This window comes from Cololabis saira, chromosome 5 (assembly GCF_033807715.1).
Source record: "Cololabis saira isolate AMF1-May2022 chromosome 5, fColSai1.1, whole genome shotgun sequence".
NCBI classification, from domain to species: Eukaryota; Metazoa; Chordata; class Actinopteri; order Beloniformes; family Belonidae; genus Cololabis; species Cololabis saira.
In genome coordinates this window covers 27,528,617-27,646,958 of record NC_084591.1, presented here as the reverse complement: position 1 = coordinate 27,646,958, position 118,342 = coordinate 27,528,617, and the positions used below count along the sequence as shown (strand labels likewise).

Below are 118,342 nucleotides of genomic sequence, written 5' to 3'. Positions count from 1 at the left end.
TGTTTTGTTTCAATTCAAAAGACCGGGGAGACCTGGGATTAGTTGACGTTGGGAATCTTGAAGGTAGGATTAAACAATGCATTCTCAACTTTGTTTTAGGTATTTTTTTCTGTTTATTTGATTATTTATTAAGATTTTTTGGCTGTATTGGCCTTTATGTGAAGGTAGCTGGACAGGAAACTTGGGGTAGAGGTAGAAAGGAGAGTTATTCGGCGGCCTTTTTTGTATTTGTGAATCTTTGCGTTATTCATTACATCCCTCTTGTAATACTATATTTTTCGTGCCCCTCGTTAACTTGTTAGCTTTCTAATGCTTCAGTGTGTCAATGAATGCCTCTTTACATCCATCCTTTATAAAATCCCTGCTGCAGAGCATTCTGAATGTCAAACAAACGTGAATTTGTTTACATTCAGAGAAAATTCAAGAACATAGATGAGAAAAACACATCTCAGGACTTTGTGCAATGTCCATGCCCTTTTTTGTAGAAAACAACCCACCGAATCTGACTGGCGGTCAGTACACTTTTTTAAAAGTGTTTGTTAATATAAAAGTATTGAATTAGACTACATTATGTAAGGGATAATGGCCGACGAGGTGTCCATTAACATAAATATATGGACGTCGCGGGGGCATGAACCGTCCGACGCGGACTTTATCCCGCTTAAACCGAGGTAACTTACCAAAAAACATAAATAATGAATCAGTTATTCAACAAAGTTGAAGTTACAAAGTTTTTTAACAAGCCATAACTCAGTTCCCATGGTAACACCTGAGGGTTTGACTAATACCTGGAACAATCACTACCGTCCCATAAGGTCCTCATGCAATGGACACAGTGTTGACTTCTCCAGTAACAGGACGGACCTTAGATACGATTTAGCAACCGTTGCTAAGCAACAGGAGATATTCTAGTCCGCTCAGCTCTGCTATGGTACAGTAATAAACAGTAAATACATTTTTTTCAAGGAATCAAAGTCCACAGATAGTTTCCTAAATCGTTTTATTAAGCTACAAATATGATCAACCATTCAAAAAAATAAACGTTTCATTAAGCTACAAATATTATCAATCATTCAAATAAATAAACAAACGTTTCATTAAGCTACAAATATTTGCAACCATTCAAATAAATAAACTTTTCATTAAGCTACATTCATTCAATTCAATTCATTCATTCAATCATTCAGATTGGGTACCAGAGATGACTTCCTCCTGCAAAGCTTCTCCAGCTGACAATCAACTGCAAACTAGAGCTGAGCCCTCCTCCGTGGTTAAACCAGGTAAGCATCATTTGGGTTTTTGATGTAGCTTTTATATGTGCACATGCCCTCTCAAAATGCTGTTTCTGTTTCCTTCTCAGGTTTTCTTGAGCCGTTTGATAAACATGAACAAGAGGTGAGACGTTTTGACCAAATTCTCCTGCCCAGTTCCAACTTTGGTTACCTCAACTCCAGTTTGAATACGTTCCCAAACAAGACAAAACAGTAAAGATACTTGTCAAATAGCTCTGTCTGTTTCAAACAAAAGAAAATGTCTGATTGAGGGAGGTTATAAACATTTTAGGGTGGAACTGATGACATTTAACTACAGAGGGTTGCAAAGACTTGACCAAAGTGTGTGACAAGATCAAGGACTGCTGTCACGTTGCAAGTCGCTGGCACGGCTCAATGTTCACTGCATAGACAAAATCACATGGATTCTTGTATGACAGATGTAATTCATGTCAGATAGTCATATATCCGCCATGATTTAAAGGGACACAATCTGAACGAAAACTAAAATTTATGATTGGATTTCTGTGTCCGGCTGTCCTTGAAAAATAATCAGATATGAGTCACAGCTGCTGAAAATATTCAATATACACTGTAAACACAAGCCCTCTAGAAATGTGTTGAATATTCCATAAATGTAGTCAAAATTGTCTTATTTTAATTCAAATATGCCTGCCAATGGGGAAAGAAAAATTGTCTTAACTAGAATTCTTAACATAATCAAAGCAGTCTAAAATAGTCCTCTAATTTTCTTGAAACAAGGTTGTTTTACTTTCTTAGAAATGAGTTTAATCAGTGTAGGTCACTTCAGCCAGCAGAGTCGAAGTGGACTGATGGTTAATGGGACTGTGGCCACAACGTTTGGACAGAATTAATCTCTATGAAGTTAAAAGAAGTAATTTACTTTTACATTATTAAAAAACCCCTCCTTGAACCGCCACCTTACCGTGGTGGAGGGGTTTGAGCACCCGAATGATCCTAGGAGCTATGTTGTCCAGGGCTTAATGCCCCTGGTAGGGTCTCCCAAGGCAAACAGGTCCTAGGTGACGGGTCAGACAAAGAGCGGTTCAAAGCCCCTTATGACCGGCCGGGTCTTGGCCCACGGGACCCGGCCGGGCGCAGCCCGAACGAGCGACGTGGGCCCGCCCTCCCGTAGGCCCACCACCCGCGGGAGGGTTCATAAGGGGAAGGTGCCGTGTGATTTGGGTGGCAGCCGTGGGCGAGGGCCCCGGCGACCCAATCCCCGGACGACGACTCTGGCTTTAGGGACATGGAATGTCACCTCGCTGGGGGGGAAGGAGCCTGAGCTTGTGCGGGAGGCTGAGAGGTATCGACTAGAGATAGTCGGGCTCACCTCCACGCACAGCCTGGGCTCTGGAACCCAACTCCTTGAGAGAGGTTGGACTCTCTACCACTCTGGAGTTGCCCATGGTGAGAGGCGGCGAGCTGGTGTGGGCTTGCTCATAGCTCCCCAGCTCAGCCGCCATGTGTTGGAGTTCTCCCCACTTAACGAGAGGGTCGCTTCCCTGCGCCTTCGGGTCGGGGATAGGTCTCTCACTGTCGTTTCGGCCTACGGGCCAAACGGCAGTGCAGAGTACCCGGCCTTCCTGGAGGCCCTGGGAGGGGTGCTGGAAAGTGCCCCAACTGGGGACTCCATCGTTCTGTTGGGGGACTTCAACGCTCACGTGGGCAGCAACAGTGTTACCTGGAGAGGTGTGATTGGGAGGAACGGCCTCCCCGATCTGAACCCGAGCGGTGTTCTGTTATTGGACTTCTGTGCTAGCCACAGTCTGTCCATAACGAACACCATGTTCGAGCATAAGGGTGTCCATCAGTGCACGTGGCACCAGGACACCCTAGGCCGGAGGTCAATGATCGACTTTGTAGTCGTGTCATCTGACCTCCGGCTGTATGTCTTGGACACTCGGGTGAAGAGAGCCGGGGTGGTGGCCCCTCTCTTCAAAAAGGGGGACCGGAGGGTGTGTTCCAACTACCGGGGAATCACACTCCTCAGCCTCCCGGTGAAAGTCTATTCCAGGGTGCTGGAGAGGAGAATTCGGCCGATAGTCGAACCTCGGATTCAAGAGGAACAATGCGGTTTTCGCCCTGGCCGTGGAACGCTGGACCAGCTCTACACCCTCCGCAGGGTGCTCGAGGGCGCATGGGAGTTTGCCCAACCAGTCCACATGTGTTTTGTGGACTTGGAGAAGGCTTTTGACCGTGTCCCACGTGGCATCCTGTGGGGGGTGCTCCGAGAGTATGGGGTCAGAGGCCCTCTGCTGAGGGCTGTACGGTCCCTGTATGACCGGAGCAGGAGCTTGGTTCGCATTGCCGGCAGTAAGTCAGACCTGTTCCCGGTGCATGTTGGACTCCGGCAGGGCTGCCCTTTGTCACCGGTTCTGTTCATTATTTTTATGGACAGAATTTCTAGGCGCAGCCAAGTGCCGGAGGGGGTACGGTTCGGGAGCCACTTGATTTCATCTCTGCTTTTTGCAGATGATGTGGTCTTGTTGGCTCCCTCGAGCCAGGACCTTCAGCATGCACTGGGGCGGTTTGCAGCCGAGTGTGAAGCAGCTGGGATGAGAATCAGCACCTCTAAGTCTGAGGCCATGGTTCTCGACCGGAAAAAGGTGGCTTGCACCCTCCAGGTCGGGGGAGAGTTCCTGCCTCAGGTGGAGGAGTTTAAGTATCTTGGGGTCTTGTTCACGAGTGAGGGGAGAACGGAGCGCGAGATCGACAGGCGGATCGGTACGGCGGCCGCAGTAATGCGGTCATTGTATCGGTCCGTCGTGGTGAAGAAGGAGCTGAGCCGAAAGGCAAAGCTCTCGGTTTACCGGTCGATCTACGTTCCCACCCTCACCTATGGTCATGAACTCTGGGTCATGACCGAAAGAACGGGATCCCGGATACAAGCGGCCGAAATGAGTTTCCTCCGCAGGGTGGCGGGGCGCTCCCTTAGAGATAGGGTGAGGAGCTCTGTCACCCGGGAGGAGCTCGGAGTAGAGCCGCTGCTCCTCCACATCGAGAGGAGCCAGCTGAGGTGGCTCGGGCACCTGTATAGGATGCCCCCTGGACGCCTCCCTCGTGAGGTGTTCCGGGCATGTCCCACCGGGAGGAGGCCCCGAGGAAGACCCAGGACACGCTGGAGTGACTACGTCACTCGGCTGGCCTGGGAACGCCTTGGAGTCCCCCCGGAAGAGCTGGAGGAAGTGTCCGGGGAGAGGGAAGTCTGGGGATCCCTGCTCCGACTGCTGCCCCCGCGACCCGGACTCGGATAATGCGGTGGACAATGGATGGATGGATGGATTATTAAAAAACATAATTTTCCAGTTTCAGAGGAAGTTTGAGAATGTTTAGTATGAATGCCTCCATATAAGTGAGTATTATATAAAAACTTGGTTTTGGACTCTTGTCTTTGTGTATTCTTTGTTTACATCGTTTGCTATTGTCATAAAAAGGACAAAGATGATACCGTAGATAAATCTGAGCTAGATGTGAGCAGCTCTGACCGTGCACATGGTGACTTTATGGTGTCTTGTCGCTTTTAATGTTGATGTAAAGCACTTTGAATTACCTTGTGTTGAATTGTGCTATACAAATAAACTTGCCTTGCCTTGCCTTGCCTTTATGAATGATGAGGTCCCATGGCAGAAGCGTTATGAGAACTAATCAAACTAATAATAGAACTAGAAATTAGTACTCACCTATTTGATTGTCTTCACGAACTTGTTCTGGTTGGTATCCTGTCATCTGCTGCTCTGAGGAGCATTTAATAGCAATTTAGCAGACAAGATGATCTAAACATAATGGTGTACATTTTTACTTCAGTTGCATGTAAAGTTTAGAAATTTTAAAGAACTGCAAGAAGTTTCATGTTAAGATGGGACTGATCTCTGTTAACCTTAACTTGTAGGCTTTGTCTCAACTCACTGAGGCCAGTGATAGAGAGAGGGAGCTGCTCCAGCAGTCGGCTGCGTTACAGGAGCACCTGTTCATGGCCATGAAGGACCTCGAACGATTGCGAGCAAACAGCAGTCTGAAAGAGAACCATCTTCTGGAGGAGAACGAGACGCTTAAGGAACACATTGAAGGCGTCCGACGGGATCTCAAACTAAGCAACGAAGATGTCACCCAAACTGTTTTCAACTGCAATAACCAGCTGACCAATTTAAAGGCTGAATTGACCCTAACAACAACCCGGCTGGAAAGTGAGCGTCACACACGCAAATCGCTGGAGACGGAGGTCAAGTTGACTCGCAGACTACTTGCTGGAGCTCTCAAAGAAGCTGAACTTTCCCAGACAGCACATGCAGATGTGGAGAAGGCTCTGCTGCGGGAGAAGGAAGAGCAACAGTGCCTCAAAGACAGGCTAACTGGTTAGTACTGGTTTAAGAGTCTGCTCTGTCTGTGGTGTAGACTGGCTACAGTTTTCCAACCAGCATTTTTGAAGTATTTGTCTGTTTTTACCTTTTACTGGGAGCTTGTTTGTAATTATTAGGGCCCGAGCACTGACAGTGCGAAGGCCCTATTGTATCTGTAGGACTTATTATTTTTCTCCTCCTTCTTCTGACGAAATGAGGGCCTTTTTGCACGAAAATTGGTACACACCTGTATCATGTCGCAACTTAAAGAAAAGTCTCTTGGCGCCATGGCCATTGGCATTTTTAATTAATCGTGTAATTTTCTGCCATTTCTTCAGCCGCTTCTTCGCCCGAACCATAACGTGCACCCAGGTGTGTTATACATCAAAATGTGCGTCTCCATCCTGCGACGTGGACAAGGGTGCGAGGGCCCGTTCATCGCTGCTTGCAGCTTTAATTTTTACTTTTATCTCTAAAGGTGAAACAGCTACATCACGTGAAGCGGTCAGCAGCCTTTCCCAGAAGCTGGCCAAAGCAGAGTCCGATGCAAACAAGGTTGAAAATGAGCTCCATCATAATAATAATCAAACTAATAATAGAACTAGAAATTAGTACTCACCTATTTGATTGTCTTCACGAACTTGTTCTGGTTGGTATCCTGTTATCTGCTGCTCTGAGGAGCATTTAATAGCAATTTAGCAGACAAGATGATCTAAACATAATGGTGTAAATTTTTACTTCAGTTGCATGTAAAGTTTAGAAATTTTAAAGAACTGCAAGAAGTTTCATGTTAAGATGGGACTGATCTCTGTTAACCTTAACTTGTAGGCTTTGTCTCAACTCACTGAGGCCAGTGATAGAGAGAGGGAGCTGCTCCAGCAGTCGGCTGCGTTACAGGAGCAGCTGTTCATGGCCATGAAGGACCTCGAACGATTGCGAGCAAACAGCAGTCTGAAAGAGAACCATCTTCTGGAGGAGAACGAGACGCTTAAAGAACACATTGAAGATGTCCGACGGGATCTCAAACTAAGCAACGAAGCTGTCACCCAAACTGTTTTCAACTGCAATAACCAGCTGACCAATTTAAAGGCTGAATTGACCCTAACAGCAACCCAGCTGGAAAGTGAGTGTCACACACGCGAATCGCTGGAGACGGAGGTCGAGTTGACTCGCAGACTACTTGCTGGAGCTCTCAAAGAAGCTGAACTTTCCCAGACAGCACATGGAGATGTGGAGAAGGCTCTGCTGCAGGAGAAGGAAGAGCAACAGCGCCTCAAAGACAGACTAACTGGTTAGTACTGGTTCTGACACTGAACTTCTCCAAGAGTCTGCTCTGTTTGTGGTGTAGACTGGCTACAGTTTTCCAACCAGTATTTTTGAAGTATTTGTCTGTTTTTACCTTTTACTGGGAGCTTGTTTGAAATTATTAGGGCCCGAGCACTGACAGTGCGAAGGCCCTATTGGATCTGTAGGAATTTTTTTTTTTTCCTCCTTCTTCTGACGAAATGAGGGCCTTTTTGGCCCCTAAACGTGCCCCAAAAGCCACCAAATTTTGCACGCAAGCCAGGCCTGGCGAAAAATATGATATTTAATGGTTTACATTAATGCGCGTGGCCTAATGGCTCAACAGCGCCCCCTAGAAAACTTTGTGCCTCAAGCCCCACAATACGGTTTGACGTACATGCACGAAAATTGGTACACACCTGTATCATGTCGCAACTTAAAGAAAAGTCTCTTGGCGCCATGGCTGAAACCGAACAGGAACTCGGCCATTTTTAATTAATCGTGTAATTTTCTGCCATTTCTTCAGCCGCTTCTTCGCCCGAACCGTAACGTGCACCCAGGTGTGTTATACATCAAAATGTGCGTCTCGATCCTGCGACGATGAGCATTACTTTTCTCAGTCAAAAGCATTACCGTGGCGACGAGAAAGGCCAAAAAGCGCGCCCCCCCTTCATCTGATTGGTCCATATTTGATAGTTCCTACTTTCTGCCATAACTTTTGAATGGTTTGAAATACAGACTCGTGTTGGTGTTATCGGACTCGGTTTTGAGTCCTTGACCATAATTGGTGCAAATTAGTCCTGCCCCTTCATCTGATTGGTCGATATCTGATAGTTCCTACTTTCTGCCATAACTTTTGAATGGTTTGATATACAGCAGGGGTCACCAATCCTGGTCCTCAAGGGCCGGTGTCCCTGCAGGTTTTAGATGTTTCCCTGCTTCATTGCACCATGATACAAGTGACTGTTTCATTAACAGAACTGTGCAGCCCTGGATGACAAGCTGATGACGATGATTAATTAGAATCAGGTGTGTTAAAGCAGGGAAACATCTAAAACATGCAGGACACCGGCCCTCGAGGACCAGGATTGGTGACCCCTGATATAGAGAGTCGTGGCTGGTGTCATCCGCTAAATGTCCAGGCCTGAAGAATCTACATGCAAGTCATACAAGCGCTTCCACTGCAGCACGCCTGAACGTGCACAAGGGTGCGAGGGCCCGTTCATCGCTGCTTGCAGCTTTAATTTTTACTTTTATCTCTAAAGGTGAAACAGCTACATCACGTGAAGCGGTCAGCAGCCTTTCCCAGAAGCTGGCCAAAGCAGAGTCCGATGCAAACAAGGTTGAAAATGAGCTCCATCATAATAATAATCAAACTAATAATAGAACTAGAAATTAGTACTCACCTATTTGATTGTCTTCACAAACTTGTTCTGGTTGGTATCCTGTTATCTGCTGCTCTGAGGAGCATTTAATAGCATTTTAGCAGACAAGATGATCTAAACATAATGGTGTACATTTTTACTTCAGTTGCATGTAAAGTTTAGAAATTTTAAAGAACTGCAAGAAGTTTCATGTTAAGATGGGACTGATCTCTGTTAACCTTAACTTGTAGGCTTTGTCTCAACTCACTGAGGCCAGTGATAGAGAGAGGGAGCTGCTCCAGCAGTCGGCTGCGTTGCAGGAGCAGCTGTTCATGGCCAAGAAGGACCTCGAACGATTGCGTGCAAACAGCAGTCTGAAAGAGAACCATCTTCTGGAGGAGAACGTGACGCTTAAGGAACACATTGAAGGCGTCCGACGGGATCTCAAACTAAGCAACGAAGCTGTCACCCAAACTGTTTTCAGCTGCAATAACCAGCTGACCAATTTAAAGGCTGAATTGACCCTAACAGCAACCCAGCTGGAAAGTGAGCGTCACACACGCGAATCGCTGGAGACGGAGGTCGAGTTGACTCGTAAAGTCGTCAGCAGCCTTTCCCAGAAGCTGGCCAAAGCAGAGTCCGATGCAAACAAGGTTGAAAATGAGCTCCATCAGGTCACGCTGCAGCTGACGGAGAAGAGTCTCCTTCTGGACGTCCTCCAGCGGGAGAAGGACCAGGCATCTTCACGTGCGAAAGAGCTGGAAACGGCTCTGCAAGCAGAGAAGGAGTCCGTTGGCCGCGCCAAAGCGCGTCAGGAAGCATCCCAAGAGCGGCTCGCCCAAGTCCAGAGTGAGACCATGTTACTGCGGCAACAGCTGGAAGAGGCCCAAAACAAAGGAGTTGCAAAGGAGCGGGCTGTGACCGATGCCCAAGAGAGGTTCAGCGACATTTTGTCCAAGCTGCACTCTAACTCCGAAGAAAGGGTCCAGCTAGTGGAGGAGAAGAACAAAGAGCTCGCCAGCAAGGCTGCTGACCTCCGTGATGACATCTGCAAGTTGGAGGAGGAGAAGAATGAAAGAGAGGTGAGATTAAGACTGTAAAAAGATTACCCAACTTGTTTCTTCAGACTTACTTTTAGACTTTATGCCACAGGACATTTAAAGAACTCTTTTAATCTAACCAACGGCAGCCGTCTCGGGATCGTGTCTCTACAGACTAAACTAAGGCACCTGCAGCAGGAATTAGCCTACTCCCTCAAGAAGCTGTCGATGAGTGAAGCTTCTCTGGAGGTGAACACGTGCTACCGCAATGACCTGGAGAAGGAGAAGACACGGCTGCTCAAACACCTGGACAGGCTCAAAGGAAAGGTAGGAAACGGCAGAAAACATGGACTCATCGTGGAAGCTTACTCTCATCACTCATCATTTAACTTTGTCTGAAAGCAGTTACCATTATTAGTTGCTTTGAGATAGAATAGCTTGGATGCTCACCGAACTGACAAATAAGTAAATATCTAAATTTGCTTAAGAGCTTGATGTTCTATTTCTGTCCCATAGCTGGAGGAAAGCGAGGATCAGTATGTGCAGGCAGAGAAACGCATTTACGGTCTTGAGGGCAGTCTGGATGAAAGAGACAAGGAACTCGCCAGCGCTGCTCAGAAGCTCCAGGGGGCGCTGTCTGCCTCAGCAGCTGCTGATATCACCATCGAACAGCTGGAGGAAGCTGTGCAAAAGTATGTGAAAACACATGCTGTTCCTGGAGTAGTACCTGTGACTCCAGGATCAAACAAATTACTTTACTTACTACATTCATATGGTGTTAATCATGTTTAGTAAAGTTAATAATTCAAGCCAAGTTCACAACATGGTAAATAAGAAAGCTCAGCTTGATCCAGGATGTATTCTGACACACACACAGCATGATTGTCTGATTGTTTATTGTCAAATGTACTTGTACTTCCAGGCTGGAGATTGATAACGCCAGACTAGAAGCAGGAACAAAGCAACAGTCCAACAAAATCGATGCTCTTCAGAAAGAGGCTCAGGAAGCTGCCATGGTGAGAACTGAGAACTGCCCACGCAGGGTCTCAATGAACCACGTCCACCGTTTTATAACTGTTTTATAATACATGTATTTTTTTTATTTTGTCTTGTTTTTGTAGCTCCATGGTCATTTGGAGGACTTGGTAGCAAATCTCCAAGGCAGTAAGATCACTTTGGAAGACGAGCTGAACAGAGAGGTTGGCGGCTCACATGTTGTCATTTCTGATTTTTATTCTTTACCCAGACTAAACTGAACGTGATAATATAAAAAAGAAGCTTTTGTTTTACATTATGACCCACAAATAAGGTAATAAGATACTTTCTCTGTAACTGAAATCAAATTATAAATCACATTAAACGAATAAGGCAAGAAGACAATATAACATTTTCTCCTTTTTAATGTATAGATGCTTCTCTCAAATACAGGACTGTCTCAGAAAATTAGAATATTGTGATTTTCTGTAATGCAATTACAAAAACAAAAATGTCATACATTCTGGATTCATTACAAATCAGCTGAAATATTGCAAGCCTTTTATTATTTTAATATTGCTGATCATGGCTTACAGCTTAAGAAAACTCAAATATCCTATCTCAAAAAATTAGAATATTCTGGGAATCTTAATCTTAAACTGTAAGCCATAATCAGCAATATTAAAATAATAAAAGGCTTGCAATATTTCAGTTGATTTGTAATGAATCCAGAATGTATGACATTTTTGTTTTTTTAAATTGCATTACAGAAAATAAAGAACTTTATCACAATATTCTAATTTTCTGAGTCCTGTATATCCTCTCCTCTGTGTCCTGCAGGTCCAGAAGCAAAGCGAGCTGTCTCACATCGCCCAGGACTCTCAGGCTCTGTGGGAGGAGGAGCTGAAGAGCCGATCAAAGCTCGGACTGCGCCTGGCAGAGCTCGAGAAGGAAAAAGGGGAACTGACCAGTCAGGTGATGACGCTGTTGCACTCATGACTGATGTTAAATAAGCATTTTGTCCCAGTGGCAACAGTTGATTTTACTCCCAGGATTTATTAGCGTTCTGTTTGTATTTCAGATGGAGATAGAGAAGACGAAAACCAAGAAACTGACGGAGCAAAAGAAGGCCATCGACATTCGTCTCAATCAGGAGATGAACAGAAACACAGAGCTTCAAAAAGAAATGTACAGGTGACTCTTAAAGTCCTCCTCGTGACCTGTGGCAGTAACTCCTACTGTTTAGACTCGGCTCAGATCCAGTACACATAACTATCCTTGGTGTCAGGGAATAAAGGCTATTTTTAATTAAGTTGATCTACAACATATTTTTATAAATGGTCAACGGTGTAATATTCAGTATGTGAAGCATATGTTATTCTTTGAGTATAAAGAAAAATGGGCCAATGACATCTGGCATAAACCGAAACTTAGAACTTACAGGTTGATGAATAATATTTATTGTCCTGAACCTTATGCGACTTTACCCCTGGATAGATCAAAAAGATCATTGTGTGCTCAATTGCGAACTGGGATTCTCCCTCTGGCTATAGAAACAGTAGGTATAACTCTGTTCCTGAAGAGGAAAGATTATGTAGTGTTTGTGATTTAAATGTTGTTGAGGATGAACTTCATTTTTTGTTTTATTGTCCATTATATGATGAAGCCAGGCAGCTTTTATTTCAGAAAATGCAAGATTTGAAACCTGAGCTGTTTTGGACTGAGGATGATGCTAAGTTGGAATGGTTTTTCAGAGAGGAGGTTTTCTCTATAGATACCTTTTATAAAGAGAGCCTGGAAACAGAGAAAGGACACATGGAAACTGAGAAAGGATCTGTAATTTCATCTGTAATGTATAAGTGGAATTTATAATTTTGTGTTTTTGTTTGTACATAGCTGATGTTTGTTTGCTGGCGTAGTGTATCTGTGTCTTGTAAGCCCTTATAGGCTGGGCACCTTAGAGGTGTATGACACATTAATAAATAACAATTCATTCATTCATTCATTCCAGTAGAACCTGCTCTCAGCGTGATGCACCAGCGCTTGTACTTGTTTGTATAGATGCGCTTTCATAAATTACCAACACAATTTGATGTTTAAGGGCTTCTCTTATGGACATTATGTTTCTATGTTTTGTTAGATTTACTTTTGTTTGTTGTTGTAATCACCATCTACTGCATTATTTATTTATTTTTATATATATATATATATATATATATATATATATATATATATATATATATATATATATATATATATATTAGCAGTTGTGTGTATTTAATCATTTCAAAAGAGTTACTTTACACTTTATTATAGTTAATAAGTGTGTTGTCTCCAGTAATAAGGTATGTTTTGTTGTGTGCACTAGGCAGCGCACTTTACTGAAAACTGCAAAGAAGAAGCTGCGGGATCAAGAGGCTGCTGGAGCAGAGTTCGGGTCTCCGTCAAACAGTCCTCGGATGGACCTGAGCCCACACAGCCAAGCCGACGGCGCCTTGGGAAGAATGAAGGACAAGGTTTGTCTACTAGTAGTGCTGCAGTCTGTGTTGTTTTAAGGTGGTATGTTCAGTCCGTCAGCTGTTGAAGCTCGGCCTTCCTCGGTTCCCCCCATCGTAGGTGGATGATCTGCAGGTCCAGCTGGAGAAGGAGGCGTATCGCTGCAGTCAGCTGGAGAAGCTGAACGGGGAGCTTAAGGATCAGGTGGTCTCCCTGAGGAGCTCGAGCCACAGCAGCGAGCAGCTGGAGAGGAGCAAGAGGCAGCTGGAAGATGAGGTGCTGGACCTGCGGCGGAGGATGGAGGCTGCTCAGGTGGAGCAGTATCGCCACGATGCCGAGGAGAGAGTCCGGCAGGAGATTCAGCAGGTAAAAAACACTCAACTGTAGCAGATGGAGACAGAATGAACCAGAATAATAAACAATTCCTGCATTTCTCTGCATTTGTCTTTGTGTTTCCATGTTTCTATACAGTCCCAGGCAGCGTCTCAAAAAGCGCAGGGCCAGATTAAAGCTGTGAATGACGCCAAACTGCGTTCTCAGCTGGAGCAGAAGATCCGGGAGCTGGAGGGGGAACTGGGTCGCGCCCGCACCACTCTGCAGGACAGCCTTAACCAAAGAGACTCCACGCGCTCCGAGCTGGAGCGCTACCAGCAACTGTACAGAGAGGAGCTGCAACGCTGCAAGTCCCTAGCTGCAAAACTAGAGAGGTCAGACCAACATTACATCCAGCCTACGTCACAAATTCAGCCCTACAATAAGTATGTTTGACTTCAGGTCCTGGAAAATGTCTTTTGAAGGAGCTTGAGGCCGGATTGTGGCAAGATTTATGAAAAAAATCTGTATACATTTTAAGTTTTCTAGTAATGATGTCAGATGAAGCGTTCCAAACCCAAAAGAATGAGCCCTCTAGTGTATCTCTCCTTTGCCTTGAACAGGCTGTGTGCTGCAAAATGTGCTGCAATACGGTCCCGAATTTCCCGCGCTGGGCTGCGGATGTGACGTCACATGACGCTGCATGCACGTTCTCCCGTTCTCCCGTGCCGGCTTCACTGTTGGCTGCAGTACCCCCAACTGCCGTCGTGGTGAAGGGTGGCGCTAGAGAGTCTCATTTCTTAAAAGGAGCCTCAAGCTCCTTTAAACTTTGAAATGTCTTTGAAATGAAATGAAAAGCAGTGGTGTCCAACGAGCTGTTTTCCATCTGCAGGGCCAAGGGTCGGCTGGAAGACGCCAACTCCAAACTGCTCAGTGAGCGCAGCAGGTCTCTTCTCACCAGCAACATCACCAATGGGAGCCTTGTTGGGCCTTCGCTGGACCTGGGCTCCCTGGGTTTCGCCAGCCCACTACGGGGCCCCACATATCTTTAGATGGACTCACAGGTTTAGTTTATAGCAGTAATCTATCATTTGTACATTTTTAGGTATTTTATCCATAAAAAAGAGAGGTTTTTCTTCCTTTGTTATTTTTATTTCTTCCTCCTGCACATTGTTTCTGTCTCTAGTCTCTGTGGTAGTACTTTACTTTCTAACTTGTCTTCTTTTTTTCACTCTTTTAGCTTCTAGCTCAAAAGTCTGTCTCTCACTTGTCCACTCTTCAGCCAGACTCATAACCAGGTGTGTAGTTGTGTTTAGCTCAGTGTTGGACTGGCTGCTGCTTGCTTTGCTCTTGGTTTGACCTCTGTGGCTCTGATGTTCGTACAGGGAAGCACCAGCATAAATCCATCTTTATGAGCTTTCCTCATACGGCACAATTTCAAACTAAGAATCAGCGACTTTTCACTAGCAGCGGAGTTATTATGAGGAAGTTAGTCACCACTTTATTGTGACGTGAAATCACTGGGTTGTTGTCTAGAAATCCAGGGATTTACTAGATTCATGGACAAATTGGCACAAAATAAATCATAACTTTAGCTGTATGTGTATGGCTTCAACTAGATTATTATATTGACAGAAAATTGAAAAATTACTTTTCATCTGTTTGTGGCCATTTCAGAGCCTTCGCCTGCAGACTTCTGCCAAAATTGCAAATTTCCACCCTAATGAGTATGCAAAATGAGTATGCAAGATTTTTCAGTGCGTCCGAAACATTAGAACGTACTCAATAGTATGCTCTATCCATACTCATTCCGGAGAAATTCATTAGTGTGGATTGATGGACACTAGCCGAGCAGAAACTTCCCACAATGCAATGCAGCAGTGTTTGGTTGCTAAGTAAAACGTATATGTCATAAGTATAATATTAAGTATAATAATATTATTATATGATATTAATATTATAATATTCATATATAATAATATATAATGTCATCTTGTTTGGGCCAGGATAAACGGGAAATAGCGGAGCGCTGCTACTGCTGCTGTGACACGTCACTTCCTCCCAACGGCAGGAAGTGACGTGTGCGCTCTTAATAGTACGTCCGAATTAATGCACACTACTGATATTTACTCAAAAGTGTGCCGAATTTAAGTATACTTTTTAGTATATACTGTTTAGTATGGCATTTCGGCCCGTATAACAGAGTTTATATTTCTGGTATGACCTGCCGTGTTCCTTGAAAGTCTTGATTGTTTTGTTTTGAAGGGTTTTTCTCCTCTTTAGCATTTTCCTCAGTGGTGCTGTTGCTCAAATATCATTCCAGTCTCTTTAAAACGTCTTATATCTTTCTGTAAATAATTATAAAAACAGGTTTTTTTTTCTCTTTCCACATGCGTAGTGAATTGAATAGAAACATATCAGAAGAATTAAGGAACGGTGTAGGCTGAAGCTGGAAACATTCCTGGTCATGTCAGTAAAGTAGCGCAGTCGGACACCAGGCCGGCCTTCCCTCATGGTAACCTGTGTTTCTTGGCTCGGCAGCCACGCGGAGATGGATGCTGCCCCGGCCCGGATGTCCCCCGTCGGCTCCATGGACCCCCTGAGCAGAGCAACGCAGCAGTACCTGGAGGTGCTGAAGAAGAACAGGCTCTGAGTCGCCTTCCACGTTCTCACCCAGCCATTAAAAAACTCTGAAGCCAACACTACCAGTCCTACTATTATTTTTTTATCAGATTTTTTATGGAGGAAGCGTACGATGTACATTGCACTTACCCACTCAGGAGCAAAAGGCTTGAATACGTGAAAAATATTTGTTATTTTTGGTTTTTTTCTGGCTGATGTGATTTGGAGTTACATTTGTAAAATTGTTGCTAAATTTGTATTTCTAAATATTTGTATTTATCATTATTTTGCCAAACTGGTTTATTTGGTACGTGCCATTAGATGGTGCAACATATGTCCTGGTCCCACTTGTACAGGTGTCTTTTTTTTTCGTTTTTTTTTTTGTTTCATTGTTGCTATTTTATTTATTGAGTGTCATTTCAGCTTTTGGGTGGCAAACTTTTCTAAAAATCTAGCATTTTTTTTCTAATGTTGTCATTGGTTTTCCATTATTCCCAAATACTGTAACCAAATGAGATGTGAGGAATTCTGTTTTTCCGTCCAGGCCCTCAGATAGCCTCCGCCGAGCACAATTTAGACATTTACCTTCTCCAACGCACCTGGATCCAGTTAAAGGGACGATCAAGAGCAAGCAGTCGGTATCTCTGTGGACCTCGGCTGAACAACACCAGACTAATGGAAGATCACATTTACTCCATCAACAGGCCGTTTTGAGCTGAACATTTGTGGGACACCCTGCTTCTATTTTCTTCTGCGCTCGCGTTGAAAGCCGGTTGAAAGTGCTGTAGGAAACGGTCACGGATGGGGAACGGCTGATCCAGTTAGTTGAAATGAGAAGCTATCTCTATGATACCTCCTCATCTCACTACAAAAACCTCAATAAAGTAGCAGCTGCTGGAGGGAGATGGACAGAGAGCGTCCGATGTCACGCGGTGCGAAGCGATAGTGGGACGCTCGCATGCAGTTACACGGTTTTATAGCTGTGGGCGTGGTTTGCATTTTGGTTACGTAACGAAAATGCGCAGAATCTGAACGGCTCGTAGAAGCCACGTCACACTGGATGGCTCATCCGGGCGGCTGTACAGACACTGCAGAAATTGGTTGCTTTCCTCCTCTGAGTTGGCAGGCTGAGGGGAGACCACTTTATATATGTTAAAGCAAGAAGAAAAAAAAAACGTTTTTCATAATAGGTCCCCTTTAAGCAGGTTTTAGTTTTGGTGATGAACATGTTAAACTCTGAGATGGATTTAATTTCTGAAGGCAGTGATTTCCAGAATTTACAGCTCTGATAGGAGAAGCTGACTGACCCAAAGTTGTCCTGCAGAACAGGATTTTGAAATTGTGATTTGAGGAGGTTCTGGTGACTCCATTGCTGTTTTGTCTCTCAACAAATCGACAAGCACAGAGTAGAAGTGTCTGATTCGGATTTGCAGCGTTCGTGATCCAACATCAGGTTGTGTTTCTCCTGTCTGACTGGCTGCTAATGAAACTCCCCTGCTCAGGATATGTTTTCCTTAAAACCCACTTGTGACAGACTCACAAGGGGGAACCCAAGAGCGAGACCGTGGTGGAGTAAAGAATGAATTTATTGTAGGGAAGGGGGAAAAGGGGGTCTGGTTAGGGCAGGGGTGGTTGCTGGCACGGGGAATGGCTGGCGTGAGGAGGAGAGGAAAATGGAGTGCTGAGCGGAAGCCAGGGGTAGCTTGGAGCTGGAGGGCGGCTGGGAGAACAGACTGGTTGGTAGCTGGCAGATGAGAACGGTCCTGGGGGAACAGCAGAAAAACTGAGTAACTGAGCTCAAAAAACAACAAGAAGACCTCATTAGGATTTCACTTGAATCAGCCTGAAGTGTGCACCATGGAGGTTTGACAACAATCTGGCGAGGAGTGGTGGAAAAGCCAGTATAGACATACTGCAGTGGAGATGAGAGGGGAGAACACAGGGACACACAGGGCAAGAGGGAGGTACAGCCATGGCTGTAACACCACTAAGATCCGTAATAAGAATGTCAGTTTTTGGTTTGGTCTAGAGCAGGGATCGGCAACCCGCGGCTCTAGAGCCGCGCGCCGTCCTGGTGGCTCCTGGAGCTTTTAAAAAAATGTTTGACCTTTTTTTTCCTTTTTCTCCTTTTTTTTTCTTTTTTTCTCTTTTTTTCTTCTTCTTTTTTTCCTTTTTCTTCTTTTTTTTCCCTTTTTTCCTTTCCTTTTTAATCTCGACATTTCGACTTTTCTCTCGAAAATTTGACTTTTTTCTCGACATTTCGACTTTTTTCTAGAAATTGTACTTCAACATTTATCTTGAAATTTCGACTTTTTTCTCAACATTTCGACTTTTTTCTCGACATTTCAACTTTTTTCTCAAAGTGCATAATGAAAAAAAAATCTTCCCCCACTTATAACTAATATAGATACATGCAGCATGTGTTGCCTTCATTCTAATGCTTATACAAGACTTTTCATTTTTTGCGGCTCCAGACATAGTTGTTTTTTGTGTTTTTGGTCCAATATGGCTCTTTCAACATTTTGGGTTGCAGACCCCTGGTCTAGAGGCAGTTCCGCTTACAGGGACTGAATAAACACAGTATTGTGCTACATATAAAGCAAAGCAAGGCAAGTTTATTTGTGTAGCACAATTCAACACAAGGTAATTTAAAGTGCCAACATCAACATTAAAAGCGAAAAGACACAATTAAACAGTAAATAACAAATAAAATGAAATAAAATGATAAGAAAAGAGGTAAAATAATAGAAAGCACCAGTTGTTAAAAAGTAAGGGCAGTAGAGTCCAGCAGGTACATCTCATTCTTATAATGGCAAGAATTACGTTTCTATACAGTCAAAACGTACAAAGACCGGGTCAAATACAGTATTACAAAAGTAATCTGTGTGCAGGGGTCCAGTGTGAAACTCTGAGAGTATTCTGAGAGTATTCTGATAGTGAGGGTCTATGTGAAGAGAGAGGTGGATAATGTGGAGTTTAGGTCAACGCTGATGTAATCCTTTCGACGTTAGAGAGCGGTCTGACGTAACCATGGGAGGTTAAAGCCCAGCAGCAGAGCTGCCGGCCTCAGAGGGAAGGATGCGAGGTGGAGCGCTACGTTACGCTCCGACGGATGGAGCTTTGCTGCTTCTGAGCCCCCAGCAGGATGAAGGCTCCTCTCACCCTCATCTGCCTGGTCTTCACTCTCAACCTGGCAGCAGGTAAGTACGACTCTGAGAACTTCCACAAACCTCTGAGCTGGAGACAGTTAGTTAGTTAGTTAGTTAGTTAGTTAGTTAGTTAGTTAGTTAGTTAGTTAATCTTTATTTCAGTCAATTATAAGCATGGAAATCAATAAGCAAGATAATAAACATTTACAGGTTTTTCTTTGGTCAACATTGTGATTATTTTGACTGAAAAGGTCTGGGCTTGAAGCATAAAGCTTATCTTGCCCACTTTTTAACATAATAGAATATGCAAAAAGAACAAATAAAGTATCACAAGGCTACACAAACTAATAATAATAATAATAATAATAATAATAATAATAATAATAATAATAATAATTATTATTATTATTATTATTATTATTATTATTATTATTATTATTATTATTATTATTATTATTATTATAGGAAAAAATATTAACTCTTATTTGTAGCTGCAGAGGAAAAAAATTATCTCACGAGGAAAACAAAAATATTGCTCACGCCTCGGAGCGTCTTCACCATAATATAGCAGTCAAAAAAAAAAGAAAAGAGAAGTAAGAGGGATACAAAACATGTACTGTATGTTGTACTATTATACAAATTTATTGAAACACATGGCGAGTCAAACATTTACCAAAGCAGCTGCCAAACACTCCTAAACAAGGTAGCCGGAGACGGTGGTTCTGCAGAACTGCGGCAGTAATCCCTTATAAAGAGTGATGCTCCGACCAGGAGCTTCATTCTTTAGTAGGGATTTCATATGGATCCAAAACGTTAATAATCATTATTTTCTCCATATACCGCTCCCTGGCTTCCTTGTTTAAGGTATCCCGGTAAATTCCAGTTCCTTTCCAGCAGTTTAACATCTTTTTTTTTGCTTTCCGTCTGTTCACTTGGTGAAACAGAAAAGCGTCCCCTCTACTCTCATCAAAACAAATGCACGCGACGGGACGGGATCTTTCCGGCAGTACGCGCTGGTGCTCATGGGAAACGTAGTGTTCTTTCTGGTAAAGCACTACCGCTTTTGTCCAAAAGATGCCGCCAAACTCAGAAAAGCTGAAAGTTACGTTGTGCTGCTTTAAGGAAGCTGTCATCTTTGATTAAAAACTGCTCACCATGTTCTATAGATGTTTTATTTAATCTATAATCTCTTTTAGCTGAGTGTCCTGGTTTGGCAATTTACCCTTAAAAAATAAAACTCTCTTAATCAGATTGTGAGGTGGGCCAGTATTAACCAGTAAGCTAGCCGGTGAGCTAATTGCAGAGCCACAACTCAACTTAGAGCCTCTTTAATGGCAGCTACAGAGACTAGCTGAGTTTAAAAGAGTTTTAAAGGAGTTTTAAAGGAGTTTTAAAGAGTTTTAAAGGAGTTTAAAGGAGTTTAAAGAGTTTTAAAGGAGTTTTAAAAGAGTTTTTGAGCCACAACTCAACTTAGAGCCTCTTTACTGGCAGCTACAGAGACTAGCTGAGTCCATCTCAGATGATGCATGTCATCCACTTTACGGAGAATTCCACTTCCAAAGAGTTTTAAAGGAGTTTAAAAGAGTTTTAAAAGAGTTTTAAAGAGTTTAAAGAGTTTTAAAGGAGTTTAAAAGAGTTTTAAAGATTTTTAAAGGAGTTTTTAAAGGTGTTTTAAAAGAGTTTTTGAGCCACAACTAAACTTAGAGCCGTAGAGACTAGCTGAGTAGCTGAGTAGATACCAGATTTATTCACATAAATCTGCTATTTACTGAGATAAACATGCTTAAATCAGACATGTCATTTTAAGGCAGATATTCAACAATAAGCCTTGGTTTGGAAGGTGTTAAAACTATGTCTGAATTGTTTAGTTTAGTTATAGGTCTTTCAATTTCCACAATACAAATAACCCAAAGTACAGGTGTAAATCTATGGAGGATTTTTTGTGCCAAAATTAAATAAATAAATACATCATTAATTAATTAAAATGGGAATGAAATATTTCATTAATTAATTAAATGTGTCATTAATTAATAAAAATTAGAATGAAATATGTCATTAATTAATTAAAATACAATTCATTTTAAGTAAAAATATATATTTATTATTTCAGCATTTAATTAATTAATGACACATTTAATTAATTATTTCGTGTTGCGTGTGAATCATGAAATGTAAAAATGCATTTAATTAATTAATGACACATTTAATTAATGATTTCGTGTTGCTGAATCATGAAATGTAAATGTAAAACTGTCAGTTTCACTCGTCAAACTCAGTGGGCGGATTCCAAACACCTCATTGGTTCCCCTGCACATCAAGTCAAGGCAAATCGAATCCACATAATGGATTGTTGCAGGGCTTCGGGACACATTCCGATAAACTAGGGCCGCGTTCAGACTGCAGGCAAATCTGATTCATATCTGATTCCTTCTCATATCCGATTTTCAGGGCTGACTGTCCACACTGTTTTTAGCAATTGTCCAAACCGGATCTGGCTCTGTTCAGACTGGGCCACATCATTGACTGATCTGACGGGTTGCCGTAGCAACGACGTCGGAGCGGAGGCGTCACCCAGTGCGTGTATTGTGTGAAGTCATGTATTTTTTTTATATATATATAAAAAAATCCCAAAATATCTGTACCGTTTCTGATTGGGTCGGCACTGCGCATCATTTTTAGACATAAAAATGAACGCATACCGCAAAAGTTGTGTCTCGGCGGAGGGACCCGGCGTCCCAGCAAAATGAGAAACAGAGAAAAGTGTTGAGAACAAAACCACCAGCAAACTAACAAACCAACCAACAAAGCTCAGAGTTAACAAAACGAACCAGCAATGAACAACTGGCAGCCCCGCTCTTTAACCTGTCCTCCTGATGAGCTGACGGGCTGCAGGTTCAGGCTCACAGCGCCACTGAAGGCTGATTTATGGTTCCGCGTTACACCAACGCAGACCTACGGCGTAGGGTACGCGGCGACCCGCACCGTACGCACAGGTGGACAGAGTACTCGACCCCAATACTTGAGTAAGAGTACAAATACTACTGGTCAAAATGTACTCCGTTACAAGTAAGAGTAGAGAGTAGAGTAGAGTAGAAAAGTACTTGCTTTTAAAGGTACTTAAGTATCCAAAAGTAAATGCTTTTAAATTTACTTTAAGTAGAAGTAAGAGTAAGAGTAAGAGTAAGAGTAAGAGTAAATTTCTTATTTTCCACATCAGTAAATTACTATATTTTTTTATTTTAATTTAATTTTAATTTAATTTATTTTTTTTATTTTGTCTGTGGTTTGTCTGTGCCCTCGCTTTTTACTTGGTCGAACTCAAACATTGAGTTAAGATACGGCCAAGGATTTTGTGAAAGTCCCTGCTCCGAGTCCGGCTCATTATCAGACTCAGACACTCAGCGGATTGTCTTTCTTCTCCTGACTACATCCCAGTGGAGAGCGTGCACTGTGATAGGTCTCCTCTTTTGACAAAAACAGCTTGTGTCCAATAGGACTTTAGGGAAGAAGAAAAAAGAGCAGACCTGAAAGTAACGAGTACTTTTCAGCCTTCCTAGAAATTTACTCGAGTAAAAGTAAAAATATTTGTCTTGGAAATGTATTCAAGTAAGAGTAATAAGTACCAAAGAAATCTAATACTCAAGTAAAGTACAAATCCTCTGGATATGTACTTAAGTACAGTACTCAAGTAAATTTACTCCGTTACTGTCCACCACTGACCGTACGTGGAAATGTGGTCTTTTTTCTGCTATTAAAACATGATTTGTAATGTGAATTTGCAACACTTAAACTACAAATAATAGTTTTTGACGTGACATCAGAGATTGTACATAGCCTACAAAATGTCAAAATCCTGCCCAGAGCTCCTGAGAGAAGCAGCGAGTTTAATTGAAGAAGCTCTGAGCAGAACTCCTCTGGCTCCAGCGGCTCCGTCACAGCAGATACCTGCATCACGCAACTCTCTACAACACGCAACTCACAGCTGTCATGTTTAAAAAGGCTCCTCTTCTACCTCCAGTTTCAGACCAAAGCAGTGGATTCCACTAGATTTGCGTTAGCTCCGCCCACTGAGTTTGACGAGTGAAATTGACAGTTTTACATTTACATTTCATGATTCAGCAACACGAAATCATTAATTAAATGTGTCATTAATTAATTAAATGTAGTTTTATATTTCATGATTCTCACGCAACACAAAATCATTAATTAAATGTGTCATTCATTAATTAAATGCTGAAACAATAAATATATATTTTTACTTAAAATGAATTGTATTTTAATTAATTAATGACATATTTCATTCAAATTTTAATTAATTAATGACACATTTAATTAATTAATGATGTATTTGCTTATTTAATTTTGGCACAAAAAATCCTCCATATAAATCATCAGTGTAATACAAATAAATATAATTTGGTATATATATATATATATATACAATTTTGACTAAAAACCAAGGACCAAAAGGTGTAGACTGAAGCCTAAGCTTATGACACCTCCCTTTTCAAAAAAAAGTTAGCTTTTATAAACTACATTTCCCTAGAGGCATGCTATACAGCTTTATGCTAATCAGCGCCATATTTGTAGTCACATTAGTTTGGGTTAACCCTAACGTATAAAAACGTTTTAAATAACATATATCAATTGGATATATCTATTATGTAGTGCATCTGAATTAGTAACTACATTTTATAGAGATGATGTATGTTAAGGAATTGTAAATATGTTTTTTTATTTAGGATACTTCATTTAACGTCATGTAAATGACATTGATGTATTCACAGTGATTCAATATAAGTTGTAAATGTACCTGTGTACGGTTTATTTTAATATTTACCGTTCAAAAGCACAACATATTTAACCGTTTACTTCCACGTCCACGTAGGGGCCTCGTCACGTGATCAGGATCTCCGCTCGTCACTCTACGACGTAGAGGGGACGCCCAGGGAATTCCCTGTGGTTGACGAAACGGGAGAATAGTTAAAACAAGGAATTTAAATATTGCCTGTCTCCTCTTCCTGGTTCAAAAGCAATATAAAATTATATTTTGTGGCTGGACGACGATCTGGTTAAGGTCTGGTTAGGTTAAAGCACCACTTATGATTGGTTAGAAGTAGGAAACGCTTGTGGTTTCTGCTAAAAATAATAATTTCACATCACTTACACCACCTCCGTCGTCTTAGCGACAGCAAACAACATGGTTAAATACTCGAATTTACGTTAAATACTAGAAAACACGGTTAAATACTAAGAATAATACATAATAATAATGTAATAATCCGTGTATATATCACGACAACGGATCCCAATTGACTTCACATAGGTACAATATCCGTGGTGCTCACACGGAATTTTACCATTTCCGTGCTGGTGCCACGGAAAATAGTGGTGAGAGGTCATGGGCATTTCATGGATTTTTGTGAGATCAGGTTGTTAGGAATGATAGAAATGATCACGTCCCTCCATGAGGGGGGGATAATTTTCTTTTTGAGCTCCCAATTAAATGTTTTCAAAAGTGTTGGAACTAGTTGGTCCTGCATTGTTTTATACCAGTGTGATGTAAAACCATCAGTCCCCGGGGACGTCCCTCCTTTTAACCTCCCAATTGCTGACTGTAGTTCTTCTTTTGTTATTTCAGCTATTAATCGATCATTTTGTTCATTTGTGACCCTTGGTAAAAGAATCGAAGATAAGAAGGCATCAATCTCATGTTCGTTATTCCATTGGGGTTGTGAATACAGTATTTTATAAGATTTTTCAAAGCATTCTTGAATTTTCTCCAAACTAGTTACTACTTAATTTGTTGTGGGTTTTCTTATTTTATAGTTCTCTCTGCTTGTTGCTTACGTAACTTATATGATAAAAGCTTGAGTGACTTCCCCCCTATCTCATAGTATTGTTGCTTTAAGAAAAGCATTTTTTTTGTATTCCCTGTGTATTTATTTAATCTATCTCTCTTTTTAATTTTGTTATTTTGAATTTGGTCTTATCCTTAAGGGTTTCCGAGTGTTCTTTTTGCAGTCTTTTCAATTCTTCCTCTAACTTTTTTTTTCCCTTTCAGAAATGGCTATTATTTTGCCTCTAATCATTGCCTTTAATGCATCCCAGAGTATAGATGGCATCACCTCTTTGTTATCATTGTGTTCCAAGTATGACTTAATTTCAGCTTTAAGTTTTTCTTCGATGTTTGGGTTATTTAAAATGTTTGAGTTCAACCTCCAGAGAGTAGATCTAGTCCTGGGAGGTAAACCGTTGGCCAGATTATCTAATGTTGTTAGGAGATAAAAGCCCATTGTCTGAATCTGACCCATATTGCTGATGGTAATCTGTACTTTACAATGATTAATGCTTGTGGCTGTGAAAACCCATAAAGTGCAGGGATGTTAATCCCAAATCAAAACTCAGATGTTCTGTCTATGATCTTCAGAGTTCCTGTCTAGATTTTTTGGATCACGGCACCAGAACATGAGGTTAGGGTTGGGGTTGGGGTTGGGGTTAATAATAATAATAATAATAAACCCTAACTGTTCTGAAAAGAAGAATAAAATGTTGTTTTAACAGAACTGAACTGATTTAAACAAACGTGTTGGAGTATTGAATTGAATTTTTGAATTGAATTGAAATTTTTATTTCGAACATGAAACAGTAGTCAAAACAAAACAAAAGAATAATATTCAATAATAAATAAATGTAAATAATAAATAAGAAAGCAAAAAGACAAAAATATAAATAAAAACATGCATCCATCATAATGATCAAATTAAACTCAGGGGCGTCAATTGGGTATGCCAAGGTATGGCAGCTGCCACACCTTGGCTTCAGGGGAAAATGGGGGTAAATGTTTGTTTTTTTAAATACATTTATGGAATTGCTCTGTGTCTATTTGTATTGATTATTTTATTATTTAATACATATAGGGCCTGATTTACTAAAGGTTTGCGTGCGTAAAAACGTGTGCAAACTTGACATCACCCGCAAACTAATGTGCAAGCTGATCTACTAACAGCGTGCAAAGAGTACTGCGCCTCTCAAATGAGCAAAATAGCACACGCTGTTCATTTAGTACTTTTGCCCTGATGAATAATCAATATGGGGCGTACCCGCCAGAAAGCGCAAAATACTGGTTGGGGAAAATGCAAATAGGTTCATTTACCACACGCAATGAGATTTACCAAGCCCGAAAGTAATTGCGGGGATTGCAATTGCGTCTTTATTTAATACGTTCGAAAGGAAGGTGCTAATCTGCCCAGCATTACGCACAGATGGCTGCTGTTATTGTGGTGTTGTGCCGTATTCAGCACCCCTGCCATGAAAAGCACCCCCTCATACACACTCACACAAACACATACTTAGGAGTTTATATTATATATATTTACAAATATTATGGAAGACAACCACAGCAGGCTATTAATTAATGACATCAATAACCATTTACCCGATTTTTGTTATCTGTGACTGTGATTGTGGGAAAGTATGACTATTGTGGAATCCATGAGCGCATTTAAACATGAATCATTAACACAAAACTGGACGCTAAACAGAACGTGACACGGAATGAGAATATCATTTTTGTCATTGTGTGTACGTTGTCATTTGTAGTAAATTAAACATGAGCATTTAGTCGTTTTTGACATTTACTCGTGAATAAGAGATCTGTGGGTAATATATGTCGACGGGGGGTGCTTTTCACGGCAGGGGTGCTGAATACGGCACAACAATGAATGTGTTTATTTGCCTCTTCCACTAATATCTCTAACTCCAACTCGTCAAATTTCATTTTGCGCTTGCGACTATCCTGCTTTCCATCCAAACTCTCCATGGCGCAAACCGTAAGACACGCAACACCTCATTTAAATACTGCAGTTTGCACCTGTTATCAATTGCGCAAGCATTCTTAGTTGATCACCTGCAAAACACACAACAACAGCACGTGCAAACTTTTTCAGTGCACATGCAATTTAGTACTCTTTATTTAGGATCTTAGTAAATCGGGCCCATAGAATAACTACAAATGCAAATCAGAACAACATGATCGATTTCACTAGTGTTATCTTTCCCAACACTTACGGATGCGTATTGCGTAAAGGCGCATTGACTGAATTGATCAACACGTTGTTAAAGTGTAGTGTTCGTAGTTACGTTAGCAGGATGTGAGTGAGACTGGATTTGAAAAAGATAGATAGATAGATAGATAGATAGATAGATAGATAGATAGATAGATAGATAGATAGATAGATAGATAGATAGATAGATAGATAGATAGATAGATAGATAGATAGATAGATAGATAGATAGATAGATAGATAGATATATAGACAGACAGACAGACAGACAGACAGACAGACAGACAGACAGACAGACAGACAGACAGACAGACAGACAGACAGACAGACAGACAGACAGACAGACAGACAGACAGACAGACAGACAGACAGACAGACAGACAGACAGACAGACAGACAGACAGACAGACAGATAGATAGATAGATAGATAGATAGATAGATAGATAGATAGATAGATAGATAGATAGATAGATAGATAGATAGATAGATAGATAGAACTTTATTCATCCTTGAAGGGAAATTCAACTGTCTAGCAGCTCATCAAAATATAAAAAACAACCACACTTCCACTCAGACAAAAAAGCTGATAGGGGACACAAGAAAATATCACATTTGAAAATGTGATATTTTAAAGGGGTTTAAGTAAGGGATAATGCCCGACGAGGTGTACATTAACATGGGCGTGAACCGTCTAACGCGAAGTATATTTATGTTAATGTACACCTTGAAGGGCATTATCTCGCTTATACCACGGTCACTTACCAAAAAACATAAATATTAAATCAGTTATTCATGTTTTAATGTGTTTTCAGTTTAAATAGTTTTATAACAAGCCACAGCTGAGCGGCTGAGCTGACTATTTAACCTCTTGTCTCGTCTCGTTTTGTCTAGTTCCTCCGGTGTCACCTCCTTGTGCCGTTTCTCCGGTTTCTTTTGATTTTCTTTTCTCTCTCTCCTCTCTTTTCTCTTTCTCTCACTGTTTATTGTTTTGGGGGGATCTGGGTCATGTTACACCATCATCAAGAACGCATACCGCTCTGTTCCCCGTGCAGCTCTTGGACACTCTGATCACTGCCTCCTTCATCTGATCCCGACCTACAGGCAGAAACTAAAAACCTCTAAGCCTGTAGTGAGGACTGTGAAGTGGACAGAGGAGTCAAAGCTGAAGCTTCAGGCCTGCTTCGAATGCACGGACTGGAGTGTCTTTGAAGCTGCGTCCTCAGATCTGCACGAACTAACAGACACTGTGACATCCTACGTCAGCTTTTGCGAGGACGTGTGTGCAGAATAAGACCTTCTGCACATACAGTAACAACAAGCCCTTGTTCACATCGAACCTCAGGAAGCTGCGCCGAGCCAAGGAGGAGGCCTACAGGAGCAGCGATCGAGCCCTGTTCAAGCAGGCCAAGAACACACTGACGAGGGAGATCAGGAAAGCGAAACGATCCTACGGCGAACAGCTGCAGAGTCGCCTCTCTGCCAACCCTGACCCCTCTTCTGTGTGGAGAGGCCTGCAGAACATCACAGGGCTCAAAAGAACAGCTCCAGGCCCTGCAGGCAACCTCAAGCTGGCCAACCAGCTGAACAATTTTTACTGCCAGTTCGACGACGACCAGGCCAACGGCTCACCATCATCATCATCATCATCATCATCATCATCATCATCATCATCATCATCATCATCATCATCATCATCATCATCATCATCATCATCTCCATCATCACCACCAGCACCCCCCTCCCCCCCTGCTGCTCCACCATCACCACCCTCACCCCCCTACCCCCCCAGCTGCCCGCTTTTTCACACCTCACCACAGCCAACCCCCCCCACCTCTGTCTACCCCCCTCCCCCCACCCGACACCCTGCCTGCACTCAGGATCTGTGAGGAGGAGGTGTGTTGGCTGTTCCAGAGGCAGAAGGTCAGGAAGGCCCCGGGCCCGGACGGCGTGTCCCCCTCCTGCCTTAAGGTGCGGGTATACTTCTGCGTCACACACACGCAGAGCACACGGCGCACCCGTGACGTCGTCACGAATCCTTCGGACTTCTCCGTCTCTCCATTTGGTCGCGGTGCAGTCCCCCCCGCGGCCACTAGTTAGCGATCTTTTTCTGAATGGTTTATCCGACTTTTTCCGGTCACAGTAAATCAAAGAGATAAGGACAACTATTGTGCAAAAAACAAAAACAAAAAAAAATCACATATAAACGAAGAAAAGAGCCCTGGAAGTTCACTACTGATTCAAACCGGATACCGGAAATGCTTCGCTTTCAAACGAACCAATCACAGCCCTCTCGGTCTGCGTGTGGTCGGCGTCTCCTCGACGCGTAGTTACAATTTTCAGGAGGTGCACGTCACTGACGGCGCATGTGACGGCGTGTCCTCTGCGTGTACAAAAACCACACGCCGTAGACACGGCGTCGTTTTGACGCAGAACCATAATTCAGCCTTTAGAGCCTTAGAGTTACTTCCTGCGCCAGCTCAAGAAGTTTAACATGCCACAGCAGCTGTTGATCACCTTCTACTCTGCCATCATAGAGTCTGTTCTCTGCTCTTCCATCACTGTCTGGTTTGGATCAGCCACCAAACTGGACAGGCACAGACTGCAACGGACAATCAGGTCTGCAGAGAGGATAGTTGGGACTAATCTCCCATCTATCGATGACCTGTACCGGTCCAGGACCAGGAAACGGGCAGGTCGAATCTCTGCAGACCCCTCACACCCAGGACACAGTCTGTTCCAACTCCTCCCCTCTGGACTGCGCTACAGAGCTCTGTGCGCCAGAACCTCAAGACACAGAGAAATTTTCCCGCAAGCGGTTGCTCTGATGAACTCCCACAAATAACAGTCTCAGAGTAACCAAACACGTGCAATAAAAATCATCTAGCACCTTCTTTAATAATCATGTCTGCCTCACTCTGCTGCACCTCTCACTTTTGTATTTCTTTTGTATAATTTTTTTTGTATTTTTTGTATAATTTGTCTTGTAAAATTGTAAATAGGTTATTTTTTATTTTTATTCAGAACTGTCCTTTTCTCTACCTCAAACTGCTGCACCTTTAAATGTTTATTCTGTACATAGAAATACCACATTTGTTTATTGTTTATATTACTACCTAAAGAGCGAAATTACCGGAGTCAAATTCCTTGTTGAACAATGTTCGAACCTGGCCAATAAAGCTGATTCTGATTCTGATTCTGATTCTTCTGCATCCCAGTCATCAAAATTTTTAAATTCACCAAATAAATTTAAAGAAATTTCAAATTCCCTCATGTCGCCGTCCTGCGGTAGCCAGCTCCTCTTCTCTGAATCTCCGTTGCCGTGGTTACCACCTGGCAGTTGATCCAGCGCAATGATATTAAAGTTATCAGGCAATTTGACCGAACTTGTTTTCTAGATGTAGGTTATCACTTTTAATGTACACCTGCCAGCCAATCAGAATCGAGTATTCACACAGGCCGGGTTATAAAGGGTTTTAAAACCTTCAGATATGCCTGCACTGTGTACAAAACCCTTCATGGTGTCATTGCACATGTCAAAAGTACAGGGCTACGAAATGCAGTTAGCATCTAACCAGAAGTGCTTATGCAGTGAAATAAACACAATGTACAGCATATATACATATACATATATATATATTTACACAGTGCAGATTAATAAATAACTTTTGCTACAAGGTGCAGGTCAGAAATTAATGAATGATAATATATATTATGAACAGATGAGATGTGATTATATGATTTACACAGATTTGAATTACAGTATATACATGGGTGATTGCAGCATTCACATGAGTGTGGATTGGGCTTTTGGCTACAATTGGGTATATTTACATTTTAAAATGTTTATCAATGTACATGTCCCTCTATAAAAAATAAAGTGAAAAATGAAATGAAATGAAAACTAGATGAGCTGGATGTTTAAGGGGATGTTTGGTGAGCAGGTCCAGAATCATAGATGAGCCCATGTCTTCCTTCTTTCTCCGTCGACAGGTTATCTGACTGTTTCCATTGATCCTCTTCCTCCCGTCGTGATCGGAGACACCGTCATTCTGAGGTGCAGCTTCAGGACGGACGGCAGCCTCCGAGAGGTCATGTGGTTTCAGGTGAGCAAGCAGGTGAACTTCAGGGACACTGCTTATACAGCGACTATTACAACACAAATTGTCTCTAGGATGTTTCCAGAGACCAGAACATGACCCCCGATCAATTACAGTTTTTCACAATTGTTTAAACACATTTCCTGATAGACTACCTCACTTTCTCAAAACTCTAAACAAAAATTACAAAACTCACACACAAAATGCAAAATCCTACACTTCTCTTGCAAAAGCACACTCTACCTTCAAAACAGTGTTAACTCTTCACTAAATGGTATTTCCTTCTCAAATGCCAAACACATACATCATTTGAGTAGACATTTCTAAGCACCCACTGAACACTGATGTGCAGAATGGAAGACACTATAGTATGAATGGAAAACACTGTATGAATGCCTCAGTAGAATCATGCATTTGTATGTTCAGTGTTACACCTTCAGCTGTTGGATGTAATATATCACCATATAGTATTCTTATGTATAGGCTACTCAAATAGAAAACAACACACAATTCTTTACTGTAACAAAAAATAATATTTTACAGTATTTGGACTCAAAATGTGCAGTCCACTGGACAACACAGCAAGCTGTGGATGAAAACTTGACAGAAAATAGAAACAGAACAAAAGTATTAGGCTGCATCCTGCCTTTCATCCCTGGCTGGCCACAGGACCTCATCCACGTCGCAGGCAATGTTCTCCCTGGCCGAGCTGCGGGGGAAGAATCTCCTACACCTTGACAGGCCTCAGCAGTGACATCGCCACATGCGTCCTCCATGGCTTGCAGCAGTGGGATCCGTGTCTGAGGATTTCTCTCGTATACCTTCCATCTCCTGGCAGAGAAAAACTCCTCAACTGGGTTGAGGAAGGGAGAGTATGGAGGGAGATATAGGACATCAACTTCTGGATGGACCCTGAACCACTCACGGACCAGAGCAGCCCGGTGGAAACTGACATTGTCCCAGATAACAACGACCCTGACCACCTCTGTGTCCTCCATCTGGTCTGGCTGGACAATGATATTGTAGAGCTGGTCCAGGAATGCTAGAAGAAGTGCAGTGTTGGAGGGGCCAAGGGTGGCATGGTGATGGAGGACGCCGTGGTGATTGATGGCAGCACACATTGTTATGTTCCCTCCACGTTGGACAGGGACCTCTGTGATGGCACGCTGGCCGATGATATTCTTCCCTCGACGACTTCTTTTTACAAGGTTGAACCCCGCTTCATCAATGAATATTAATTCAATGGCAAATTGCTGATTGCATATTGCACAACAGCCTTTGGAGTTTAGAAATGTGATTGACTGTGTGTTCTGTGTGAACAGCAAGAGAGGGAATTCAGGCAGAGTGTGCAGGATATTGGGAATTGTGTGTAGTGTTGTGAGAAATGTGTGGTATGGAATGGGAATTTGAGTCTAGAGCAGTAAATGTGCTTGGAGTTCAGCAGGATTGGTTCAGCCACCTGAAACATGAGTTCCAGGTTGTGCACATTGTGTCTGATGTTCCAATAAATGTGTTTAAACAATTGTGAAAAACTGTATTACATAAACAACAGCTTTAAGATTCAGCCGGCGTCTGTTAGTAACTAGGTTTCTGAACTCTTGCCCCAGATTCACTCCCTCAGCCAGTCATATTCAGACCAAGATCACGACGCTCTGTGTCTCTCCAGATTTAGCAAATTAGTGGTAACGTGCTTGTTTATATCAAGTATTTTTGGTGAAAACGATTTAGCATACATATTTTACAACCGACAGGAACTTTTGGACATCGGTTCCTGCAATCCGGACATCTATAATCAGTCTAATCCCAGAGATTGCTAAATCAACGAGACCTACGAACTCTGTAGGCCACAGCCAAAAGGAAAGGAACTTCAGACGGTCCTGGAAATGTAAACATAGGGGCTAAAGCTAACTCCACATCGACTTGCTCTTCCGAGCCTTTTCCTTGCCGATGTTCACTCCTTAGTGAACAAAATGGACGAACTGCAGCTGCAGAATAATTAGACACTGCTTCATCATGATTTTCATAGAAACTTGGCTTAACAGAGAATAACCCAATAACGCTATCAGGCTAGCCAGCTGCTGCATTCTCCGAGCCGCCAGAATAGCTAAGTCCGGTAAGACCAGAGGGGGGTGGGGGGGTGGATTTATGGTAACAACATGTTATGCACGGACAACACCATCACTGAGAGCTGCTCAGCTAACCTTGAATACACCTTTCTATCTATCTTTCTACCTTTCTATCTATCTGAGACTCTACATCAACAGTAGTTACAGCAACCTATATTATATATATATATATATATATATATATATATATATATATATATATATATATATATATATATATATATATACTTATATATATATATATTTTAGACCATGGCTGCGTCCGAAATTGCATAGGCTACTTCCACCCTAATGAGTATGCAAAAACAGTATGTAAGATGTTTTAGTGCGTCCAAAACATTAGTACGTACTCAATAGTATGCGCAATCTATACTCATTCCAGAGAAATGTATTGGTGTGGATTGATGGACACTAGCTAAGCAGAAACTTCCCACAATGCAATGCAGCGCTGTTTGGTTGCTAAGTGATACGTATATGTCATAAGTATCATATTAAGTATAATAATATTATTATATAATATTAATATGTGGTCAACACTGTTGCCTCACAGCAAAAAAGGTCCCCGGTTCGACTCCCAGGCCCGGCAGGGGTCTTTCTGTGTGGAGTTTGCATGTTCTCCACGTGCTTGCGTGGGTTCCCTCTGGGTACTCCGGCTTCCTCCCATAGTCCAAAAACATGTATATTAGGTTAATTGGTGATTCTAAATTGCCCATAGGTGTGAGTGTGAGTGTGCATGGTTGTGTGTTTATATGTGGCCCTGCGATGGACTGGTGACCTGTCCAGGGTGTAACCCCTGCCTCACACCTGAAATGAGCTGGGATAGGCTCCAGCAGACCCCCGTGACCCTGCCAAGGATAAAGCGGGTATAAATAATGGATGGATGGATATTAATATTATAATATTCGTATATAATAATATTATATAATGTCATCTTGTTTCGGTTAGGATAAACGGAAAATAGCGGAGTGGAGCACTGCTACTGCTGCTGTGACACGTCACTTCCTCCCAACGGCAGGAAGTGACGTGTGCACTCTTAATAGTACGTCTGAATTAATGCATACTACTGATATTTACTCAAAAGTGTGCCGAACTTAAGTATACTTTTTAGTATATACTGTTTAGTACAGCAATTTGGACGCACCGCATGTCTACACAAACATAGCTTAACATAGCAAACATAGACACCTACAGTACAAACCGGCCCCTCTCCCCCACCTAGGACACTCATATCACCTCTCATTGTTTCTACTGCCCAACTGTTCAGCACTCGACTCGTCTCGTCTCGCCTCCACTTGCCTTGTCCTCGTTTGTTTCTAGACACCCAGATCAGAAGTAGGAGGTAGAAGGAAGCTGCTGTGACGTATTTGATTGTGTATCTAAAGGAAGAAGACAACAACACTAAAGATGTAGAACCTGGAGGAGATGATAAATGTGCTGCTGGGTCTGTGACTTGTGTTCCATATCAAGTTAAACATGAGAGAGAGAGAGAGTAGCTTTTTAATGTTGTTAGTTTGTCTCTGCTGCTGAAAAGTCCGTTGCAGAGCAGCTATGAAGGAGCTCCTGGTAGATCTGGTCGTTCCTTATCGCCCGTCTAGATCCCTTTTTAATTCTCTCCTCAGCCACCAGGTTTATGAACATCTGCACCTCAGAGTTGGATCACCAAACAGACTTCTGCTGCCATTGCCTGTTGAATAAAATTGCCGCAAGCCGCTCTTGCGCTGATTCCCACTTCCCGATTCAAACGTCTGACTGCCCCGCCCCCCGACCTATCGGTGGCCTGTAGTGTGATGACATCACAGCCCGACTCAGCCGCTTAGAACCTCGGCAGAGATACAGAAAAGTATCTACTCGGCACGCCTCCACCCGCCTCCACCCCTAGTGGAGAAGCGCAAAACGAGGGCGTGGCGAGTCGATTCGCGCTGAGTAGGTACTAGTGGAAAAGCGCCATTAGTCACTTCAGCAGCATTTTGAAAACACTGACTGGAAAGTGTTCGCAACCCAGGCCACCCTGGACCTCTCTGATTAGTCTGCTGTCACCTGAACCTGGATGGGAGGAAGATGAGGGCTGGATGGTGAAGGACTTGTAAATCAGCTTCTGTTTCATACTCAACTTTGATTTGATTCATCAGACTTTGTCAAGGTGCAATAATAATAATATAGCAATCAGAACCAATATTTACAGACATGAAGATACTCCAGAAATATCTGAATCTGTTAGAACTGAAGGTTGAGCAGAGCGGCGATCCGAGGGAAGCTCTGTACCTCCTTTCATCTGTCTGTATCTATGCAGAAGCTGACGTAGAAAATGTTCCAGCTGCTGTATTCAAATTCAGTGATTCTTGTGGAATTTTGCATTCCAGGTAATCAAAGGAGGAAGCACCAAGCAGAAGATTTTCACCTACGTCATGAACAACAGCAGCTACCCCCCCATGGAAGACGTATCCAGAGAGAACCTGGTTTACCATTCCACCGTCCGGTAAGAGAGGAAAGGAGATGCTGCACGGGTTCCCCTGGGGAAACATTAAATCCCCTGGGGAAACATTAAATCCCCTGAGGGAAACATTAAATCCCCTGGAGGAAACATTAAATCCCCTGGCGGAAACATTAAATCCCCTGGAGGAAACATTAAATCCCCTGGGGAAACATTAAATCCCCTGGAGGAAACATAAAATCCCATGGAGGAAACATTAAATCCCCTGGGATCCATGTAGAAATGAAACTGTATGTATATGAATAGGTATGTATATAGATATATTGAGTTATATTATAAGTACGGTATTTATATATCTATATCTCTATTTATATATTGATTTACCCCTCCTTGAACCGCCAACTTACTGTGGTGGAGGGGTTTGTGTGCCCGAGTGATTCTAGGAGGGCATTACGCCCCTGGTAGGGTCTCCCATGGCAAACAGGTCCTGGGTGACGGGCCAGATTAAGAGCGGTTCAAGCCTATCATGAAGAGGAAGACAGCGAGGACCGTAACGTCGCCTGGATCGGCGTCACCAGGGCCCCTCCCTGGAGCCAGGCCTGGGGTTAGGGCTCGAAGGCGAGTGCCTGGTGGCCGGGTCTTTGCCCGTGGGACCCGGCCGGGCTCAGCCTGAAACGGCGACGTGGGCCCGCCTTCCTGTAGGCCCACCACTCGCAGGAAGGTCCATGATATGCTGGTGCCATGTGATCTGGGTAGCAGTCGTGGCGGGGTGCCTCGACGACCCAATCCCTGGACTAAAACTGTCACAGTGGGGACATGGAATGTCACCTCGCTGGGGGGGAAGGAGCCGGAGCTTGTGCGTGAGGTTGAGAGATACCGACTAGAGATCTATCTCACCTCCACACATAGCTTGGGCTCTGGAACCCAGCTCCTTGAAAGGGGCTGGACCCTCCACTACTCTGGAGTTGCCCAGGGTGAGAGGCGGCGGGCTGGTGTGGGCTTGGTTATAGCCCCTCAGCTCAGTCGCCATGTGTTGGAGTTCACCCCGGTGAACGAGAGGGTCGCTTCCCTGCGCCTTCGGGTCGGGAAAAGGTCTCTCACTGTTGTTTGTGCCTACGGGCCGAACAGCAGTGCGGAGTACCCGGCCTTCTTGGGGTCTCTGACTGGGAGTACTGGATAGTGCTCCAACTGGAGACTCCATTGTTCTACTGGGGGACTTCAACGCTCACGTGGGTAATGACAGTGATACCTGGAGAGGCGTGATTGGGAGGAACGGCCTCCCCGATCTGAACCCGAGCGGTGTTTTGTTGTTGGACTTCTGTGCTAGTCACGGTTTGTCCATAACGAACACCATGTTCAAACATAGGGGTGTCCATCAGTGCACGTGGCACCAGAACACCCTAGGCCGGAGGTCAAATATCGAATTTGTTGTCGTTTAATCTGACCTTCGGCCGCATGTCTTGGACACTCGGGTGAAGAGAGGGGCTGAGCTGTCAACTGATTACCACCTGGTGGTGAGTTGGATGTGCTGGCAGAGGAGGAGGCTGGAGAGACCGGGCAGACCCAAATGGATTGTGAGGGTCTGTTGGGAACGTCTGGCTGAGCCCTCTGTCAGGGACATCTTCAACTCTCACCTCCGAGAGAACTTCTCTCAGATCCCGGGGGAGGCGGGGGACATTGAGTCCGAGTGGACCATGTTCTCTGCCTCCATTGACGACGCTGCAGCTCGAAGTTGTGGTCGCAAGGTCTCCGGTGCCTGTCGTGGCGGCAATCCTAGAACCCTGTGGTGGACACCAAAAGTACAGGATGCCGTCAGACTGAAGAAGGAGTCTTACCGGGCTATGTTAGCCTGTGGGACTCCTGACGCAGTAGATAGGTACCGGCAGGCCAAGCGAGCCGCAGCTCGGGCGGTCCTGGAGGCAAAAACCCCGGTCTGGGAGGAGTTCGGTGAGGCCAGGGAGGAAGACTTTTGGTCGGCCTCGAGGAAATTCTGGCGGACTGTTCGGCGCCTCAGAAGGGGGAAGCAGTACTCTGCCGGCACCGTTGTTGGAGCTGTTGACCTCGACTGGGGGCATCGTCGAACGGTGGAAGGAATACTTTGAGGATCTCCTCAACCCGACTGACATGCCTTCCACTGAGGAAGCAGAGAGTGGGGACTCTGGGCCGTGCTCATCCATCACCCAAGCCGAGGTCACTGAGGTGGTTCATAATTTTTATGGACAGGATTTCTAGGCGCAGCCAGGAGCCAGAGGGGATCCGGTTTGGCAACCACAGGATTTCGTCTCTGCTTTTTGCGGATGACGTTGTCCTGTTGGCTTTATTTGGACCGGGACCTTCAGCATGTGTACCCTCACCTATGGTCATGAACTTTGGGTAGTGACCGAAAGGACGAGATCGCGGATACAAGCGGCCAAGATGAGTTTCCTCCGCAGGGTGGCTGGACGCTCCCTTAGAGATAGGGTGAGGAGTTCGGTCACCCGAGAGGAGCTTGGAGTCGAACCGCTGCTCCTTCACATCTAGAGGAGTCAGCTGAGGTGGCTTGGGCATCTGTATCGGATGCCTCCTGGACGCCTCCCTAGGGAGGTGTTCCAGGCATGTCCCTCCGGGAGGAGACCCCGGGGAAGACCCAGGACACGCTGGAGAGAGTATGTCTTCTCTCGGCTGGCCTGGGAACGTCTCGGACTCCCCCCGGAAGAGCTGGAGGAAATGTCTGGGGTGAAGGAAGTCTGGGCATCTCTGCTTAGACTGCTGCCGCCGCGACCCGGTAACGGATAAGCGGCGGACGATGGATGGATGGACATATTGATTTATAGTTATATGTAGATATGTCGATATATAGATTTATAGTAATTTTTATGTATATAATTGGAGGTAAATATATGGACCAGTATATATAGCATATCTACTCTTTTATAGTTATTCAAGTATATTGTTATATCATTGCTGTCTATTGTTCTCTATTATATTGTAGTATATTGTAAAGTAATGATAATGTAATACTATACACTATAATGACTTCTATTATTACATACATAATATCATTGCAGTGTATAGTATAGTAGTAGTAAATGGTATAGTAATATTATTGTAAAGTAATGATAATGTAATACTATGTATTATAATTACTTCTATTAGTACATACATACATAGTAGCACAACTAAATGCTGGGCGTTTGTTTTGTTTTCTTTTTGTTTACTTTGATTGGTTTTGTGTTTGACTATATTTATATATACACATAATTGAGTATTATATCACTATATTGAACAGTTATTAAAGTAGGGGTGTTTGTTTTAGGTGTGTGTTTTATAAGTAAGTTTATTGAAACTCTTGTTATATATATATATATATATATATATATATGTATATATATATATATATATATATATATATATATATATATATATATATATATATATATATATATATATATATATATATATATATATATATATATATATATAAGATATATATATAAGATTCAGGGGTAGTCTACAAACATATATACATATATATATATATATATATATAAACTAATGAACATGGAAACGTTCCTGCAGACTCCCTGAGGTCCAGATGGAGGACGACGGCCGGTATGAGTGTCATGTGGGCATCAGGAACTCCAGAGATGACCTGGTTCTGGCCTCCGACAGCATCATCCTCACTGTCATTGGTTGGTTTAACTTTAACAGCAGCTCACTTTTGTCAGCATTTATATCAGTTGGTTGAATTCAGAATTTGGTGAGAAAGCTCACCAAACCGGTAGATCCTCTGATGGTTATGTAAACATAAATATTAAATCAGTTATTGATGCTTTAATGTGTTTAAATCATTAGTTTTATAACAAGCCACAGCTGAGCGGCTGAGCGACTATTTAATCTCTCGTCTGCAGCCGTTGGAACCTGGTAAATTACAAAGTTTTATAACAAGCCATAACTCAGTTTCCTTGGTAACGGGGGATATTCTAGTCCGCTCAGCTGCGCTCGCCTATTTTCTTTTCTCTCCTCTTCTGCATTCCAGTCATCAAAATTGTTAAATTCACCAAATAAATTAAAAGAAATGACAAAATCACTCATTTGGCTGTCCTGCGGTAGCCAGCTCTTCTTCTCTGAATCTCCGTTGCCGTGGTTACCACCTGGCAGTTGATCCAGCGCAATTATATTACAGTTATCAGGCAATTTGACCTTGATCCTTCAAGCCTTAAAGACTAAATTGTTCCAGATCATGTCTGAGGTTGTATTTGTGTAGTACTCAGACCATCTACGATCAGTTTTTATTCACATTAGGACCTTTAGCAGAAGACATTCAGTGCGTTTACATGGGAAGTTTAATTCCTCTTTAATTCAGAATTAAAATTAAATCCGATTTAAAATTTGTAAAAATGACCATGTAAACACCTAATTCCGAATGAAAATGGCCATTCTGAATTAAACTTAATTCCGAAATAAGTGGCTGGTTTATTCCAATTTTAAATCCGAATAGAATAATTCTGCGATCATATCTACACTCAGGCCCCGTTTACACGGAGCAAAAACGGTGGCGTTTTCATGCGTTTTGGCCGTTCGTTTACACGAAAACGAAGCTCAAAGTCACGAAAAACGATCATTTTTGGAAACTCCAAAGTGGAGATTTTCAAAAACTCCGTTTTCACGTTTGCTTGTAAACGGAGGGAAACGGAGATTTATGCTTCAGAACTTCACATTATGCTACAGAAACGTCACCAGCATCATTTGTGCGACCTGTGTTTACAATTTGTTTGGCCACCGTCAATATTTTCTTGTATTTTACCTGTTTTATATTCTAAAGTCACACTTAAAAGTAACTCCACTTCTCGGTCACTCCAAACGAAAGACTCTCGTTCCGTCTTGGAAGTAACTGGCAGTCAAGGCTGATTTATGGTTCCGCGTTACACCAACGCAGAGCCTACGGCGTAGGGTACGCGGCGACGCGCACCGTACGTAGGCTACGCCATCGATTTAACGCGGAACCATATTATTCAGGCTTCACACGTGTCATTTGTTGACATTTTTCCCAGCATTCTGATTGGCTAGCATGACTTTACGCTTCTCGTTACACTGCCCCCTGCAGGTTTGGATGCTCATAGCACCCTTAACAGCATATTTATGCGGGTTCGTGTAAATGAGGATATTTTTCAAAACGTAGAGGGGGAAATATCGTTTTTTGTAAATACCCGGCTATGTGTAAACGTGGCCTCATTCCGCTTTAAATTAATTCAGATCTTTCTGCGCTGCTCGTTCCCTTGCCCGTCTGTCGCGATGACACTTAGCCTATATTCCTTGCTGGGCTTGTTTTCCAAACAAAGTTTCAAGATGGCAGCATGCAGTAAACGGTGGTCAAGAGCAGAGACGATTTATTTAATAAATAGCTTGAAAGACCTGGAAATAATTAAAAGAACAGATGGCAGGAAACATAAAAATTGTGAGCTTTTCAAAGTTGTAGCGGCTAAGCGGCTAAGTTTGTTTTTCTTCCGGTAAACGTAACTTCCGGTCCGCCCCCCTATCCAATCAGAACCCTTCCCAACCCCCAGACCTTAAGCGGAATTGGATAAAGCCGATCAACGTGTTTTCCATGTAAACCTGAATTCGGAATTACTATTTTCATGTAAACTCGAAGGAAAATAGTTTAATTCTGAATTATTTAATTCAGAATAATTCATTCCGAATTAAAAAACATCATGTAACCGTGGCCAGTGTGCTGGAGCAGCAGACCCCTGGTACCCTGGAGTTGGGATGAAAGGATGGATCAAACTCCTTTATTTTCCAGACTACTTGGACAAACAGGTGAATGATTTTAATGTTCCATGTTTCATCTGCAGTGCCTCCTAAATCCATCTCCCTGGAGGCGGCTAGCAGCCGGGCGCTATTCAGCCGCTACGAGGTGCAGAACTTCACCCTGGTCTGCAAGGTTGCTGGAGCAAAGCCGGCTCCTGTGGTGAGAGAGAAACAGCCTTTTCTATTTCTAGCCCTGCAAAAAAACAACTACAAAAATGGGGTATTTTTTGATCGTAGAATGAAAATGAGGTTACAACTGGATTGGAAATGTTAGAGGTCACTAAAGCAGCTTGAAAGTTTGACATGAAAGCTATTTGGAGCTTTGGTCTGTGTAGCATTGAAATAAACGATAAATATGCAATATGAATGAATAAATATACATACGTGATAATATGCAAACTAACAGTATATGTAAAGCTTAAGTACAAGGTTCAACTCAAGACTAATTAAGGCACTGGCAGTATATTGGATATTCAAAATTATATATTATATATATATTCAAAAGTTAAATAAAAAATACTTGAAATTCATTAAGAAATGATAAATAAACTGATAAAGCAAAATAGTGATTAAAATTCCACATAAATAGTGTCAAGTTTCACAGCTTTGAATACAACTAGTATTTTGTTTCAAGGCACCTTTTAGTCTGCACTTGGGTTAAGAAACAAACAGTCACAATAAATGAAATCTTTGATCAATTAAATCCAATCAATCCAAAATATATGGCACCATCTTCACAGATCAATTTCACTTTTAACTATTTAAAGGGATTAATATTTATTGAGGCACTGACAGTTCTCTCTTTGGTGAATGTTTTTGATAATAATCATTCATTTTATTTAGAGGCGCCTTTCAGGTCACCCAAGTTCACCTTACAAAAGATACAAACACACATTTTAAGTTAAAATACAATTAATCCAAAAAAGCTGGAGGCCTAGAGATGGAGGCCTAGCGGTGGGGGCCTGGAGCTGGAGGCCTGACGGTGGGGGGGGGGGGGGGCGGTAAAGGCTCCCCATCAACCAAATCTTTGTTTCAGCATTAAAACCTGACCAGTGTTCAGTCATTAGTTTACTGTAAAGAATTAGCAGAGCTGCAGGTGTTGTGAGTGCTACGGAGGTGAACGCCGGGGTCAGATTGACTGTTTCAGGTCGGACAACTATAAACTAGGGCAGAGTATTTCACCATCTGTACTCGTTGACCCGTTTCTGGGAGCATTTGGAGCAATAAGAGCGGATTAGAGGATCAGCTGGTGAGGAACCGAAATCTAAAGAGCTGCTTCACTTCAGGAAGATAAATCAGCACGGAAACATTTTAATAGCGATCTCAAACTGTTATTTCTGGTGTTGTCTTTCAGCTAACATTATAATCAGTTACTACAATTATAGTAATTAAGAACATCTGCAACAGTTGGATCCTGGTATCTAATCACATTGATTGATCCAGGATTGATCCAGAAGGAATTCCCGGTCCAAAAACCACTGAAATCTTGAACCCAAGGCAAGGCAAATTTGCGGCTGCTCAGGGCCCGTGACCACTAGGGGGCCCCCAAGAGTTAAAAAAATAAAATTAAAATAAAATTATTTTTTTATGTGTGAGTGATGATTCATACATTATCAAAGGTATGTTATTGTACAAAACACAATAATTAATATTATTACATAAACAATATTATGTTAACAGACGGGCAGTAGATACTGCTGGCATGTTGACTGCTGCCTCTCGGCTCTATTTATTTGATTTTATTTGTTTATTTTATTTAATAATGTCTGTTTTTGACGAGGTTCTGTTTATCTAACTGTGTGTGAGTGATTTTATTATAGTTCTAGTTTTTGTAGTACTTTGTTGTTGCAGTTTATTTAAAACCAAAAATAAAGTAGATAAGGTGTTTACAGTAAATGGTTTATAAATTATCTATGTGATTATTGTGTTTCTTTTAGTAGGCCTACACTGTAGATGACACTCAGTATCACACTTACTACCATATCACTTTAAATATTAAGTGTAAATCAACCCCAGGCCGCTCTTGTAGCTGAATTTGCTCCCATTTCAGATTAAAAACCATAGATGGGTAAAAACCTGCCAGGCTGACAATAGGATGATGGAAACAACACTGTTGCAACAGTGCAGCTCTTCCTGTGTGTTCCAGTGACACAAGCAACGTTAGTCCTTCCCCTGCTCCCCACTCACTCTGCTGTTATCTCACCTTCCTCAACCAATCAGACACGTTACTGTCAGACATGTTGCCAAAGCGACAGAGACTTTTGTTTTAACTGAATGTGGTCTAAGGTCTAATTTCTCTGGTTTAAAGGCACATCTTTACACTGGCCTCCTTTCTGTCCCAGACAGATGTTAAATCCAGCTGCTGGTTTATAAATCTCTGAATGGTCTCAGACCAGTACACGTCTCTGATCTGGTGGTCCATGATGAACCAACCAGAACCCTCAGGTCGTCACGGCCACGCCTACTTCCTGTACCCAGAGTAACTAAACCAGCTTTTATTCTCCTCACCCCACTCTGTTCATTTTTATTTATATATTGCCTATTACAACAGAAGTTTTCTCTAGGATGCAGTGGCGAACTGTGAGCTACTACCACTGGGCCTTCACCTCATCACAGAGGAAAGAAATCATCGCGGAAAAAAGCAATAGTACAATGAATTGAAAGGGTTTAACAAGTGCAAATTTAATTAACGATGACAAGAATGTAAACAAATAGACCATAACGTCAATAACATTTTCCGCAACAAGAAACATTCTCAACTTCGCAAAACTGGAGAGCATTTAGGTCGTGTTTGTTTTCGTACGACCCGTCATCGCTGGATATCGCTGATAATGTTCGGTCTTGAAATGCCTTTCTACTTTCTTAACCTTCTCTTTTAATTCCAGTTCTGGAGTTGTTTTTTAATTTTTTTTATTTTTTCTGTGAAAGGCCGTCTGGAAAAAGGCGATGCTATCAAGCTAGCAACAACGTCACTCTTGTCTTCCGCCATTTAACTCCGTCTCTCCACCGTCTCTCACCACTCTGCAGAGATCTGATGTTGGGACTTCATGAAGGCCTACGATCTTTAGTTTTATTCCCGCCCACTTGAAATCAAACCGTGATTGGTCGATTTGCCCGTCACTCTCCACACCAAAACACATAGCTTGGCTTTCCCTGAGATTGGTGAAGTCCTGACCAATGAATGAGCAGCTAACCGGGCCTTAATAGAGACAGGCGATTTTGATTGGATAACCGGTTTTCAGGACATGAACTTGACAGTAAACTTAATTTTAGAACATAGATGAGAGAAAATCTGTTAAATATATTGTATTAAATTAAATGAGATAGAAATTTTATTGAATACTTTATTATTATTATTATTATTATTATTATTATTATTATTATTATTATTATTATTATCATTACATTTATTATTAGGGCCCGAGCACTGACAGTGCGATGGCCCTATAGTATCTGTAGGAATTTTTTTTTTCATCGTTTTTTTCCTCGTTTTTTTTTCTTCTGACAAAATGAGGGCCTTTTTGCCCCACTAAACGTGCCCCAAAAGTCACTAAATTTTGCACGCAAGCCAGGCCTAGCGAAAAATGTGATATTTAATGGTTTGCATTATTGGGCATGGCCTAATGACTCAACAACGTCCCCTAGAAAACTTGCCTCAAGCCCCACAATACGGTTTGACGTACATGCACGAAAATCAGTACACACCTGTATCATGTCGCAACTTAAAGAAAAGTCTCTTGGCGCCATGGCCGAAACCGAACAGGAAGTTTTGCCATTTTGAATTAATCGTGTAATTTTGGCGCAATTTATGCCATTTCTTCTGCCGTTAATGCGGCCGGAACCGTAATGTGCACCCAGCTGTGTTATACATCAAAATGTGCGTCTCGATCCTGCGACGATGGGCATTACTTTTCTCAGTCAAAAACGTTACCGTGGCGGCGATAGATGCGAAAAGCGCACCTCCCCTTCATCTGATTGGTCCATATTTGATAGTTCCTATTTTCTGCTATAACTTTTAAATGGTTTGACATAAAGAGTCATGGGTGGTGTCATCGGAGTCGGTTTTGAGTCCTTGACTTTTATCGGTGAAAATTGCATGCGCGAGGGCCTGTTCATCGCTGCTTGCAGCTTTAATTTGTTTTGTTTTTTTATTATTACATTCATTGAAATTTGATTTCTTAGGAAAAAGGGACAGATAAAATAAGCTTAGTCTTCTTTCTGTTCCCTTTCATTCAAGGAAAGAGATTTGTTGTAATTATATTGAACTGTTTTGTTTTGATTTTAATGAATTAAATAAAGAAATAAAAGAATGAAAGAGTCGACTCGCGCCCTGCAGACCTCCAGTGGACCTTGATGTGTAACATCTTCACTTCCTTCTGCTGCTTCTGTTCTGGTCTTCAGGTTTACTTCAAGCGGGACGGGGAGCTCATCGATGTGTTGCCAAAAACCAAGTTCTCCTCAGCTGGACTCCAGAATCAGGGTTCTAGTCTGGACCGGAACAGGAACCAGGCAGCACTGATGAGCTCCAAGGTTCCCACCAGGAGGGAACTGGACGATACCAAGCTCAAGAAGGACAGGAGGCCGACTTCAGGCAGCCAGAAGGGTCCTGATGGTCTCCAGCAGGGTCTCCAGAACCAGCAGGACCACCAGAACCAGGACCCGTCTGAGTCAACCCCAGAACCACCCCCAGAGGTGGTCCCTGAGACGGTGGTGAGCCGGGAGTTCCCCCACTGGGTCCAGAGCAGCGACCCGCTCTACCACCTCCAGGTCCAGCAGCAGGAGGTCCAGGACGGAACCGTGGAGGTCCGGGCCCTGCTGACCTGGAGCCTGAACCCCCAGCTGGACAACCAGGCCCTGTTCAGCTGCCAGGTCTCGCACCCGGGCCTGTCCATGCCCATGGGGGCCGAGGTGACCCTCGGTGAGTCACATGACCCCGTCACATGACCCCATGACCCCGAGGACACGCTGGGTGAGTCACATGACCCCGTCACATGACCCCATGACACCGAGGTCACGCTGGGTGAGTCACATGACCCCATGCTGGCCGTAGTGACCCTCGGTGAGTCACATGACATGTCATCATCATGAAAATCCTTGATGATACAGGTATGAATAAATGTACAAAAAGTATGTCTAAACATTCAACCTCAAAAATTCTCTGTTTGCAACATCATTCTTGGTCCAATGAATGAGATGTTCTGGAGGGATTTAGGTTTAAAGTAGGTGAACCTAAACAAATATGAGCGTTTAAAGTGGAAGATTTAGTCAGATTTCTGCTGTTTCTCTTCATTCACTTTGATATTTATACACTTCTGCTGGAATCTCATGTGCAGAATTATTCAAATAAACCTTGATCTCGTTGAGATAAACTCATTTTGGATGACAGCTCAGCTCTTCAGGACTTTCAGATGAAGACTTTTGATTTATCCTCTGGATTAAACAGTTAGTTATTGAAATGAAGGGAAAAGAATACAGTATCTAGAATACAGGGAGTAGTTTTTACTCTGAGGGAATGTTGCTGGAGGAAGACAGTCATGGAAACCCAGACTGCTGCTTCTCTTGCCTGCTTGGACTTCAGTAGTCCAACTTTGTCTTTTCCTGTCCCCCAGCGGCTCCCAGAGGCCCCAAGCTATCCATGACGCCCAGTACGGTCAAAGTGGGCGACACGGTGCGGATCGTGGTCCAGGGCTTCCAGCTGGGACCTTCTGCTGTGAGTTTCTGTCACAACAGACAGTTCAACCAGAAAACCTGTGGATGAATGTGTTAAAGGCAAGCAGAGATCATTAAAGTCCTACATCCACCTGCACAGCCACACAAGACCTTCACATTCGCAATAAAACCATTTCAAACACTCTGTTACTACGTTTCCATGCAGTCAAAATTCGGCTTAAGGTCAATATTCCGGTTACTGAAACATTGGGAATATTCCGTTTCCATACGTGAGCAAACAGGGTTATCCCTGTATACATGGTAACTGGAATCATTTGGGATATCGGGATCAAACCAGCGACGCACGGAGAACGTCATGACGCAATTCCCCTCATTTTTTTCAGCGTCTTCCAGCGGTGCTTGATCTGGTCTGGCGTTCCTACAAATCCTGCTTTGCGCAACGTTTCACTCACCTTTTTGTAAATATGGCTATCCTGGTACTTTCTACCGTCTAATAATGCAGAAATGTTCATATCTTTCATTACATTTATGAAGTGATTAGTCTCCTCCTGGTCTTGCATTTCTCCATGTTTATAAGAACTTCCTGGACTCAAAAGACCAAGATTCCTTGCTAAAAGAACATGCGCAGAAAACAAATTCCTTTTTTTTTTATTGTGCCCTTTGAGAAAAAAGTCAAAATGTCAAGAAAAAAGTCGAAATGTTGAGATTAATGTTGAAATACAATTTCAAGAAATAAAGTCGAAATTTCGTGAATAAAATTGAAATTTCGAGAATAAAGTCGAAAATTTGAGAATAAAGTTGAAATACATTTCAATTTTTTTCTCGACATTTCGACTTTTTTCTGAAAGTGCATAATGAAACGCTTCCACATAGATAAATGTTGATGTCTATGTGGAAGCATGGTCTATGTGGAAGCGTGATCGGATGGGCTATTTTCATCTGTCAAATCATCTGTCAACGTGGATCGTACGGTAGTATTTTCTGCCGAGGTAGGACACCTCGGCAGAACACCGGCTCGACATATGTCTCATTCATCCTGACGCACAGCAGAAACAGGCTGCAGGCAGCCGCTGCGCATGCTCAGCAGGCTCATTTATATGCAAATACAGTCGCCAGGTGCTTTGCATTGACCATTCTTGGTAAAAAAGTGGGCCTGTAGAGGGCGGGATATGATATGGGAATTGATGTGCGCAACCTTCCAGCTGGAATGTGATTCATAAAGCGAACATTGCGTGCAAGTGTGCGTGCACACGGTTTTATAAATCCGGATTTTTTTTTTGCGCACGTCATTTTCGGCTTTTGGGCGCACATGCACTTTTAGTGTGGCTCCTACACCCTCTTTTATAAATGAGGCCCCTGCTCATTAAATAATGTGCTCCAGGGCAGGGGATCGATTCAAATGTCAAAAATCGATTCAATTCAGATTCTTAAAATTCAGAATCGATTATCAAGATTTGATGTGATTTCATTCCAATATTGATTTGAGTTTAGCTGGGCATACACTGTGCGATATTTTGAATCGTTTGAGGCAGCCCCATCTCACACTGCACGACTAGATCGCTGAGTTCAAAAGTTCACAGCCCACGATTTATGGTCTCACACTGTACGACCCGATGCTCGGATGCGTCCCGTCTGCTCACACCATACGATCATAATCCTCCCGTTGGACCTCTGTGTACTGGAACTCGAGGCCGGTTTTGGGGCAGGGGTGGGCTGTTCCCACCCAAAGATGCGTCCTGCCCACCCGATCAAAGGTTATGGGGGTCCTTTATTTTTTTATAATTTAATTTTTTTATATATATAAAAAAAAATCCCAAAATATCTGTACCGTTTCTGATTGGGTGGGCACTGGGCATAATTTTTAGATACAACAATGAACGCATACCGCAAAAGTTGTGTCTCGGCGGAGGAACCCGACGTCCCTCCAAAATGAGCACAACACAGAAGTGTTCGGAACAGCACACAGAGCACACACTGAAGGCTGATTTATGGTGCCCCGTTACACCAACGCAGAGCCTACGGCGTAGGGTATGCGGCGACGCGCACCTGAATGTAATTATGAAAAAAAAAGACATACGAATCGATTTTTAGGAATTAATATGAGAATTGATTTTTTTCGATTTCTGCGATGTGCTCATACATCCATCAATAACACATAAACCCGACTATAACCGTCTCTAATAATGAAAGCAGGCCATTACCATGGTTACCGTGGTTACCGTAACTGTTTCAGTTGAGAGTTGTAGGTTCCAAAGCTCAGTGTCCACGGTTACATGATGTTTTTTAATTCAAAATGAATTATTTCGAATTAAATAATTCAGAATTAAACTATTTTCCTTCAAGTTTACATGGAAATAGTAATTCCGAATTGAGGTTTACATGGAAAGCACGTTTGATTGGCTTGATCCAATTCCGCTTAAGGTCCGGGGGTTGGGAAGGGTTCTTATTGGATAGGGGGGCGGACGTCTTTACATATTTACGTCTACTGGAAGAATACAAACATACTCGATTAGCAACAACAAGCTATTTATAAAATAAATGGTCTCTTGACCACCGTTTACTGCGTTCTGCCATCTTGAAACTTTGTTTGGAAAAAAAGCCCAGCGCGGAATATAAGCGTCATCGCGACAGACGGGCGAGGGAACGAGCAGCACAGAAAGACTGGAATTAATTTAAAGCGGAATTAGTGTATACATGATCACGGAATTATTCTATTCGGATTTAAAATCGAAATAAACCGGCCACTTACTTCGGTTTTAGTATACAGTATGTACTAAATAGTATACTTAAGTTTGGCACACTTTTGAGTTTTTATGCATTAATCCGGACTTACTATTAAGAGTGCACACGTCACTTCCTGCCGTTGGGAGGAAGTCACGTACACAGCAGCAGTAGCAGCACCACTATTTCCCGTTTATCCTGTCCGAAACAAGATGACATTATATAATATTATTATATACGAATATTATAATATTAATATTATATAATAATAATATTATTATACGTAATATTATATTTATGACATATACGTATCACTTAGCAACCAAACAACGCTGCATTGCATTGTGGGAAGTTTCTGCTTAGCTAGTGTCCATCAATCCACACTTATAAATTTCTCCGGAATGAGTATGGATAGTACATACTATTGAGTACGTACTAATGTTTCGGACGCACTAAAAAATCTTGCATACTCATTTTGCATACTCATTAGGGTGGAAGTGTGCAATTTCGGACGCAGCCCATGTGTGTTGCAGAGCGAGGTGTTTCCGGATCCCGTGTTCACCTGGACCAGGGTGGGGGGGCGGCTGCTGGACGGGAGGAACCACCGCGATGGCAGGGAGCTGGTTCTGGAGCGGGTTCCTGCCGAGCTGAACGGGTCCATGTTCCGCTGCACGGTCCAGAACCCCCTGGGCTCCACGGACACCCACACCCGCCTCGTCGTGTTCGGTGGGCATCGCCCCGTTGGCCACCCAGTACCCATCCAGCAGCACCAATCCAGCACCCTCTAATTCCACCCAGCACCCATCCAGCAGCACCAATCCAGCACCCTCTAATTCCACCCAGCACCCATCCAGCAGCACCAATCCAGCACCCTCTTATTCCACACAGCACCCATCCAGCACCCTCTAATTCCACCCAGCACCCATCCAGCACCCACTAATTCCACACAGTACCCATCCAGCACCCTCTAATTCGACCCAGCACCCATCCAGCACCCTCTAATTCCACACAGCACCCTCTAAAATGGTTCTGCTCTGTGTTCCAGAAAACCCCCAGCTGAAGAAAGGAAGGCAGTATCATGTAGGTGAGTTCCACTGGTTCTGAGTCCACTTCCTGTTTGGTTAACTATTACCCATGATGCTCCAGTGAGACCAGAACAGCTTCAGAGATATAAGATGTAATCACAGAGAAGCACTCAGAGCTAAAACGTTTAACTAGAGCTGGAGCTCTTTAGCGCCGCCCTAGTGGCTCCCTGGAGCTTTTTCAAAAATGTTTTAAAATGGAAATAGATGGGGGAGGGAAATATATTTTTTTGATTTCATATGGTTTCTGTAGGAGGACAAACATGAAACACATGAAACATTCGTAACGTTTCCCAATGCTGTAAAAATGTGTAGAATAAATATTACATTTCAACATTTCTGTTAAAGCGACACTACGTAACTTTTCCACCTTAATATAATATTTCCAGAGTCATTGTGATGGTACATCAACTTCCAACAGGTTTAATGACACCTCTGTCATGGTCTGAGGGGGTCTGTATCGCCTTCACTGGCACTATGTAACTTTGAGGAGCATGGTAGGAACCCTGCCACACTAAAAAACTACAAATCGTTACGACTTTGACTGCTTTACGGCATACGTCACTTCCCCCCCCTTCCCGATTCGCAGTCGAGACGAAAATGGGCGGGGCTTGGAGCACAGAGCTCCTCAGAACCTGTTGCTGCATTATGGCTGCAGCAGCTCCACACAACAGACGTGGGGAAAAGATCCTAATGGTTTAACTTTTCAACGGTTTCCTGCTCGGAGGCAGAACCACGCAGGCCAAGTATCTGATATAACAAAGTAAAAGAGTGAAAGAGTCGTCGGCTCGCTTTGGATCGCGGCTGTAACGACCAAACACCGGCTTCCACACAGTAAAGCCTGAATTATGGTTCTGCGTTAAATCGACGCAGACCTACGGCGTAGGGTACGTGGCGACACGCAACGTACGGTGCGTGTCGCCGCGTACCCTACGCCGTAGGCTCTGCGTCGATTTAACGCAGAACCATAAACAGCCTTAAAACACAAACACTCACACAGACGGGTCGGATCAAAACACGGGTTTTATTCCCCACTTCTCCAGCTAAACGCAGTTGCTCGCCAGCTCTCTGCGGTGCAATTAACCCCAATCTTCAGATAAAACTAGTTGTTTGTTGAGGAAAAAATATTAACTCTTATTTGTAGCTGCAGAGGAAAAAAATAATCTCACGAGGAAAAAAAAATATTGTTCACGCCTCGGAGCCTCTTCTGCATAATATAGCGGTCAAAAAAAAGAAAAGAGAAGTAAGAGGGATACAAAACATGTACTGTATTTTGTACTATTATACAAATTTATTGAAACACATGGCTCTTCAGTAGGGATTAATTATTATTATAATTAATAATAATTAATAATCATTATTTTCTCCATATACCGCTCCCTGGCTTCCTTGTTTAAGGTATCCCGGTAAATTCCAGTTCCTTTCCAGCAGTTTAACATCTTTTTTTTTGCGTTCTGTCTGTTCACTTGGTGAAACAGAAAAGCATCCCGTCTCCTCTCATCAAAACAAATGCACGCGACGGGACAGGAGTTTTCCGGCAGTACGCGCTGGTGCTCATGGGAAACGTAGTGTTCTTTCTGGTAAAGCACTACCGCTTTTGTCCAAAAGATGCCGCCAAACTCAGAAAAGCTGAAAGTTACGTTGTGCTGCTTTAACAAAGATTTGCGTTGGAGCCTGCGACACACGTTTCTACCAGCAGGGCGGCGCCAGGCAGGTGGCTGTTGTAAACAAACCAGCCAAAGGGATTGTTTCCAGAGGGAAAAAGAGGAGACAAGAGGATTCAAAGTTTCTTGGAGCGAATCATTTGCATTCATTGCCTGAATGTTTGCTCTGTAGCGAGAAGGTGTCCAATAACAAAAAGAGTCATGTGGAAAGACATTTCCAGGGAAGGGTTGCTACATTTGCAGCCAAGTTGGGAGGGAAAGAAAAAGTGCGATTGCAATACTTCTGGAGAAATTAGAGGAGTGCAAAAATAGATTTCAGAAGTGTATTGCATCTCCAAACTCCACTACTGCTGCAAGTTTTGTTGAAACCAGGGAGATAATAAAGCGTGGAAAACCTATTTGCAGACTTCAAAAACCAAAACTAGATAATCCAGACTCTCTCCGCTGAGACAGTGAAGGAAAGGGCCATTAAAATGGCAGCAACATCACCGATCAGCAAATCAAGGACATAAATTCAGCAACAGCATAATCAATTATTGTGTTGAGTCATCTGATGTGATGGATATTGAGCAAACTGCGCTTTTATGCAGGTCTGTGAACTCTTATGTATTTGTAGCCAACTTAGTCATTTTGATAGTAGGCTAATATAACTAATATAAATACATACAGCATGTGTTGCCTTCATTATAAGGCTTATACAAGACTTTTAATTTTTTGCGCCCCAGACATATTTGTTTTTTGTTTTTTGGTCCAATATGGCTCTTTCAACATTTTGGGTTGCCGACCCCTGCTTTAACCCAACAAAACCATATTTCATTAAAAACCAATGTGAAGGAAGTCCAGAACTTCTCTGACTCTGGCAGCTCAGTTTCTGTTTCTACAGATGAACCAATCCTCCACCTTCAGGATGGATCCCGATAACAAAACCTGGTTCTGGTCTGTGGATACAGAGACAATCCATCCGGCTTCATAGTTCCCGAAAAAACTTGGACATGAAAAAACTTGCAGAAGATCCAGACCATAGTGGTCTGTAGAGGACCTGCAGGTCTGGATCTGGACCCTAGTGGTCTGTAGAGGACCTGCAGGTCTGGATCTGGACCCTAGTGGTCTGTAGAGGACCTGCAGGTCTGGATCTGGTCCCTAGTGGTCTGTAGAGGACCTGCAGGTCTAGATCCAGGGGACTCTGGTTTCCTGGTGGCCCCCCAGGGGTCTCTGGTTTCCTGGTGGCCCCCATGGGCCCCTGACTCTAACAGTGTTTGTGTTGCAGTCATCAACGCCGTGAACCACCAGCCTCCGTCCATCTTCACCTCCATGATGCTGCTGCTGCTCACCTCTGAGCTGAAGTGACCCCTGACCCCGGAACCACCGAACCCTGCACCAACCAGAACCGGGTCCTGGTGGGACCACCGACCCCTGGAACCTTGGACCAACCAGAACCGAGTCCTGGTGGACTCCAGACGCCATTACTGCTGGACTGTAAAATCCTTCAGTTTAATAAAACTTTTTTGGTTTCATTAAAAACCACAAATTGTCTCAGATTTCTGGTCTTGAATGGAGCTGAAGTCCGTTATTCTTTAACGGTTCTCAATCTTTCAGGAAGGCCGTCTGGTCGCAGGTTCAAGCTGTAGTCCAGTTATATTCAGCCTCATGTGAGTTTGGTTCCTGTCCTCCTTCTCTGGAGGGATCCCACCTCCCTCGGGAAAATGGAGCCGAGAGCTGAAGCAAAGGACCAGTGGAGTTATTTTTGTAGTTTCTTGTGCTGGTCCCCCCCCCTCCCTTTTTTTCTTTTGTGTATGTTTGCAGGCCAGAGCTTCAGGAGCTGCATGACCTGCAGTCCCCCCTCTGATCATCCCACTGCTGCTTCCACCTGTCTGTATGGATGTCTGGTAGATGCTGCTGACATCCTGAGTAGGGATGGGAATCGAAAACCGGTACTTGTTAAGAACCGGTTCCCAGTGTTTCAATTCCTTGGAATCGTTTTCCTTTTTTGCAAACGATTCCCTTATCGATTTTATTTATTTATTTTATTTTTTCGTTTATTTCGGCATGTTTATATAGACACATTTCATCTCCAGAACATTATACATTGCATACTCAGCACATGACGAAAAGGGTACGGGAGAAGCTGACGCTTATCAAAGTCCCGCCCCGCCCCGATTTCAGTGGGTGTGAATGACGTCACCCAACGTGCGCATTCGCGCCCAGAAGGAAAACATGGGGGACAAAGCAGCATAAACGCTCGAAAGTTTGGTTACATTTTACCAATAAGGACGACAACAGGGCGACAATACTTGCATTACTGACATTTCAACAAAGGGAGGAAACACTAGCAACATGCTAAAGCATTTGCTTACACAGCATGCAATAACTTTCAATGAATGTCGCGTGTTTGATCATTTCCAAGTCTGGAGTGAAACTTCTCAACTTAGCAGCAGCGACAACATTAGCCAGTCCTCTGCTGTTAATACTGCAGCTAGCTAACAAACTAACAGTGCCTATCATGCTAGCGCCATTTGCCTTATTGTAAAACCTGCTATTACTAACTACTAACGTTAAATTAATCCCTTCTCATGCATTACATTTAGACGACCAATGACGAGAGACGTAGTCTGACTGGCTCAAAGGCTGGCAGCATTAGCTCCAGGCTACCGCTAGCTTCTCCTACCGGCCGCTAACAGGGAAGAGTATCAGGCCAGAATAGATGAATGTCACCAAGCAGTGACTAAGTTTGTGGTAAAAGGCTTGCACCCATTTGCCACAGTAGATGCCCCTGATTTTCGGTAGGTGAATGTGTTAAATTGTAGGCAAAGTTGATGCTAATCGACCTGTTTGTTCTCCTTTTTTCCAAATGAGAATCGATAAGAGAATCGATAAGAGAATCGATTCATTAAACAGAATCGAAAATGAAATCGGAATTGGAAAAATCTTATCAATTCCCATCCCTAATCCTGAGTCCCAATCTGATAATTGATCTGGGGGTATGTTCTGGGTCTCTGGAAAACATTTAAAGACAACTTGTATCGTAATAGATGCTTTATAAATACTACTACTACTACTACTGTCATTTAGCAGACGCTTTTATCCAAAGCGACTTACATCTGAGACAAACCATGGAGCAATTAGGGTTAAGGCCTTGCTCAGGGGCCCAAGGTGGTTCATCTTGGTTGCCATTCTGGGGCTGAACCTGGTCCTCCAGACCCAAGCGCACCTCTGTGGCCACTAGATTAACATTGGTCAGTATTATTAGACACTCCCCTTGACAATCCAGGGTCCAGGCCAGGATGCAGAGCTGCAGTCTTACACACTTCTCTGCTGCTTCTCCAGGACCAACACCTGCCAATAAAACTGTGGTTGCAGTTCCACGCCCTCCAAAAGTTCACTAGGTGCGGCGTTATAGAGGCGTCAAAAAAAAAATTAAAACCAATGTGCATTTGGTACCAATTAAAGGCTGAAAAATTAGACTACTAAATATACGGTCGTTAAGCTCCGAGTCTGTTAGTAAATGATCTAATTACAGAGAGCAGGAGTGATATTTTCTGTTTAACAGAAACATGGCTACAGGAGGAAGAGTATGTTTGTTTGAATGAATCGGCTACTTTAATCATCATATTCCCTGAAGTACTGGCTGAGGAGGAGGAGTCGGAGCGATCTATATCTCCAGTCTCTGGAGTTATAGATGAGGTCTAGAAGAGGTCTAGAAGATCCAGGTCAATAAGGTCTGTAAATGTTTTTGCTTGTCTGTTACATACGTGTCTGAACATACATCCAAATATAACATGCAAGCATGCACTCATACATCTAAATACACATGTACATAAAACATTGAGAGGGGAAGGTACACATACCTGTAATAATGCTGATCCCCTGGGCAAGTGACCACCGTCTCCCATCACGGCTGACCACCCAGGAGGCCCCTGACCTCCCAGAGAGCCCTCACCCCAGTGTTGTGCATGAACGCGTTCATTGAACACGTTCATTTCTGTGAGAACGTTGAACTGAACGCAACATATTTGCAAATAAAGAACGTGAACTTGTTCATTCTGCAGATCAGGAACTGGAATCTGAACTGTTCAGATTATGTGAGTTGCAGCTTCCCTGTTTAGGTCCAATTATTCCGGAATACATTTCACCATATTTAAAATACTGGACGAGACGACGACTTCACATTACATTACCCACAATGCAATGCACACTATCCTACCACGGGACGGTGGCCCGAGCCCGGTGCATCTTTACATGACCAGTGGAGAGAGAGATTACTACCTAACGCTAGATTAAAGTACAACTTTACTACCTTACGCTAGATTAAAGTACAACTTTACTCAATCAAAAATCAAAACATTTCAAGTTTGAAAAACTGACAATTATTTACAGATTTCATCATTTTAACACGTCTGATTTGTGATTCGATCTTTTAGTATTTTGCCCGGCTGCTTCTTGTTCTCTTTCGTGGCTTTGGTTCGTCTGAGACGTCCACGAAATGCAGGGGAGGATAGACTCCCATCCCGTACGACATGTTGACAGTGACGAGCCCGTCTTCACTGGTTGTCGAGGTGATGGTAGGTTTATTCAGTCTCTCCCAGAGTCGCTGTTTGATGCGTCGGCCCAGCGCCAAGGTTCCCGTTCTTGAACCTTTGAGAAGCAACCAAACAGATGTTACATGATGATCCTCCACTAAAGTGTACCAGTGTTTTTGTTTCCGTCATGAGTACAACTTTAGTAAAAAGGTGTCAACTTTAGGTTAAACAGACCTCAGCTGGTCCTCAACCACTTCTTTGTATATCTTTTGGTATTGCTCCACCGAGTGGTTGTGGATCCTGAGGGAGCCGTCGTCCTGCAGAGCAGAAGTAGAGGGTTGGCTGCTGAAGACCACATCGGAGAGAACTGGAGGACCTTCAGGTTCAGCGGTAGAAGAAGGTCTGGAGGGCTCAACGTCCGACTTGGAGGCTGACAAGAGGAGGGTGACACGCTCAGCGGCTCGGCAGGAGGGTGGGAAGGGCTGAGCTCCTCTACACGCTTCCTCTTGAGGGAAACGTTTGAGGAGCGCTGAGGCATTGGCTGTCAAGTACAAATTAGATCATTAACAAAGTCCTGCCATGAACTGGGAACCTGTCCAAGATGGATGGATGGATGGATGCATGGATGGATGGATGGATGGATGGATGGATGGATGGATGGATGGATGGATGGATGGATGGATGGATGGATGGATGGATGCATGGATGGATGCATGGATGGATGCATGGATGGATGCATGGATGGATGATCAAAATTACAATTCCACAAATGAACACTTCACGTCACATGTTTTTACGTCCTCATAAGAACAAATAAATGAACATGTCCCCTCAAGTCTGGACTGTGTTTCATCACAAATGTCTGATTTCTCATCGTTGGTGGTTTCACTGTGAGGACACTGATACATGAAATTGTTTTTCTTTTTTAAAATCAGATGTATTACCACATCATTTCTGCAGCATGGACATGGTCTGTAGGTCCTGCCTGCTGAGGCCCTCTTTGCTCTCTGGTTGTCATGGTGATGGGTAAATGATGGGTAAAACACACAAGTTACATAGAGAATGTAAATACACAGTAAATGACAAACATGAGTTTCACAGATCAAAACAAAGAAGTGGTTGAGATTAAGACATTGTGCAGCTTTTCCTTTTGTCTCTGAAAAGTTCCCCATCACGCAGCGCTAGGCCACAACTAATTCAAAATGTTACTTTTTCCTTTCTAAAATACGATCTGGTTCAATATATAAATTAAACAAATATGCTCAAGTTGTTGATGTCAACATGTCAGAAATAAAGTTAAAATATTTTAAATCTTTAAGAGTTGATGTTTTCTGCAGAACCTTGAGATCATCTAATGAAGAAAAATATCTCAGTTCAAGACTTCGATCAGTTGTTATCTTTGTTTAATACATGAAAACACTTAAGTCGGCTTAGACGATATAATACATGGTGTTATGGTTCAGGACACAGGTTCACCTCACTTCATGTAAACACTGACTTGTTTTATTTTTCAAAACCAGCATTAAACGCAGACTTTGGAACAGCCTGAAGACGTTCATTTGGGAATAAAACTACAGTTAAAACTACTCTAATAAAAATTACTCCTCATTGTCAAAAGAAAACCTGAGCAACAAAACACCATCAAGAAATATCTTTAAATAGAGATCAATAAATATGTGACAGAATAAATGTCCAACGTCCATAAGTGGACAGACCAGAAAATAAGAAAGAATTCACTCCACAACTGTAATTATATACGTAGATCGTTAATGATGTTTTATTAGAATTTCTTGAATAATAACACAGAATTACAAAGATAGTTGAACAAAATGATCAAACAGTACAAGGGCCGTAAAGCCGCCGTACATTGCAGGACAACAGTAATACAGTTGCATCCACTACTACTGTGTCACAGAACAAATATTCATAAAAAGGTCAGCTGTCCACTTTTAAACCTGGTCACAGATGAGGGTCTCCTTCACAATGAGTAAGACGGTTCCAGAAAGGCTTATAAATATCAGAATAATTCAAGATTGTCTATCGTGGCATATCCGACCTTCTCCAAGTGAAATACATCAGTAAAGTCTGTCTGCCGAGTCTTGAAATGAGGTAGTTTTAGATTTTTAGGGATCAACATCAATACTTTAATAATTATCATCACATACATAAAAACATTTGTTACATCAAGACTGTGATTTAATAGAGAAATAAAGAACCCAAACGACTCCGTCTTGGACATGTCATTATCATTCACTTCTGAAAACTCTGACATCTTAAAGGAAACTGATCACACGATTGATCAGAAGGCAACGAAGGGTGAAAACACCAGCGATACTGTTTCCTCTTGTGGTTCAAATCTAAACTACTGATATCAGACCAGAATATTCTGATATTTTAGAGGAAATCACGTTTGATAGGAAACTTGAGTCTAACAGAAATAATCAATTCTTGAAGAAGTGTTGTATCTTTGTGAAGAGAAAGAATAATCTCTAATCGTGGGATGTTGAAGTCTCCAAATATCAAGTACGTATCAAAGTGGACAAAAATGATCTAAGACCACGGAAGCTGCTGAACATGACAATCTGGTTTTGGTTGATCTATGTAAAATATTATCAATCACACTATTAAAAAGAAGTTAAAATAACTGAGTAGAAATATCTTTTACGTTTCTGCCATTCGTGTGAACATGTTCAAAAGAAATAGTTCATTTAAGATGTAAGATTATCAAGTCACAGGCTTTGAGGGAGAATGGGGAAGTTGATAAACCCAGATGGGAGAGAAACCCGGAGAGAAAACTTGATAAATGTAATACAATGTCCAGCAGGACTAGGTGATCCTGGTCCGTTTAGGACTAAAACATCAAAGTGTGAAATATGTTAACTTGTTTGTCCTCATTTTTTCTATAAAACAACCTTCTGTTGCTGATTTCTGATAATTAGCGTTATTAAATAAGAAAACCACTTCCTCCATTTAAGCTGAGAAAACAAATATGAGCTACAATAAATCCTGTTTGATGAAAGTTCATGTCTGGAAGCTTATTTCCATGTAATTTAATTTATTTAAGTTTATTCTAAACTTTACCCTCTTTAATACATAAAGTTTAATACATAAAGTCTCTGCGGTGAAACACACAGAAAACAATGCAATCTTTCCAATGCTCAAATCTCACATTTTCCGTGCTGAAACTTTGATTTTTTACTTTCTTCAGTCTCTGCAAGTGTTCAGGTGTTTTCAGGATGCACAATGTCCTCAGGGGAAGTGGTAATTTCAACAAAATCGTCGAGTGAAGTGCCAAAAAACAAATTTCTTGAGCAGAAGATCTTTGTTTATGTTCAATTTATGTGACGCACATACCATAGCAACTAGTAACCTAGTAAGCACGACGTATATTCTGGTCCTACATTTTACACACTAAGGTGCTCAAGCACCCGCCCCCTTTGCTCAGATGCTCAAAGTGCCCTTCTGTCAAAGGCCTTCTTTTTTTTTTTCCAAAGGTCTTAAAAAAAATCTATTTTAAAGTGTGGACCTGTCGTGACATTCATTCACCAATATCATCTAACAATTGATAATAATTCAGCTAAATAAAATAATATGATGAACATCCCCCTCCTGCCCTGCACTTTGCAGGTCTGCAGGAGATATTTTCACTTAAAGCAGCACAATGTAACTTTCAGCTTTTGTTGAGTTTGGCGGCTCCTTTGGACAAAAGCGGTAGTGCTTTACCAGTAGTGTGGAAGGGTTCCTACCATGCACCTCAAAATTACATGGTGCCAGTGAAAGCGATACAGACCCCTCAGACCATGACAGAGGTTCATTAAACCTGTTGGAAGTTGATGTACCATCAAAATGACTCTGGAAATATTAGATTAAGGTGGAAAAGTTACATAGTGCTGCTTTAAGTTACCGCTATGGTTTGCAGCAGTAGCATTATGTCCATATACAGGTATACAGGTGCTGTATATTGCTGTTAGTAATTAGTCGCCATCAGCCGCTCGCTGACAGAGAGAAGGATAGAAATGCAGCTGCTCGTCTCTCTATGTCTTTTTTTCCACCGTGTTTCATGTGGTTTTATTTAAAGTAATTTAAATTAAGTTGCAATCCCCCACATGGCTGCGTGTATGTGTGTGTGCGTGCGTGGGCATCATGTGCATCAGATTTTTATTTTATTTATCAGGATATTTAATTGTACAGACATGCCTGTAAGGAGAGGAGGTGGAGAGAGAGGGAAGAGGAGTGGAATGAGGTGCTAAAGGCCGTAGATCCATCACCAGCTGGATAACAATGAACACAGCAGGAAACACATGTACCAGTCATTTATGTTGTATGGATGATATGTATGTTGTCATTTCTTTAGTTTTGATTAGTGGGTATCCAGACTTATTATAGTTTTCCATTAGTTTCAGTATTAGTTTTAGTTTGTTATTATAATACATGGTTCGTGGGTAAGGTTTAAGAAGTTCAGAGCAGGTATTACAATAAAAAACACAACAGTGTTTTGTACTGTAATGTAACAAAGTAACAAATGTAACAAAGTTATTGTCGGAAAGTGTTAAAGTCGTGTTCCATGTTTTTAACCATATTGTGTATAATATTACGGAAAGCGTGCATATGTATCTCGTAGAAAACATTGATCCATCTTCTACATGTATGATGAAGTGGCTCCTCTCGTATCCATGGAAACGAGGGCAGCGCTGCGCTGAGGAAGAGGAGGTTTCTGTTTCCTCCTTCCTTCGCTCGTCTTGTTTTTCACGGATGGATCTTCCAGACGCTATTAGAAAGCGCTTAGAAGACTTTTCTCGCAATGTCCTGTTTGACCAGAGTCGGTCTGGGACGTTTTCTAAAGACAACGGCGCGTTTTCGCCCCACGGTAACACAAACTCTGCAGCTGCAGCTAGAGGCGGATTAGCATCGGTGCTAACGCGGAGCAGCATGAAGGCTGATTTATGGTCCCGCGTTACACCAACGCAGAGCTTACGGCGTAGGGATGCGCGTCGACGCACACCGTACGCCGTAGGATCTGCGTCGATTTAACGCAGAACCATATTTCAGGGTTAAGTTGTGCTTCATGGTGTGTAACGTTTGTGTCGAGGAAGTATTTGGTGTCACCGACGTTGAATTTGTGTTCATTACCCTACGTTTATGTTATTCTGCCTTTATGATTTCAGACAAACGCATTTTGTCCAGCCTCCAGCTCCAGATGTCTTTGTATTTCAACATGTGGTTCTTCCCCTGGTGGTGGATCAGTGAAACTGCGATGCTGCAGCTCAAGGTGAGACGGTGAGTGGAAGGATGGAGAAAGAAACACATTTACACATGGGCAGGGGTGGAAAGTAACAAATTACATTTACTCACGTTACTGTAATTGAGTACATTTTATGAGTAATTTGTAATTTTCTAAGTAGTTTTTGAAATATGTAATTTTTACTTTTACTCGAGTTCATTTTGACCCAAGTATTTTACTTTGCTACATTTGAACCCCCTCACGTTACTGAGTACAAAATTTATGGTGAAAATCTTGTGGGCATTTTATTTTGGTTTATTGTGATCCTGCGGGCATTGGGCACTTTATTTTGTGTTTGAATACTTGAATACTACTAAAAGGATCATGTTACTGAGCTCAGCTGAGCTTTTACAAGTGTGGATGTTTAACTTTAATACGCTTCGAAGTTGATTAAAACAACTTGTGCTGGATTTGATTCGTGACTCATCCTTTTTTTGCATTAAATAACTGAAAGTAACTTTTACTCAAATTACATTTTAAATGAAGTACTTTTGTACTTTTACTCGAGTACATTTTAAGATGAGTACTTTTACTTTTACTTTGAGTAGAATTTAAGCAAAGTAAAGATACTTTTACTCAATTACAATTTTTCAGTACTTTTTCCACCTCTGCACATGGGTGCAGATCCCGGGGGGGGCGGGGGGACATGTCCCCCCCAATTTCTGAAAAACATGAATTGTCCCCCCCAATAAAAATACCCTAAATTATTCAAAATTGAACAAATGTATTTTCAGACTTAAAGGTTGAATATGTAGAATATTTATTAAAAATATATTTCTAAAAAAATAATACATCCACGGTGCGTTTTGAGGTGTACAAAATGAAAGTATTGCTACTCCATAAATTTTTTTTTTTAGTCTGAATCAATATTTTTAAAATATTTGACAGGCTCAACAATGACTTTTTGTCAACGTTCTGTGTTTATTGTGCTCTTAGCAATGGGCCCTTTTTTTTTTAGAACTGTTTACCACCATAACTGTATTAAAACATGAACAGTTAGTTTAAACAACTTGTTTAGGGCTCCATATTTCATCCATATATCAATTGATCGTGCATAAAGTAGTCCCATAGGATAAAAGGAAGATGGTGAGAAGAATTTGAGATGAGTAGACACTACATGCCCAAAACCCTTAAAATTTTGGTTTACGAATATACCAGTTAAGTAAGCAGTGATACACACTGTTGGCTGTTTAGGACAAATAAACAAGAAAGGTAAGCACAATAAATGATTCCCTGTGCAGTATTTTCTGGTGAGCCTTTAACAATTTATGGCATGGTATGAGTTGCATATTGGCAAAAAATTAAAAATTAAAATCACGTTGGTGTCCCCCCCAATCCTGACACCCCTGCATTTACAGGGTTCCTACGGGTGCTTGAAATCCTTGAAACTGCTTGAATTTTAATGTTGTGTTTTCAAGGCCTGAAAAGTGCTTGAATTTTAGTTTAAGTGCTTGAAAGTGCTTGAAATTATAACTCTGTGTCTTTCATAAAATTGGGATCAGATTGTATGGTTTAGTTATTACAAGGAGAAATCAGTAAGATGAAACATAACTAGATGTTTACAGCACGGTACAATGTACATAATTGTGATAAAAAGCGTAAAAAATAATTATTAGTATATATATTCCTGTAGATATTTTACCCCAGCGATAAGGTGCTTGAAGATTTTGAAAATTACCCTTGAAAGTGCTTGAAAAGTGCTTGAATTTGACCTTGAAAAATGTGTAGGAACCCTGCATTTTACAAAACATCTTACGTATCATCGTACAAGTAAAACGTCTAAAGGGGAAACAAGTCTAGAATAGAAATAATAAAAAGAGTTTTAATGTCATTGCCTGTCAGACATAAAATGAAATTTGGAGTGCTTCTCCATTTCGTGCCACAATAAATAAAATAAAGTAAGATAGGATAAAATAATTTAAAGATAGAAATAAAAGCAAGGCAGAGTAGAATGACATTTACAGTGTATGTATCCCTTGTTGTTGTATGATTTCACCAGGATTTGTTCTTATGGATTGGTGTGTTTTTATTTTTTTAGTTTTAATTTATTTTTTCTATTTTATACTTATTTAAAGTGCTGATGGCTTTGGGAAAAGCCCTGGCGTTAGCGGCCCTGTAGCGCCGGCTTGAGGGCAGCAGGTTGAATAGATGATGTCCTGGGTGTGAGGAGTCCTTCACCATGTTTGTTGCCCTGCTTGCAAATCGTGAGCTGGCGATATTGTCCATGGAGTGTAGAGAGGAACCGGTGATCTTCTGAGCTGTGTTGATCACCCTCTGCAGGGCTCTCCTGTCTGCTGCTGTGCACCCAGCATACCACACTGTGATGCAGTACGCCAGGATGCTTTCCACCGTCAAGTCCAGTCAATCCAGAAACAGACTCGTGACAGCTTCATCTTGTCATCTAGTAGATGTTTGTGCCAGAAATGCCCGAAATAAAGGTTGTAGTTTATTGTGGTAGATTACTGAAATGTATCAGTACATGAAAAAGGTTTTCAGCCTTGATTTAAAGTTAAAAGTTTCAGCAGCCCTGATGCATTGTGGGAGCTGCCTCACCGTGTTTGGTTCTGACTCGGGGTACAAAACCAGAGGGTTATCACTGGTTAATAATGGACCAAGAAATCAGAGGTGTATTTCCTTCCTACTACATTCAGAGATTTATAATCTTAGCAGCAGGATTTTAAAATGTATTCTGTGACAGACAGGAAGCCAGTGTAACGATCTAAGAACTAGATTTATGTGGCCCCCTCTCTTGGTCTTCGTGAGGACTCGGGCAGTGTTCTGAATAACTGCAGCTGTTTGATGGATTCCTTTGGGAGACCCGTGAGAACAGCATTACGGTAGTCTAGTCTACTGAAGATAAAAGCGTGGATAAGTCTTTCTAAGTCATGTTGAGGCATCAGTTCTTCAATCTTTGATATGTTTTTAGGTGATAATAGGCTGACTTCACTACTATCTTAATGTGGCAGTTAAAATTGGCTATTGTTTTTTAGGTTCATTGCTTGAAGCTGAATGCTGAATTTTAATCTTTCTTCATGGTTCCAAACCCATTTATTTCAGTTTTGTCTTTATTTAACTGAAAACAAAAATCTGGCACATCCAGTCATTAATTTGATCAATGTTGGAATTGGATTACAGTCTTCTGGTGAGATAGTTATTCAATTTTATTTATATAGTGTCTATTACAACAGAAGTTGTAGGTGCTTTCCAGAGACCCAGAACATGATAGATTTATATAGATTTGTGTCATCTGTATTGTTATGGTAACACATTTTTTTCTTTTTCATAATCTGATTGAGTTGGAGCATATTGATGTTAAATAACAGAGATGCCAGAATATAACCATGGGGAACTCCAGGTTATTTTGTTAGCTCCAATTTATAGTTACCTAAAAACACAACAGTCCCTTCTTTTAGATAGGACTCCAATCAGGTAAGCGTGTGCCAGAAATGTCAAATCCAGCACTGAGATACAGTAAGACCAAGATTGAAATGTCTTCACTATCTGTATTGGAGCTGATGCCATTAAGACCTTTACTAGAGCTGTCTCAGTGCTGTTATGTGGCTACAAACCTGACTGGTAGACAACAAAACAGTCCTTTATTGTCAGGAGGTTATACAACTGTTGAAAAACAACTTTTCTATGATTTTACTAAGAAAGGGGAGGTTTGATACAGGCCTATAGGTGTTCATAATTGACCCCTCTAGATTTAAATTGGCTATGTGGTTATGTAAAAGCACTTTGTTTGAACTGTTTTGTTTTGTTTTTTCTACCAGTATCCTGCTTTGCCAGACTACTACAAGTTCATCCTTGTGACTGTTCTTCTACTGATGACTCTGATTGAGGTCATCCGACTCTATCTTGGTTATAGTGGGAATCTGCAAGAAAAGGTGAGGCATAGCAGTGTTAATTTCGACTCACGTTTCATGTAAGAGATATATTGAGCTGAATATAATGTCTGTGTGTGTTTGTGAAAGGTCCCAGAGCTGGCTGGATTTTGGCTGTTGAGTATTCTTCTGCAGTTTCCACTGATACTCTTTCAGCTCTTTAATGAAGCCATTCTCATACAGCCCTTGGAGAGGGCTGTCCATATAGTTCTCTGCATATTTATACTTACACAGGTATGATCAAATTATTTTGAAAACCATTCTATTCCTGTCATGGTCTTGAAAATCTGTTGTGGATGTTTTCTAGGTATCATGTGGTATTTGTGACTGAATGGCATTTGTATGTATTTCTTAACGATGCAGGCTCTGACGGGATTTGTGGCACTGAGGGACATGGTTAGACACACAGAAAGCCAGTTTCACCTTCGACAGTTTGACTGAACGCTGATGCCCAGATGTCCAGATCTTGGCCCGTCAGGCTGTATTCTTACTTGAAACCTCTTAGATTCAGATAACAAAAAAGATGTTACATATTTATTTCTGTATTTCTGATGGCTGCTTTAATAAAATGAAAATATCATATACCATGTTTCATTTATTAGGCTGCTAATGTCCTAATCAGTGATTTTTATAGTATTAACATTGTAAAATTGTAAAGGTAAAGATTTCAAGGATCAATACAAACTGGTCAGCCGCAATTTAAAATCAATGTGAGATGGAAGGACAAGGTTTCTACGGCTGGGAAACCTTGGGTCAAAACCTGATCCTGAGCGGTTTTTGGACACCATAAAGAGATAAAAGCAAAGTATTTGAAGGCTGTAATTCTTTTTAGAGAGCATCTACTGCCAACATCCTGGTACCAGCCAGCATAGAACAGGCCCGACTCTTGGACTTCTAGATGTCCTTTGTCCTGTTGGCTAGAAATGCTTTTGCAGAGTACAAATTCCAATATTACTGATAATCCTAATTTGTCTGATTAAAAACAACATCTATTGAGCTTTACTCCTCTATTTGTTATCTGTATTAATAGTATCCTACCCCCAGGAATCAGTTCATAGTTCTCAGATTATAAATTGGTTTTTATCCCCCACTGAAGTATAAATCTGTGGTGGTCTTGCATCTTTGTTTGACTGAAATGCTTAACTTGAAGCCTACTGGCTGGGACTGAGGACCATCTTTTTGGTTTGGTTCCTCAGTCACTTATATTTATTCCACCACACCATCAAGCTGTCAAGTTAGCCAGCAATTATAGCTTAACATTTATTTTAAATTTTTGCAAGAGATAAAAAAAAAGGCATGGAAAAAAATAACTTCATTAAAGATGTGCCGATGAATCTTCAGAGAACTGATCCTGGTCCCTGCTCTGCTGTTTCCTCCTGGTTATGTCTTTGTTGGAGTTGGAGGAATTCACAGTGACGTTCTAAGGCCTGGACTGAATTTCTGTCTCTTAAGATAAGTTGATCACTGATCTTGTTTGTCATAAAAGCTGTGAGATGCCTTTTTGTTGGACCAACCGCTGGAACCTTCCAGACAAACACGGACGAGTGAGATCTGCCACAGAAAAGGAGGCACTTGTGAATTTGAACATGCATGTCTGTTGTTGAAGACGAGATTTTTCTTTCGAGTTTACCTGCAGAGTCTTGGAATGGAAGGTGCCGGTCCTAAAATAGAGGTATAAGTTTCAGTACAGAAAGGTTATAGAGACCAAATGGAACCGATGTGAGACAAACCTCTGTAGACTGGAGTGCAGTGATGTTGCTGTTTGAGCTGTAGGGGATTCAGTGAAGGCAGGAGGAGAGGATTCAGGGACAGCAGTTGAGAGGAGTATCTCCGCTGACTCCTGTGCATCACTTGGCTTCCTGTGAATAAATTCCAGTGTGCTGATCTACAGAGAAACATTTCCAACAGCTCTAAATGCCCAAATAATTCCCAAATAAACCTTACCTGAGTGAAGTGACGTAGTTGTGTGTGTGCTGCCATCTGGACGGGCTTCTGTCTTGTGACGCTCATATGTGGTGCTCCGCTTTTCCACATAGTTGTCCTGAAAAAAATTATCTACCCCTTAGATTGAAATTCAGAATCACAAAATTGGGTTTTGTTATTACAAAAATATATTTTTGAGTTTTCAAGGGTTCTCAATATTAATGAAAAATTAGTTGAATTTGTATAAAAGTGCATGCTTATAGAAAAAAGGAAAAATAAGATGATTTTGTGTCGGATCAAGTCATCTTTACCTCACCAGGGTTGGTGGTGGGAAGAGAGATCCTGTTTTTTCTTATGAGGCCTTTATGCTTCAGACAGAAATAACATTTAGAAATCATAGCTTAGTTCTTTGCTTCTTTGCCCCGATGGCTCTGTCTCCCAAATGCATTCAAATTTAACTTCATACCTGCAGTTTCCCCCTGGGTCTTAGAACAGGCTGTTCTTGGATGCTCACATTAACTGCCCTGTCATGAAGTTCGTTAGACTCCTGAAAAATACCATTCACTCTTTAGTCTCATTTTAAGGTAGTAACAGATTAATCATTTGAATAAACCACTGAATAATTTAAAAGGTAAAGGGATTGTTTAAGTAGCACATTTCTAGTCTTGTCAACTACTCAAAGTGCGTATACAAGCCAGATGTACCTGAGTTATTCTCTGATCATATTGCTGAACTGGACCTTTGGCTCCTTATTATTACTCACCCTGTCTTTTCGGAGCTTGCTCCTTTCTTTCCGAGTTCTCAAGTGTTTTTTCTTCTTCTTCACTTGAGTTTGCTGGGGAGAAAAATAATATGAGCATATTTTAATCGAAACACATTTTTACAGTGTCAAATGTAATATAAGTTTCAAAGTAAATAAACTACTTAAGTGTTATAAACGATGTATTCCCAAGGATATCATATTTGGCATATTACCTCTGGATAGACAGTTTGTGGCTGATGCAGCAAATGAGCTGGAAGTCCATCTGAATCTGTACTATTGGATCCACTGGTGCTGTGAAACAGAAAAGAAGAAACTCTATAAATCCCTGTGATCTAAATTTGATCTGATTGAGTTATTTAATCAAACAAATACTACGTTACTTTGTTTCCAGGTCAGAGAGAGAGATGTTAGTGTCAGTGCCCAAATCTTTGCAAGATGTTTCTCTGATCTCCTTTTGCAACACATACAATTCTGTTAAGCAGTTGGTGACCTGAAATAAAGAAGATATAAAAAAATGTTGGATATTTGCACATTTATCACATCTAAACGGCAAACTTAAAAATGAAAGAAAATAAACAATATTCAGGTATATTTTGGTTCATAAAATGTCATCTTTTCTTAGAGTAATCGTGCTCCTGTAATGTAATCCATGCTTCTATGTAAACGCACGCTCACTTTTGTTGAATCGGGGTCACAGAAGTCCAGCAGGGTGTCGCAAAAGTAAAAACCTAGGGACTTTAGGTCTCCAGTTGTAAAATGGGTTCCTCTCCTGTCATCTAATGTTGACAAAGATTATGCTGTAGAAGCTCATGCAAGATACTCACAAATTAAAAAATGTCAGCACAAACGCAGCATATATGCTCACCCAGAGTGGATCCTCCAAATGTGGCCTCCATGGTGTAGCTGTTTTTGATGCCAAGCCTCCACATGGTAATTCGTCCTGTGCCCTCCTTGCTCTTCTGCACACTGAATCTACAGCTCTTAAAGGAGAACTGAGAAGAGTTTAAAAGGTGTATAAGTCGTAGCTGGATTGTTAATTGTGCAAATACTTGATATATTGTCTCTCAAAAGTGATAAATATTAAATGACACGTGAGAATTTTCAAATTGTACTTCTTAAAAATTGTAAACAATGTTTGAAAGCCCAACATTATTTCTCTAGCTCACGAAAAGCAAGTTTACCTTGTCATTGGCATTCTTGCTCATCATTAGTGGAAAGACTCTCTCTTGGAATTTGAGGGAGGCCTCATCTTGGTTGTTACACCCATACATGAAGGCATTATTTTTACGGTTGTGGCCATGAAAATCACAGTAAAGCACTACATCCATTTCAGCAATAAGTCTGGAGAGAGTGTGTTGAAACAGAGTCACATGACAAATAACAAACAGTGGTCAAACACAATGCAATGATTTAAAGCTTGATTTGAAATAATGATTTCAAAAAATTGTTCTTCGGCTGAGAGTCGAGGCTCAATAACAAAGCAGCGGTTTGGGTTTGTTAATGTATAAGCAGGTTATCACCTTTCCACCATTTTTCTGGTGTACCACACACAAGGTAAGGAATCCTTCAGCCCGGTCTGGTAGTTCCTGTTGAGGTCCCTGCCTGCTAGAGAGCAACGGTAGTTTCCCACCACAACACCATCTGGGTTCAGCATTGGCACCACCTGCAGCACCACACAGGAGAAAATACATCAAGTGCAGCTGCCACAAGTAAAATTGCAAAAATGCAGTCAATTTTAAAATGAGAATTTAGAACATTAGATTTTGGAGGATTTTACTGTTTTAAAATACACAGTACTAACTGTCTTCATCAAATTCACTCTTAAACACAACACAACCAAACTACATTGTATTATCTTCAAGATGAGCACCTTGAAAACAAAATTATCCCTGAGTACTTGGGCATCTTCTGAGTCCCCAAGCAGAAAGTCCAGGAATCCCTCCATAATCCAGGAGCTGTTGGTTTCCCCGGGGTGCACTCGTGCCGTCACCACCACAGCCTTCTTATTCTTGTTGTCGCTCCGGTTGGCCCCCCGAGATGTTATTGTCAGCACATACACGGCATTCCCAGCAAGGCTTTGGCACAAGATGCGCACTTTACAGTATGACGCCGTTGCTGGATTGGAAGAAATCTGCCCAAGGTAGCGCTGCAGGTGTGAATAGGTGTAGGGATAGCAGTGGGCCAGGTAGCAGGTGTCTGATTCGTAGGGGAACTGCAGAGTCCAGGTGAGGGAGTACAAGCCAGCTGGGTCACTGCTGTTCTCCTTTATATTCTAAACAGATACAGAGAGAAGTTTTTTTTCCTGCCTTGTTATCTTTCTTATCTTGTTATCTTTCTTATCTTGTTATCTTTCTTTATTTTATTTTTATTTTATTTTACTGTCAACCGTTTATAAACCATTTGTATAATAGGTTTTTTATTGATTTCAACTCACGTTACTTATTTTTAATGACGTCTTCATTCAATGTGAAATTTCAATCTGTTTTTTTCTTTTATACAATTAGAGTAGTACTATTCCCACACCTTCTGAGAACAATATTACATTCTCGTTAAGTTTCGGTTACCTAGTTAACTGCTGTAAAGTTCATTTTCAATCTCATAAATTAACGGTAACAGCTGCTGAAAAAGAAGACTGACCAAATTGCTTGTGACGACCCAGACTGCAGCAGATCCAGACAACACCTACCCGACTGTAGTTCCGGTAGTATCTGATATTGGAACCTGTGCGTTTCCATCCAACACCATCCTCCTGAGCAGCCCTCTCAGAGTACATAAGCGGTCTCATGCCCTGATTATACAGACTGTTGCTCTTCATCAGGTTGACGATGGTGAAGCGGTAAGTCACTCCTGGCTTTGTGTTCCTAACCCTGAAGTAAAACCACTGTGTGTGCTTCATAGTATACATGTCTGTACGCAGGATGAGCTCATAGTCATACACACCCCTGAACAGAAAGGACATAGAGAGAAAGTTTTACAGTAATGAATCGACAAGGCTTAAAAAAATGTAATTGCTGAAAAGCATCAATAGAAATCTTTGACATTGCAGGAACTCACACTTGGACAGCCTTCTGAAGGTTGCCGCTCTCAAAGCGTGATTCAAACTCAAGGGTGAACTCTGTGTGATTGTCCTGGGAAGTAGCACTCTTAATGGGCCCCCTGCTTCCCCCAAAACGAGAGTGGGTAAAATAGTGACACACGGTACCTTAAAAGGAAGAGTAGGATGTGGATCACGGACCAGAAAATCAAGGTTTTGAAAAGAAAGAAAAATTGAATCCCATTGTTTTAGTGGTACAACATATAAGGCAATACATGAGAGCCGGTATTCTGAAGTACTACGCTGATTTCTTACACATTATTGTACAAGTGTGTTATACTCATAGGCCACATACGTTTTGCAGAAGTTGAACTATTATCCAATGTTCAGGTCAAACCCATAATAGTTCCATATAAAAAAGATAAATGTATGGATAAATCTATCAATCAAACAAGGCTTTTGCTAGGATTTACCAAGGTCACTGCAGTAAACAACCTTTCCCTGCTGCTCTGTGACTGGCATGGGTGTCCTCTCATCTCCGGTGGGCTGATAGAAAGGCTCTGGTTCAGGAGGTTCCCACTCTATGAAGCACATGCGCGCTGTTACGACATTCTGTGTTTAAAACTGTTGTAGACTGATTACTGACTGTGCAAGGTCTTTATGCACGTCAGTAACAAGCCTGGTTGCATTATAGAGAGAGAGAAAAAAAATACCTATGTGTTGGATAACATCACTGATGACTTCACACTCTATGGGCCAACGGGGATAGGAAGTTGTGAAGTTAACGAGGTCCAGCGGTGCCCTGAGACTCAGAACAGGTCGACCACCATGAAAGTTTATGACCAACTGCCTAGTCCGAAGGGTGCGGCTTAAATCTATGGATAATGTGAGAACGTGGATCAAATAAAAATGATAAAATATAATAATAAAATAATGATCAAATGCACATAATATTTGGAAGAGTTGACCATTCTCAGACACACAATGTAATAACTCCACACATCAATTTGGTACTGACATAACTCAAAGATCTCAACAACAAATTGCATATAAATATTGTTCAAATATTGCCTGTTTTAGCTTACATTCCTTCTTTTTTGCCAGTTTATCCTCATCTTCCTCTGTGTTTGAGTCACTGGTGTCTGATTTATCCATCTGGTACGTTGTCAACAGATTCCTGATAGCTGGGACATTCATAGCTGTTGTTTTCTCCACCTTAAAAGAAAATACAAGTTCTGGCTTGAGCAATACATAATGCAGAATTCTAATCAGGATGATATTTCATTTGACATAAATGATTTTAGAATCTGACACCATGAATTGATCTGGCTCTGAGAATATCAACCATGACCAATCATAATACTCTGCAGGTCGTAACAGACAAGTCCTTAAAACTTGAGAATCTTGTGGTATACAGTCTGTATACAACTAGGTTTACAGGTATTTGGACAATGATAACGAAGTTTCTACCATAAAGGGATAAAACAATCAAAATAAGACATTTACCAATTGAGAATTATAGCAAATTCAAGCAAAGTAACTCTCCAGGAGATGGACATATCATTATTCAAATGTACCCTAAAGAATAGATTTCATATGGTTTCATAGGGGCTTTCTTACGAGATACAAACCAACAAGAAACTTAAAAAAAAAAAAAAAACACTGCATCGGACATATTCAACAGTTACCCTAAAAACACAATGGCTTCACAACTAGTCTGGAAAAATGGGTGGTGCAGAAGAGACTTATTGCTTAAAGTGTACAGCACGTGATAAAATGGCATGCATAACATTAGAGGATTAGTTAGAGGATGTTTAACACCCAAAATAGAGATTTGGTTTATATGATTAATTTACTTTGAATGAAAATATACTTTCTTTATATTTATTTTAAACAGGATTTTTAGTGCAGAATGATAACTATTGCAATTACTATCACATTACTATTACAATCCACATTACTATTACAATCCACCAATGCTCTGCTGGGCGGGGGGTCACTTTTAATCCAAGTCACTTCAATTCTAACATCAGTAACCCGCGAACAAAATTACTTATTAAAAGTTTAAGAGGAAGTATTATTAGGAGGAAGTATTACTTAAGTATTACGTAAGAAAAAGAGAAACAAACATACATAGAGGTCCCTTTTTGTATTTTGGCGTCTTGTGTGGTTTTGGACCAGTTTTGCCCACATGGAAAGAACCTATATGATGCATATATGCAACTATATGTAACCTATATGCTACATATAAGCATCATATATGCGCATATATACCACATATATGCCTGGTATATGCTCCATATAGGCTGCATATATCTCACATATAGGTCAAAATCAGGTGCATATATGTGCATATACAGGGCATATAGGTCTCCTATATAGCTTGTTTATACCCTCATATAGGTCATATATGTTCATTATACAAGCCATATATGTCTCCTATATAGCTTGTTTATACCCTCATATGTCATATATGTTCATTATACAAGCCATATAGGTCTCCTATATAGTTTCTTTATCCATATGTAACCCACATGAAAAGAGTGGTTACTAAACCTGTTTATGTGATTTAGAGGTGTAATACCACGCCCCACCACAGAGTGGCGCACTTGCTTTATATGTGTCTCGGGTCACGTTTTTCCCAGTCCCGGTTAAGATGTCGACCTGAAAAGCTGTGAACAAACTAAAGAACTGTATTTAATCCTGTGTGTGTGAGAAGCTAACGGAGGAGCGTTCCTGTCTGTGGGCCCTCTCATTGTGAACTCCGGTAAGCTGTTCATAACCACTGGCCGCTTTAGGCTCAACCTCGTTAGCTTGTCGATTAGCCTCGTGCTAACGGCACGACGCCCTTGTTTTAGATACTTTTCCTAAAACCAATCGGAGTTAAGACATTTATGTCTAATGTTTTAAACTACTGGGGTACAGATTGTATCATGGTAATTGACCTAGAACGTCTTATAAAAGATCGCTAAAAGCGCTAGCGGGATGCTAACGGCTAGCGGGATGCTAACGGCTAGTGCCTTTACTTCTGATGAGAAAATGCTGACACTGCAGCTAGTGCAGCTAAGCTGACTCATACTACAGTACATTTCACATAGTTTGTACGAATTTCTGATTATTTAAATCATTTGTAAGAGTATTCACTCATTTCTGTTATTAAAATTATTTAAGAGTATTCACTCACTGTGATAATATTATCACAGGTGCAGTTTATTTCATTTTTGCTGTTGAAATGCATTAAATAAGACAGTGCATTAAATAAGACAGTGATGTTTCAGTTCATCCATATGTTTAAAAAAAAAGGGAAATATATTAAATCTACGCAACGCTTCCGAAGGAACTCGATTGATACCTCCGAGTTTAAAATCATTTGCCAAGCTGTAAATACGGTCGTTTCGGGCATAATTTTCGTTTAAGAAGCTGTCTGCCTCTTAAAAAGTAGAGTGTAGACTTAGTCTAATTATTTTTGTCTTCTCTGTAGAGGCTACAATGAAGAAGTGGCCGGGAGTGTCCAGCGGCCAACTTGGGGCAGCCATCAACCAAAAGCTGACAGAGCTCCGAAGAGCACACAAAAAATAATAATATTTGGCTATCTTTTTATTTTTCATTGTATTTGATTTTTGTTTCTGTTTATAGCCACTTGAAAGCATGCACTTTTTTGTTTCTGTTTATTTGAAAGCTAATGTTGCACTTTTTTGTTTTTTGTTTATTGCCACTTAAGCTAATGTTGCACTTTAAAATAATTTTTAAATAAAGTGTTTAAGTTCTACATTTGGGTTTTTATTGGATTTTATTAATGTACACCTATTGCCTATTTAACCTATTTTATAGATGATATAGGTATGTAACATATATGTGTATGTAGCATATAGGTACCTATATAAGAACCTATATGCTGCATATATGTTTGTAATATAGGGCCGCATATAAAAAATTGGCCCCTTTCCTATATGTATATGTACATATATGTACATATATCTACCATATATGTACATATATGTACATATACATATAGGAAAGGGGCCAATTTTTTATATGCGGCCCTATATTACAAACATATATGCAGCATATAGGTTCTTTCCATGTGGGTGACGGTGAGTGCATCAATTGAACCCAGAGCAGTGTTTCCTCTCCCAGGGGGGTGGACGGGCAGGACTCACCCGTTTCTAACGCCCTCGGTTCCGTCAGAACATCCTCGGTGTCGATGTCAGAACCTCTGAAAGTACTTTTGGTCTTTTTCCGTGGCTTTGCTGAGTGCTGAACCCGAACAACTCCGTTCTTCCAAGCGCCTCTCCTGTGTGTTGCTGGTCTGTTTCCATAGAAACCCAGGAGCGCTCCGCGGTCATGTGACTGGTCCGTTTTTGTGTTGTTGAATTTCTCATTCGCAATTTAACAAATTGAAAAATTATACTAATTGCTGTTTTTGTGGTGACCGGCATCCAGAAACTGTGATAAATCTTTTTTGGTCCTTTCAAAATAACAATATTCTGACGGATTTTTATTTAGGATGTGAACGTGTTTTTTTGTTTGTTTTTAGAAACCCCAAAAAGGATGCTAAATGTTTGTTTTTTTTTTGTTTTTTTTTTATGATACATTTGCTAATTCTTTTGGTAAAATATTATATTCATAAATGTAAATGTATTTATAAAGCACCATATTTTCTTCACTGTTTTAAGGAGGTGGAACTTTGTTAAATCAATAGCACACAAAAAGGTGCTGAAAAAAAATTATATCATATTTTGCATGTGTTATCTAATTAGCACTCCTGGCTGTCTGTTGGTATAAGTGTTGTATACTTCTTTTGTTTGCTGTATACTTGCCATTTCTTTAAATCCACTTACTATAAAGTTACAACAAAGAGGTCCCCAGAGTTTTGCTCAGGACACCAAAAAGATAAAAGGCCCTAGATCCCAGTTTGTTTGTTTTTTTTGTTTTTTTGCGTTTGGATGGTTTTGGACAATGTTTGATGTGAAAGCATCGAGTAAATGAAGTGCACCATACAAATAAACCTTTCCTCACTTTAATTCAATTCAAAAACACTTTATTTGTCATGGAATCATCGGGAACAGAGAACACAACGACACAAACAGAAATAAGGCATCTAAACATTTAAGCGTCTTTGAGATCTTTTAGAAGCGCTCTATAAATAAAATTGCTTATTATTTATTATTATTAAACAAACATAACGTAAAAACAAATTAACATAAAAACACTAAGTGTAAACTATGTAACTGTCTTTTTTATTTGACTTTTCTTATCTTTTTTGGCCAAATGTTGTCAATTCAATTCAATTTTATTTTATTGTCCCCCAGAGGGGAAATTCGCTTTACTGGGGGGGATAAAACCAAGAAACAGAACATAAAAGGCACAAAAACACAGAGCACATTCACACAGCTAGGACACAGCATACACAGTACACACAAATACCCTGGGGGTGCTGAGGATGTAGTGTGGAGAGTGGGGAGTGGAGTTCACAGCTGTTCATTTTTTGAGTTTTAAATTAAGTTGGGTGATGGCGTAAGATATAAAATAATTTTTCAGTCTGTTAGATTTGGTCCTGGGCAATCTGAATCTCCTGCCAGAGGGTAAAAGTTCAAACTGGGCATGGAGGTGACACTGTAGGATGTCCTGAGCCTGAGTCTAAATAAACTTGTGATGTGAGGGGTTGAGGGTGGGGTGTCCCTTATTGGAAATAGGTGGTAAAGATGTCAGATTCATGAACTTCTCAGGTGTCTGTTGAGATGTCTTATCATTTTGACCCGTGGTGGGATACAAGGGGAGCACTGGTTTGCCCGGAATATTGTAAATCTTCATCTTCAGGATCTTCAAATCCCCGCTGGAACTCACTGAGACTGTTTTTGATTAATTCCGAGTTCAGTCCGAGCTTTTCATCCGGTAACCAAGTTAATTTACAGAGTTGCAAAGTCAGTGTATAACTCCTTTCCATTATTCTAGTATAAGGACTTTGACTATGTCAGATTTTGCGCATTATTTCAGATAGTCCAGCTATATCCAAATCAGGGGACGGTATTCGCATACAATTCTCCTGTACTCGGGGAATCTGGTTTATTCTCCTCATTTAGCTCAATGGTCTCAGCCAGTTCTGCAGGACGAGCAGTTTTTGCAGAATTGGAGTCCCCCCCCCCAAGGGTTTTCCACAAGTATACCTACACAGTCACCCTTGTTCATCCATTGTTTAACATTTTTGTCAAGCCCTCCTGTAAATATTTTCTCGCAGCTTTGAAAATGTGTGTGTGGATAATGCCACAAAACACCAAGATGATAACATAATAATAATTATGAGGATGATAATAATTCAAACAATTAGCTTTATTAATCCAAAGTACAGAAATGTATCTGGAAAGAATGCAGGTGATTCATAATTGTATTACAATAGTAATAATAATACATGTTAGGAGCAGTAAATCTATCTTAAAATGTAAGATACTGGACCGGTTGGGTTGGTGGGACAGCAGCGGAAAATTTATAGGTATAGACCTAACGTAATAGTTTTGTCGGCCGTGGTTGAATTGGTTTGATATTGGATATTGGATATTCAACATTCAACACCCATAAAACTTGTGATACATACCACTGATTTTGGTCAAACCACTTGTGATGTGTTCATGGTCATCTAGACTATATATCACAAAACAGTAATTATTAAAAAATCATATAACAAATCATATATATGGGCTGATTTAATGTGGTTTAATGAATTCAACACCCATAAAACTTGTGATACATACCACTGATTTTGGTCATATTGCTTGTGATGTGTTCATGGTCATCTAGACTATATATCATAAGAGAGTAATTTTTATAAAATCATATTATGGGCTGATTTAATGAAGTTTAATGAATTCAACACCCATAAAACTTGTGATACATAACACCGATTGTTTTATGGGTGTTGAATTCATTAAACCACATTAAATCAGTTAAATTATATGATTTTTTAATAATTACTGTTTTGTGATATATAGTCTAGATGACCATGAACACATTACAAGTGGTTTGACCAAACTCAGTGGTATGTATCATAAGTTTTATGGGTGTTGAATGTTGAATATCCAATATCCAATATCAAACCAATTCAACCACGGTGTTATGTCGCCTAGGGGTCTCCATAACTTTGTAAATATATGTTGTTTTTAAATGCACTATATAAATAAGTGTACATTTTTTATTTCTATTATTATTTTACACAAAGCGGAACAAAACTGTGTGCAGCACACAACTGAGAAGTGGGTGATCTCCTTCTTTTGTTTCCCCATCCTTGCAGAAAATCGTTTGGGAATGAAACTACCGGCGGTTTCCTGTGGACTCCATTTCCCATGATCCATAGCGGCCACAATCACAAGATCCATCATGGGACGTCGAAGAGCTACTTTCTAACAGCGCGGTGTCACAGGTTCATCTGTCCTGGCCGTCCCGACACTATGGCGGTGGAAACCATCGCGCCTGACTGGGAGTTTGACCGTTTTGACGACGGTTCACAAAGTAAGTGCTCGGTGCAGTGCGGGTTTGCAGGAAAAGGCGGCGAAGCCCGGCGTCTTCTGCAGCCAGCGTTAGCTCGGGTCGCTAGTGAGATGCGCTGTCACTTCACTTCCTAAAGGAAAAAGACCGAAAACTCCGACGCTTTCTAATTAAACTGATAGCCTTAGAAGCGTGTCGTGTTGTATTAAAGTTGGCATCTTCAGACTCGTTAGAATGAGGGCTGACACTCGTGAAAGGGAGAGCTAGCTGGAGCTAAGTTAAGCCTGAATTATTGGTCTGCGTTAAATCGACGCAGAGCCTATGCCGTAGGTTACGCCGTAGGTTACGCCGTAGGCTCTGCGTTGGTGTAACGCGGAACCATGAATCAGCCTCTAGCCGACGCAATCATGCAGTTTGACAGCTGATCAGTTTGATAGTTGAATAGTTTTCACAGCAGTGTAAATAATGGTGTTATTCCTGTTTATTTATCCTCAAATACGGCTGACACTCTGCTTTGAGTTTGGAGTTGGATGTTTGCTTCTTTCTGATTTACAAAACTAATATTTACGCTGGCTGCGTCTGTTTTTACACCCTTTTACTGGAGCTCATCGCGACTAAAGCTCTTTACTGGGTTCACCACTGTCATACAAATACCCTTTCCACCACACATTTTTCTTGATAATGTTGAATTTCTTTTTAACTTAATTCCGTCATTATACAGAGTGTAAACACTACAGATATTACAGTGTAATTCAAGCATGTTGTTTTTTGATTGATTGATTGAAGAATGTATTAGAAGAATTGCATAGGATCAGGTACAGTTTCATGACAGTACAGATTCGCTGATACAAATTCAACTAAAAGGCATTATTCCAAGAAAGCATTACACTTGTTTACATTGGAGACCTTTTTTAAACTCATATAACATTGAATGACACACAGGTAAGAAGCAGTACTTTGTAGGGAAGATTGTAAAAAAAGAAAAGGGGGGAATTACTGTTATTTTGCACCGAGAGAGACTAAAAAGGTGATGAGACAAATAGAATAGGCTAGGTAATACAAAACAAAAGCAGAAAACAAAACAAGAAGCAATAATCAGAAGGAACAGCGGGATGTGCAGTAGAGGCTTTGATTATTCCCAGTTACGAGTAGCAGCCTCCTGTAGTTGTTTTTTTAGGGCAGACTTGAAGGAGATTAGGGATTTGCTCTCTTTTATGGCTGTCGGTAAGGAATTCCACATGTTTCAATAGATAGATCTTTTCTTACTCAAATAGACATAATAATATGGGTATAACTGGATAACAGAAGAATGCGAAAGGCTGTCAGGCGTAAGAGTATATGTAGTTCTTATGAACGTTGAGTAAATACTGAAACGTTAACATAGGGCTGTGCGATTAATCGATTCTAAATCGGATTTATTAATCACAATCGATGTTAAAAAAAGGAAAATCGGAAAATAAATTTTCCTTTTTTGCAGCTGGCTGCATTACAGACAGAGCCCGTCTAGTCATCTTTGTTTGGTCAAGAAAATTGTAAATGTTGTCACTTTACTAAACTCAAGGAGGATTTACAATATCTTTCAATTGAACTTCATTCCCAATAGGGAAATTTGTTTGCTATTTTTCTTTAAAAATAAAGATAAAATATTTGAAACAATTTATTCCATTGTCTTTTGTAGTTTTACCAAAAAAATCGAAATCGAAAATCGGGTTTTCAGAGAAAAAAATCGGGATTTTATTTTTGTCCAAAATCGCCCAGCCCTACGTTAACATGAAATGTCTATAAGCAGAAGTAGTAAACACTGACTTGTACACTGACATTATTAAACCTTCCACCTGATAGAAATACACACAGAAGTTCAACTAAAGAACTACAGTAAGTTTCTGGAGGAGTACGCGGCTCAGCTGAAGGGCATCGAAGAAGCTCTGGATGACTCCATTGGAGATGTGTGGGACTTCACTCTGGATCCCATTGCTCTGAAGGTTAAACAATGGTTGCGCAATGACCTGAAAAGCTTCATAGTAACATTGCACAAATTTAACGTCCGTAATTTCCTTCTTAATGTTTTTTCTGCTCTCTTTCAGCTTCTCCCGTGCGAACAGTCATCCATATTAGAGTTAATTAAAACGGAGAACAAGGTAAATTGAATACACAATTGAAATAGTTAAAACTAATCCTCACAAAGTTTGAATTATATCGACTATCTCTGTTGTGTGCAGGTTTTGAACAAAGTTATCACGGTGTATGCTGCTCTCTGCAGTGAAGTGAAAAAGCTCAAGTATGAGGTAAGCTTTGTAAGATCTGTCTGTTCTGAGCTGTTGTGTGGTTAGTTCGTGTTTTTCGTACGAGGAAAAACACTTCTTAACAACATCAAACACCATTTCAGTTTACCCTTTTCTTCTGTTGTACACTAATGGGAAAGAGTTTCTTTACAGGCAGAAAACAAGTTTTACAATGGCTTATTGTTCTATGGAGAGGGAGGTAATTGTCTGCTCTTATCTACAATCACGTGTCTTTTGCATAATACATTATATGTAAATACACAGCAAAGCATGATAATAAAAAGTATAACCAAATTTGTGTTATAGTGCCTGAAACGAGTATTGTTGAAGGAGAGTCCCAGATTCAGATGGGCAGATTCATTTCATTTCTGCAGGTAGGTAGTAACTAAATTCTTCTATATATATATACAAGATCAGTACAGTAGTTTCTGTAATTGTTCCTTCACAGGAGCTGTCCTGCTTTGTGTCAAGATGCTATGAAGTGGTCGTCAGTATTGTTCATCAGCTGGCTGCGCTCTACAACAGCAGCAAGTAAGTTTCCTGAAAGGAAGCTAGTAGAGAGACACAGTCACTTTGCTGTTTTCAGATTGGCTTAAATGTGTCCATTGTTGAGTTATTGTGCATTTTACATTCACACACCTCATTAAGAACCAACAACAACTGAAAGGTTCGTTCGTTTGATGGGGCGGCAGTAGCTCAGGTGGTAGAGCGGGTCGTCCAATGATCGGAAGGCCGGCGGTTCGAATCCCGCTCTGTCCCAGTTTGCTGTCGTAGTGTCCTTGGGCAAGACACCTTACCCACCTTGCCCCGTGTGAATGTGTGTGAATGTGTATGAATGTTGGTGGTGGTCGGAGGGGCCGTTAGGCGCGATATGGCAGCCACGCTTCCGTCAGTCTGCCCCAGGGCAGCTGTGGCTACATGTAGCTTACCACCACTGGTGAGAATGTGTATGAATGAATAATGATTTCTGTAAAGCGCTCTGGGTGCCTAGAAGGGTGCTATATAAAACCAAGTCATTATTATCATTCCCTCCATGCTCCCGCAACATCAGAAATGTTTTTCATGTAGTAATCAATAGCTATCCATAGACGCATACAAGTATGCACAGCTCCCTCTTCTTTACTGGTTTGCTGAGTGTGTGCTTGTCAGATTTGATGTTTTTTCAGTCATTAATACAATCCAAGATGTGTTGGTAAATATGGAATCCATTGAATTGGTTCCCAAAATTGATGAATCTCTAGTCATTGTAAAACTGCTAAAATCACAACTCTTTTTTTATGAACATTGGACAGAATAGATTAAGACAAACGCAAAGTTTTTGTATCAAGTGTGAATTATTAAACAATGCTAGCATCCATTTCTTGAGAAGTGTAATTCTAAATAATTGTCATTTAGTTCTGGTTTAAATGTGCCCTTCCTGCCTCACTCTGTTATATTACAAGATGAAATGTGGCAAATCATCCTCCTTTCATATTTTAGGGGTTCAACAAAAATCATTGAGTCATCGGGTGTCCATTTCCAGGTGAGCTGTAAAACTTAGTGACTCTTCTAATGGTTTATTTATTTATTTTAGACTGAATGAATTATTTTTAGTAAGCTTTTATCAGCCTGTTTTCCCTTCTTGAGTCAGTTTTGTGTTTGTTTTTTCAGATCGTGTATGAACATCTGGGAGAGTTATTGGTGGTATTGCTCACACTTGATGAGATTATGGAAAATCATGGCACGTTGAAAGACCACTGGAAGATGTATAAAAGGTTAAGAGACACAAACTATAATTACAAGCAACAGCTAAAATTAAAGAATGTATATTTGTACTGCATATGGTGTATTTCTATAGCAGTATTTTACTTAATTTTTTTCCACTTCAGAATCAAAGTTGCTGCCTGTCACACCTACAAAGAGTTTATCTCATATTAAATGTGCATACACATATTTAACATAGTTAACAGACCACACAAGTAAACTGCAAGATGCATTCATTCTCAACTGCATGAAATGTGTCTAAAAAATGAATTAAGTGTACATGTATAAGTAGAGGCTAATGCATAAAAAAAAAAAAATCAAACAGAAATAACTGAGATCATCTGTTGGCAGCACTGAAGGGGATATATCTGCAAACTTTGTTTCAAAGCTGAAGGCATGTTATTAGAATGGCTTCAGCCTATTTGAATACACCGTCATTGCTCTTTGAATATTTTTTTTCTGCAGATAGAAAATCACTGAAAGTGTAAATTTTTTTACGCAGTCCTGAATGCCTTGTTAATTTAAAAAAAACGAACAAAGCAAAAAGATGTATAAGATGCTACAAAATAATTATCAACTTAGCTTATATACAGGACTGTCTCAGAAAATTAGAATATTGTGATAAAGTTCTTTATTTTCTGTAATGAAATTAAAAAAACAAAAATGTCATACATTCTGGATTCATTACAAACTGAAATATTGCAAGCCTTTTATTATTTTAATATTGCTGATGATGGTTTACAGCTTAAGATTGAGATTCCCAGAATATTCAAATTTTTTGAGATAGGATATTTGAGTTTTCTTAAGCTGTAAGACATGATCAGCAATATTAAAATAATAAAAGGCTTGCAATATTTCAGTTGATTTGTAATGAATCCAGAATGTATGATGTTTTTGTAATTGCATTACAGAAAATCACAATATTCTAATTTTCTGAGACAGTCCTGTATAGTATACACCAAAAGTTGGGACACACCTTCTCATTCAAACAAATGGGGAAGTATGTCCAAACTTTTGGTCCTTTTTGGTACTGTGTATATATACAGTATATCATATAAATAAAGTACTTATGTGTTGTTTTATTTTGCAAATAGGTTATTAAAGTCTGTACATCATAACCCTGGAAAGTTCTATATTCCTGAGGAAAAGCTGAAACCATTTGACAAGCTCTTACTCAAGCTGGAAGGGCAACTGTTAGACGGGATGATACTGCAGGTGACTTATTGTCTTACAAACATTTATTATGTTTTAATTTAACGTTGTATTGTGAATTGTTTAGTTAAAAAAACCTTTGAGTGACATTTAATTCCAAATATGTGACAGGCCTGTGTTGAGCAGAGATTTGATGATCCAGGGGAAGGAGTGACTGTTGCCAAAAACGGTGCCTTTGCTGAAGAGTTTGCCTACAACATTCGCAGCATTTTCACAAATGTGGAGTCCAAAATTGGTCAGTTTCTCTTCTGATTTATAGAAGAATTTTAGCTTTGCCTCAGTGTCATTTTGAGGTGATTTATGACTATTTATTTTTCTTTTGTGTTTCAGGTGAACCATCAGAAATTGACCAGAGAGATAAATATGCTGCTGTCTGTGGTCTCTTTGTACTTCATTTTCACATTTTCAGAAGTGTTGACAAAAAACTCTACAAGGCGCTACTCGATGTCTGTAAAAAGGTATTCTTGCCCAGCTTTCTTACTTTGTCCATGAAAAGTTAGGCGCATTGTTTTACTTTAAATTGTCATTCTCACGTGTTTTTGTGTGCACATTTGATCGTAGGTTCCAGCTGTCACTCTTATTGCAAACATCATCTGGTTTCCCGACACGTTCCTCATCGCTAAAGTCCCGGCTGCAGCTAAAACCATGGACAAAAAGAGTCTTCAGGGAATCAAAACACAAAGAGACACATACCTGCAACAAAGAGCTGCAACGTTGACAAAGTCAGTACGGCTAGAAATCGGCTATATTATAAAACAATTAAGAATCTGATTACTTCACGTATAGCTGGATTTATTTCAATTAAATTTATTTTAGGATTAGGAATTTGACAAATCATAATCTTTTTACTCTAGGGATGTCCAGTCTTATTATGTGTTTGTAACCTCCTGGATGATGAAGATGGAGTCTATCCTGTCCAAAGGGCATAAAAATGACAAGCTGGCAGAAGATCTCAACAGCAGGTGTAACGTGTTTGTACAGGTAAGTGGTGAAAGTTAATATTCCAAGAAGTTGTTGTAAACTGTTTGAACTGTTGAATTAACCATCTGCTTCCAACGTCATGTTTGGTTTATACATTTCAAATTTTATACCAACCAGGGGCCAGATTCACCAATATGTTCTTAAGAACAATCTTAAGAAATGTCTTAAGATCTAAAATTAAGAAGTTCATAAGAAAGTTCTTAAAAAGAACCCTGTCTATTAAGACATGTAGGTCTTAAAAGATACATTTTGGTATAAATTATAACAATGTGCTATAAAAAAACCTTGTTGATGTCTTCGTTTTTATAAAATTTGAAAATATAATTTAACTCGTAGGTCGCCATTGTTGTTTACATTCTGGGTAGTGACGTCAGACGGTGGCTCCTGCTGGCCCCCGTCCACTGTTTTGACACCCAGAAACAGATGAAAACACAGCTAAAAAGGTGACGGCGCACCAGAAACACAGATCAAAATACAGCTAAACATTAAGGTGACGGCGCACCTACAAAAAAGTAAAAAAATAAAAATAAAAAAAAAGTACCGCACCATACAGCATGAACTATAAAAACACCATCAAACTCAGAGACTAACAGACCACACGTTTCAACTAGCAGATAGCCGATGCTACAATAAAAACCCCAGCCAGATCTGGCGTCATTAAATAAAATAAAGATGTTCTTGCCTATTTGACGCGAAGTCTGCGCCTCCCGTTTCGTCAAAGTCCCGGGCCAGTCCCCTCAGCCTCTGGTCTGTCATCAAACGGGGGACCAGCCCCGAGGCCGGTTTTAGGGGGCGGCAGGGGTGGGAGACGGCGTAGGCTACGCCGTCGGCTGAGGGGACTGGCCCGGGACTTTGACGAAACCGATACTATTAGGGAAAATTAATAATAATTAAAGCTGCAAGCAGCGATGAACGGGCCCTCGCACTCACGTCCACCGCCCCCCATAAGCATATCAGAAATGACACCACCCACGACTTCCTATGTCAAACCATTCAAAAGTTATAGCAGAAAAAGGGACAACCAATCAGAAGAAGGGGCGGGGCTAATTCCGGCCAATGAAGGTCAAGGACTCCATAAAGAATCTGATGACACCACCCACGACTCTCTATGTCAAACCATTCCAATGTTATAGCAGACAATCGGGACAACCAATCAGAAGAAGGGGCGGGGCTAATTAAGGCCAACGAAGCTTAAGAACTCATTACAGAGTCCCATGACACCACCCACGACTTCCTATGTCAAACCATCAAAAAGTTATAGCAGAAAAAAGGGACAACCAATCAGAAGAAGGAGCAGGGCTAATTCAGGCCAATGAAGGTCAAGGACTCCATAAAGAATCTGATGACACCACCCACGACTCTCTATGTCAAACCATTCCAATGTTATAGCAGAAAATCGGGACAACCAATCAGAAGAAGGGGCGGGGCTAATTAAGGCCAACGAAGCTCAAGGACTCATTACAGAGTCCCATGACACCACCCACAACTTCCTATGTCAAACCATTCAAAAGTTATGGCAGAGAAAAGTATTCTAGGGGGCGCTGTTGAGCCGTTAGGCCACGCCCATTAATGCAAACCATGAAATATCAAATTTATCGCCAAGTCTGTCTTGCATGTAAAATTTGGTGACTTTTGGAGAACTAGCAAATATGGACCAATCAGATTTCAAAATGGCCGACTTCCTGTTCGGTTTCGGCCATGGCTCCAAGAGACTTTTCTTTAAGTTGTGCCATGATACAGGTGTGTAGCGATTTTCGTGCATGTACGTCAAACCGTATTGTGGGGCTTGAGGCACAAAGTTTTCCGGGGGGCGCTGTTGAGCCATTTTGCCACGCCCATTAATGCAAACCATGAAATATTAAATTTACCGCCAGGCCTGGCTTGCGTGCCAAATTTGGTGCCTTTTGGGGAACTATCAAATATGGACCAATCAGATGAAGGGGGGGTGCGCTTGTTGGCGTCTAGCGTCGCCACGGTAACACTTTTGAAAGAGAAAAGTAATGCGTGTAGTCGCAGGATGGAGACGCACATTTTGATGTATAACACATCTGGGTTCACGATACGGTTCGGGCCGTATTAATTCTCGAAGGAATGGCATATATTGCTCCAAAATTACGCGATTAATTCAGAATGTTCAAAATGGCCGACTTCCTGTTCGGTTTCGGCCACGGCGCCAAGAGACTTTTCTTTAAGTTGCGACATGATACAGGTGTGTACTGATTTTCGTTCATGTACGTCAAACCGTATTATGGGGCTTGAGGCGCAAAGTTTTTTCTGTCTGAACCAACCAGATGAAGGGTGGGCGCGCTTTTTGGCGTCTAGCGTCGCCACGGTAACGCTTTTGAAAGAGAAAAGTAATGCGTGTAGTCGTAGGATGGAGACGCACATTTTGATGTATAACACACTTGTGGGAACGTTACGGTTCGGGCCGTATTAACTGCCGAAGGAATGGCATAAATTTCGCCAAAATGACACGATTAATTCAAAATGGCCGACATCCTGTTGGGTTTCGGCCATGTCGCCAAGAGACTTTTCTTTAAGTTGTGTACTGATACAGGTGTGTAGCGATTTTCGTGCATGTACGTCAAACCGTATTGTGGGGCTTGAGGCACAAAGTTTTCCGGGGGGCGCTGTTGAGCCATTTTGCCACGCCCATTAATGCAAACCATTAAATATCAAATTTTTCGCCAGGCCTGACTTGCGTGCAAAATTTGGTGACTTTTTGGGGACGTTTAGGGGGGCAAAAAGGCCCTCCTTTCGTCAGAAGAAAAAAGAAAGAAAGAAAGAAAAAAAATTCCTACAGATACAATAGGGCCTTCGCACTGCAAGTGCGAAGGCCCTAATTAACTACCACGCTAACTAACATGCTAACAAACAGTTAACAGGCTCTTTTTGTAATTAATTACAAAGTATATCCTCAAACTATGACCTACTAGTCTAAACTTGTCTAAAATGTGTTAAAAAAGGTGATATTAGAGGCCTACCGTTTCACAGACGAAATTTTAAGACAGGTCAAGGTTGTCTTAAAGTTAAGAAAAAAGTCAATAACAAATTTGAGAACTTTTATTTCAAGAATACCATTTATTCTTAAGTTTTTTCTTAAGAAGAAAGTTGAGAAAATACTTAAGAACTTTTTTGGAGAATATGACTTCTTCTCTTTTTTCTTCTTAAGACTGAACTTAAGAAAAAAAATGACACTTAAGAAGATTTATTTTCTTAAGAATGTTTTGTGAATCCGGCCCCAGATCTGCTGGAAAGAAAAGTCTCCAGTATTGCTCGTTACTCTGTTTTCACATAAAGAAATGTTTATTAATATTAATGTGGCTTCACTTTCAGTCTCTTTTTGTGCTTTCCGTCACTTGAAGGGCATCCTGTATGCGTACAGCATCAGCACAATCATCAAGACCACTATGAACATGTACATGTCGATGCAACGGCCCATGACTAAAACATCAGTCAAAGCACTTTGTCGACTAGTTGAGCTGCTCAAGGTATGTGTATGTGCGTGCACATACTTTTAAGTGTGTCTACATTAATTCCATATTAGACCAAAATGAATTTGGCTATGTTACATCATGTGATTCTCCCGCCAGGCCGTGGAGCACACATTTCACAGACGGTCCATGGTTGTAGCCGACTCCGTTTCTCACATCACTCAGCAACTCCAGTCTCAGGCTCTCAGTGCTGTCAGCACTGCAAAGGTAAACTCCACATGACTCGTATCACTGCTGTGTAAAGGACGAGTTTGTAATATAGATGAAGTGTTTTAGCATTTCTTTTTAACATTTTGTAATTATTATTCATTTATCCTTTAAGAAAAAGGTGATCTCTGACAGGAAGTACAGTGAGCAGCGGTTGGATGTGCTGTCGTCGTTGGTGCTGGCAGAAAATGCTCTTAGCGGACCAAGCACGAAGGAGCGACGCCTGGTGGTTTCTCTTGCTTTGTGTGTCGGTACTCAGCTGGTACGATGGATCAAAGTCTGTTATTAAACGTGTATATACACAATCCTTTCTTTTAGCCTGCTTTGTCACTATCTTTATTTACTGCCCTAGAAAACCTTCAAAGATGAAGAACTACTTCCCTTGCAACTTGTGCTGAAGAAGCTGGATTTGATCAGTGAGCTTAGTGAAAGGTAGGACGTTATCATCGTATGATATCATATATACTTTAGGTAGATGTAAACATCTAACAGTCTGGTTTAATTTGATTCAGGGTCAAGCTGCAGTGTGATTGTAGTTTCCTTTACTGGCACCGAGCTGTGTTTCCCATATACTTAGACGATGTATACGACAATGCAGTGGATGCAGCACGAATACATGTGAGTAGAACATGCTATTGATGATTATACACTGAGCCGTTGAAAATAACACTAATTTGTTGTTTTCTTGTTTCACTGTTTGTTATTGGTGCTCATCCTGCTGGTCCACACTACTGCTTGATAACTGGCATTGGTTGGAGCAGTACATGTTTAGTGCACTAAGGGACAGCGTGCCATCCATGCAGCATGCCAAGCACATGGAGTCATGTGCCCAGCTGCTGGAGAGCTACGACAAGGAGATCATGGATGTGTTCAATGAGGTAAGAGGCAGAAGAGAGGAGCCATGAAGTCACAATTGTTGATGTGTTATAGATGGGTGGGCTCTTCATGGTGGAGTGCTAATATCTACAGCCAGTGAAGGTAAACCTCAATAGAATAGAAGACTTTATTTAGAAATTCATATATTCATATATATTATAAGAGAAATTCAGTCGTGCAGCAGCCAAAACACACACACACTTTATACAAAAAAATTAAAATAGAAATAACCAATAAGTAGTTAAATAATAAAAAGAGCAATATAAAAGTAGAAAAAGAGTATGTACAAGAGAGAAAAAAATAGTAAACACCAAAAAAAATGGATAATATTTACAAAAAATTTACAAATATTTTCAAAAATACTTGAGGTATTTGAGGTATTTACTGGTTATTGCACTTATAAAGGGACAGGTTTATTACAACTTAACAACTAACTATTTTATGGCTGTAAATCTGCTATATTTAGGGGCGTATTTAATAGTTTTTGGGGCCGTGTACCCGAGGCGATATGATGTATATAGTTCCTAAGAAACCTTGAAAGTGTATCATTAAACATATTTGGGTGGTGGTTAGCTCTGTAACCTTGAGAATCCAGTTTGAGCCTGTCTTCTGCTGAATCTAGCAAAGAAAAGGAGGATGCAGTTGGAGCAGTTAATCTGTACAAAGGTTATACAAGTACATTGTCACACTATGCATGTCTTAAAAAGCAGGAAAGTCTGTATTTGCATTATTTTGGGTTGGGCGAAACAGAACAATATTGTTTGCTTTAGGTGCAGGAGTACCCGCACCTGCAAAGTTGATCACATCAAGTCAGGGGTAGAAGACCACAAATCTCTGATGATCAGATTACAAGTGCATTATAACTTTTTAGGGGAACTGCAAGCGGTTGTTATTTCTTCAAAAATGTTAATTTAAAGAAGTGTCAATTTTGATATTTCGTCATCATCTGTGTGAGCGGTGTGATATTTATTTGAGTTTGAAATTAAATCCATATGTGATTTAAATGTTCATCCTGATGTCATTTGTTTTTCTTCGTGCTTTCTTGCAGCACCTCCTCGACAAGCTGTGTAAGGAGATTGAGAAGGACCTACGTCTTTCTGTTCACACCCACCTGAAGCTGGACGACAGGAACCCTTTTAAAGTTGGCATGAAGGACCTGGCCCACTTCTTCTCCGTCAAACCCATCCGATTCTTCAACCGATTCATTCACATAAAAGGTGCGGGAAAAACTCATCATGTGAGAAATATATAATTTAGATTAGGGATGGGCATTATTTATAGATTATCCATAATATATGGTTTAAAACGTTGTTGATCATGTGGAATTTGAAGCAATGTGCTGAATTTGACTGTTTCAAAGCTACCAACAGGGCCATGAGGCAATATAACATAAACATGAAGAGCAAAAGCTTAGTGTGGGACCTCTTTGAACTCGGGAATAATGGAAAAAAAATATTGAACCTTGATCTTTTCAATTCCTTAGATAAATTATATAATTTTATATATATTACTTGTACTTAATTTCAAGTTTAAAAAAAAAAATAGAAAAAAGGAAGTGAATGGAGCGAGGTTCCTCAAACTGGCAAACGCAGATACCGGCAGAGTGAGTTTTTGTTTTTTGGGGGGGGAGGGGGGGTTTGTTTGTAACTTTGGGCTCTGCTACTTCAGTTCAGCTCTTTCTTTTGTTGTTTTAAACAAAACGGTTGATGCCCAGTGAATATTATTGAAAATAAAGAATAAATGGAAAAACATTGTTCCATATTATTTTCTATAAATTAACTGTATTTTATATAGTTGTCTACAATATTTATTATATGTATAATAATGAAGATGAATTGATAATTGATCATTAATTTTCCAGATGATCGAGAGAGTAGAGTTCTAAAAATGCCCATCTCTTATTTTGACTGTCATTTATATGCTTCTATTCTAGTCTTGTTGACATCTCACTGTTTCGTACAACAAACCACCATTACTGGTTCACATAAGCATTCAGGTCTGCAGCTGACCACTAGTGTAGACCTAAAATTCAGGAATTGCCCTTAACCAGTAAACGTTGCACATTAATTAAAACCTGATCAGTGTTAAAGTGTGACGAGGTGACATCATTATTTCATCTGTTTTTTTTAATGCTGTTGCAGCTTATGTGACCCACTATCTGGATAAAACTTTCTACAACCTGACCACCGTCGCTCTGCATGACTGGGCCACCTACAGCGAGATGAGAAACCTTGCTACGCAGCGCTACGGACTCACGATGACAGAGGCTTACCTTCCCAGCCAGACCTTGGAGCAGGTGTGTGTACTCGCACATCGGACTTCATGGCCTTCATGGAGAAGAATGAAGAGTTTGTTCACGGTGTCTTCTATGTGTTCTCATCAGGGTTTAGATGTTCTCGAGATTATGAGGAACATTCATGTTTTTGTCTCACGCTACCTCTACAATCTCAACAACCAGGTAAGACGCCACTATTTTAACATTCATTCACACAATGTTGTTGTCTGTGCATCGCTTAAACCTTGATCTGAAATTATTCCCCTCTAATAGATCTTCATAGAAAAGGCAAGCAACAACAAGCATCTGAACACCATCAACATCCGCCACATTGCCAACTCCATCCGGACACACGGCACGGGCATCATGAATACCACCGTGAGTTCACAGGAAACGTGTCACTGTGGGCGCAAGTCTATTTCCTTTACATATGAAAGCTTGTACAAATCCTCTCTCTACTTTCATCAGGTCAATTTCACCTACCAGTTCCTGCGGAAGAAGTTCTACATCTTCAGTCAGTTTATGTACGATGAACACATCAAGTCCAGACTCATTAAGGACATTCGCTTCTTCAGAGAGACAAAGGACATGTCTGATCAGAAGGTGAGCTCTCTCTCTGTCCAAATGTAATCACTTTAGAGAAAATATTTGAAGTTTTTCTGTGAAAATGTAATGCCATGGCAAATGTGTGTTGTAGTTAAAGCTAAAAGTAGTCCATCAAAACAGATACACCGTAATTACTTCAACTCCTCAGGACTCACTGAGAGCATTTCGAACGCAGAGTGCTTCCAAGCACTGTCTGAGTTTATCTGCTCTTCAGAATTGTACAAATAAAATGATGGGTGGTGTCATATGAAATTAGCTTTTCAACTTCTTAACTTAAAGCAGCACAATGTAACTTTCAGCTTTTGTTGAGTTTGGCGGCTCCTTTGGACAAAAGCGGTAGTGCTTTACCAGTAGTGTGGAAGGGTTCCTACCATCCACCTCCAAGTTACATAGTGCCAGTGAAGGCGATACAGACCCCTCAGACCATGACAGAGGTGTCACTAAACCTGTTGGAAGTTGATGTACCATCACAATGACTCTGGAAATATGATATTAAGGTGGAAAAGTTACACAGTGCTGCTTTAACTTCTCGTATGCGGTTCAAATCTCTGCCAAAACCTTCTGAACTGCCACTGGTTACTATGATGTGAGAGCCAGGTCGTGATTTTTTTATTTTGCAAATTCACCATGTTCTCTGTACCATTCTCATCCTTTCCTTTCAGCTCTGTCTAGTGTGTAAAAATTGACAGCTTAGCTGTGATCAAAGCGTACGTGTAGCAGAGCAGACGACTGCTTCTGGGACTCTTGAAACTGCTTCACCGTGTCTTCTGTGAGACCACTGTCATTGATTAAAACAGCGGCTGGTGCAGCGTTACTCTTTCATAGCAGTTCTGCACCCTGTGGGACTTGAACTTTGGAGAAGTAATGTTTGCTGCCCATCAGTATGATATGAGTCTTTTCTCAATGATTTAACAGTTTACATCCTGAGTCCAGGTAAAACAACCTCTACAGTTTAAAAAGAACATGGCAGCATGATTTAGGCTGCACAGCTGCATCTTCCCCACAAGGAGAAATGAGACTGATGTTTAAATGCTTGGCCATAATGCAAAGTGGTATGTTTGGATTTGGAAAATAAAAACAACATAAAGTACCAGCTGTCAGGCGTGATGATTATTTGAGTTTGTTTTGTAGCTCAGTACATCTTATTAGAGTATTTTAGAAATATTGTCGTCCAACAGCTAAAGCTTCTCAGAAATCAAAGTGAACGAAAGCTGACCATTGAAACTTTTAAAGAAAAACTGAGAAAGAGAATTGATATGTTGCAATGACCCTGTAAAAGGCTTGACTTAAACCTGCTACAGACCTCAATACCCTGCAACAATAAAACAAGAGGGGTTCCTTTACAACTACGAGACACTGAGGAAGTTATACAGAAGATGATTACTCCAGGTCATCGCCGCCAACGGTGGTTCTAGAAGCTGATAAATCATAAGCACCTAATTGTTTGTTTTTGTTTTAGTACCCATTTGAGCGAGCGGATAAGTTTAACCGTGGCATCCGAAAACTGGGTCTTACTCCTGATGGACAGAGCTACCTGGATCAGTTTAGACAGCTCATCAGCCAGATAGGTGACAACACTTTTGACATTTGAAAAGAATATGGGATATTCTTCTGAAGTTTCAGACAAAGACAAACATTTTTCACTGCTTTCTTTCAGGTAACGCTATGGGCTACGTACGCATGATTCGTTCTGGAGGACTACACTGCTGCAGCAGCGCGATCAGGTGAAAGAGTCGCTAGACTGCAGATATATTTGTCCTTTGCTGGTGGAGTTTGTCTGTGTGTTTGAGGTGTTGACTCAATGCTGTAATGATGTCATTACCTTATTTAAAAGTTGTAGGTTTTCTTTTGAAACCTCGAGACTTTTCTAGCCTATTTGACTGAGTTATTGTATGTCATCTCCAGATTTGTCCCAGACCTGGAAGATATAGTCAACTTTGAGGAGCTGGTGAAGGAGGAAGGGCTGTCAGAGGAGACTCAGAAAGCTGCTAGGTAGAAGCTTGAAACATCTCTTCTCTTGTCTACAATATACGGATGTGTGTTTCTTTACCAGGCCATCATTTCAGTTTCCAATGTATGGATTTATTTATAAATGGAAATGTGGGGGTTATTTTAAATTAGGTGTCATCGTGAGGTTTCATTATTCCATTTTCCATCAACAGTTGTCCTGCTGGTGTTGTTTATTTCCGTTGTTGCACCACAGACTGTCGGAGGAATAGGAGTCAACTACTGTCTGAAGTATTTATGACATATTTACATTTGCAGCGTTCTGGATTTGGTGCTGAGTGATCTGACCAGTAACTCTGCAGAAGGGACGGAGTACTTCCAGATGCTAGTGACTGTGTTTGCACCAGAGTTTCGTAGCGCAAAGAACATGCACCTGAGGAACTTCTACATGATTGTACCGCCACTGGTCAGTGCCACAAACCCGTCACGCTCCCATTTTCTCAGAGATGCTTTTTCTGCCATGCTTGTTATCCTAATAATTCTGACATCACAAATGCCACTCAGACTGTGAATTTTGTGGAGCACTCGATCAGCTGCAAAGAGAAACTCAACAAGAAGAACAAAACTGGGGCAGCTTTCACAGATGATGGCTTTGCAATGGGTGAGCAGGGAACAGAAGTGAAAGAATCATCTTTGAGTCCTTGTTTCAGGGTTGGCTCGTAACTTACTCACTTCTCTCTCAGGTGTGGCATACATTTTGAAGCTGCTGGACCAGTACCTGGAGTTCGACTCTTTGCACTGGTTCCAAGCTGTCCGGGACAAGTACTTGAAAGAGATGAGTGCAGTGGTGAAGGAGCAGAATGTGCAGTCTGCCAGTCAGGACGAAAAGTTGCTTCAGACTATGAATCTCACTCAGAAGAGACTGGATATCTACCTGCAGGTACCAGATCTGGAAGCATTTAAGTATTGTATAGCAACAAATTATCTGTTTTTAAAAGCTGCTTTAGTGTTTATTATGAGTAAATTTATGAAGATGTTGCTTAACTCCTTGTTTTTCCTTTGATTGCAGGAGTTTGAACTGCTTTACTTTTCATTAAGCAGCGCCCGGATCTTCTTCAGAGCAGACAAAACTGCAGCCGAGGAGACACAGGAGAAGAAAGATAAAGGTCAGAAGACAATTTGGTCATAAATAGAGTCTGCACAATACTGTACAAGGCTTTTAGTAGATGATTAGTTAAATGTAGATGGAAAAGTTGTATCTTGGTTAAATGAGAGATTTAATCTGAGCAGAGAAAGTTAACTTCGTATTGTCCACCAGATGGCGCCACTAAGCCAGGAAGTTCATCAGAAGCCTCCACCGCCAGTGAAGCAGCCAAGAAGTGAGGATCACTCCGAGCTCAGCCGAGCTCAACCTCACTGGAACTCTGTGGACTGAGGAAAAGCATCTACGTGAAGATGAAAGTAGCAGACTGCACTTAAACTGTGTGGATACAGAACAGAAAAAAGCATCAAACTATTGATGAGTATTTTTATATCCCACAGCAACGCAAGGACTTTCATTAAAGACTGCATACATTTGAATGCCACTTCAGGAAGTGTCTCGTTGCGTTTCCTTTTGACAGAAACATCAGTTTAACATCACGCAGCTGGTCTCAACATTTAATATCTGTTTAATTTTGTTGCATTTCCACAAGCGCCTGTAATTTGTAAGTTTACTGGTGTAACCAGTCTAAAGTAAAAGCGAATCCTCTCTGATGTTTACACTCAGCCTGGATGGACTGGTTTATTTTTGTACAGTAGAAGCCTCAGGAGTTAGTCGAGTTTAGCCATGTAATTTTTTTAAATTAACCTGCTGACTTGCATCTTTGCCAGTCTCTTGTGTACTAAATGATTAACTGTTCATGCCTTTGCTCAAAGCTCTGAAATGAGGACCCCTGAGAATGTTTTCACTTTATGATCTTAATGTTTTATGTGCCAAACTGAAGTACTATCTCTGTGATCATTTTATGTCATGTGAATTAATGTGTGCACGTGTGCCTTTTTAAACGTTTGGGAGTTAGTTTTTGATCATTTTGATTAGAAACGGTACGTCCTAACACACGATGCGGCCATCAAGTTGACTTATTTCTCTGGTGCACTAGAAGTGCACATCACATATTTATGATTCCCCAGTTTTATAGAAGTTGCACATATGTGACATTCCATGAATTAACTTTGTAATTTAACTCAGTAAAGTCTTTGAAGATTATTGAAGCTTGTTGACTCAATGATTCAATTAAGAACTTGGCATTTAATTAAAACAATTTATGCTAAAAGTTTTGAAAGCACATGTAACATACTTAGTTGATGTTTTTTGTTGGATTTATGTGTATAAACATTAAAAATGTGTAATTAAACATTGATTTTGCCCATAAATGTGTACATTTACCTCATTATGAAAGACTCAGCGATCCCTGCTTTCATCAAGATATATAACAAACAGCACACAGTGGTTCAGGAAAGGCTTTTCTGCTTTAATACAAAGAAAAGAAGCTTTTAACTTCAAAAAGTACAAGAATGACCTGGATGTTGGTTTTTTTTTTTCCTCTGCAAATTTTCCTTAAACTATGAAATGTTGCTGTTAAAGATTGTTCAAACAGCTTGAAGTTAAACACGTCCCTTCTTTAACTGTGGACTTATGACTCTGGAGATAATCACTTTTTATTGTCTTGTAGGTGTTTTGGAGGCTGAGAATCGAGCCTTTCCTTTAATGACATTTTATTTGTATTATGATGTAGGTGCCCATTGTGCCACGTGACACCCTGTCCAGCAGAACCACAAAATTTGTTACATCCATGCTCGCCTCATAAAAAATGAGGTACAAGGTAGGGCGAAGTTTCTTCCAAAATAGATGTCTGTGTACGTATATACTGTATATACATATACATACATACACACACACATTTATATATACATACATATATATATAGATATATATGTATATATATTTGTGTGTAGCAATCATATATACATTCATACATACATATACTTATTTATGTGATGTAAAGAAACAAATGTACACATTTCTTACAAAATCGTAACAAAGACTGGAAAGTGTTTGTTTGCTCCAGAGCAAAGTTGTGTAGCTGTTCAGACTCGAAAGATTTCTCCACATTCGTGGAAACCAGAGTAGTCTCCCAGATTTGTGTCCATGTTTAGCTGGCACAGAAGTCAGACAGAGACAGACGGAAAAAGATAATGACACCAAAAATAATTTGGTAGTGCAAATACAGATGTTGGAGGAATAGATGTAAATTAACGAAAGGAAGAAAAGAAAAAGATGAATGAAACGGGCTGCATTAGGAAATGTTTCAAGAACTCCCTGACCCAAAACAAAAAAAAAGATAAAACTATCAGGGAGTGTTCACATAGAAATGCACAAACAAATGTTGTGTTCTTTTATTACTAAATATAGTGCAACAATAAACATTGCAATTCTTTCACCCCTTCACCTCCATTTGAGGATAACGTAGTTTTTCTTTTTTTGCATTTTCCGTGTTCTTAACACTTGCTGTAAGTATGAGGTGAAACCTTTGTTCTGTCACTGTCTCATGCCACAAGGTCAATCCTCCTCTGGGAGAAAACAGGCTTCAGATTCGCAGACGTAAACATAACACAGACCCTGGTCTAAACAAGACAAAGAAAAAAAAAAAAAAAAACAGGAACGAAAAACATTAAAAACAGAACAAGTGTTGGTGTTTTGGGCAGCATGTAAATTCAGAAAGGCAGGACAGTTTTAATGTTGACTGCAACCCCCACAGTCAAATAGCCAAATCCTCCAGGAATAAAAACCAGGCTGCACGTATCAGCGTCCCTCCTCGACAACGGTGCTGTGTGCAGGAACAGCTGCGGCCTTTGGACTGGCTGGGCCTTAGAAGGCCTGCTGGGCAGGATTGTAGTTGAACGTTGTTGGCACATGAGGCCTCTCTTCCAGCTTCTCGTATTCCAGGTGAAATTCCTTAGAGATGGAGGCACAATTTCAATATAATTGGATCCACAACGGTGAACTCAACACAGGAGACGTTTTACCACATTACAACGCTCACCTTGGCTACTTTCCTCCAGTTAAGACAATCGAAAAAGTAGTAGGTGCCCCTCTCGTAGGTGTTGGTCTTGAGTGACGGCTCCATGCCAGGCGCTCTCGTTATCCAGACCCGCTCCTCTTTGTGGTACCTCCAGTCCCGGTTAAAGCTGGACAGTGAAGTGAATAAGACACAAGTACTTCAGTCAAGGGTGTAGGTTTGGTCTCAACATTGGTAGGGACGATATAACAGCATAACCTGCATGTACACTTTTTGCTGGGGACGGGACATTAATAAGACCAAACAGATTGGATGAACGGGGGTCAGGGCTACATTTGTCACAAATATGAACTTAATTAATTGATAGGCTAAATGATCAATGCAAAATAAATCTGTATTGACTTATACTAACTTTCATGTGTATTGGTTCACCTGATACACGGTTCGATTCAAACCTTTGTTTTCAAAAATTACTAAAGAAACATTTTGAAAACGTCCAGAATATTCCAGGATTTTATTAGCAATTTAAATTGCAATATTTGAACATAACTTAAATTATATTAACATACACAATAAATGTATTAATTGTACTTATTAATAATCTCTTAACTATCCAGAATGCAAAAAATAAATATTTGTCTAAGACCATCAGCCAATCAAACGTGCGTCTGAGGAAAAAAAAAATGGACCGGCAAATTCAGCAAGTGAAAAGGGGTAAATATAAGTCTGAACATAATGAAAATAATTCACTTAATAATGGTAGGGTCAATTCTATCCTTACAACATTTGGGAAGACAATCTAAATTGCCTATATATCTGAACTCATTATATAATGCAAATAAGGTTGCTTAAAAGTTGGTGGGGACAATTTGAGCCTCCTGAAAAGTTGGTAGTGTTATGTCCCTACCGTCCCTATGCAAACCTACGCCCTTGACTTCAGTGGTTTACCAGCGACCGTGATCAGTATTTCATTTTAAGAGCATCACGCAAAAACTAAAAAATTATTTTGCTGCATCACAATGACTCCAATGGGTCACTTCTCTCTCTCATTCTCTAAAACAACAAAAATCTCTGTATAAGATACCAACTATATTTTATAGTTGCCTTTAACTATATTCTCCATAATGAGACCATTCAATATTAAGATCCTTGTACAGGTGAATACTCAGGTCACAGAAAGAGAGATGCATTTATCAACTTCATCACATGGGCGCACGTCTCTGTCGTGTTCACACATCCTGGCTTGGTTCAACTACGACACGAGCTGTTTAAAGACACTGGTACTCACAGCTCTACTGCAGCGAGAATCTGTAGCAGATCCCCACCGTTCATGTAGTACAGGTAGAACAACAGGTCTTCACCGTATCGAGCCAACTTAATTGCAGCCAACTAGGAACAACACAATGAAGAAGAAGGAGAATTACAGACCCAAATCAGAAAAAGTTGGGATAATATTGAAAATGTTATTTTTTTATTCTTTAATTCACTTTGACTTTAATGTCTCTGAAAACAATATGGACCCAAGATGTTTCATGTTTTTTTTTTTTCTGGCCAAGTTTGTTTTATGTGGTATCCATTTCATTTCAGGCATGCAACACCTTTCCAAAACTAGCTGGGGGCCATTTATTCCTAGTGGCGGGGGATGAAGAAGAAGAAAAAAATAGAAGTTAAACAGGTGAGTGTGAAGATGATTGAAGATCAAAGAAGGGCAGGAGAGCTCCAATTTGTCAAAAAGTTTGTTTAAAGATTTCAATGACTTTAGTACAAAGTTTGTCAAAGAAAGATTGGAAATATTTAAAGCAATACAGATATACGTTCATAAATCCCACTTAACGCTTTACTTTGCAGGGGGGAAACGGGAGATGAAAGACTGTTGGACACCTTTCAATTGTTGAACAAGGGAAAGGCAACATTAAAGTGGTAAAAGCTTTAGCGTTTCAACCTTTTGGAATATGTTACTGACTTGAAATACCAAAAAAAAAAATTGATTTACAATAACAATCAAGAAGAAGTTAAGAAATCATCCAATATTCAGATAATACAGCCTTTTTCTTCATCCCAGCTTTTTTTGATTTGAGACTGCAGTTGTATGTCTATAATGGTAAAAGATTCATTCTGGTGGTATTATGGAGCTCATAATTACCTTATCCCTTATGTGGATATTGGTTAAATACTCTGATGGAACATGAAAATCTGAAAATGTAGATACAGACAGAAGTTAGGAAATCTTAGCACCACTAAGACTTGTCAGAAGATAACCAACTCAGCCTTAAATTGTTTTTTCTTTTTTTTTTCTTTCTTAAAGATCAGTGAGTGAAAGTGTTTATAGTTTGTTACACTAATTTAAACAACTTACCAATGTCTTGAGGTCGACATGGTGCTGAGGCCCAAGGAGAGGCAAACTTGGGATACAGGTTTCTATCAAAGTGAATCAACGGAAATCAAGGACATCAGCAAATTAACAGGTCAACCATAAATGGAGAAAAACAATACAAACTAAAAAAAAAAAAAGAAAAACACACCCAAGAACTCTAAATTTAAGCGGTAAAGTCTATTTCTACGTATCAGAAGGTACTTCTGAACGGCAGTCCAGGCTTCAGATGTCCAATACTGTCACGATACAACCAGATATTATCCTGCTTAGGATCACTAGAGTTCATGTCATGTGAAGTTTCTTCTTTTTCAGTTAAACTCTCTCAAAGCAAAAAAAGGGGCCAAATCTGTCACAATTTTATGGTATGTTGAAAAAAAAAAATCAATAAATAAGACTCTGCTCCTGTTGGTCTGATTCATCTGCTGATAAACAGATGATTACAAATGTCTTTGTAGCCATCAGTGCGTCCAGCATGTATAAACTTGTAACATATTTAAAATATTAAAACCAGCATACGGGTGCATCTGTGCCAATGTTTAGGACACCTCTGTGGTTTAAGTGCAATTAATATTTTCATTATAATCCAACTCAAATTTGTCATTTTAGAGGATTTAGCCGATAAAACCGAACAGTGTGTAGGGCAGAACGGCTGTCTTACTCAGGTGAGTTTAAATTGAGTCCCAGCGTCGTTAGGTCACTTCCTAGCGCCAGATGGACCATCCCCGGATCGGTCTCTGCAGCCCGGATAAACGTCAGCAAACCGATCATGCCAAATTGGTCCGTCACCATTCCTGAGGGAATGTTTGTCACACGCCCTGCAGCACCAGGAACATCAAGGGTTCAACAAACCACAGATCTACGGTGCAGCTGTGATCTACAAGAAATACTTACTCTCAAATCGGCTGGGTATTTCTTAACTCTAATTTGTGCACATACTGAACAGCAAACCAAGCCAATCAATTCTCATCTAAACTGATTAGCTTAGGTACATATTATGGTCTGTTTCACACTGAGTATTACTCTTTAGTCACCTCGCTGTAGCCTAAACGATAATTATCCAACCTCAAATGCAGGGCAGAGAGCCCAACTGCCTCACCCAAGTTTTGTGATTAAGAAGGGATGTCTCAGTGGAATTGGAGCGATACGATTGGCTGTGAGGTCTCACCATCGGGCAACACCTGGATCCCTTTCTTCTGGTTGTTGTTCTGTGCTGAGGTCGTTTTGTCTCCAGGGAACTTTGGCCCATCAGTGCTCGACGTGCTCTTGCTTGTAGAGTTCAAGTTCTAAATGTAACACAAAAACTAAACTTTTAGCAGAGGGGTCAAACGTAAACTCAGGATTTATCTTTGATCTATAGCACTGTATCACATGCACAAAAACTGACATCTAGCCAGGATGAGTCAAGGAACCACCAGTGACTGTCACTTACATTTTTATTGTCGTCATTGTTCAGTATGGTATCCTTATAGTTTGGCCCAGGTAGTGCAGGAAAGTCCTCATTATGGATGGAGAAATCCTGTGTCTGTTCACTCGATGGCTTTGTTACCATGCCAACTTGAGGATTTCCCAAAACAACAAAAAAAAAAAAGAGAAAAATGTGCGAGAGAGAGAGATAAGTAAAACCTGAAACAAATCTTCTGCTGATATTATGAAGCCAATAATGAGACTGAAAACAAAATACTAGTCAGGCCACTGTCGTACCATAAGGCGCCCGTCCAGCCAGCGGGTTGAGCACCGGTGTTGGATTTACAGTTCCTTCTCTTCGACTCCGATCTGCTAACGCAGGGAAGTCCGACAGATCCAGTCCCGTTACATTCTCGCTCCCATCTGCAACAGCAGGACAGATTTGATCATGTGACATGCAATGCCTAAATACATTTTATTTGTGTCATAATGCAGCAATTAAAAGTTCAGTGTGATGTCAAAGAGTAAAAAAAGGTTATAAAAGCCTGACAATGGAAGTTATTTCTTTCACAATACGTTTCTGAAGTCAAAGATAAATTCATATGTTTGAAGTACCTCAAAATAAAAACTAGAAAAACTGACACCTTTGTGTAAAAGCATTGGGAACAGGTGGTATTTATCAAAATGCAGTTTACATTTATGTACTGCAGTGATGTTTGTGTCGCTGTAACTCTAATAAACTGGTTATACACACCAACCTGTGCCATTGAAGATGTTGCTTGAGTTGTTCATTCCAAAAGCTTGATTACGGTTCATCCCAAATCCTGACATACTGCAGAGACAAAAGAGAGCAGAAATCCAGCTTAAATTTTTTTTTTTTAAGTTTATATTCTGTATCAGAGTCCAAAAAAGACAGAAACTGTCCACAAGGAGGAAGCGTTGATTTGTTCAGGTGACCGCGGCTGTTTCTACCTGTTTATGGTAAAAGGCTGGCGTGCTGGCTGCTGTTTGGGCATACAGATGATACTAGGTGAACTGCGGTTGGGGCTTCCCAGCCCCGAGCTGCCCATGCTGTTGGTCCTGGCGTTTATCCCAATGCCTTGACTGACCTGAGAGTGGTTCAGCATGTTCCTCGAATTCATCTGTACTGTCCTGTGAAAACAACGTCATTTTTCTATCACGCTTATCATGTTACTTTCCATCTGTCTAAGCAAATATGCTTCTCCTCGGTATATGAAACCTCAAACAGGCAATAAGACACACACCTGCTTGGCGATGTAGGGGTATGAAGGGACATGGTGGGGACACCTGTTGTTGGCGTGATATGACTCGGTAGCTGCGTGCCTTGCGTTAGATTTCGGTTTAACTGAGGCGTACTGTTCCCCAAACCCCTTACCGAGAAGCTAATTCCACCTGCAGAAAGACACAGAAGAAACACAAGAAGAAAAGCAAATGCTGTCAAAAAAAAACAAACCGACAGGGGTTTTGATTATTTATGCCCAATAAACATCTAGTTAATATCACACTAGAAAACTTTTAAGTTAATACCGTTCCTCCACCAATGGACAAAGCAGCATAACACATACTTCCATTACATGTGTATATTAAAAAAAAGGAGAAAACTGGTGTGAGGAAACCCACTTTCACCCACACACTCACTTTGTGGACCGTACAAACTCGCACCAAGCTGCGACAGCTGACCAGACGACGACGGTGAAGGAGAGGACAACATCTGCAGGAAAACATTTGACAGCAGAATAGAGTAAAAAATTAGACAATAACAATTTCTTGTGGTGTTAACGAAAAGGATTAATTGTGAAGATGTTAAAAAACTCACATCTTTCTCCGATCGATGTGGAAACATCGACGTCGGGTTGTAATACATGCTGTCATCAGTAAAGTTGTCGTTGTCGCCTATTTCGACGAACTCTGATAATTTCTTTCTAGGAACAAACATCCCTTTCGTCACCTGAAAAGAGAGGAAGTTCCTGTTAAAAATATGCAATTAAGAAAAAAATAGGCTTGAGGTCAAGAAAGGAATACACTAGTTTTCACCTACATTTGTGTACCCTTAATTTTGCAAATCATTCCATCAATTTCCCCCACATCCCTGAGATACCACAGCTATTTGTACTACACCGACTTGGTATTTCAACTAGCAATGGCATTTTTTTACCTGGTTTCAGTGCACGGTAAAAGCTCGATTCATGAAATATCTAAGTACTCTCACTTATAAGGCTATGGGCTGTGCATGACCATAGATTTTAGGTGACACGCGGGACCACTAAGTCAGACCCAAAGCTTTGACCCCACACTACCTTTTGCAATTTTTATTCCGTTAGCAGACTTAGCTGTTAACTAGCTAAAAGTTAAACTGTCTGGATGATGGAGTCCCCGTTTTGTGAGAGCAGCAGCTACCAAAAATAAAGTGTATAGAAGTGTCCTCCACAACCTGAATGGTAATTCAGAGAGAGAGAGGATTCCAATCTGATATGCTACAAATCAGATTCAACCTGGCAGCGTCTTGAACATACACATACCTTTTCTTGCCACTGCAGCTGTCAATCTGATCTACATCTTTATCTGATGTGTGACAAAGGAACGGTCACACAAGCAGAACCGAAGTAAACACATCAAGAAAGAGTCCGCTCTGAGACTGTGGGGTACTGGGGCACCTTTCCCTGATACTTTACCCCAAACTCTCAAGAGTGGAAGTCATATGTTTCTGGCCTCTAGTGGATCTCACTTTCTCAACAGTTTACAGACATATTGTATCGGGCCGATCACCCCCATGGATCTGCGCCCTTATCTCACGCCTGATCCTGCTATTTAACCAATATCTGACCATATTCAACACGGATATCAGATCAGTGATCCCTATTCATTTAGTATACTACAGAAACCCCCCACATCCCTTTCCTTCAAGGAAATATGATGTCAGACTTCCACGGAAACAAAGACCTGTTACTTCCCACGCTCAGGTAAAATAAGGAATAAAAGTAGCTCGGTTAAAACCACCAGAACAAGCTGATCTTTGCTCAGCGGCAAGTAAATAAACTCTTTCCTAAGATGAACAACAAACAGTACAATTATAAAGTACTGCTTTTATTCCAAACTTCACCACGTGTCTGATGTTTCCAAAGTCAAAGAGCAACCATGCTTAATAATCCCCATCGCACTCATAGCCAACATGATATAACTGTGCCAGTATAAACCAGTCAGTAAACCAGCATTAACCAGTCAGTCAACCAGCATTAACCAGTCAGTAAACCAGCATTAACCAGTCAACCAGTATAAACCAGTCAGTAAACCAGCATTAACCAGTCAGGGATGAGAGTGTAAACATTACCACATTAGAGAAAATACAAGCATCAAAAACGGTATCAAAACATTAAAATACTGTATCTGGGACTGAAAACTGAAAACTCAAATAAAGAAGAAACACGTATAGTAATTTGTACTTCAGCATGATACACTTGGCCTCTGGACAGTGTTGATGGAAAGTTTGTGAACAGTTTTTAAACTTTGCAATGAAAGCAGAAGAATCAGCCCGACACGCTGCAGTTCAATAACAAGAGAAACACTCGGTCCTGCTCAAATAAACCCCAAATAAACCATTAAACACACCCGCCGACAGCACATGTGGCTGCTCACTTTAATGCCCGAGTCTGCAGGAGCGGGTAGGTCCTGGAGCAGGTGTTTTCAGGTGTTTTCAGGTGTGTTTCTCACCTTTACCAGACAGCAGCGATGCTACCGGACTGTTAAGCCTGATTTATGGTTCCGCGTTAAATCGACGCAGAGCCTACGGCGTACGGTCTGCGTCGGTGTAACGCGGGACCATAAATCAGCCATTAGCCGGAGCGGCTAGCGCTAGCAGGCTAGCTGCTAGGACCGCTCCGAGCTTCACAGTCCCGGTATAAACGAACCCCCCCACAGAGACTGGACACCCCAGCCTGGTGGCGGTGAAACACCAGGGTGTACCAGCCCGGCGGCGGTACCAGGAGGCAGTACCGGGCTGTACCGGGCCGTCTGAGCTGGTCTCAGTCAGCTGTCCGGGTCTCAGCTGCAGAGCTGCTGCTGCACACCGAGACCCGAACCACACCAGAACCTCCCGGGGGAACCGACCAGCAGCCCGAACCCCGGCACAGATACTCAGTCTAGCTGGAAGAGACGTGGAGGAAAACGAACAATGAGTTAAATCCCCCTCACCGCATCAATGTCTCTTCGCTTCGTTAGATCCAAGATGGCTGTGTGTGTCTCGGTGGAGGCAGACTAAACCTTTACCCTCTGACCCGAGAGGGGAGCACTTCCGCACTCACATCCTGCACAACACACACATCCTGCAGAAAACCAAAACAGACCAGCACACCTGCAGAAAACACACCTGCACAACACACACATCCTGCAGAAAACCAAAACACACCAGCACAACCTCCATAATACACACACATCCTGCAAAACAATTCAATTCAATTCAATTTTATTTGTAGAACACACACCTGCACAACCTCCATAATACACACCTGCACAACCTGCAGAAAAAACACCAGCACAACCTGCAGAAAACACACACACATCCTCCATAACACACACCAGCACAATCTGCAGAAAATACACACAACCTGCAGAAAACACACCTGAACAACCTGCAGAAAAAACACCAGCACAACCTGCAGAACACACACAAATCCTCCATAATACACACCAGCGCAACTTGTAGAAAACACACCTGCACAACCTGCAGAAAACACACAATAGCACAACCTGCAGAAAACCCGGTCCAGAGACGGGGTCCGTCTAGATCAGGGTAAACACGGGGATAACCCTCTGTCTCCCTGATGGAAAGAGACGGAAAATATACATGTTCTGATGTCTAAACACTGAAGCCATCTATTCATCTCATAGGCATTTAACATGTGACTCCATCCACACAATCCTTTGTAAAAGTTGAAAACCATAGATGCTTACATGACTATAAAGAAAAAGGTTTATGAGACAACTTCACTTACTTCCTCAGGGGCTGTCAGGCCAGAGATATATATTTATCAGTTGTATTATTATTATTATTATTATTATTATTATTATTATTATTATTATTATTATTATTATTGTTGTTGTTGTTATCATTATTATTATTATTATTTTCATTATTATTATAAAGGTTGGGTACTTAGAGGACGCCCTAACAAGCACAGAGCAAACAAGTAAAGTCCACAAAGAAATTTGAACCAGGAGTTCTCTTGTGCTGCCTCCGTCCTTTTTGATTTTCTACATGGGGTCAGGGGATCTTAACTCTCTTTGGGCAAGAGGACGGGTGTGCCCTGAACAGGGTCACATATAAATAAAGAACCACATACACACTCACTCACTCTGGATAATTTAGAATCACCAATTGTCCTCAAATACATGTTTTTGGACTGTGGGAGGAAGCTGGAGTACCTGGAGAAAACTAACAAAAGCACAGGGAGAACATGCACGCTCCATACAGAACGGCTCCTGCTGGGATTTGAACCAGGAACCCTCTTAATGTAAGACGACCAAGCAACTAATTTTTGACTCAATAAAGATGAGTTGAGAATTAGGTACTTGAGCAAATCTACTTAGCTTCTTTTCACCACTCGCAAACAGTGGCTGTCAGAATATGACAGAATCAGGCACATTTCATTCATTTTTTTCACCTCAGTTTTTCATAAAAATTGTGGAGCTGAGACCAGAAACATAAAACTCCAAAAATTTGAGGTTGGATTACCCAGAAGGTATGTTTGCATCTGACCAGGCTGCAGAGACCTAATGAAACTCCCAGATTATTGTGATTTCAGCTGTCCCTAAACATAATTAAACTCTAATAATGCTTATAGGATCCAGCTTGTAGAGGAATATTGTGTCAAAATGTACTAGTTAGTAGTTACTAATGACTAGTTTCTTTCAGTTTTGTGTATTTTAACTATACATTAAAACTGAGTATCAAAAAAACGTAGTGATTTTAAAGCTTTCAGTTCTGTCTATTGACTATCCTGAGTAGATGGAGTTGTTTACTTGTAATTAATTTATATTATAAGTTATATTTTTCTAGTATACTAAGCCATCTCATATTGAAAATTTTTATGTGCTGAAATCGAGTTGTTGGCCTTTGAAACAACATCATACATCTTGATTAATGATCTGTTTAAAGTAGACATTTTGACTTGTCATCCCAGGAGAATGTGGGTCCAGCAACTTCCACTTGCGCCCTACAATAAAATCTACACATGCTTTTTGTCAGCGAGTCTTATTGTAGTGACATGCTTCTCTCTGCGTCCTCTGAGCTGTACTCTTGTTTGTGTGAGGCCCTCTGGCAGTAACTGTGGAGAAGTGCTAAAAACAGTGGGCCAGTGAGTGAAGGCAGACATAGGTCAACTATCGCCCCCTCAGATAAGGAAAATGAAATTCCTTTCCATTTTATCTTGTTGGAAAATAGCCCTAATGAAGGTATGCAAGATAAGGTGGTCGACTCACACCTCAGAGAGGCAGGGATGACATGCACGGTGACATGCAGCTTATATTCAGTGCAGCAGGGAGACTCTCCCAGCAATGATTAGCAGGAAATAATTTTCCACTTTGAACTAGGGGCCTGATAGAAATTAAATCACGGTCATCTGTATTTGGCATTTGTCATGTTCCGCCTGAACAAAAACCTCATTGTTGGAGAAGGCATGAACAAAGTAGCATCGGAAACTCAGATTTAGAAACAGAAAGTCCACCCCTCTTCAGTCTAAGTTGTAGTGAATTAATTTTCCTTCCTCAAGGAAAAAATGTACTACAATCAGAGTAAGTTACTTGCACCGGTTGGACCTGTTGGCACAGAACCAGAACTGCATCCGGGCCGAGTAGTGTAGCATGTAAGTGACCTTCAGCGCACTTTCATCAGAAAGCTCTTCTTCTGCTTTTCCATGCCACCCCATCCCCTCTCGCTTCTCCCTCCCACCTCTGTCATCTTGGAGAACAAGGGGGAAAGTCATCAGGCGCAAATGGGGAGGAGAGAGCTCGTGGTTGCTATAGCCATGAAAGTCAGGGCAGAGCTCCGAGCCGCTGAGAGATAGTGAGAGGACACCAGTGGGGAGTATCTGCACAGGGAATACAATACGTTTGTAGCTCATTAAGTCAGCTTACTGTAAGAGATGCTGGGAGTCACGGACGACATCAGTAAAGCATTTGAAAGTAAGTTTGTTGATTCTTTTCATCCTTATTATGTTTATCTTTAATGCTGTTGATTGTTACCTGTAGTCAACATCATAGTCTTTTACCCACATGAGATATACTTATTGCACTGTAGTCATCTAAATGTTGTGCTCCTTTGTATGGTGTATTATTTCAAAGATGCTAAGTTGTCACTAAGTTGTTTGTTCTTCATAATAGGATCAATACATTTAATGGGGTGGTGAAAGACCATTAAGTGGACGCTGTAAAATACACTTGAAGACACCAACAGTCAGCTTGAGTGCAGCTCTTGCCTGGCGCTAATTTGATGTGGAAAACTAGTGGTGTATGAGAGACTGAGAACAATGGGCAACGCCATGCGAGGCATCATCGCCTTCATTCCTTCGGAGCGATGTCATAGGTTTCTGGTGGGGGACCTGAAGGAGATGCCCTTGGACCGAACTTTGGACCTGAGCTGCCATCAGCTCCGTCGACTTCCTGTTACTGCCTGTGTCTTCGATGAGCTGGTGAAGCTTTACCTGAGTGACAACAATCTCAGCAGTTTACCGCCTGACCTGCAGGGCCTGAGGAAGCTGCAGCTCCTGGCTCTTGACTTTAACCGCTTCGAGGAGCTCCCTGCAGCTGTTTGCAGGTTGCCCGAACTCTGCATCCTTTACCTGGGAAACAACAGACTGCATCGTCTTCCCAGAGAACTGAGTGAGCTCAAAGAACTGAATACTCTCTGGCTGGAGACTAACTGCTTTACTAACTTCCCTAAGGTGGTTTGTAAGCTCACAAATCTTAAGACCCTACACTTCGGTTATAACCAGATATGTAGTTTACCAAAAGACCTAAGCCATCTTGAGGAACTACGTAGTATCTGGCTTGCTGGGAACCTCCTGACAGAATACCCGCCAGTGTTGCTCGAAATGCCCTTTCTGGCTGTTGTTGATGTGGACCGGAACAAAATAAGGTACTTCCCGGGCCTTACTCACATGCCGGGACTAAAACTTGTCATCTACGATCACAATCCCTGTGTTAATGCCCCGGCTGTGGGTGAGGGAGTCAGAAGGGTGGGGCGCTGGGCAGATAGCTCAGACGATGAGCAGGAAGGAGACAGCAAAAAAGCAGTGAATGAGCATACACATACAGCTGAAGTGGCGGAGAGCTCTTCTGAGGACCTGCAAGATATATGAAGTCAAGGAAAGAAGTGACTTTCAAATGTGGCAGCCTGACTCTCACTTCAGTGGCATCCTGAAGCAGGACATCAGGCCGTGGGTATTATATGGTAAAGCCAACTGCTTAAATATTGCCCATAAAACTTTTAAGTAGTCCAACAAAATGAGAAGAGCAATGTGAATGTCAGTATTTCCTTTTCACTTTTAAAATGTCATATGCCTTAAAATGATGACTTCTGACCGAAGCAAAACTATATCCTATTATTAATCTTCTTCAATGAACCATGGATGGTAATTGCAAGGTGTTTATTTCTTTTTTTCTTGATACAAAACAATTTTTTGCAGTATTTTATGAGAGTATTTTATACATATTTATCACATGTGTGCAATGGTAAGATTGTATTTTTAATTGCTATGTTAGGTGGTGTGTTTGCAGTATAAGAATACACAATTTTCCACTAAACTATGCAGTTGTTGCTGTTCCATCATCTGGACAGACAATAACACAATTAGAGTGAAACGATCTCAGCTCACTATTTCCTGCTGTAGTGAGCTGCTATATATATATATATATATATATATATATATATATATATATATATATATATATATATACATATATATATAAAGTTTAACTTCAGTTTCAGCACAGTCTGAAGTTGTATTAGTACCTGCTGGAGCTAAAAACAGTTAGGCTTTTAATACGTTTGATGGATGAACTATGTCTCGGAGAGCACTCCATGCAGACAAATGCATAATTCATCTGATAGATTGGGTCTGTGGCTTTGACTAAAGACCGCTAATGGGCCTTTATATCATCACCATGAGTTTCTGGTTTGAAAGAGATAATAAAAACAGCTTAGTAGCTCCCCAGTGTGCCAGGAAAATGTTTTCTAAACATGATTTTAATTCATTTGTGTTGTATGCGATTTGAGGCTCTTATTTTTTTCTAACCCTTTTTAAGGAAATGGAAAAAAATATATATCAAAAGATATGCAAATGGGTTTTGTCCCTGGAAAATTGAACTAATTAAAACATTGAACGGCTAAATTTCCTGATTTTATTCTGCTTTGCATTGAAAACATCATTACTTATTATGTGTACGTATTTGGGTACTTTATTAAAAATGATGTGATAATCAGGTTTTTCTGTCTTGCTTCTCTTGATTCACTTACTGTATATCCGTTCACACACAGCATCAACACTAAGCTCTAAGGCTGAATTTCCACTGCACATGAGTGGTTTTGCGTAAAGTCACATCTCTCTCCTTATTTGGTCATGTGGAGTACTTTAATATTTCAGCTGCGTCCAGGTTTCAACTTTGCTTTATTGATGTAATGGATCAATACCAAAAAAACTAAACAAATTTAACCAGAAAGACACTGAAAAATAAGAAATTACTACACTCATTGAAATACGTGACCTGGGGTAAATCAAACAAATGCTTAGCCTAATGGATAAAATAGGTCAGAATTGAAAGGTTACGTGTACCATAACTGTGACCAGAACCAGAAAAACAAGGTTGGGTATAGGACCTCACGTCGGTTTTATGCAGTCTTGTAACTTAGCTGTAATTATGTCAAAGGAGATAAACAAAGAGGAGTTGGCTGCTATATGTTCACTTTATTTGTTCAATTTATGAACAACATCTGCTCATCAATCTTCAAAGGTTCCATATTATTTAACAGCATCTCCGTCCCACATCCAGTAAACACAACTTACAGTTCCTAAAAGCTTAAATCCATAGCTCCCCTGAAGCGTAGATCCCACATTTTACGGCTGACCTTCATCAAATTCAGTTAAACTGCCTTTACAACGTCAACTTTTACTCAGTACCTTCACTTATCATTTTTATAATGTACACTTATCAATGTTAAACACAGTCAAGTTCTACATTTATTCATAAACCTATATTTCTCTAAAACATTTTGATTGCACTGTGCTTATTGGAGAAGCAAACAAAATAAACAACGCAAAGTGCAAAGTACAATTAACAAAGACTTGAACATGAAGACCAACTGTGTAACAGCATTTAAGAATCAAGTCACCAGATTCATACAGACAGAACATGTATTTATATGATGGAAAGAAAAATGACTAAAAGAGAACAACTTTCTTATATCCCCCAGGCTGTTTTTTTTTCTCCTGGAAAGTGACTTAAAACAAAGACACTTTTTGATTTGGACCCACCCCCCATCAAATTGCTCTGAAAGAGCTTCTGAGAAAAAAAAAAGTTGCATGAAAGTTACCATTTTGTGTTCCTTGCTGGTTCTCTAATATTCAAATAAAGATGTGACTCTTCTTGTGTTTGCGTTAATAATCAACAATCATTGGCTATTACTTAAAAAAAAAAAAAAGACTGAAGCTGTGCCTTATTTATGAAGGCGTGACTGTGATGTGAGAAAATACCATAACGCAGATGCCAGGACACTAAAACAATAGGAGGGTTTAACCTTACAAGGGTGTTTTGAATTGTTGGCAAACGCCTGATGACAACACCAAGGGACATGGTGGAGCTAGAATGTAACACCGCCTGATACCAGGAAAAAAGCAAATGGCTCAAACGTACGCCTTGTAACAATGCTGCGAACAGAGGACAGAAACAAACAGAGCCTAAAGTTACCCCAAGATAAACTGATACCAAAACAATAAGCTTCAACATGCTACGATAGGATATCACAAAGGAATGATACGTTTATGGAATTGCATGTTTGTTTTAGTCTATCAGCTGCTGAAGATAAAAATATCCAAAACATATGAGCATAGACTATGCATACTTTAAGGTTCAAAGACTCATCCAGGCGGCAGGTCTCTGTCGAAGAGCTCTCTCTCCAGGTTGTAGAAGGCATCCCTTCAAAACATCCGAGGTGTCAATCTCCTCTGGCTCCTCGGAGTCATGAGACTCTTCTTCCTTGCTATCTGGAGCTTCGGCCCCAGAGGCGTCGGGGTTTACAACGGGTGAATCTGATGGTGACACAACTTTTGTGCCATTTCCGTGAAAATCATGTGTCCCATTCAAAGATCCAATCACCGCAGGGACATTGAGTTCTTTCTGTGAGTTTTCTTTCTCCATGCGCTTTCTAACCTCTTCCTTCCTCTTTTGGATGCGGGTGTCATCCCCCATCATGACTCTGACCTTGACTTGATCCGGAGGCCAGAGCCCACCCCAGACAAACTGGAGGTAGCCAAACAGTGCCACGACACTGAGGAAGGCGAAGTTGGTGGCCACACCAATGACCGCAGATGTGACGGGGAAGGTGTACATAACATATCTGATACCAGTGAAGTAAGCATGGATACGGAGCTGCGATGAGTAGATCTGCACCCGTTTGGAGTGGACTTCAATGACCGCACCAACAGTGGGTTCATAAGCATTCGTCTTGTAATCCGTAAAGAGCTCCACTTCTATGAGCTGCTTCTGTTCGGCCATCCCAGTCAGGAGGAAAGGAGAGAAGAACAAAGTGCTCAGGGTCTGCAGAAAGTGGGAGCGGTAATGCAGCATGGTGGATCTCCCCACTGAGGAGACAATCTTCCCATCCCTGGTGTAACAAGACATCCTGATCATGAACATACCCAGCTGCTGATTGGCAGGAGACTCTGGCATCTCCAGCTCCAGAGACACCCTGTAAGGCTGGCCATTGCCCATCACCTCTTCTCTGTCGTTCCTGATGAAGGAGATGTTTGCTGTGGGGAAAGAGCAGAGCGAGGACTCGGGGGCATCACAGTCAGACTGGTGGTAGAAGTGCACAGGAGTGGCGAAGCTCACTGTGGGCATGTAGGAGTAATAAAAGCTCCCGTACAGGAAGATGGAGACCCAGAGCAGCAGGCCCAGGGTGCAAAACAGGATGGCTGCCTGGAATAAAGTCCTCCGGGCTCTGAGGAGACTGACAGCTGCAGCATCCTGCAGCCAGTGCAGAGCCGGGGCCATCGCCCCGCCCGCCGGCTCCGGCCGCCCTCGCAGCCCGCTGGACGGCTGCCTCTGCGGCGGGGCGGGCTGCTCACGCATCGCTGCAAGGCTCCGGTCCTGGACGATGCAACCGCTGATCCTCACATCCCATGACAAGTCTGTTTGTCCCGGTCCCAGAAAAGTCCGGGGTTGGTATATGTTCCTCCACTCAGCCGCGCACAGGTCGTGACAGCCCGCAGACCGACCTGTGTCTTGGGAACAACTTTCTATGTGCAGCTGAAGTTCACCCGTGAAGCGTGAATTATGGTTCCGCGTTAAATCGACGCAGAACCTACGGCGTAGGGTTACGGCGTGGGCTCTAGGGTTACGTATGCTCTGCGTCGGTGTAACGCGGAACCATAAATCAGCCTTTAAATAATACACCGTAACCCGGAAACTCTCTCCGCGGGCGGATGCGCTTCTCCCTTTGTACCTCCGTGTTAACTAATGCTGCGTTCCATTTACCTCGGAAGTCGGAACTCGGAACAGGGAATTACATCACAGTCGAGTTATCAGCGTTCCAGTTACAAAGTAGGTAAACAAGTTTGTAGTTCGCATATACCACATGAAACATGTAAATTACACTATAGCAGCATATAAATGCCGAACAATACTTGTATACGACTGATTTAGTGTGACCAAAACTAGAATGAAGTGCTACGAATTTTTACAGAGCTCTCTTCTACTGTTTACAACCGGGGCAGCCATCGTGGAATCTGAACTCGGGGGTGGTGAAGACTCTCCCACTTTCCCAGTGGGAAATCTCACTTCGAGGGGCGTTCCAGTTGAAAATTCCGACTGGGAAATGGGAAATCCCCACTTCCGAGGACAAATGGAACGCGGCATTAACTAATCCCACCTGAATCCCACTCCTGAACTAACAGATACAAAGTGTAATAACAAGCATATACGCGAGTGTTTTTTTTTAAAAAAGAACCAAGTTATTCCTAGAGGTAAATTCTATTGGCGATCTCACGTTGAAGACATAAACTGGAGAAGAGCCTGGCTCCTACCACATAAATATTGCATCTCAAACAAAGCAAAAATAGTCAATTTCAAAATTCTACACAACATATCCTGTCAACTGTATCATTGCTAAATTTACAGATGTTAATGACTCCTGTACTTTTTTTAACAACGAAACAGAAACATCTGTGCATTTATTTTTTCACTGTGACATTTTTGTGACACTGTTCACAATTTTGGAGTGATCTTGAGTTTCATTTTTTCAATGCTGCTAAATCTGTTTATTTACTTAACATTAAAGATATTATTTGTTACTTTGATTATCCTAAAGATCGTGCTCTTGAACACCTTGAATTTTTTTGAATTGAATTTTATAATTATTTACGCTAAATTCTCTATTCACAAACAAAAATTTTAAATAAATTTGCTCCTTTTCTACTAGAATTAAATTATCTCACTAAATCTACAAAAAGCAACAACAAATAGCAATATATTTTTAATCAACTATGAAAAGTTTTTCCCTGTATCCTCTGACTAACCTTTTATTTATAACTGTTTTGACCTTTCCTTATTGTTTTCTATGCATTCTATTCCTCATACCTGTTTTATTCTCCTGTTTTATTTATTTATGTATTTATTTTATTCTCTATTTACTCATCTTACTCAATTCCGTAGCACAGCAGCACAGGTTGGTACTCCAACACTAACAAACAGATGACTGGCGCTACAGCTCCTTAGGAAGCAGCCTCATACAGTCATTATGCAATACAACTTTGGAACATAATTGTTGAATATAATTTATTGGATAAGCCCTAGCCCCTTTATTATTTTCCTTTTACTTTTATTTATTTTCTTTTCCTTCTGTTTTCTCTCAAATGCACCTGTTCCTTGAAGCATTTTGAGAAAGTTTGATGCCTTGTTGTTTGTTCACCCGTAAATACGACACTGTATAACTTGAATGATAATAAGTGTAATAACAAAGTGATTAATGCTGCCTGGAAATCAGTAGTATTTAATCATTATAACTGAGGATTTAAACCTCAAGAGAATGAGAAAATAAATGTGACTATGTTGATAAAAGCTCATTCTAAATATATTAGATGGCCCATTTCCCCAAAGATTAAGGAAACTCACTTTAAAATATTGTATAAAGTGTACCCGGTTGCAGAATTCCTTAGAAAAAGATTCAAGTTCGAAGTTGATCAATGTGCTTCCTGTAATGTAGCAGATGAAACTTTAGAACATATGTTTTTCCTGTGTCCTGTGTCCAGAAACTTCTGGTTAGAATTAATAAACTGGTTACTACTTAGAATAGAGGACCTACCAGTCTTTGATATCTCTCATATTTTTTTCTATATAGATAACTTGAAGTCGAATGTATGACATAATAAATATAGTTATTCTCATGGGTAAATATCATATTCTTTGTAGTAAGTGGAGGAATAGCAAACCCTCCTTTGATTGGTTTTTAAATGATTTTAAATTATTCTTCTTATCCCTAAGAAAAATAGACTCCAACAAGATGGCTAAAAAGATTTGTGACGGTATATCTTGTTTTCTGCTTTTTTTATGCATGCCTCAGTCCTTGCTTTTCTTTTTGGCACTTTTGTTTGCTTGATTTTAAATACTGTGATACTTTTATAGTTTGCACTTTATAAAAACCCCTGTTTGAAAATCATGAAAAACATGATTTTCACGAGGTACAAAGAGGAAGGGGTTTAGCGGCTTTTAGGGGCCTGCAGATAACACTATTGGGTGAAGGGGTAGATTTGTTTATATCTATGTACAGAAATGGGCAGCTAATTATATGTGTATGTATGTATGCATGCATGTATATATATATATATGTATATATATATATATATATATATATATATATATATATATATATATATATATATATATATATATATATATAATATATATATATATATATATATATATATATATATATATATATATATATATATATATAAAAATAAATAAATAAATATATATGTATATATATATATATTTATATACTGTATGTGTGTGTGTGTGTGTGTGTGTGTGTAAGTAGATATATACATAGATATAGAGCAGATGCAGTTAATAGAGACAGTATAGATAGTGTAAATAAGTATATTTATATAAATATTTATATGGGCATGTTTGTACAAATATATAGAAATATTTAACTATGTGTATGTATGTATGTATAGGTAAGTGTGT

At 40.9% G+C, this 118,342-nt stretch overlaps 7 protein-coding genes and 1 long non-coding RNA gene across 10 annotated transcripts; 5 read left to right on the top strand and 3 right to left on the bottom strand.

Annotated features, from left to right (window-relative positions):
• Nucleotides 1-18,800: 18,800 nt before the first annotated feature.
• Nucleotides 18,801-54,031, top strand: LOC133444688 (immunoglobulin superfamily member 21-like). 2 transcript variants are annotated; one of them, XM_061722559.1, is made up of 10 exons: nt 18,801-18,925; nt 30,932-31,044; nt 35,525-35,640; nt 39,154-39,266; nt 41,430-41,545; nt 45,787-46,303; nt 46,995-47,095; nt 50,310-50,502; nt 50,822-50,860; nt 53,790-54,031. In XM_061722559.1, exons 1-10 carry the CDS (start codon nt 18,871-18,873, stop codon nt 53,867-53,869), a joined length of 1,443 nt encoding a protein of 480 aa, XP_061578543.1. In that variant the 5' UTR covers nt 18,801-18,870; the 3' UTR covers nt 53,870-54,031. The 2 variants fall into 2 exon arrangements, with proteins under 2 accessions (XP_061578543.1, XP_061578542.1); XM_061722558.1 differs by having other exon boundaries at nt 50,267-50,502.
• A 7,724-nt stretch (nt 54,032-61,755) lies between these two features.
• Nucleotides 61,756-66,770, top strand: tmem17 (transmembrane protein 17). The gene is made up of 5 exons (XM_061722557.1): nt 61,756-61,906; nt 62,205-62,308; nt 66,094-66,207; nt 66,295-66,438; nt 66,568-66,770. The coding sequence occupies exons 1-5, from the start codon at nt 61,792-61,794 to the stop codon at nt 66,643-66,645; spliced, it is 555 nt and encodes a 184-aa protein (XP_061578541.1). The 5' UTR covers nt 61,756-61,791; the 3' UTR covers nt 66,646-66,770.
• Nucleotides 66,771-68,423: 1,653 nt separating this feature from the next.
• Nucleotides 68,424-73,121, bottom strand: agbl2 (AGBL carboxypeptidase 2). The gene is made up of 15 exons (XM_061722768.1): nt 73,010-73,121; nt 72,638-72,811; nt 72,398-72,505; nt 71,945-72,092; nt 71,577-71,832; nt 70,761-71,162; nt 70,411-70,553; nt 70,072-70,231; nt 69,756-69,882; nt 69,566-69,666; nt 69,271-69,380; nt 69,103-69,181; nt 68,891-68,962; nt 68,594-68,674; nt 68,424-68,495 (listed from the first exon to the last, which is right to left on the bottom strand). The coding sequence occupies exons 1-15, from the start codon at nt 73,119-73,121 to the stop codon at nt 68,424-68,426; spliced, it is 2,145 nt and encodes a 714-aa protein (XP_061578752.1).
• A 1,372-nt stretch (nt 73,122-74,493) lies between these two features.
• On the top strand, nt 74,494-75,693 carry LOC133444685 (uncharacterized). Its single transcript, XR_009782733.1, has 2 exons — nt 74,494-74,691; nt 75,406-75,693. It is a non-coding gene; the product is annotated as an uncharacterized LOC133444685 (long non-coding RNA).
• A 3,600-nt stretch (nt 75,694-79,293) lies between these two features.
• Nucleotides 79,294-97,441, top strand: washc4 (WASH complex subunit 4). The gene is made up of 33 exons (XM_061721427.1): nt 79,294-79,427; nt 81,246-81,385; nt 81,488-81,541; nt 81,623-81,688; nt 81,839-81,884; nt 81,992-82,059; nt 82,134-82,216; nt 83,165-83,207; nt 83,336-83,439; nt 84,523-84,643; nt 84,752-84,875; nt 84,971-85,098; nt 85,202-85,362; nt 85,495-85,621; nt 88,987-89,112; nt 89,215-89,322; nt 89,438-89,584; nt 89,675-89,754; nt 89,835-89,940; nt 90,084-90,200; nt 91,247-91,415; nt 92,340-92,494; nt 92,582-92,656; nt 92,747-92,851; nt 92,942-93,076; nt 94,539-94,647; nt 94,737-94,803; nt 94,985-95,071; nt 95,345-95,492; nt 95,591-95,687; nt 95,770-95,966; nt 96,096-96,192; nt 96,345-97,441. Exons 1-33 carry the CDS (start codon nt 79,367-79,369, stop codon nt 96,407-96,409), a joined length of 3,516 nt encoding a protein of 1,171 aa, XP_061577411.1. The 5' UTR covers nt 79,294-79,366; the 3' UTR covers nt 96,410-97,441.
• Nucleotides 97,442-97,518: 77 nt separating this feature from the next.
• Nucleotides 97,519-107,131, bottom strand: cnot2 (CCR4-NOT transcription complex, subunit 2). 2 transcript variants are annotated; one of them, XM_061721429.1, is made up of 15 exons: nt 107,075-107,131; nt 104,703-104,834; nt 104,525-104,597; nt 104,131-104,278; nt 103,838-104,017; nt 103,624-103,697; nt 103,163-103,288; nt 102,891-103,015; nt 102,627-102,744; nt 102,120-102,276; nt 101,444-101,505; nt 101,231-101,280; nt 100,376-100,476; nt 99,112-99,256; nt 97,519-99,023 (listed from the first exon to the last, which is right to left on the bottom strand). In XM_061721429.1, exons 2-15 carry the CDS (start codon nt 104,820-104,822, stop codon nt 98,937-98,939), a joined length of 1,566 nt encoding a protein of 521 aa, XP_061577413.1. In that variant the 5' UTR covers nt 104,823-104,834; nt 107,075-107,131; the 3' UTR covers nt 97,519-98,936. The 2 variants fall into 2 exon arrangements, with proteins under 2 accessions (XP_061577413.1, XP_061577412.1); XM_061721428.1 differs by lacking the exon at nt 107,075-107,131 and adding an exon at nt 106,493-106,522.
• A 2,450-nt stretch (nt 107,132-109,581) lies between these two features.
• Nucleotides 109,582-112,356, top strand: lrrc10 (leucine rich repeat containing 10). The gene is made up of 2 exons (XM_061721426.1): nt 109,582-110,062; nt 110,261-112,356. The coding sequence occupies exon 2, from the start codon at nt 110,407-110,409 to the stop codon at nt 111,235-111,237; it is 831 nt and encodes a 276-aa protein (XP_061577410.1). The 5' UTR covers nt 109,582-110,062; nt 110,261-110,406; the 3' UTR covers nt 111,238-112,356.
• On the bottom strand, nt 112,225-115,520 carry LOC133444011 (seipin-like). The gene has a single exon (XM_061721424.1). The coding sequence runs from the start codon at nt 115,223-115,225 to the stop codon at nt 114,005-114,007; it is 1,221 nt and encodes a 406-aa protein (XP_061577408.1). The 5' UTR covers nt 115,226-115,520; the 3' UTR covers nt 112,225-114,004.
• Between the last annotated feature and the right edge of the window lie 2,822 nt (nt 115,521-118,342).

Coding starts and splice junctions, on each gene's coding strand:
- agbl2 (XM_061722768.1), bottom strand. CDS start 73,121: ATGAATGTCCCAGCTATCAGGAATCTGTTGACAACGTACCAGATGGAT. Junction 71,833..71,944: donor CTTCAGAAGGCTGTCCAAGT/GTGAGTTCCTGC, acceptor CTTTCTGTTCAG/GGGTGTGTATGACTATGAGC. Junction 68,963..69,102: donor CACAAACTGTCTATCCAGAG/GTAATATGCCAA, acceptor TTTTCTCCCCAG/CAAACTCAAGTGAAGAAGAA.
- lrrc10 (XM_061721426.1), top strand. CDS start 110,407: ATGGGCAACGCCATGCGAGGCATCATCGCCTTCATTCCTTCGGAGCGA.
- LOC133444688 (XM_061722558.1), top strand. CDS start 18,871: ATGAAGGCTCCTCTCACCCTCATCTGCCTGGTCTTCACTCTCAACCTG. Junction 18,926..30,931: donor CACTCTCAACCTGGCAGCAG/GTAAGTACGACT, acceptor CTCCGTCGACAG/GTTATCTGACTGTTTCCATT. Junction 46,304..46,994: donor GGGGGCCGAGGTGACCCTCG/GTGAGTCACATG, acceptor CCTGTCCCCCAG/CGGCTCCCAGAGGCCCCAAG.
- washc4 (XM_061721427.1), top strand. CDS start 79,367: ATGGCGGTGGAAACCATCGCGCCTGACTGGGAGTTTGACCGTTTTGAC. Junction 81,542..81,622: donor TAATTAAAACGGAGAACAAG/GTAAATTGAATA, acceptor TGTTGTGTGCAG/GTTTTGAACAAAGTTATCAC. Junction 96,193..96,344: donor ACAGGAGAAGAAAGATAAAG/GTCAGAAGACAA, acceptor ATTGTCCACCAG/ATGGCGCCACTAAGCCAGGA.
- LOC133444011 (XM_061721424.1), bottom strand. CDS start 115,225: ATGCGTGAGCAGCCCGCCCCGCCGCAGAGGCAGCCGTCCAGCGGGCTG.
- tmem17 (XM_061722557.1), top strand. CDS start 61,792: ATGGATCTTCCAGACGCTATTAGAAAGCGCTTAGAAGACTTTTCTCGC. Junction 62,309..66,093: donor CTGCGATGCTGCAGCTCAAG/GTGAGACGGTGA, acceptor TTTTTCTACCAG/TATCCTGCTTTGCCAGACTA. Junction 66,439..66,567: donor GCATATTTATACTTACACAG/GTATGATCAAAT, acceptor TTAACGATGCAG/GCTCTGACGGGATTTGTGGC.
- cnot2 (XM_061721428.1), bottom strand. Junction 104,279..104,524: donor GAGTTTGTACGGTCCACAAA/GTGAGTGTGTGG, acceptor GTCTTTCTGCAG/GTGGAATTAGCTTCTCGGTA. Junction 103,016..103,162: donor GGCTGGACGGGCGCCTTATG/GTACGACAGTGG, acceptor GAAATCCTCAAG/TTGGCATGGTAACAAAGCCA.